We start from the raw sequence: 139,424 nt of genomic DNA, 5'->3' as shown, positions 1-139,424 counted from the left end.
GAGTCACCTGAGGCTTCCGGCGGTGAAAGGAATGGGGTCACACAGAGAAGGTGGCAGATGCAGGGACTGCAGGAGGCAGAACTGAGAGGAGAAAGAACGACCAGGGACCTCAGGAGGGAACAGCAAGGGCGGCGGAAGAGGTGGCTTCCGCCCATTTCCGAACTCCCAAGGTCAAGTGTGGGAAGCACCATTCACCTGTGCAGGGGAGCGTCTTCCAGGAGGATCCCCGTCCCCCCTCGTAAAACAGAAAGAACGGCCTCGTCAAGTACTTTGGTTTCGAAGACGTCGTGAGTAAAGAAACCCGACAGGCTTTTGCGTTGCTCAGCGATGACTAAACTTGCCTCCCTCGGGAAGATTCGGAGGAGCCACCGGTCCCAGGAGGCCTGTGCCTTGAGGCTGAGTGCCCACCAGCGGTGGGTGGGGGTGAGGGGGCCTGCGCCCGTTCGATGATGGAGAAGAGGTTGCCTGTGAAGCCAGCATGGCCGGCTGATGCCACCCTGAGCCTCGGCTGCTCCAAGCTGGCTGCTGAACCAACCTAGAGCTGGAGCCCAGCCAGAGGCCGGAGGGGTCGGAGGGGCCAGAGCCTCCAGGCACAGGCACAGCATCCACACCCTCATGCCCTTCGGAGGGGCCACCAGGGGAGGGCACAAGGCTGGGAGCAGAGACATGGGCCTGGGTGGCAGGTGCTTCCCTCATCTGTGTGGTTTTTTTTTTTTTTTTTTTAATGCTTAGTATGAAAAGTACATTGGCCGGGCGCGGTGGCTCAAGCCTGTAATCCTAGCACTTTGGGAGGCCGAGACGGGCGGATCACGAGGTCAGGAGATCGAGACCATCCTGGCTAACACGGTGAAACCCCGTCTCTACTAAAAATACAAAAAATTAGCCGGGCGAGGTGGCAGGCGTCTGTAGTCCCAGCTACATGGGAGGCTGAGGCAGGAGAATGGCGTAAACCCGGGAGGCGGAGCTTGCAGTGAGCTGAGATCCGGCCACTGCACTCCAGCCCGGGCGACAGAGCGAGACTCCGTCTCAACAAAAAAAAAAAAAAAAAAAAAAAGAAAAGTACATAATTTAATCAGGTCATCCGAATGACTGAGAAGGGTTTAAGAGTTAAGAGAAGAAACGACTGTCACTGGTGTGAGGGGGACAACATAGAGCCCGTGACTGGCAGGAGTTTAGGGGCCACTGTGCTGGGCTCGGAAGTGACATGAGGACGTGGCAAAGCACAAATCCAAACACAGCAGGAAGACACCAGAAACACTCAGAAAACCCACGCAACCTCTGGCTAAGTCTAAATAACCGTAATGTCGCATCCAAACTTCAGTAAGATGAGGAAGCGATTCCTAGAATAAAACTAGTGAGAAATAAAATTTTAAAATTACCAAAAACAATCTGGAACAAACCCTCAGATGACTTCCAAGTTTTGGAAGATGGGGATCAGGAACTCATCACAAAGTTACAGACGCAGATAATCCCACAAACGGACACGGAATCCAAGTTTAAGAGCAGCCACAAGAACAGAAAGAGAATGCAAAATTCCCAAACCATCAGAGCAGAGAAAGAAGTCAACAAACCTGATCCAGGCCCTCAAGGGTAGAGGGGAAGAAGATGTGTTTTCTCACAAAGACAACGGGTTAAACTCCCCTATCAAAGATAACCTGAGATGGGTGTAAAAAAGCAAAGCAAAAGCCTCCGTAACACACCTGAGACAAATGACAGGGAGGGTGGAAGCAGAGCCCAACAGCAACAGTAGCGATGTTAGTACAAGAGAAACGGGGGTTGGAGCAAAAACACACTAAACAGGAAAAAAAGAGAAAAAAAAGAATCCACGCTGGCAAAAGGTGCAAGTCATCAAAACTATGTAAGAACCACCAGCCTGCACACCCAGCAGGACGGCTCCTAAGCATCACTGCGAGGTTAGAGCAACAGAGAGAACAGGAATCTAAAGGGGTGCGTCAACAAGAAAAACCACCGAACTTGAATGTCGGAGTTAACCATCTCCCAGGATGCCGGCTTGCTTCTCACTCATTCAACGTAACACCTCAAGGTGCCTCACAAGTAGGAAATCATTTAATCTTCCTAAAAACCTCGAGGCAATCTCATCACCACCTCACACCACAGACAGAGAAACTGAGGCAGAGGTAGGTCACTTGTGAAGGCCACGCCCTGGCTAAAGGCAGAGCAGGACGTGGACAACTGGCCCCCGGGGTCTGCTTGTTTACCCACCACACCAACCAGCAAACTCAGCCAAAGGAAAATCACCCCAGGACCCCTGGAAAATCTGCACCCAAGTGAACAAGAAAGAAGATCTCAATCCCCCAAGGCGGAGGTCCGCGTAGACAACACTCCCTGACCGCTCGGGAAGGAGACTAGAAAGGAGAGTGGATGGAACCCAAAAAGGCCATGTTACTCGAATACTTCAGAACAAACTTCTCCATCAAAAAGGAACTCTGATGAAATTACAGCTTCTTTAGAAATGAATGCCAGTGAAAATGTTACTCATAAAAGTGTGCAGGGAGGGCCGGGCGCGGTGGCTCAAGCCTGTAATCCCAGCACTTTGGGAGGCCAAGACAGGCAGATCACGAGGTCAGGAGATCGAGACCATCCTGGCTAACACAGTGAAACCCCGTCTCTACTAAAAAATACAAAAAACTAGCCGGGCGTGGTGGCGGCGCCTGTAGTCCCAGCTACTCAGGAGGCTGAGGCAGGAGAATGGCGTAAACCCGGGAGGCGGAGCTTGCAGTGGGCTGAGATCCGGCCACTGCACTCCAGCCTGGGCAACAGAGCGAGACTCCGTCTCAAAAAAAAAAAAAAAAAAAGTGCAGGGAGAAGCCAGGAGCACACAGGAAACACACAGCCAGAAATGCACTTACAAAGACCGGGCAGGCATGCGGGCTCATGCCTGGAATCCTGGCACTTTGGAAGACTGAGGCAGGCGGACTGCTTGAGCCCAGGAGTTCAGACCGGCCTAGGCAACACAGCAAGACTCCATTGCTACAAAAAATTTAAAAAGTTAACTGGTGTGGTGTGCCAACAGTGTCTGCTACTCTGGAGGCTTGGGCAGGAGCCCAGGAGGCAGAGGGTGCAGGGAGCTGTGATTGTACCACTGCACTCCAGGCTGGATGAGAGAGCCAGATCCTGTCTCAAAGAACAACAAAAGACTTTTTTTTTTTTTTTTTTTGAAATGGAGTCTTGCTCTGTCGCCCAGGCTGGAGTGCAGTGGCGCGATCTCTGCACACTGCAAGCTCCACCTCCCGGGTTCACGTCATTCTCCTGCCTCAGCTTCGCGAGCAGCTGGGACTACAGGTGTGAGCCACTGTGCCCGGCCATTTTTTTTGTATTTTTAGTAGAGACGGGATTTCATCATGTTAACCAGGATGTCTTGATCTCCTAACCTCGTGGTCTGCCTGCCTCAGCCTCCCAAAGTGCTGGGATTACAGGCGTGAGCCACCGCGCCTGGCCAACAAAAGACTTTTAACTCAAGATGTCAGAAAAAAAAAATGTTTTAAGAAAATTCAGCAAGGCTGGGCATGGGGGCTCACGCCTGTAATCCCAGCACTTTGGGAGGCCAAGGTGGGTGGATCACGAGGTCAGGAGTTCAAGACCAGCCTGGCTAACATGGTAAAACCCCATCTCTACTAAAAATATAAAAATTAGCAGGGCGTGGAAGGGCATGCCTGTAATCCCAGCTACTTGGGAGGCTGAGGCCTGTCTCAAAAAAAAGAAAAAAAAGAAAATTCTGTAGGGCGTGGTGGCTCATGCCTGTAATTCTAGCACTTTCGGAGGCCGAGGCGGGCAGATCACCTGAGGTCGGGAGTCCAAGACCAGCCTGACCAACATGGAGAAACTCCGTCTCTACTAAAAATACAAAATTAGCCGGGCGTAGTGGCGCATGCCTGTAATCCCAGCTACTCAGGAGGCTGAGGCAGGAGAATCACTCGAACATGGGAGGCAAAGGTTGCAGTGAGCCGAGATCGTGCCATTGCACTCCAGCCTGGGCAACAAGAGCAAAATTTCATCTCAAAAAAGAAAAAAGAAAATTCAATGTTTGATCAATTAAAAAAAAAAATTGGCTCTTTTGAAAGCAACAAATACATCTTGAGCACATCAAGGATCAAAAGAAAAGGTAAATATTAGTAAAAATAAGCACTGATATAAATTTAAAACTGCAAAACACAGATTAAACTGGAGGAGGACATCACACACAGCTTTACATCAATCCGTGGAAAACCACACCAGAGGAAGGGGGAGCAGCAGCCTGCGCCCCTCTGGAACACCAGCCCACCCAGCAGACCCCAAAACCGAATTTCCACAAGATCCCAGGGGGCTCCTCCCAGGGGGGAACTGCTCTAAGGACAAGTAACTAACAAAGGCCAACCAGGAAAGACCTGGGGCCTCAGCGCAGACGAGACCAACGCCACAGAGAGAAGAACAGCGTAGTTCCAGAAGAGCCGCCAAGCCACCAACAGAGGAAGCATCAGGCACTTAAACACCAGGAACCAAGCATGGCAGTGAAACCAGGGGTCATTAAAGAAGAGGGCGATTTCCTCTCTTCCTGCCCCTGCAGACCCCTTCTCTGAACTGGCTGCTCTTCTCTACTGACCCAAAAGGCAACGCCATCACATCCCACGTTGGACACACGTGTCTATTTCTGTAATGCTCACTGAACCTTTTAAACATTGCATAAGTATAAACTAAAAAGTTAAGGTCCCATTACTCAGCCGGGCGCGGTGGCTCACGCCTGTAATCCCAGCACTTTGGGAGGCTGAGGCAGGCAGGTCAACTGAGGTCAGGTGTTCAAGACCAGCCTGGCCAATGTGGTGAAATTCTGTCTCTACTAAAAATACAAAAGTTAGCCGGGCGTGGTAACAGGTGCCTATAGTCCCAGCTACTCAGGATGCTGAGGCAGGAGAATCGCTTGAACCCAGGAGGCAGAGGCCGTAGTGAGCCAAGATGGTGCCACTGCACTCCAGCCTGGCAGACAAGAGTAAAACTCCACCCCCCAAAAAAAGTTCTTTAGACGTGGGTATGGAATTTCACTAAATTCTTTTTCTGCATGTCTGTGACCATGTAGTTTTTCTGTCTTCATCTGGTAATACAGTAAATGACACACGGACACACGAAGAGGCCTTCGACGTTCACTCCCACTTTCAACACACTGCTGGGCTTTGCCTTCTTTCACATAACATTCACAGACGCACAGAGACGTGCCCGGAGGAAAAGGCACACAACTCGGGCCATGGGGCTGAGAGGCCAGAGCCGGCCGCTGACCTGCCACGTTTTATATCTGCCATGCTTTACCCTAAGCACGTGCTCCTCTGGTAATTTTTAAAAAAGAAAAACAAAGGAAGAAGTCGGGAGGAAGAAAACTGCAGCCCTTGGGTGCTGGGCATCACTTCATCCTGAGGGAAGGTTTCTGGTGTGAGCCCTCCCTCGGTGCTCCTGGCACTGCACTATTACAGGAAGACTAATACAGGAGCGTCCTGGAGCCCCGGGGCCCCACCTACCTGCTCAGGGTCCCTGGGGAGCACTAATACAGAAGCCCTGGGGCCCCGCCCACCTGCTCAGGGTCCCTGGGGAGCACTAATACAGAAGCCCTGGGGCCCCATCCACCTGCTCAAGGCTCCCTGGGGAGCACTAATACAGAAGCCCCGGGGCCCCGCCCACCTGCTCATGGTTCCAAATACAGGAGCATCCGGAAGCCCCGGGGCCCCGCCCACCTGCTCATGGTTCCAAATACAGGAGCATCCGGAAGCCCCAGGGCCCCGCCCACCTGCTCGTCGCTGCGGTGGTAGTCGTTGTCCTCCTCCGGCTTCTCCTCCGCGGCCTCTTTGTTTGAACTGTCGTCTGCTTTGGTTTCACCTTTTAGCACAAACAGAACATAGTGCACCATGAAATCCAAACTGTCAAGCCATTTAAAAAACTCCACTGTACTCCAAATGCCGTCAAAAATTCATTCCATTAGGAGACTGAACCCCCGGAGCAGAGTAGGAGTCAAAGGAAAGCCGTCTGCAAAGCGTCTGCAGGGGTCTCCCCGGGAGGCGGAACGGGCGCATGGGTCTGTGGGTGCAGATGTGGGGAGCACAGAAGACAGGGACGGGGCAGCCGGAGCCGGTGTGGGACACACACATGCTTCGCACCCACCTGGCCAGGCCCGCCCAGAGCTGCTCAGTGCTGACCCCATCAGCCCTCCATCTGAAAGCCTTCTGCTAAAAATCCACTATTCTAACACTGCATTTAAAATGAAAACTTCCCCTCGGTAAAACGGGTCTGACAGGACTGCTTGGTTCCCAGACACGCTTCCCAAGCACCCCTCACGGCTGCGCTTCCTGGGACCCGCAAAGCCGTGGGAGTGACAGAGCCAGGCCCCTCTTACCCCTCCAACCCTCACAGATACACAGAGGAGCCTAAACATTTCTTAAGAGTGGCCGGGCGCGGTGGCTCAAGCCTGTAATCCCAGCACTTTGGGAGGCCGAGACAGGCGGATCACGAGGTCAGGAGATCGAGACCATCCTGGCTAACACGGTGAAACCCCGTCTCTACTAAAAAATACAAAAAAACTAGCCGGGCGAGGTGGCGGGCGCCTGTAGTCCCAGCTACTCGGGAGGCTGAGGCAGGAGAATGGCGTAAACCCGGGAGGCGGAGCTTGCAGTGAGCTGAGATCCAGCCACTGCACTCCAGCCTGGGCGACAGAGTGAGACTCCGTCTCAAAAAAAAAAAAAAAAAAAAATTTCTTAAGAGTTTGTGTGGTCCATTAGGAAAATAAAATGTCCTCAAGACATGAAAATCTGTTGTGATACACTTGGATGTGAACATACCATTCCCTTTACACAGAAACCAAACCATTATTTTGCCATTTTACAGTAAACCAAGCCAAGCCAAGTCTCAGGAAGTTCACCTTCCACTACTTTTTCCACAGGCTCTCCGACCCCTGACCTCTGCCCCCAAGGCACTCTCGGGGGGCCCTCCTGCTCTCCCCTGCTGGCCTCACCCCTCCAGGACCCCCGCTTCTCCCCTCTGCCCACATTCCCACTGGTACCAGGAGTGAGGAGGAACGCCTCGAACCCTAACCTCCCCGCACCCTCAGGTTCCTTCATTTTCTCCCGAGTACGTGTGGGAGAGCCTGGCAGACAGTGCCGGCTCTTTAAGAAAAGGCCTTGTGCAGGGATTCCTGGGGCTTCTCGATGGGCACGCAGGGCACTCACCATTCCGATGGGAATCTAAGTGCTGTTTTGCAGAGCAGGTCTCCCCCTTGATGTCTCCAGGCACCTCCATGCCCAATTTGTGATAGAACTCCCTCTGCTTTCTCATTTCCGCTATGGAAAATCAACACACAGTCTTTAATCTTACACAGGCAGTGGATTATATTAAACTGTTCATAAACATCACATAAAGAAAATTACGGATTTGCATTATGAAGTTTGAAGGCTACTAATAAGAAAGCAGCAAATTAAGACTGGGATGTTTTCGGGGCTCAGCACAGCAGGAGGTGCCCCCCCCGGGCACCCGCCCCACCAGCCCACATGGGACGCTGAGTCGCAGGCCGGCTCTTCTAGGCCTAGGACAGGCATGGAGCCCAGGAAGCCCAGCTGTGGGACTGTCATTCCCATCTCGGCCACCGCCTGTGAGTGTCCAATGTCACAGAACCAACCATCACCAGGGGCTTGATAAATACTGCAGCCACATGGGTGCCGCGTCAAACATCATTGCTGACCTCACGGCTGAGCCAGTGAACTGCCTGGACGCCCACAGCTCAGAGAATGAACCTGCCACTGGGCTCTCCCCACGCTTCTGCGCGGTGGCAGACCCTGCCAGCTCACAGGCACCTAAGGCCGCCATTGAGGAACCCCAAGAGAGCCCTCGAGGGCCCGACAGCCCCAGGGACCATGTGTCCCGGGTGCCTGAGTCCACAGCCTGCTGCGACGGCTGCTCACAGCTATGGGCTCTGGCGCCACATTGTCTGGCAGTGGGTTAAGAGCGCCCCCTGGTGTCTGTGGCCACAACCACAGGCACAAATTCCAGGGAAGAGACTGCCCGGCCACAGACAGGCAGCATCCTCCTCACCCACACCTGCCATTGGGTCACTCCAGCTCGAGGCGGTCAGCATGCGGCCTCCGCTGGTTGGACCAGAAGAGGCCTGACCCTCCAGGGATGGCCAGCAAGAGCAGGCCAGAACCTTGCAGGTTCCAGGGAAAAGCAAACGGACTCTCAGCAAAGGCCCCCTAAATGTGACCTTAAGTTCACATCCAGGCAACGGAGTGGACGACGTGGGTCACTGCTCAGGAACACAGTAGCCTAGGTAGAGAGAGGAGGGGGCCCCGAGAGCCTGGGCAGAGAGAGGAGGGGGCCCCGAGAGCCTAGGAAGAGAGAGGAAGGGACCCCGAGAGCCTGGGAAGAGGGGACCCTGAGAGCCTGGGGAGAGGAAGGGACCCCGAGAGCCTGGATAGAGACAGGAGGGGACCCCAAGGCCTGGGTAGAGGGGGGGGACCCCGAGAGCCTGGGGAGAGGAAGGGACCCCGAGAGCCTGGGTAGAGACAGGAGGGGACCCCGAGAGCCAAGGGGATAGGTGTGGCCGGCCTCAGGTGGATGGAGTGCTGGAGCTTCACAAGGGAAATGCTGAAAGATTGGCCTGGACAGTCTGAGAGCAGCTTGAAAGAAAATGTTTCCCTTAAATAATCACATCCCAGCAGCTGAAACGGAGGCCTGGAAGACGGGGGCTGACAGCAGGAGGCTGTGCCCATCAGTCTCCAGAAGAGCTGTAATGGGAATGATAGAAAGGTCACATGGGTCCATGCAAAGGAGAGAGCCCCATGGACACAGTGGAAAACAACTCAGCTTCAGACCCTTGGCTCTAATTCCCATTTCTTTAATTTTCACCTAGAAGAATAAAAAAGGATTAAAAATAGTAGCACTCAGTGTCAGGTGTATAGAGGCATCCAAACATTTATTGGGGCTGGGCGTGGCTCACACCTGTAATCCTGGCAGTTTGGGAGGCTGAGGCAGGTGGATCACCTGAGGTCAGGAGTTTGAGACCAGCCTGGCCAACACAGTGAAACCCCATCTCTACTAAAATACAAAAAATTAGCTGGGCATGGTGGCAGATGCCTGTAATCCCAGCTACTCAGGAGGCTGAGACAGGAGAACCGTGTGAACCTGGGAGGCAGAGGTTTCGGTGAGCTGAGATAGTGCCACTGCACTCAGCCTGGGCAACAAGAGTGAAACTCCATCTCAAAAGTAAATGAATGAATGAATGAATGAATGAATAAGAGCTCACTGTCTCTGGACACTGCTCTTAAGCTGTGGCAGTCCAGCCTGATCTGATGAGCTCACTGTTGGCACAAGGCTAACGAATCAGACAATTGGAAGCTTACTCTGACTACAGCCGTATTTCATTTTCACTTCTGAGAGGAAATTCTGCTGTGATGAGACATTCCATTTTAAATTTTCAGTATTTTCTAAATACTGCTTTCCTGTGAGTGGGGAATATTGCTGGTGTCTAAATACTGCTTTCCCGTAAGGGCGGATATTGCTGGTGTTGAGTCGGTGACTCCACTGTCAGCTGTTTGCTCTCGACATAGCTACAGTATCACGGATGAGAAACTCCGGATGAGAAACTCCGTGCTTTGCCATCAACAATGACAGTTCAACAACAAAACAACTCAGAGTTCACTGTGGCTTCAAAGTGCAACCCTGAAGTCTCCTTTTCTCCTTTCTTCATTCTGACGTGCAGGCCATGCAGTGGGCGTGAAAAAGTCCCGACGCAGTGATGATGAGTTCCAGCCAGGGCGCACAGAGAGCTGCTCAAAGCCACCAGCAGGCAGGCAGCACACGCCCAGCGCACACTCAACTGCACCACGGACGGGTGAAGGCAGACCACCGCTGAGCCAGCGGGGCCGGTTCCAATCAGACTACGCACCATGAAATTTCAATTCTTAAATTTTCACATCATAAAATACGATGCTTTTGATTTTTTCGGACTATTTAAAAATGTAAAGAAACATTCTTAGCTCATGGGATCCTCTTGCCTCGGCCTCCCACAGTGCTAGGGCTACAGGCATGAGACACTGTGTCTGGTCCCCACGTTTCTAAAGCAAGAGGTGACAGGCATGTTCAGGATCCGTGGAGAGAGGACTGGTGAGCACGCAAGCCCCACGGCCCTCCCCAGGAACGGAGAGGAGCCTGGCACACCAAAGACTACGACACGCCCACCGAGTGAAAGAACGCAGAATGGGCAGAGACTGAGAATGGACACTTTGATAGGCCGGACGCGGTGGCTCACGCCTGCAATCCCAGCACTTTGGGAGGCCGAGGTGGGTGGATCATGAGGTCAGGAGATTGAGACCATCCTGGCTAACACGGTGAGACCCCGTCTCTACTAAAAATACAAAAAAAAAAAAAAAAAAAAATTAGCCGAGTGTGGTGGCGGGCGCCTGTAGTCCCAGCTACTCGGGAGGCTGAGGCAGGATAATGGCGTGAACCCGGGAGGCGGAGCTTGCAGTGAGCCGAGATCATGCCACCGCACTCCAGCCTGGGTGACAGAGCCAGACTCCGTCTCAAAAAAAAAAAAAAAAAAAATCTATAAAAACAAAAAGAAACAACAAACCACTAAAACCCTAACCCCACCTGTGGTCTAGCAGGGAACTCTCTTCCAGCAAGCCTCCACCACGGCCGGGAGCGGGGACAGCGTGGAGGGCCTGCCCGGCACCCAGGTGGGAGGGGCAGGACTCAGTCGGCATCTCCTCCAAAACAGGCACCTAGACCCTCAAGGGCTGACGCCTACACTTCACCTCACCACTGCATCCTCGCAGCTAATGTGCATTTCAGGAAGAGGTCTCCGGTCGGAGAAATCAGGTTTATGATTGTCTGCCCCACAGATAAAACTAAACAAATTGCAAGTAGCCTCTATCAAGTAAACAGGTGCACTGCTTTTAAAGTTAGAATCCTCCTTCTAAAGAGCCATAAATGACTGAAAGTTTGAGAAACAACAACAAAAAGAATATTGACTCAATGGAAAATACGGTGGCCAGAGAGAGGAGCTTGTCAGGGAGACGGCTCGGGGCCACCGTGCCCTGGGGGTGTGAATCTGGAGCACTCCGGAACCTCCTCCCTCTCGACTTCTTCAGTGTAGACTGGAGTTGGCAGCATCCATGCTGGACAAGAGCGTGCTGAGGTGGACGAGAACACACAACTTGCTCCAGGCTGGACGCACTGTGCCCTCCCTGCACAAGCTCAAGTTCTATGGGAAGGTGGCACTGTGCACGGGTCTGCTGGCCTTGAGACACCACTGTCCCCCGAGGAGGAAGCCAGGCTCTTGGGCAAAGAGGCAGGGCAGCCCTGAGGAGGAACCTGAGCCCTCAGGCAAAGAGGCAGGGCAGCCCCAAGAGCCTCGTGTCCTGGACAGGGACCACCCAAGACCCCGGGGCATGAAGAGGTGCCCACTGGCTGCAGATGAGGACTGGAGCATCAGGAAGGACACGAGCACGGCGCATGCAGAACACACAGGTCAAACCCCTGACTGCAGAGGCAGGGAAACCAGCTTGCTGTTTTGAACACAAATGAAGGAAATAGTTTTTTTTCAGCCCTTCCTACACAAAATGGACCAAATAGCAAAGTGTGTCTTTCTGGTTTTCTGGAAGCACTCCAACTAACACACAAAGACAAGTGATGGAACGGGGCGGCATGCAGATCTCAGTGCCACCCTCCTCAGCACGCGGACGACACCTGCCCTGAGGGACTCCCAGAAGTGGGCTTGCCAAAAACACAGCCGGAATGCGACCCAGGTCTACTGCCACAGGACAGCCCAGGACGATGGGAAGGCAGAGGCAAGAGGGAGCCAGGAAGAGGCCCGTGAGTCAGTGGCATTCTCTGGATCTGGACTGGAATAAAAACAGGCTGGGTGTGGGGGCTCACACCTGTAATCGCAGCACTTTGGGAGGCCGAGGCAGGAGGACTGCTTGAGACCAGAAGTTCAAGACCACCCTGGGCAACACAGCAAAACCCTATCCCTACAATTAGCCAGGCATGGTGGTGCTTGCCTGTAGTTCCAGCTACCCGGCAGGCTGAGGCGGGAGAAGCACTTGAGCCCGGGAGGTTGAAGCTTCGGTGAGCTGTGATAGCACCGCTGCACTCTAGCCTGGGCGACAGGGACCGGGTCTCAAAAAAATAATAATAAATAAATAAACAACAACCAAAAACCACAGCATTTATGAGACAACTAGAAATGTCCGCGCTGAGGGACTATTTGGTTTTAAGGAATCTCCACCATTTTCCTAAATGTTATAAAGGTATGTGGTTATGAGCTTTAAAAACCCTTATCTTCTCGGGATAGTACTGTACCCTTTACAGATCAAAGGCCACGGGGCGAGGCTGAGGGAGCAGTAGGTGTAGCAAAGCCTGGAAACTGCTGGCGGGGGGTGGGGGGTCACAAAACTCGAGGTTCTTGCCCCAATCCTGTCCACTGCTATGTGTTTGAAACACTCCAGTGCAAACTTTTTTTTTAAGACAGAGTCTTGCTCTGTCATGCAGCCTGGAGCGCAGTGGTGTGATCTCGGCTCACTGCAACCTCTGCCTCCCGGGTTCAAGCGATTCTCCTGCCTCAGCCTCCTGAGTAGCTGGGATTACAGGCACCTGCCACCACGTCTGGCTCATTTTTTTTTTTTTTGTATTTTTAGTATTTTTAGTAGAGACAGGGTTTCACTATGTTGGTCAGGCTGGTCTCAAACTTCTGACCTGATGATCCACCTACCTCGGCCTCCCAAAGTGCTGGGATTACAAGCATAAGCCATTGCGCCCGGCCACTAATGTTTCTTAAGGTGTCAGCACTGGTGGGGGTCACAAAACTCAGGGTCCTGCCCCAATCCCACCCACTGCTACGCGTCTGAAACACTCGGTGCAAACGTTTCTTAAGGTGTCAGCATTTTACTCGAATGTATCCTTTGCCTTTTCCCAGGACGAAAAAACTTTCAGATATTAAAAGACTAATTGTTTCATCTACGTTTACTCAGGAAATCTAAATTCTTCCTGCATGAATGAACTCTGTGAGTAGGGAAAGGAGCCTCTTAACAGTGTGATTCTCTGGGTCACGCATTAAAGGTGAGATACGATTTCTATGGATCTGGCATATTCAGCTGTGTTTTGAATTCTAACCCTCTTCTGAGATACAGTGAGAACCAGCCCAAGTGAATTCTCAGCTTCTCTATCTGCCTTTGAAAGGTCTGATGAGCAGAATGCCAGGACAGCCCACCTGGCGCTGACCCGGCCCCTCCTTGGCCTCCTTCCCGGTCGCCAGCGGAGGGCCACCACCACCGTGCGAGCGGCGGGAGCCAGGGAGCTTTCCGCCGAGCGATCCCCAAGCAACCGATTTCCACTTGCAGGGTATTTGTACTACTTGGTATTTCCTTTAATTCTAAATGAAATTTGACTTTACAGTGAAGTTTTTCTAGAAACACCAGCTACCCGCTCTGCCAATGTGCTGCTCCTCTGTTGTGGGGAGGCTGGTGCTGTGGGATGGGGAGAGGCAAGTCTGGGACAGGAGGTGGGGCCCAGGAAGAAGGCAGGGTCCTGGGCGGGGCAGGAGCTGCATTGAGCGCTGGGGGTCCCATGCACTAAACATGCGATCCATACTTGCTGAATGAATACAGAGAAGGGGCAGAAAGATGTCTACGGATCCTAGACAGACAAAAGAAGAGACCAGCCAAGGAGATAAAGATGGGCTGAGAGCAGGGATGAGAAGACAGTGATTCGACCAAAAGGAAAGGGGCCTCCCATCCGAGAACCAAACTTCCAGGAGAGCAGCGGCTGCAGAGGCCAGGCCGGGACCTCAGAGATCAGCGAGACAGTCGGACACTCACCTTCTTGGAGGCCTGGTACCAATTTGTAAACAATATCTTGCATGGTTCTGTCATGACTGGCGAAAGAACAGAAAGGTGGAGTTAGCTAGAAATGTTAATTCTATAATTCTTGTACATTTTCCATTTAACAATATCAAAGTTCAGAATCACCAGTTGGGAACTCTGTTGGAATTTTACTTCTAGTTTACAAATGAAAAAATGTTTGTGTCACCAAAAGCTATGTATGACTTGAATTAATGCATCATTTAATTTGGGCTCTGGCTGCTTACAAACATTCGAAATAATGACAGATAAGGTTATTCTGGGAACCCGTGCTTCTGTCTGCTGGACACCCCAGGTTCTCTGCGTCCCATGCGCTCAGGGGACACTGTCCCTGCAGACACCCGAGGTTCCCTGCGTCCCATGCGCTCAGGAGACACTGTCCCTGCAGACACCCGAGGTTCCCTGCGTCCCGTGCGCTCAGGGGACACTGTCCCTGCAGACACCCCAGGTTCTCTGCGTCCCGTGCGCTCAGGGGACAGTGTCCCTGCGGACACCCGAGGTCCCCTGCGTCCCGTGCGCTCAGGAGACACTGTCCCTGTGGACACCCGAGGTCCCGAGGTCCCCTGCGTCCTGTGCACTCAGGGGACACTGTCCCTGCGGACACCCGAGGTCCCCTGCGTCCCTTGCGCTCAGGGGACAGTGTCCCTGCGGACATCCCAGGTTCCCTGCGTCCTGTGCGCTCAGGAGACACTGTCCCTGCGGACACCCGAGGTTCCCCGCGTCCCGTGCGCTCAGGAGACACTGTCCCTGCGGACACCCGAGGTCCCCTGCGTCCCGTGCGCTCAGGGGACAGTGTCCCTGCGGACATCCCAGGTTCCCTGCGTCCTGTGCGCTCAGGAGACACTGTCCCTGCGGACACCCGAGGTTCCCCGCGTCCCGTGCGCTCAGGGGACAGTGTCCCTGCGGACATCCCAGGTTCCCTGCGTCCTGTGCGCTCAGGAGACACTGTCCCTGCGGACACCCGAGGTTCCCCGCGTCCCGTGCGCTCAGGAGACACTGTCCCTGCGGACATCCGAGGTTCCCCACGTCCCGTGCGCTCAGGGGACACTGTCCCTGCGGACACCCGAGGTTCCCCGCGTCCCGTGCGCTCAGGGGACACTGTCCCTGCGGACATCCCAGGTTCCCTGCGTCCCGTGCGCTCAGGAGACACTGTCCCTGCGGACACCCGAGGTTCCCTGCGTCCCGTGCGCTCAGGGGACACTGTCCCTGCGGACATCCCAGGTTCCCTGCGTCCCGTGCGCTCAGGGGACACTGTCCCTGCGGACACCCGAGGTCCCCTGCGTCCCGTGCGCTCAGGGGACACTGTCCCTGCGGACACCCGAGGTCCCCTGCGTCCCGTGCGCTCAGGGGACACTGTCCCTGCGGACACCCGAGGTCCCCTGCGTCCCGTGCGCTGAGACACTGTCCCTGTGGACACCCGAGGTCCCCTGCGTCCCGTGCGCTCAGGAGACACTGTCCCTGCGGACACCCGAGGTTCCCTGCATCCCATGCGCTCAGGGGACACTGTCCCTGCAGACACCCCAGGTTCTCTGCGTCCCGTGCGCTCAGGGGACAGTGTCCCTGCGGACACCCGAGGTCCCCTGCGTCCCGTGCGCTCAGGAGACACTGTCCCTGTGGACACCCGAGGTCCCGAGGTCCCCTGCGTCCTGTGCGCTCAGGAGACACTGTCCCTGCGGACATCCGAGTTTCCCCGCGTCCCGTGCGCTCAGGGGACAGTGTCCCTGCGGACATCCCAGGTTCCCTGCGTCCTGTGCGCTCAGGAGACACTGTCCCTGCGGACACCCGAGGTCCCCTGCGTCCCGTGCGCTCAGGGGACAGTGTCCCTGCGGACATCCCAGGTTCCCTGCGTCCTGTGCGCTCAGGAGACACTGTCCCTGAGGACACCCGAGGTTCCCCGCGTCCCGTGCGCTCAGGGGACAGTGTCCCTGTGGACATCCCAGGTTCCCCGCGTCCCGTGCGCTCAGGAGACACTGTCCCTGCGGACATCCGAGGTTCCCCACGTCCCGTGCACTCAGGAGACACTGTCCCTGCGGACATCCCAGGTTCCCTGCGTCCCGTGCGCTCAGGAGACACTGTCCCTGCGGACATCCCAGGTTCCCTGCGTCCCGTGCGCTCAGGGGACACTGTCCCTGCGGACACCCGAGGTTCCCTGCGTCCCATGCGCTCAGGGGACAGTGTCCCTGCGGACATCCCAGGTTCCCTGCGTCCCGTGTGCTCAGGGGACAGTGTCCCTGCGGACACCCGAGGTTCCCCGCATCCCATGCGCTCAGGGGACACTGTCCCTGCCCCTCCCACCAACTGCTTCCTGGGGTATCCTGGTCTTTGTGGGATTTCCACTGAACAGAGGCCTTTCTGGAATGTTTCCAAATAATGTAAAGAAAAGTCTGTAAGAGTTGGGTGCGGTGGCTCACACCTGTAATCCTAGCACTTCGGGAGGCCGAGGTGGGCGGATGACCTAAAGTCAGGAGTTTGAAACCAGCCTGGCCAACATGGTGAAACCCCATCTCTACTAAAAATACAAAAAATAGCCAGGCATGGTGGTGCACACCTGTAGTCCCAGCTACTCAGGAAGCTGAGGCAGGAGAATGGTTTGAACCCGGGCGGCGGAGGTTGCAGTGAGTCCAGATCACACCACCGCAATCAAGCCTGGGCAACGAGAGAGACTCTGTCCTAAGATGAGGCCCTTCCTGTCATCTTTATGATCTAGATCGAGGTTTTGTGAAAAGATTACATAAGCATGGTATTTAAAATCTAGTTCCCACTTTGGTATCCTCTTTTTATTTTTTTAGTTTTTTTGAGACAGGGTCTCCTTCTGTCACTTAGGCTGGAGTGCAGTGGTGCGATCTTGGCTCACTGCAACCTCTGCCTCCTGGGCTCAAGCGATCCTCCCACCTCCGCCTCCTGAGTAGCTGGAACCGCAGACGCCGAGATTGAGACCAGCCTGGCCAACAAGGTGAAATCCCATCTCTACTAAAAATGCAAAAATTGGCCGGGCGCGGTGGCTCAAGCCTGTTATCCCAGTACTTTGGGAGGCCGAGACGGGTGGATCACGAGGTCAAGAGATTGAGACCATCCTGGCTAACATGGTGAAACCCCATCTCTACTAAAAAAAATACAAAAAACTAGCCGGGCGAGGTGGCGGGCGCCTGTAGTCCCAGCTACTCGGGAGGCTGAGGCAGGAGAATGGCGTAAATCCAGGAGGCGGAGCTTGCAGTGAGCTGAGATTCGGCCACTGCACTCCAGCCTGGGCGACAGAGCGAGACTCCGTCTCAAAAAAAAAAAAAAAAGTAAAAATTAGACAGGCTTGGTGGCAGGCGCCTGTAATCCCAGCTATTCGGGAGGCTGAGGCAGGAGAATCGTTTGAACCCAGGAGGCGAAGCTTGCAGCAGGCTGAGATGGCGCCATTGTACTCCAGCCTGGTGACAGCAAGATTCCGTCTCAAAAATAAATAAATAAAATTTAAAAATAATAATAATAAAAATAAAAGGGAAAAACAAACACATCGGCCTTTCCTCCTTCAAAATGTGTCTTCAGAATTATCTCTACTACCCTCTGTGGTATGAGGAGCATTTCCTTTCCTTTGGAGCAACCCCCCAAGTCTGTGTGAGAACCACATGCTCCACCTGGCTGGCCCCTTGGCCTCCTGCTCACGTCCAGGCCAGAGTTGCCTTCTCCAGAAACAGTGGCTGGCCCAGTGGTGAGTTGAGGCTCTCTGTGACCCTGGGCAGAAGAGCGTGGCACAGGGAGACAGACCCCAGCCATGTGCCAGGGGCAGCAGGGCCAGGACCACCTGTTCCATGGCAGAAAGGTGGAAGGTGGATCCAAGGGCCAGCTCACATCAAATTTAACTTCAGCAAATTCTGCATAAAACTCATGACATTCAACCTGGGTCCTGAGGGTTCTCCAATGATTTGACTTGACTAAGTGATTTTTCTCTTTTTTTGAGACAGAGTCTTGCTCTGTTGCCAGGCTGGTGTGCAACGGCACAGTCTCCGCTTACTGCAACCTCCACCTCCTGGGTTCAAGCGATTCTCCTGTCTCAGTCTCCCGAATAGCTGGGATTACAGGCATGCGCCACCACGCCTGGCTGATTTTGTATTTTTAGTAGAGATGGGGTTTCTCCATGTTGGTCAGGCTGGTCTCAAACTCCCGACCTCAGGTGATCCGCCCGCCTCGGTCTCCCAAAGTGCTGGGATTACAGGTGTGACCCACTGTACCCAGTCTACTTGACTAAGTATTGATGGAAATGTATCTGCAGGCACAGTGTGGGCAGGCCTGGCAGGGTGGCCTGGTAAGTGCTGGACCCAGGTTCTTCGTGTGAAGCTCCTGGGGTGCCCTTGGTCAGGAGTGGCTGCTGCCAAGGCAGGATGGGGGTACAGCACTATGGCCTGGGAAGGCCCACACTCACAGAGACGCCCGGGGGCACTCACCCGACGTACTGTGGCCTGGGAAGGCCCACACTCTCAGAGACGCCTGGGGGCACTCACCCCACATACTGTGGCCTCAGAACACCCACACTCACAGAGACTCCTGGGGGCACTCACTCCGTACGGTGGCCTGGGAACGCCCACACTCACAGAGATGCCTGGGGGGCACTCACCCGACGTACTGTGGCCTGGGGAGGCCCACACTCACCCGATGTACTGCAGGGGGTGGCTCTGGTGGATCACGATCCTGCAGGTGGGGCAGGTGTTGTTCTCCTCCAGGTACTTCACCAGGCAGCTCCTGCAGACTGTCATCAAAGCACAAGTGTGTTAGGAGAGAGTCCAGAGCCAGGGCACCCAGCCCACCCACGTGCTCCACTGAACACAGGCATCTCTGAGCTCATTTTTGTGCAGATGCTCACTGCTGTCCTCCTTACGGCTCTTGGCTTCTGAAAAGGAAACATCTTGCCGTTCTGGTATCAGAAGCAACAAGAAAGTTTTAACTGTCCTGTCAATGGGCTTCCTCAAAGAGGCAGGGTTAGGATTTAAGTGGGAAGAAACACTTAGAATGGGGAGATGATGCTCAAAGGTGAGAGAGCTGTGGGTCATCAGAACATGGGCTAATATAGATAATTTTACAATACTTTGTCCTAAAAGATGACAGTATCTTCTACGTACAACTAGATAAAATCAAATGAAAATAACCTAACATAAAATATGCTAACCAGTATCTAAAAATACGATTAACGTTAAAGTCAAAATTCTATCAACTTGGCAAATATTTTATTTTCTAAAATGAGAAATACACAAGCATCACTTGTATTATAAGTGTACACTTTATTTTAAAGATCCTGTTTAAGCGAAATGGTCCTCAGCCATCAAGAGACGCACACAGCGGTCGTCCACACCAGCAGGGCCGCCAGCCATGAGGCCTCATGTTAGCACAAGAACTGAGCCTCAGCCTGACTGATGACGCCTGCCCGTCAGCTGCAGCCACACTTAGAGAAACACCCAGGTCTAGCCCCAGTTGTGAGTCCTCTAACACCAACGCACAGGCTCATCAGGTGTGCGGATGCACATCCAGTGTGAGGAGCACACTGGCAGGTTCCCCTTTGAAGGATTTAAGGAACTCCTTCGGAGATGTGGAAACCGCCAGCAGTGAGCGCCGTGTCACAGCAGCCACTGGCCCTGCTGCTCAGTGGCAGGAGCGTGGCCCCTCCTGTGTTTAGCTCTCCTAAGTGAGGCCTCATCTGCTCTGAAACCACCCACAGGACCTTTAGTGTGAAATGACTTTTCTGACTTATCCTCAAGATCCTCTCTGCCCCTGGTCCTGGGTCCTGCTTTTGTCGGGGCTTAAGCTCAAAGCTCGTGGTAAAACAAAGGCCAAGGTTCTGAAGAGCACACAGCTGGGAAGGGCACGCCCTCCCTGGGTGGCCTGGGTGGGGCACGCACAGGTGTGCAGGCACTCCGTCACCGTGGTGGCGTCGATGAGGTACCCACTGCACAGGCGGCAGGTGATGTGGGCGTTGATGTCCCACAGCTTGATCTTCCTGGTCAACATCTTTGGCTTCTGCAAGACAAAATGCGATTAATTAACACCTGAAACTCTCCAAAGCCTTTCATCCTTGGCTTAGTTCTGACAGCGGCCCTCCAAGGAAGAGCATGCAGGCTGGGAGGAAGGTGCAGGCCCCGGGCCCGGCGGCAGGAGCCTCCTGGGCTCACTGGGTCCCAGGCTCCCATGTGCAGGGCACGGTCAGCAATCCAGTGTCTGTGTGCACTGGGACAAGCCCACCTTTTCAAAAGCCCCCGGCTCCCCCGGCACTGGCTTCTCTCTGTGCCTGACACCCCTTCCTCTCCTCTCGCAGTGAGGACTGAGAAGGGTCCATAAAGCTTCAGAGAGGCAGGATCCCGGGACCCTCTGTCTGTGAAGGCGGAGGGAGCAGGAGGAGCCTGCGAGGGCAGAGCTGCCAGATGGGATAAGGATGGGCAGGCTCCGGGCACCTGGACCCTGTGCGGCTGGCTCACAGCGCGGCCCCTGGGCCCAGTTTAAGAGTCTGGGCTGTGCGCCCTTCCCCCTTCCTCCTCATTCACTTCCGGGCCGGCGCCGCTTCCACGGGGTGTCCCGAGGCTGTGTCTCCCAGAGCCTGAGGCAGCACAGGGCAGGGGCCGCGTCGCCCCGGGGCCCCACTCTACCCTCGCAGGGCGGGCACAAGGCCAGGCCACAGTGGCTGGCGGAGGCCCTGCCTTGAGAGCTGCCGCAGCCGCTCTGCTCGCCCACCAGACCTGCGCCTTCAGGGAGCAGACCCCCGACGTCACCGCACACCGGCAGCGAGAGAGCAGGGCCGCTGCGTGGGTGGAGGCTGGCGGGGACTCAGGCTGGCCGGGGTGCACCCCACTACTGGGAGTTCGCTCCCCAGACCTTTCACCAGGAGAGAAGCAGGCACGAGTCTCCCTCAGTGAGGAGGGAAAGCCGCGACCCAAACTGCTGCATGCGTGACACCACTTCCGTCATCACCGCCACCAAGAGGCCCAGCCTGGAGCTCTCTGCTGAGCCGCACGTCGCCTGCTGCAGGCGCGGGCCTGGGGGTCCCACGAAGCAGCCGAAAGCTGGGCTCATCCAGGGGTCACACGCCTGTGGGTGAGGCCTGTCCCGGACCACTATGCCACCACCTTTACGCCTGCGGTCCTCACCTGGTCAGAGACTTCCAAAGTCAAATCCTCCCCTCCTCCTCCCTGTGGGGCTGTGAGGTTCGGGAGTCCTGATGCGCACTGAGGATAAGGAGCCTGCCCAGGAAGGGGAAGGGAGACGGAGGGGAGGGGGGCGGAGCCCCGCCCTGAGCCCGAGGACCACGCTCACCCAGGAGGGGAGGGGAGCCCCTCCCTGCGCCCCTGAGAACCACACCCACCTGGGAGGGGGAGCCCCACCCTGCGTACCTGAGGACTACGCCCACACAGGAGGGGAGGGGAGCCCCACCCTGAGCCCCTGAGGATCACACCCATTTGGGAGGGGGAGCCCCACCCTGCGCACTTGAAGACCACACCCACCTGGGACAGGGAGCCCCGCCCTGAGCCCCTGAGGACCACACCCACCTGGGACGGGGAGCCCCGCCCTGCGCACTTGAGGACCACACCCACCCGGGAGGAGCGAGAGAGCCCTGCCCTGTGCCGGAGGATCTCCCAGTGCTAATCAACTGCCTCACAACTCACTGGGCAGAAGCCCCAGGCTGCGCCCCCACACAGCACTGCTCCTCCGCCACACGCCGTCCGGAGGGCACCCAAGTGAACCAGTGACGGAAGGAAACCAGCCCTCTGCACCCCGCGCTGCCATCAAGGCCTGGGCCCTCCACAGCTGGCTGGATCTTGGACTCTTACAGGAAGGGCCAGGAAAACTCGGCAGTGAACCGTGAATGCTGCACCGTGTCCTGACCCGCCTGCTACTCATGATCGCCCGCCCTCCCCACAACAGGCAACAGGGCTGGGCAAGGAGTCAGCAGCACCTCCGGGGTCGGGGACGTGGGCCTCACCTCCGCTAGACGTCCACGTGTCCGTCCCTCTGCCGGGGCATGGAGGCTTCAGGCCAGCACTCCCACGCGACGCTGCCTCCTGGCTCCGCACGCGGGCTCGCTTCTGCACCCTCCTTCCGGCCCTGGCTCTTTTTCCATTTTCTAGCACAGAAATGGCACCTGTTCACTTCGTGTCATGGCTGTGTGACTGCCACAACTCCGCCATTTAGACTAGAACTCGCAACCAAGCCCCACCGAGCAAAAGGCGGAATGGGGTCAATCAGAAGTACTGACCGCGAGAAAAGCTAAGGACCCACGCACGGCTCCAGCCTGTCCTCAGAGCCGGCGTTTAAGAGGCGCTGCAAGGCATGGCGACCACATGCACAAAGCGTGGTCTCGGCAAAGTCCGGCAGTTCACAGGCGCGGAAAGAGGAGGGCAGTCGGCCTACGTGCACTTACCTGAGCACGACGCCTGGGGTCCCTGCTACATTGTGACGCCTGCGGAAAAAGCACAACAGGGTTACCCTTGGACTGCAGGCGGACGGCCCCCATCCCACCGCGGTACCAAGCCTTGCTCGGTTACACTGGTCTGTTTGCTTAAAATAAGCGAAAGTTCTTCAGGGACCATGAAGAACAGGCTCTACCTGGGAGGCCCAAGGCATCAGAGACAGCAGGAGTGGGCACGCGGCCCACGGGGGTGGGGGGCAGCTGGGGGCCCCATCATGCTGTTTTGGGCCCAAGAGGAAGTTCTTGGGTGGAAGCTCCCCGAGGAGGGGTGAATTTCAGGGGTGATCTGGGGAAATGCAGGGCCTCAGAGGCAAGGCAGTGAGGGCCGGGTCCACGAGGCAGCACGAGAGCCCCGCAGTTCTGCCGCTGTGCACAGAGCGCTGTATTCTTTTTTTTTTTTTTTTTTGAGATGGAATCTCGCTCTGTCGCCTGGGCTGGAGTGCAGTGGCCGGATCTCAGCTCACTGCAAGCTCCGCCTCCCAGGTTTACGCCATTCTCCTGCCTCAGCCACCCGAGTAGCTGGGACTACAGGCGACCTCCACCTTGCCCGGCTAGTTTTTTGTATTTTTTAGTAGAGACGGGGTTTCACCGTGTTAGCCAGGATGGTCTCGATCTCCTGACCTCGTGATCCGCCCGTCTCGGCCTCCCAAAGTGCTGGGATTACAGGCTTGAGCCACCGCGCCCTGCCCGAGCGCTGTGTTCTTTCCCAGTCACAGACCTGCCTGCGCCTGGCAGATGTACACCAAGGGCCCCAGTGCAGGCACTGAGCCTGGTACTGGGCTCAGCGGGGATGAGGACACGTGCGTTCTGTGGGGACAGGATGGTGACACGGCACGCGCAGCGCTCCGTTGGGGCCAGGGAGGGCACCTGGGGCCGTAGACAGGGAGGGGCAGGGTAGGGACATGGTCCCCACCTGAAAGACAGGCAGCAGGCACCACAGGACCCAGGGGACCATGTGGGGACCCCGCCTCTGGGATGAGGCACCAGGGTGACTGCCATGCTGGGAAGGCTTCCCCAGGAACCTTGGTGGCCTCTCCCATGTTCCTGTCTGAGCTTGGGAAACGGGTGGCTGGGGTCAGACTGTGGAAAGTGAGGGCCTGGGATGACGTACAGTGTCTGTGGTTTACTGACAGAGATTAAATACTTTCACGCTCTTCATTTTCTACCCCATTTGTATCACTTCTATTCCAGTTTCCCATAACTGCACTTTTTATTAAATAGTCTTTGAAGCTCAGTTAACTTTTACATAAAAAGGGAGGAAGAAGGGAAAGAGTAGAGTCAGTCTTGCCAGGCAAGTATAAGGGGAGATCAGCAGGCATGTCTGAGGCTCTTGAGGGAGGGAGAAGAGAAACAAGATGAAGAGAATGAAGCCAGACTCAAAGCCAGGCTTCCGGAACATTCTGCAACACTGGGAGCTTCCACATCTCCACTGCCCAACAGCACAGCTGCTGACCACACATGGTGTGGAGCACTTGAACTGTGGCTTGTGGGACTGAAGGATCTCATAATTATTATTCTTTTTTTTTTGAGACAGCGTCTTGCTCTGCCACCCAGGCTGGAGTGCAGTGGCATGATCTTGGCTCACTGCAGCCTTGACCTCGTGGGCTTGAGCAATCCTCCCACCTCAGCCTCCTGAGTAGCTGGGATTACAAGCATGCACCACTACACCTGGCTACTTTTTGTATTTTTAGTAGAGGCAGGGTCTCAGTCTGTTATCCAGGGCAGTTCGCTGGCTGCGAACTTCTGGGCTCAAGTGATCCTCCTGCCTCAGTCTCCCAAAGTGCTGAGATTACAGGTGTGAGCCACTGTGCCCAGCCCATTTGTTTTTTTTGAGATGGAGTCTTGCTCTGTCACCCACGCTAGAGTGCAGTGGTGCAATCTCGGCTCACTGTAACCTCCACTTCCCATGTTCAAGCGATTCTTGTGCCTCATCCTCCCAAGTAACTGGGATTATAGACGTCTGCCACCATGCCCAGCCTTTTGTATTTTTAGTAGAGATGGGGTTTTACTATGTTGCCCAGGCTGGTCTCGAACTCCTGGCCTCCAGTGGTCCGCCCACCTCAGCCTCCCAAAGTGCTGGGATTACAGGTGTGAGCCAACACACCTGGCCAACCGAATGAATTTTTAATTGTATTTAATTTTAATTAAACTGTGGCCAGTGGTTCCTGTGTTGGCTGGCACAGCTGGCGGCTCCTGACAGGGGTTCTGGGACTTCAGTGAAAACACAAGACGCAGACCTTGGAGCCAGCATTCTAATGAAGGCAGACAATCACTAACAAACAGGCCAATTATTTACTATGGTTAGAAGGCGACAAACGCAGCCATCCCTTGGTATCCGTGGGGGACTAGTTCCAGGACGCCGCTCTGATACCAAAATCCACAGGTGTTCAAGTCCTGGACGTGAAGTGGTGTCAAGTCTGCACAGAAGCTGTGCATGCCACCCCCCCATGCGTTCTATGCCATCCCCAGATTACTTGCAACACTTAACATGCTGTAAACGCTGTATCAATAGTTGTTCTACTGTATTTCTAAGCTCTGCATTATTGTTATTGTTGTATTTTTTTTTATTGTTTTGGTTCCCAAACATTTTCAATCTGTGTTGACTGGACCCACAGATTCGGGGGAGCTGGCTGTGCACTATTAAACCGGGTGCACCTAAAACAGGTGATGTCTGAGCACGGACAGGATATGATGAACTTGACCCTAATAAAATGGAAAGTTTACGTGAAACTGATAAGTTCCTAGAACAGTAATTCACCAGCATTGAGACCAGCAGAGGAAACCCAGAAAGTTCCAGAATGGTCAGAAAGTCCATTCCAAGACAGCGCCAGGCCCCAGAGGGCTGCAGGTGGTTTCACCAGATGCTCAGGGCACAAACAATTCAGTCTCAAACTCTTCTTGGAGAACTCATGCTAAGAGCCTGACATAACCAGACCCTGACAAGGGCAGACGGCAAGAACTCAACATTAACCTCACCAGGAAACACAGAGGTAAAAATCCAAAGAAAAAGGTTAGTCACCCTTATTTAGCAATATACAAAAAGATAATCATTCTTGACAAACTCAGAGTCCTAGAAAACAAAGTGAGCTTAATGTGTATGGAAAAAAGATACAATTTATGACAAAAGATACAAGGAGAAAAATCACATGATCTTCCCAGCAGGTGCATAAAAATCATTTGACAAAATCATTATCCATTCATGATTTAAAAAAAACAAAACTCAGCTGGGCACAGTGGCTCACGCCTGTAATCCCAGCACTTTGGGAGGCCAAGGCTGGCAGATCATGAGGTCAGGAGATGGAGACCATTCTGGCTAACATGGTGAAAGTCTGTCTCTACTAAAAAATACAAAAAATTAGCCAAGTGTGGTGGCAGGTGCCTGTAGTCCCAGCTACTCGGGAGGCTGAGGCAGGAGAATCGCTTGAACCCGGGAGGCAGAGGTTGCAGTGAGCCGAGATCATGCCACTGCACTCCAGCATGAGCATCAGAGCGAGACTCCATCTCAAAAACAAACAAACGAACAAACAAACAAAACACAAAACTCTTAGCAAACTAAGAAGAGAAGGAAATACCTTTAACCAAATAAATTTTCTGTTGAAGACCCTCAGCTGGTTGTGCAGTGGCTCACGCCTGTAATCCTAGCACTTTGGGAGGCCAAGGCAGGTGGATCACATGAGATCAGGAGTTTGAGACCAGCCCAGCAACGTGGTGAAACCCCGTCTCTACCAAAAATACAAAAAATTAGCTGGGCGTGGTAGCAGGTGTCTGTGGTCCCAGCTACTCAGGAGGCTGAGGCAGGAGAATCACTTGAACCTGGGAGGCGGAGGCTGTAGTGAGCTGAGATGACTGCACTGCATTCCAGCCTGGGTGACAGAGTGAGACTTCATCTCAAAAAAAAAAAAAAAAAAAAAAAGACACGGCCAGGTGCAGTTGCTCATGCCTGTAATCCCAGGACTTTGGGAGGCTGAGGCAGGCAGATCACCTGAGGTTGGGAGTTCGAGACCAGCCTGACCAACATAGAGAAACCCCGTCTCTACTAAAAATACAAAATCAGCCGGACATGGTGGCGCGTGCCTGTAATCCCAACTTTTGGGGAGGCTGAGACAGGAGAATCGCTTGAACCTGGGAGGTGGAGGTTGTGGTGAGCTGAGATCGCGCCACTGCCCTCCAGCCTGGGGAACAAGCCTGGGGAACTCCATCTCAAAAAAAAAAAAAAAAGACACTAACACACACATCCTCTCAAAGTCTTATACAAGCATGTTCAAAGCAGCCCTTTTCCTAACAGCCCCAAACTGGAAACAAGCACCTAGTCCCTCAGGAGGCGGCTGATAAACACAGCGTAACCCCTCCCCACGCAGACATGGCTCCGCAGTGAGAGTGAACGCAGGCGCCCACGAAGCCACGGGGGAGGGGGGCAGACGCAGGAGCATGTTCCCACGCGCCACGCAATTCCAGAACAACAGCAAGTCTGGTGGGAGGATGCAGGCGGGATGCACAGTCCAGGCCGGACAGGGACTGGCCAGAGGGGCCTGAGGGAGGCCTGTGGGGACCGAGCTCTGGGCCAGCACTGCCAGCGAGTCCGTGAGTCTGTGAGACTGGACAGGGGTGAAAAGTCCCCAAACTGCACAATGAAACTGGTGAATTTTAGTGTGTATCTTACAATTAAAAATACAGACCACAAACATCGTTCCTGGTGCTGAAATTAGAAAAAAAAAAGCCAAACTCTCAGCTTGTATTAAACCATCCTACTCCGAAAATAACCAAGGCCGGGTGGGTGAGGACACTGGAAAAGGCGACCATGAACCTTTGGAGGTTGCTAAGGAGGGTATTGTCATGATTGTGGGTGAGGAAAAGATTTATGAGACAGAAAACAAAACTGACCATGAAGGAAATGACAAGTCAAAGAGAAGCACCCTGAGTTATCCAAAAGCACCACGGAGAAAAAAAGCCGAGGCCTGAGGGAAATTTTGGCAGTGCCTCCAGGGCCACAACCTAGACCAGGGCCTGGCCAACGTGGCTGTGTGCGCGGGTTTGTGGCCCCGCAGGGCCTGCTCCCACCACAGCACAGCGCCGCTCGTTGGAGGGAGGCCTGAGGCACACCATGATCACCATCTGCTCCCTCCCTCAGAGTTCGCCAGCCCCACTCTAGCCAATAGAGAGCTTCACGACAGAGAAACGTCAAATAAGCATGTTTTAAACGCTCAATTGTAAACTGGGAAATGCACGTTAAAACCCAATGAGATGGCTGCTGACCCCGGCGTGCAGGAGCCACGGCCGCAGCACCCCGCGGCCCAGGTGTGCACCCGCGAGACCACTCCAGCCTCTGCCCCACAGCCTGTCCCGCCCACGGCCACCTGCTGCTGGTGGCCTGTTTCACTTCCATGGACACACAGTGGACGGGGCTGATCCTAACGATCCTAACCATGGCTCGGAAGAGGCTGGGATGACCTGAGGGTTAACTGGAGCCACAGAGAGCCTGGCAGAGAGTGGCTCCGGGGCTCCTGAGATGGGGAGGACAGTGAGGGGCCAGCTGGGGAAACTGAGGCAGCTCCAGGAGGCTCCGTCATCATCTGTGGTCACCTGCTGGGGAACCCGGGGACGAGTGCTAAGGCTGGACAGGAGGGGCAGCGACTCAGGTTTCCCCTGGGCAAATAAGAGCAGAACCGACAGCAGCCCTCAGCGGCCCACAGAGCCGCGGCCCAGAGCCCATTCCTACTCCCTCCTCCACAGGGAAACGCAGCTCCGCCAGGCACTGCGTCAGATGGTCCCGTGGGCCCCACAACCCCTCGGGGCTGCTGCCCCTCCTCCCAGCAGCCTACACACCCCACACCCCACGTCTAGTCCACAACTTCTCATTCGGTCTTAATTTATCGTTTCCTGATATGCAGAGATTTAAACAAAAGCTTAAAGCTGGAAACAGAACTTCCCATGACTGTCACAGCTCCACGTGTGCACGCCTCACAACGCAGCCGGCGGTCCGCGATACGTGCCTCACACGGCCTCCGACACGGAGGGAGTCCTCGTCAAAACCAACCACAGAAGCGCAGGCTCTGGTGGCCTCAACAGTGCGGGAAGCGCCCGCCTGTGCCCGCATCTGCCTGCCTGCCCACGCCTGCAGTGTCACCAGGCCAGTTTCAGATCCCAAACTGCCTACTTCTCTCAGTGTGCACAACTATTGGTATGTATAAAGGCAAATTTATCAACACTAAGATAATAATTTCTTTTTTTTTTTTTTTTTGAGACAGAGTCTTGCTGTGCCACCAGGCTGGAGTGCAGTGGTGTGATCTCATCTCACTGCAACTTCCGCCTTCCAGATTCAAGCAACTCTCCTACCTCAGCCTCCCATGTAGCTGGGACTACAGGCGTGCACCACCATACCCAGCTAATTTCTTGTATTTTTAGTAGAGACGGGGGTGTCACTACACTGGCCAGGCTGGTCTCAACTCCTGACCTCAGGTGATCCACCCACAAGGCCTCCAAAAGTGCTGGGATTACAGGTGTGAGCCACCACACCCGGCCCAAAGTGCTGGGATTACAGGTGTGAGCCACCACACCCGGCCCAAAGTGCTGGGATTACAGGTGTGAGCCACCACACCCGGCCCAAAGTGCTGGGATTACAGGTGTGAGCCACCACACCCGGCCCAAAGTGCTGGGATTACAGGTGTGAGCCACCACACCCGGCCAAGAATAATTTCTCACAAAACACCTGGAGCGTTTTATGAAGTAAATAAACAAAAGACAGACCTCGAACTGGCAGCTGCCACCCCACCCATCCAGACAAAGCATGGGCTCCGTCTTCTGGTCCACAGCTCCCACAGCACCACTGTCCACCAGGGTGCTCCATGGAGCTTCACCTTCCCGCCTGTGCTGCCGGCTGTGGTGGCCCACCGGACTGAGCCCCTGACCTGGCCGGCATGGCCAAACATGGGCTCTGGTGTGGAAGAGCCTCCGGGGCCTTGGCTGCAGCCCCTGAGCCTCCCTGTCACCCACTTCCCTGTCTCTCGCAGCCGATCCCATCTCTTCGCTGTTGTCCCAAGGCCACATGGGCCTGACCACCCCCAGGGCTCCGCGTCCCCTCCTGGCTGACAACCACCACCTGTCTTGAGTCTGCCTGCCAGGGCTCTGCTGTTGGGCCCTGAAGTTCTCGAATTGACCCGAACATTCCTTGACTGTTAACAGCAGCTGCTATGCCTGACACTTACAGTCCTGGGCAGACAGTAGCCCGCACCATCCTCACAGCTGCTGGGGAGGGGAGCGTGGCCCGGAGACCCCTGGATCCCTGGATGCCCCACGCACCTCCTCCCTCTGCTGACTCCACTCTGCCCTGTCCCCAGAACGCACTGCGGCCATGGAGACCACAGGCCTTCTAGGGGGCCAGCCAGCCTGGGGCGCCGTGGGGCCTGACGCGTCACACACCAGACCTGGATCACACGGGCATCGTACTCTAGCCCCTCGTGGCCTCACACAAGCCCCTGTGCTGTCCTTCAGGCCCAGGCTGCCCGCTCAGGTCTCAGCTCCATCCTCATCCAGCCAGCAGCCTCCGCTCCTGCGTCCTGAGGATCTTCTAGGAATCCGCCCTACGAGGCCCCTCCCCGGGGGTGAGGACCCTGCCCCACACAGCCAGACCGAAGGGGCTCCCGCACCGTCTGGAACCCTCTGTCTTTCCCGGTCAGACTCACAAGCTCACGTCCACACAGCTCTCACTTTCACAGAGCCCCTCCCCCTTCCCGGGGTGCGAAACCCGCCCCCTCCTCTGGTCTGCCCTGGGCTACCCTCTGGGCACCCCACTCTGGTCACTCACCTTCTCCTGCTTCCCGTGGGCATCTTCCAGATCTTTTTCCACCTCCCTCCTCTCAGCGATCACACCCAGGGCCAGCCCCTCCAGGTGCCACTTCCAGCCTCCGAAATACACCCTCCCCTCCCCGGTGGACCTCAAGGTCACATGGCTCCATGGCTCCCGGCAACTGCAGCCGCTAGGAGCCTTCAGAAATGCACAGGGCACACGGCTGTCACCACACTCTTCAGACACATCCCGGCGTGGGCGGCATTGACGTGAGTGCGGATTCGGCGCGGGCGCAGCCCTGACGTGAATGGATGTGTCTCTGATGTCTCAGTGTGACATATGCCTTCCTCTCCACCTAGCTCAGACACCCCCAAAACACCCGGCACACCAGCCACACCACTGCCTGGAGCGGCCTCCAGCCCCTGTCATTTAGCTGCCGCTACCGGACGCTGGGAGGAGCCGCTGTCCTGAGTCGCGCCCACAGCACAGAGCCGTCTGGATAACACATTGGCTTGTTGGTTTTGTTTTGCAGTAAAACTCACATACACACGTATTCAGTATGATGAGCAAAGCGAAGGATGATATTAAGGAAAAACGTATCATCCTGAACACTCAGAGGCAATGGCCGTTCTCCGTGTAAGGACGTGTCCATCCGTGTCTGTGGGTGTGTCCTTAAATAACACTGCATACGCACAGATGCTGCTCTCATACAGACGCTGTCCCACGCCCCGTGTGTCCTGCACTACGTGAGATGTGCTCTGATGCGGTTTCTGCAACGAAGGAGCTGCCACGGGCCTCTCCACACCCACACGCAGAGCCACCCAACAGCCCAACCCATCCGCCTCCCACAGGCCTCTCTCTACGCCCACATGCAGAGCCACCCAACCTATCGGCCTCCCAACCTATCCGCCTCTCTCCACGCCCACACGCAGAGCCAACCAACCCATCCGCCTCCCACAGGCCTCTCCCCATGCCCACACACAGAGCCACCCATCCAACAGTCTCCCACAGGCCTCTCCACGCCCACACACAGAGCCACCCATCCAACAGTCTCCCACGGGTCTCTCCATGCCCACACACAGAGTCACCCGTCCACCCATCTCTTGCGGGCCTCTCCCCATGCCCACATGCGGAGACACCCATCCACCCTTCTCCCGCAGGCCTCTCTCCACGCCCACACACAGAGTCACCCGTCTACCCACCTCCCACAGGCCTCTGCCCACCCACACACAGAGCCACCCATCCACCGTCTCCCATGGGCCTCTCTCCACGCCCACATACAGAGCCACCCGTCTCCCTAAGGAACCTACAGGCCCTGGGGCCTGCGTTCAGCAGCCCCGCTCACTGGGGGCTTCTCTGTCCTATGAGGGGAGTCCCGGGGGGCAGGGTGACCCCCAGTGAGTGCACTCTGCCCTTGCTCCGCCTCGCCCACAGCCTCCTCAGGCACCGACTCCCTCTCTCCTCCGCTGTCCACCCCGGCACCCTCTGCAGCCTGGACGCCTCGGCCCCCTCCCCCGCCTGGCTGACTGCCCAGCCCAGGCTTCCTCTGGGGGGGCTCTGCCAGGAGGAAGAGGTGGCATCACAAGCCCATCCCTGGGGCACATTTTCTTCTGCCACCCATGTCTTAGGACAGCCTTGAAGTTTCTGTTGTTTGTGAGTCAGTTTTGCTGAGTTATGAACTTCCCAGAAAACAGCTCCTGAGACTCCCAGGCACAGAGCTGCAGGCGTGTCCTGTGCTGCATGGAGCAGCCCCACTGGGGAGCACGGAGAGTCGGGGCCTGCACTGCTGCATCGTGCAGCGAGGTTGGTTTCACACACACCCATGAAATCGTCACCACCGCCCGACAGGCAGCGTTCCCTCCCCAGTGTCCTCAGCCTCGCGGGTGCCCAGCCCAGGTGGGAGGGACGGTGCCACGTGGAGTCCCGTCTGCTCCACATCTCCCGTCTGAGCTCCTGCTGCCCATGGGGTCATCCTCTGCTCCTCGCTGTCCTCGGCCACTCCCTGGCCCATGCCAGAGCTCACGTCCAAGTGGTGAAACCCGCCCAGGATAGCCTTCTCCAAGCCACCCTCCCACTAATTCACCCTCCAGACAAGTCTGAGCAGCATCTTAGAGACAGAAATCTGACACATCGTCCTGACAGCAGAGCAGGGCCTCACCCTCTGCTTCCCGTGCCAGCGCGGTCACGTCGGAACCAAATCCATTCACGTCGGGGCTGCGTCCACGCCGGGTCCACACGCACGTCATTGCCTGTCCACGCCGGGTCCACACGCACGTCATCACCTGTCCACGCCAAGGTCCACACGCACATCATCGCCCGTCCACGCCAGGTCCACACGCACATCATCGCCTGTCCACGCAAGGTCCACACGCACATCATCGCCCGTCCACGCCAGGTCCACACGTACATCATCGCCTGTCCACGCAAGGTCCTGTTCACGTCGGGGCTGTGTCCATTTGGGGTCCACACGCACATCATCGCCTGTCCACACCAGGTCCACACGCACGTCATCGCCCATCCACGCAAGGTCCTGTTCATGTCGGGGCTGTGTCCACGCGGGGTCCACACGCACATCACCCATCCACGTGAGTCCTGTTCACGTTGGGGCTGCGTCCACATCAGCTGCGCCCTCCTCCCAGCCATGCACAAGGCTCCCTGGCAGGAGGCCCTACCCACTCACAGGTGGGCCAGCTCCTGTCCACCAGACAAGAGACCCTGCACCTCTCTGCACGGCCTGCCCCACCTCCTGGAGCTGAAACCACTCTGCCGCCCTCCCTTGTGGCACTGTGTCCTCCCGCACAGTCACCCTCCCCGGTGACACATGGGTGCTCCTCCCACAGTCACCCTCCTCAGTGACACATGGGTGCTCCCCCCACAGTCACCCTCCTCGGTGACACACGGGTGCTTGTGCGGCCCGGCCCCCTCGTGCACGGCACACTCCGGCAGCAGGGCCACATCGGCATCCTCATGAGGGGACAGTGCGTCCAGGGCTGTCACTCAGGAGGGAAAGGCCGTCCAGTCGACGCCAGAGGCACCCCTGCCTTCACCAACGGGCTCTGCAAAACCTGTTTTCATTTATTTTCACAAAAATGACCACACTGCTGAAACTGGCCTCACAGATGCCCCCAGCCCAACACCCGCTGTTCACAACACTGTGAGCTACACCACAGCTATGATCCCAGACACACTCCCATCATCCGGACAGTCCCTTCCTGTGTAATGCAACCTCATGCCCCCACTGCCAAGGGAGGGAGCTGGGCTGGGGTCCCTCATGCCTGCGGCAGCACATGGACGAGGCCCAGCCAGGCCACTGGACGCCTCGAGCTCTGTCTCCGCACCTGGTCCACTGCGGTCTTTCCACGGCCGGCCTGACCCCAAACGCCCCGTCTGCACCGCCCTGCCCCTCAGCTCTGCTGCAGCCCTCAGCACCTGCCAAACTCACACAGCGTCCCTTCTCCACCTCCCTATGGCATGAACGCCTTGCTCCTGCTCCCTGACAGGACCCCACGTCGCACCTGCACCACAGACACACACGGCTCCCTCGCCAACCCGTGCTGAGGACAGAGGACGCGGGGAGGCGGCTCACAGCAGCCAGGGAGGTACAGACACAAACCACTCTCCAGCACCAGCACGTCCCTGAGCTGCCCCTGGCGAGAAGACAGTCCAGGCACCGAGGGTTCTCATCAACCTCGTGTGGACACGCAGAACCACACCACAAGCACTCTCTGCTCCTTCCCGCTGGAGAGGAGCCAGGTTAGGAGGAAAAGGGAACTTTGCATGGTTCTCTGAACAGCTATGTCACCCTGAAAGTTTTTTTAAGAAAATGAAAAACAGCCAGGCGAGGTAGCTCACGCCTGTAATCCCAGCACTTTGGGAGGCCGAGATGGGCAGATCACAAGGTCAGGAGTTCAAGACCAGTGTGACCAACATAGTGAAACCCTGTCTCTACTAAAAATACAAAAAGTAGCCAGGCATGGTGGCGGGCGCCTGTAATCCCAGCTACTCAGGAGGCTGAGGCAGGAGAACTGCTTGAATCTGTATAGCAGAGGTTGCACTGAGCTGAGATCGTGCCATTGCACTCCAGCCTGGGCGACAGAGCAAGACTCTATATCTCCAAAAAAAAAAGAAAATGAAAAACAATGATATAACATGACAGTGCTTTGAATTTAATTCTCAAAAGAGTTCCGTGTCTAGAAAGACAGTAAGAATCCCTGCCAGGAACTGACCCCAGGCAATAAAGTCGCTTCCCCCATGGCCCAGCCCCTACCGTGGCCACGAAGCTCTCAGAGGGCCATGGGTTCCTGCCCACGCCTGTGACATCGAGCCCCCCCACCCGGTCCTTGCCTCCTAGCCCCACTCAGGGTCCTGCCTGCATTAGAGCAGCCAGGCCCCCAACCCCCAGCCAGAGCCAGCTGACCCCATCTCCATGGACCATGGTGCTGTGGGGGCCACACACACAGCATGGAGCTCACACGGACAGGGCTGAGACCAGACAGGCCTCGCTGCTGGGCTGACATTTCTCAGTAGGTGGGATTACAGGCGAGCGCCAGCTCTCATTTCTTAAATTAAGTGTTTATACAAATATTTGAGTTTGTACAAAGACCTGAGGTACATTCACTAAGGTGGGACCCAGAGAAGAGTCACTACCAGCCTCAGAGTGCAGCCCAGTGACATCCCCCTTCAACACAGGCCCCGCAGGCCTGCAGCCCTCCAGGAGGCCCAGGCAGGTTACACCAGGGAGCTGGGGGGCGCTTCAGCAGCCTGGCCGCCAGTGCCGCCCCTGGGACTGCCCCACAGACCCCCCGACTCCACGTTTCCTCTCCAGGCACCTCCAGCCCAACCCTGCCTTGAACTCCCATCCAGACGTCTGACGGCTGCACATCAGTGGGCGGCCGGCACATCCCTTGGGACCTTTCTGCCCTGACCTCCTCTGACAGCCTTGTACCCCGGGGAGTCCCAGCACCTCTGAGCCACCTGCGCCTCCCTCACACTGGGCCCCACTAGAAACCAATCTGCTGTGCCTTGAAGGACACCCAGCACCCACACAGCACCCTCACCTCTGCCATACCAGGCCTCACTGACCTCAACGCAGTACCCACAGGGTCCCCGAACACACAAGCCCGAGTGGATGCAGAGGCTCCTCAGGGCCATCGAGGTCAGGCCCTGGCCCTGCCATCAGCCCACACCTGCCTCTGCCCCCGCCGCGTGGACTCCTCACTTACCGCAGGACATTCTCGGCCCTCCTGCTCATGGTGCCCTGTGCCCAGAACACGCCCTCCTGCACCTTATCAAGCCTCTTCTCAATGTCATCTCAGTGACGCTGCAGAGACCACCTTGTAAGCGCACACGGCCAGACACAGTGGCTCACACCTGTAATCCCAGCACTTTGGGAGGCCAAGGCAGGCAGATCACGAGGTCAGGAGTTAGAGAGCCACTTGGCCAATATGGTGAAACCCCATCTCTACTAAAAATACAAAAATTAGCTGGGCATGGTGGCAGGCGCCTGTAGTCCCAGCTACTCAAGAGGCTGAGGCAGGAGAATCACTTGAACCCGGGAGGTGGAGGTTGCAGTGAGCCGAGACTGCATCACTGCACTCCAGCCTGAGTGACAAAGCAAGACTCTGTCTCAAAAAAAAAAAAAAAAGTAAGCACACACACGCAAGCCCACGCACACACACCCATGCATGCACGCACACCCCAACATGCAGGCACACCCCAACACGCACGCACACACATGCACACACCCAAAGATGCATGCACACACCCTCACACGCACGCACACACCCCCACACGCACGCACACACATACATGCACACACATACATGCATGCACACACATCCACACACACATGTGCCCACGCAGCAGGGCTCCAACCTTATAATTTACTGACTTATTTTGTTCCCTGCCCATCTCCCTGTGTCAGCCATGTGCCTGGCAATATTAAAATTCAGGAGAAGGACTGGATGATCAAGTTGAGAAAATCTTCCCAAACACTAGAAAAAGACAGGACATGTGAGCGAAAAGTTCCAACATCTCATTAATAGGTTTTGTAGAAAGAAAAGAGAAACGTGAGAGAAGGAGCTTTGAATTATACCTTAATTTTATGCCCTCAGCAGGGCAACGAGCACACAGACATTGTATCATTCTCCGTCATTCTCCGGGCCCATGGCAGGCCTTCACCTCAGAAGCTGAAACAATCCCTCACCAGCACTGCCCGCCGGAATGAAGGGCCACAGAGCGCCACACAGCGCCGCCCCCCGACTGTGGGGTCTCAGGGCACAGAGGGGCCCCGCAGCTCCCTGGGGCAGAAGCCCCACAAAGGACTGGGGTTCCGTGTCCGGCTCCACAATGGCAACACTGAATTCTACAAGCTGAAGACACCATCCTTCACTCTGAAGAAAATGACCTTCCACACAGAATTCCCTGCCCAGCCACTCGACTACTCAGGATGAGAGGAAGCAAAGGTGTTTCCAGAGGTCTCAGGAAGGTTGAGCTTCAACGTTCACTCAGAAAATGCCTGCCGAACACCTTTTCTGCGCCAGGCGGTGTTGGCAGCACTGGCACCAGCCCGGCTCAGCCACTGCCGACTGCGATCAGGCTCGAGCTGGGACTGGCACAACAGTGGCCAGGGAGTGATGACTCTGGAAAAACACACCTACGGCAAGAAGAGGGACAGACCAAGGCGGGAGACCCAGCCCAGGAGGGCGAGGCTGCGAAGGCAGCGGGCAACCCCAGACAGAGGCAAGAGGGCCAGAGACAGAGGCAACAACAGGGGCCCGAGGGACCACCAGGAGGTGGCTGGAGAACACGGCCCTCAGACAGGAGAACACGAACAGAGGCCAAGGGGAGCTGGGGGCTATGACGTGACCCTCAGGAGGTAGAGCTGGAGATGGTAAAGCCAGACAACACCAGGAAAAGAGAGGCAAGGTCAGAACGCAATTAATGGTGTCTACAGTGCCCCAGCACTGACGCCCAGTTCTCACCCTCAAAGTCTACAGCGTCCCGGCACCGACGCCCAGTTCTCACCCTCAGGGTCTACAGCGTCCCAGCGCCGAAGCCCAGTTCTCACCCGCAGGGTCTACAGCGTCCCGGCACCGACGCCCAGTTCTCACCCTCAAAGTCTACAGCGTCCCGGCACCGACGCCCAGTTCTCACCCTCAAAGTCTACAGCGTCCCGGCACCGACGCCCAGTTCTCACCCTCAGGGTCTACAGCGTCCCGGCACCGACGCCCAGTTCTCACCCTCAAAGTCTACAGCGTCCCGGCACCGACGCCCAGTTCTCACCCTCAGGGTCTACAGCGTCCCAGCACCGAAGCCTAGTTCTCACCCGCAGGGTCTACAGCGTCCCGGCACCGACGCCCAGTTCTCACCCTCAAAGTCTACAGCGTCCCGGCACCGACGCCCAGTTCTCACCCTCAAAGTCTACAGCGTCCCGGCACCGACGCCCAGTTCTCACCCTCAGGGTCTACAGCGTCCCGGCACCGACGCCCAGTTCTCACCCTCAGGGTCTACAGCGTCCCAGCACCGAAGCCCAGTTCTCACCCTCAGGGTCTACAGCGTCCCGGCACCGACGCCCAGTTCTCACCCTCAGGGTCTACAGCGTCCCAGCACCGAAGCCTAGTTCTCACCCGCAGGGTCTACAGCATCCCAGCACCGACGCCCAGTTCTCACCCTCAAAGCCTACAGCGTCCCGGCACCGACGCCCAGTTCTCTTGCTCAATCTGCACAGAAGCAGGATAAAGTAAAAACAGGCCCGGAGGCGGTGGGACCCCGTCACTGTAGGGCTGGAAGCAGCTGAGCAGATCCCCTGGGGGTGCCCTCGGGACTCTGAGCTGATGCCACCCTTGATGGGATCCTGGGAACCTCGTAAGGGGTGAGTGCAGTGTGCATGTGGGAGGGATATAAATTTGGGGTGACCAGAGGCCAGACTGTGGGAGGCAGAATTCGGAAATGGCACCAAGATTCTGGGCCTCTGGTGTACACAGACCTTGTCCTGTTTCTCACATACTGACCCACGGACTGCTGTAAAGGGACTCTTGAAGCTGTAACTAAGGTCCCAAATAAGCTACCTCAAAATCGGGAGTGCCCAGGTGTGCCTGGCCTAATGACAAGAGTCCCTCCAGAGCAGCTTTCTCCAGCTGAGACTGAAGAGGACATCAGGAGCCATGTCTCCGCCGGCCTGGCAGAAGGCAGTGGGGTGGGAAGGACGCGAGCCCGGTCCACGGACAGGGAGACAAGACCACAGCGCCAGGGGGTCTCACCTGGCACAGTCAGCAGGGCCAGGGCAAGGCCAGGCCCTGGCTGACTCTGGTTCTGGAAGACACGGAGACATTCTCAGCTGGGGAGAGGTAAGGCGGCCTGGAAATCAGCTAACGCCGTGAAGTAGGCACCCCCGTCCCGGGGTCACAGCGGTGTGGGGGCCTCCCCATCCCAGGATCACAGTGGTGTGGGGGCCTCCCCGTCCCGGGGTCACAGCGGTGTGGGGGCCTCCCCGTCCCGGGGTCACAGTGGGGCCGCAGCGGTGTGGGGGCCTCCCCATCCCAGGATCACAGCGGTGTGGGGGCCTCCCCGTCCCGGGGTCACAGTGGGGCCGCAGCGGTGTGGGGGCCTCCCCATCCCAGGATCACAGCGGTGTGGGGGCCTCCCCATCCCAGGATCACAGTGGTGTGGGGGCCTCCCCATCCCAGGGTCACAGCAGTGTGGGGGCCTCCCCGTCCCAGGATCACAGCGGTGTGGGGGCCTCCCCGTCCCGGGGTCACAGCAGTGTGGGGGCCTCCCCATCCCAGGGTCACAGTGGGGCCGCAGTGGTGTGGGGGCCTCCCCGTCCCAGGATCACAGCGGTGTGGGGGCCTCCCCATCCCGGGGTCACAGTGGGGCCACAGTGGTGTGGGGGCCTCCCCGTCCCGGAGTCACAGTGGGGCTGCAGCGATGTGGGGGTCTCCCCGTCCCAGGATCACAGCGGTGTGGGGGCCTCCCCGTCCCAGGATCACAGCGGTGTGGGGGCCTCCCCGTCCCAGGATCACAGCGGTGTGGGGGCCTCCCCTGGTTCTTGCTCTCAGCTGGGACTCTCACCTTCCCAGCAAGGCTCCTGTCCAGAGCCACTCACAGGTGGGTCCAGGATGTACTGAGAGAAGGCGCGGAAGCAAACGTGGCCGAACGGCGGTAGAGGGTGCCGTCCCGGTGTGTTCAGTGACCAAAGCACCTGACACGGAGCAGCTGACAAACCACAGAACTCACTTCTCAGTTCTGCAGGCTGGGAGTCCAGAATCAAGACACTGGCAGATTTGGGGGCTGGTGGGGTCGGAGTCCTCACAGGCAGCGCCTTCTCTCATGTCCTCAATGACAGAAAGGGCCCTGGTCATCAGGGTAGAGCCTCCCTAGGGCCCCACGCCCGACACCACCACCTTGGGGGTTAGGGTCCCCCATGGATTCTGGGGGACACAGACATTTGGACCACAGCAAGTACTCACTGTATAATTTTCTCCATTGTTCTCTATTGCGATTTTTTTAAGTTTAAGGTGAGCCCTCATTGCCCCCACATTCCAACCATGCCTGCCCTGTGCGCCCTCTGCCATGCCAGGCTCATGCTGAGAAACAAGCACAGCTTTTATGGTCTGATTCCTGGGCGGCATCAGGAATCCAACAAGTTAACACGCCTCAGAACAGCTCCACACAGGAGCTCCACACAGTAGCCACAAGGATCAGCTTCTGGTTACTATTTATTGAGCATCTAATATGGGCCAGGCCTGATCAAGAACCTGGAAATGTAACAGCTCACAGGACCCAGACAGGAGATGCAGCCCACGAGGCCACAGCCCCCACGAGGCCACACAGGACCCACAAGGTCACACAGAACCCACAAAGCCACAGCCCCCACGAGGCCACAGCCCCCATCAGGCCACACAGGACCCACAAGGCTACAGCCCCCATGAGGCCACAGTCCCCACAAGGCCACACAGCCCCCACCACAGGTCCCCACAGGACCCACGAAGCACACAGGACCCACAAGGCACATAGGACCCACAAGGCCACAGCCCCCAGGAGGCACACAGCCCCTGCCAGGCCACATAGGACCAATAAGGCCACATATGACCCACAAGGCCACAGCCCCCACTAGGCCACACAGGACCCATGAGGCACACAGGACCCACACGGCCACAGCCCCCACCAGGCCACACAGGACCCACAAGGGACACAGGAGCCACAAGGCTACAGCCCCCAGGAGGCCACAGCCCCCACAAAGTCACACAGGACCCACAAGGCACATAGGACCCACAAGGCCACAGCCCCAAGGAGGCACACAGCCCCCACCAGGCCACATAGGACCCATGAGGACACAAAGGACCCACCAGGCCCATAGCCCCCATGAGGCACGCAGCCCTCATGAGCCCACACAGCCCCCATCAGGCCCACAGCCCCCACCAGGCCACAAAGGACCCATGAGCCCCCACCAGGCCATAACCCCCATGAGCCCACACAGCCCCCACATGGCCCACAGAGGCCACACAGCCCCCACCAGGCCCACAGGCCCCCAACAAGGCCGTACAGCCCCCATGAGGTCCACAGCTTCCACAAGGCCCACAGCCCCCATAAGACCCACCAGGCCAACAGGACCCATGGATTACAGGGAGTTTCAAAGGAGGTCTGCGGACAGACTTCCTCTCTTTGCATCTATTTCTTATTAAACATCTGGAATTTGCTGTTAATGTAGCAAAGCCCAGCAAATATCACTGAATTTGCAAAAAAAAAAAAAAAAAAAAAACCCCAAGCCAACAAATCCACTCTCTAAATGTACCTAAATATTAGAGTTTATTGGCCGGGTGCGATGGCTCACATCTGTAACCCCAGCACTTTGGGAGGCTGAGATGGGTGGATCACCTGAGGTTAGGAGTTCAAGACCAGCCTGGCCAACATGGTGAAACCCCGTCTCTACTAAAATTACAAAAAATTAGCAGGGCGTGGTGGCAGGCACTTGTAAACCCAGCTACTTAGGGAGCTGAGGCAGGAGAATCACTTGAACCTGGGAGGCAGAGGTGGCAGTGAGCCGAGATCGCGCCACTGCACTCCAGCCTGGGTTACGAGAGCTAAACTCCAACTCAAAACAAACAAACAAAAAAACAAAAACAAACAAAAATATTAGAGTTTATCTTTAAAAAAAAGCAAGTCGGCCGGGCGCGGTGGCTCAAGCCTGTAATCCCAGCACTTTGGGAGGCCGAGACGGGCGGATCACTAGGTCAGGAGATCAAGACCATCCTGGCTAACACGGTGAAACCCCGTCTCTACTAAAAAATACAAAAAACTAGCCGGGCGAGGTGGTGGGCGCCTGTAGTCCCAGCTACTCAGGAGGCTGAGACAGGAGAATGGCCCGAACCCGGGAGGCGGAGCTTGCAGTGAGCTGAGATCCAGCCACTGCACTCCAGCCTGCGCGACAGAGCGAGACTCCGTCTCAAAAAAAAAAAAAAAAAAAAAAAAAGCAAGTCAATTACAATAATAGGTTGAAGGGCTATATTTTCTAGAGAGTATCAGTTCCTATCAATGGCAGTTTTGCTTAATTTAGTGGATAATTCTACAAAAATGCACCTAGGCAACATTCACTATTGTTCTTTGTCATTTTGGCGTTTACATAATTCAGTTCTTGTCGGGAGAAACACGGCAGATCAGGAAAGTAGCTTTGTTTTGTTTTTCTTAAGGCCTCACATTTTTAAAATTCAATGATAAACTATTAATGTATGAAATTAAAAATAATTTCAATTTTTGAAGCACAATGAATTGTACCATATTTTTACAATATTAACAGCAAATATCATAATAAAAAATAGATAAACAATAGGAAACTGTCCCTAAACCTCACTATATTTCAATGGTAAAAGAAAAATTACATTTTCTTTTTTTATTTTATTTTTTATTTTTTTGAGACAGAGTCTCACTCTGTCGCCCAGTCTGGAGTGCAGTGGTGCGATCTCAGATCACTGCAACCTCCGCCTCGCAGGTTCAAACGATTCTTCTGCCTCAGCCTCCCGAGTAGCTGGGATTACAGGTACCTGCCACCATGCCCAGCTAATTTTTGCAGAAAAATTACACACGCTTGGCTAATTATGTAGAAAAATTACATTTTCAACTTCAATTCTAACCATAAACCAAATAAGGCTGCAAACAAAATAAATCCTGCCATTTAATAAAGAGTAACAGTATACATCAAAACAAGGCTCACTTTATAATCCAAATCAAAAAACCCAAGTAAACAATTCTAGCCCGTGGCAAAGGGCCCCTGCCGTACCCTGCAGCTCCTCGATTTTGTCACAGGAGGAGCTGATGATCTAGAGAGGGCAGCGTGGTGGGAGGGGGCAGCTGAGGTCTCCAGAGTCCAGGACAGGTCCCCTTTCCGGCCCTCGCTCCAGCCTAGAACCCGAGGGAGGCATGGGGTCCAGCTCCCTGTGGAGCGGGGGTGGCTGCTGGGAGCAGAGGCTCTGGCTCGCAGTAGTGCCTCGACCCTGGAGTTAAGTCCTCACACAGGTCAAATGTCCAACATGGTCAGGGTCTCACGTCTCCCACGGCATTTTTATGAAGTCACAAATAACCGCGTGCACAAGGTCTACCGTAACCAGTAAAAACATTTCCCCCACATATTTAAAATGGTTTAGGAAAACTTAACAGAAGTCGGTTGATAATTTCTGGAGCAAAATCACTAGCATGAAGAAAATGAGGGGACTCTGGGAACAAGTACAATCATTGCACCTGAAGCTGTCGGAAAGAATTTGACATCAGTGACACACACCCTGCAATTTAATTTGTGGGGGTCTTATGGCTTGCTACTGGTATTCCAAATTACAAGTTAATTCCTAAGAATCTTTTCTATCTATAATTTATCTTCCTTTACATATCACAAATATCTCAGTCATGACGGTGACACTGGAGAAACCCGCACCAATTAAAGAGACAGCTGAATGGTCACATCCTCGTCTTAATGCGTGACTCCACATGCAATCGCTGACTTACTTACAGGAAGTCTCGCCGGTGCCCTGACAGGTGCCAGGCTCACGGCACTGCCGCGCTGTGCAGGCTTTAAGGTGTTCCAGTGACCCCATCTGCCCATCGTATGCTCACCGTTTTGGAGTCCCCTCCCCTCAAATGTGTAGGGGCCTAATGACTCCTGGCAAAGAGAATTTGGCAAAAGTGGTAGAATGTCACTCCACAAAGACTGGGACGTCCTTCCTGTCCCTCTCTGACTTGGCATGGGCTCCCTCAGAGCTGCCATGTAGAGAAAGGAACCGAGGTCTCCAGCCCACAGTCACATGACGCAGCCTGGATGCGGACCCTCCCCAGTCCAGCCTTCAGAGACACAACCCCAGATGGGAGGTCCCTGAGCCAGAGCCTGCCTGCAGTCCCGACCCACAGAAACAGTAAGATACTATTGGACTGTTGGTTTAAGTCATGGGTTCTGGGGTAATCTGCCGCACAGCAATATATAAATAATACAGCCACTCAGCACAGCCACACCTCTAAAAACCTGGGAACCAGACAGCACAGACCCAAACAAACCTGAACACTCAGCTTCACAAGCCTCTCCACAATTGCACAAAGCAAATGAAGTTTAAAAAACAGTAAAGGATATGTCAAAAGAGCAAATCGGAAGGAAATGTTGAGTAAAAAGGTCCCTGGCGGTTACACTGGGCGAGTAAAAGCTTCTAGGCCCAGGCTGACCATGCGGGGACACAATGTGGCTGACACTGAGTACCCCGAAATGTTAAGCTGAAACCCTAACACGGTCTTCTCCTAAGTCACCAGGAAGTGAAGCTGTAGCAGAGATGAAATCCCGAACCATCTAATTCACAGTGTCTCTCTTGGGAGTCCAGATAGCTCAGAGTTTTAGGGTTACACCTCATCTTATTGCCCAACTTCCAGGCAAGCCCGCACGCCTAATCTGAGGGGATGTGCCTGAAGAGCGACCCTGCCTTTCATTCACTCGTTCATGCATCATTCACTCCTTTGGAAAACGTGCGGCACACCCAGCAGCCACACGGCGCCCTCTGGGAGCGGGGTTCCTGGGATGACCACCTTCTTGAAACGCCCTTGACAAGATCTCACTAGACAACCCTTCCCTAGTCAAAGGACAGCATAGATCGCTCGCTTCTGAATACCTCATGCAGTATAAAAACTGCACCCCACTTTTTCATTACCACTTCCAAATTAAAGGAAAACACCCACAAGTTCTCGATGAAACGCTGATTCAAAGGTTTCAGAGAAATAAACCACTCCCCCTACCACCACCACCAGGATCCTTTAATTCCTTCCCTTACTGGAGAGGGAGTGGGAAACAGCCTTGCCTGCTCCAGCTTTCCTGACTTGGACCAATTGTCCCCAAAATATGCCCAGGATTCCACATCCCAGCTCAGACCCCACCCCTCCTCCGAGTCTCCCGGACACAGGAAACGCCTCTATACTGAGGAAGCGGGGCACTCACGTGACCTTGAAGATGGGGAGAGGGGCAGGAGGGGTTGAAGGTGTTGGACACGGACCATGGCCAAGGCAAGGACAGGACAGCAGCCCTGGACAAGGGGCTGAGGGGAGAGCACAGTGCCACCCTGAGGCATGGAGCCCGTAGGCTGGGAGCTCCTGGAACCCTGAAACCCCTGGCTCATACCTGCCCCAGGAACCACCTAGGCAGTTTGTGTGCAGGGGCTGTGGGGCTGTGGGGCTGGCCCAGCGTCTCATGGAAAGGGCCTCGGGTACCAGGATACCAGATGCCTGGCCTTCACAGCAGGTGCGTCCAGCTGAGGGGGCTGGGCAGATTCAGGACACTGCAGGAACCCCCCTCCAGGGTCCCAGTACTCCTTACAGTCTAGTCTTGGGGTCTACATGCTCCTCAGTGACTTGTTCAGGAGTCCCCACCCTCTGAGGACCTGTCTGGAAGTTCCAGCTCTCATCAGGTCCTCCTTGAGAGCCTGGCCTTCTTCCCTGTCCACACCAGTGTTCTGACCCTAAGTGACCCCATTTGAGGTCCTGGTCATCTAGGAGCCTGTCCATGTCAGGAGCCCTTGTCTCTGTCCAGTCTCAGGGTCCTGACTCCCAGGGGGAAGACAGGGCTGTCTCAGGGTCCGAGCCTCCGGAGGAGATGGGGTGTCTCAGGGTCTGAGCCTCCGGAGGAGATGGGGTGGTCTCAGGGTCCTGGCTCCCAGGGGAAGACAGGGCTGTCTCAGGGTCTGAGCCTCCGGGGGAGATGGGGTGGTCTCAGGGTCCTGGCTCCCAGGGAAAGACAGGGCTGTCTCAGGGTCTGAGCCTCCGGGGGAGATAGGGCTGTCTTAGGGTCCCAGCCCCCCAGAGGAGATGGGGTGGTCTCAGGGTCGGAGCCTCCGGGGGAGATAGGGTGGTCTCAGGGTCTGAGCCTCCGGGGGAGATAGGGCTGTCTTAGGGTCCCAGCCCCCCAGAGGAGTTGGGGTGGTCTCAGGGTCTGAGCCTCCGGGGGAGATAGGGCTGTCTTAGGGTCCCAGCCCCCCAGAGGAGATGGGGTGGTCTCAGGGTCCGAGCAGTGCTCACAGGACTCACAGGACTGCTCCAGGGTCAGGTCCTCCTGAGTCATGGTCATGGGGTCCTGGCCCTCATCTGTGACCCACATTAAGGCAGGACCTTCCTGGGGAACCTATTCTGGGGTCCCGGCATTCTTTGGGTTCTGCCTGGTCCCTAGATCTGGCCCTTCTCCGTGATTCTTCCCAGGGTCCTAGCCCTCCCTGGGCCCTGCCAGGTGGCCAGGTCCGACCCTCCTTGGTGACCCATCTTGGGGTCCCAGCCCTTCTCGGTGACCTGTCCCAGGGTCAGACCCTCCTGGATGACCTGTCATGGTGTCCTGGCACTCTGGGGGTCCTGGCAGTCCCAGAGCCCAACTCTCTTCAGGTCCCGCCTGGTCTGAGGACCCAGCCTTCCCGGGGTCCTGCCTGGGCTGGGGTCTTGGCCCTCCCGGGGTCCTGCCTGGGCTGGGGTCTTGGCCCTCCCTGCGTCCTGCCTGTGCTGGGGTCTTGGCCCTCCCGGGGTCCTGCCTGGGCTGGGGTCTTGCCCTCCCTGCGCCCTGCCTGGGCTGGGGTCTTGGCCCTCCCGGGGTCCTGCCTGGGCTGGGGTCTTGCCCTCCCTGCGCCCTGCCTGGGCTGGAGTCTTCGACCTCCCGGAGTCCTGCCTGGGCTGGGGTCTTGGACCTCCCGGGTTCCTGCCTGGGCTGGGGTCTTCGACCTCCCGGGGTCCTGCCTGGGCTGGAGTCCCAGCCCTCCCGGGGTCCTGCCTGGGCTGGGATCTTGGCCCTCCCGGGATCCTGCCTAGGCTGGAGTCCCGGCCCTCCCGGGGTCCTGCCTGAGCTGGGGTCTTCGACCTCCCGGAGTCCTTCCTGGGCTGGGGTGCCGGCCCTCCCGGGCTCCAGCCCTCTCCGGGGCCTGCCAAGGGCTTCCCGGGCCAGGCCGACGGGGACGCTGGAGCGCGGGCCCGGGGTTCGGAGCCTTCCGGGCCGGACACGGGCCGAGGCCGCAGCCTGAGGAGCGGGCGCCGCGGGCCCAGGCCAGGCGGGGCGGACTCACTGACCTGCGGTCTCGGGGCTGCGGGCGAGCAAGGCGCACGCGGGGTCCGCGCCGGAGGGGGGGAGGGGGCGCCGCTCCCTCTGGGTCCCCCCCAAGAGGAGGAGAAAAAACCCCGTCCGGAGTTTAAAACAAAGAGGCGGAAATGCCCGAGCCGAGCCGAACGCCGCGTCGGGGGCGCCGCGCTCGGAGCATGCGCGGTGTGCGGCTGGGCTCCCACCCCGCCGCAAGGGGCGTGGGCGGGGCCGAGTGATAAGGGCGGGGATAGGGGCGGGGAGGGGCGTGGTCAGAGGCGCAGGCGCGTCGGGCCTGGACTCGGGCAAGGGACCGGCCGGGCGCGAGGGGCAGGGGCGGGGAATAGGGCGGGGCCACGAGGGGCGTGGTCAGGAGAGCAACAGGGCCGCGCTGCGCTGAGGGACCCGCCTGGTCCTGGAAGATCGTGAGCTGGGGCGCTGGAGCAGCAGAGTCCTCAAGTCTGGGTCCCTCCGGGGGTGCCGTCCGGTCCGGGTGCTGCTGTCCTTTCTGGGAGCCGGGACTGAGCGCCCTCCCGGCAGGGTTAGGGGTTAGAGTCAGGGTTAGGGCCGGGTTTAGGGTTCGGGTCAGCATTAGGGGTTAGGGTTGGTTTTACGGTTAGGGTCAGGATTAGGGGTGGGGTCAGGGTCAGGGGTTAGGATCTGGTCTAGGGATAGGTTTGCATTTAGGGTTATGCCCAGCTTCAGGACGGACTGGGCGGGCGCGTGCGGGTTTGAGGCGGGCGTGCAGTCGCGCGGGGTCCTAGTGTCTCCAGGTTTGCGGGGTCTAGGGCGGGCGGCCCAGGACGTGAGGGCAGGCTGGGTCTTGGTTGGGAAGCTAGACTACCGAGGTTCCGGGCGGCTGGGGCGCCGCGCAGTGTGGAGGGTGCGTGGGGAGAGGCGAGGCCCTGCAGGCCCAGGGGGAGTCGCTGCGAGGCTGTGGGGTGCTGGCGTGGAGCAGGAGTGGGGAGTCCTTAGCTCGTGCCGCCTGGAGAGGGGATCTGAGGGAGTGGCCCCGCGACCGTCCACATAGAGAAGTCCAGAGTCGGATCCCGGGCGCAGCCACCGGGCTGGCGGCCCAGGGCCCAGGTATGGCGCATGGCGTGGGGAAGCAGCTTGAGTCCGCGCTGAGAGGGGCCTGAGAAGGGCTGGTGGCCTGCTGAAACCTCCAGCACTGGGTGGGTGCGTTATTGGGGTGGCAGGAGGGCAGAAAGCAGAGATGTGAATGTGCACAGCATTCCCAGGTGTGCTGCTGTGAAGGGGAGGGACTAAATGTGGCCGCTGCTGCCCCCGCGGGAGGGGAGGCAGGGAGGGCTCTGTGGAGCCAAAGGGTGGCCCAGTGCAGGGGAGGGGCCCATTGGAGAGGGCTGCCTGGGATTGGGGTGCTGGGGTGCTGGCCCTCTACAAGAGCCCTGACTGCCATTTTCAGTTGGGGGAGGCAGGCCCCAGATGTGGAGGGGAGGGCTGGAGGGTCATCCTGGAAGGAGGGCAGGGGCAAGGTATGGGTGCTGAAGTGCAAGGGGGTGTGGCCAGCAGGCCAGAAACAGTCCTGGACTGTGTGTGGTGGCCCCAGGAAGAGGCAGAGCGTAAGCTGCAGTTCAGAACTCACTCCAGGCCCCAGGCCCCTCCTCAGGGAGACTCAGACCCTACCTCTGGGCGGCCCACTACTCTCCTGGGTGGCTGCCAGTGGTGCCCAGACCTCGACCCTGAACCCTGGGCTCCTGTGTCCAGCTCTGTTTCTGCTGAATGTCATTAGGAAGCTCAAACGCCACATGGCAGGATGGCTTCCCCAGGCCCTTCTGAGTCTGCTGTGTACCCCAGCACCCCCCCAGCCCCCACCGCCAGTCCTGAGGCAAGACCCTGGAGTCCTCTGTACCCTCTTCCTCTCATGCCCACACCGGCCATCCGTGGCCCATCGGCAGCCAGCCAGGTCTCCCACCTGCACCCTCCAGGGACCTCACTCAGCCAAGGCCTGAGGGTGGGGGCATCGGGGCCAAAGAAGCCTAGGGTGTTCGCAGTTTGTGTTGTCCTGTGTGAGTTCAGGCGTGTGCACATGTTACATACATGTACGTATTCCTCAGCAGAGCTGTAAAGAAAGGAGGCAAAAATCATGGCACAAGCAGACTGGGGGAGAGGGGAGGCCCCTGTCCCCCCCCCGGGGGGGCCCCAACCTTCCCCAGGGTGCTGGTCTGCCCTCCCCGCCCGCCCAGTCACTAGGGCCTCCTAGGGCTATCAGGTGCCTCTCTGGTGGATCATTCTAGTCACTCACAAACTTGCAGAAGGGCTGCCCATCCTTAAGGACAGAGCAGAACAGAAAGAGCTCTCTGGACCCTGCGCTTCTCTGCTGTCTTCACAGCATCACTCTTCAGGAACTCTTTCTCCAATTTCCCCCCTCGAGTTCTCTCTTAAACACATCAGGCGTCTGCTCCCACCCCCATATCTCAACCAAATGCTCCAGGACTTTGTGGGGTAAATCCAACTGCCTTTGTCACTACCCTTTCTGTTGCTGGGGTACAGACATGTGGACTGGTTCCCAGTTCCTCCTGTTTTCCAGCCTCCAATTCATCAGGAAGTCCTGCCAGCTCTGTCTTGGAAACTTTCCATCATCCAGCCATGGCTTTCCAAGGCTGCTCTGGCCCAAACCCGCCCTGTCCTGCTGGAGTTGGTGCCACAGCCCCAGGCCCCCCACCCCCAGTCTATCCTGAACAGAGCGGCCAACCAGCAGGTCCCATCACATCCAGGTGGGAGCGCTCCGCCCAGCACATGATGATAAGGACCTCCTCTGAGGTCCCTGCTCCCACCTCTGCTGCTCCCACCTCTGCCTGCTTCCCCAAGCTCACTCCGCCCAGGGCTCTCCCTGACACTCATTTACCTTGTTGGCAAGACTGTCAAGAAACAGGGCTCTCAGACGTGAGTGGTGGGAGCAGAGGAGCGTTTGACAGTATCCAGCAAAGTACATGGGCATTTATCTTTCAGCCCAGCAGCCCCCAAGTAGGACTTTATTCCAGAGATAAATGGCAGGAATAAAAAAGATGGGTGACCAAGACTATTAATTGCAGCATAATGTATAACAGAAAAATTGAAAACATGGCCATCCACACGGTTAATCAGATACACTCTTAAACCTCCACACCTTGGATAGCTGATAAAGAAGAGACAGACGGCACCACATGCTGTTACAGAGTGACCTCCGGTATCCAGGATATGCTCTCCTGCGAGATGAGAAAAGGGCACACAGCTGCTGCCGTTTACCTAGAGCAGGGACTATTGAAGTTCTACCCATTTACCATTGAACATTCTACCCATTTGCCTGTGCTAAAAATGCTTTGTGGAGGCCAGTGCGGCTCACGCCTGTAGTCCCAGCACTTTGGGAGGCTGAGGCAGGAGGATTGCTTGGGTGCAGGAGTTTGCGACCAGCCTGGAATAACATAGTGAGACCCCATCTCGTTTTTTTTGATACAGTCTCACACTGTCACCTAGGCTGGAGTGCAGTGGCACGATCTCGGCTCACTGCAGCCTCTACCTCCTGGGTTCAAGCAATTCTCTTGCCTCACCCTCTCTCTAGTAGCCGGGATTACAGGCATGAGCCACCACGCCCAGCTAATTTTTGAATTTTTAGTAGAGATGGAGTCTTAGCATGTTGGCCAGGTTGGTCTCGAACTCCTAACCTCAGGTGGTTCACCTGTCTCGGCCTCCCAAAGTACTGGGATTACAGGCATGAGCCACCATGCCTGGCCCCTATCTTTAAAAAAATAAAAAGTTAAAAAATAGGCCGGGCGCGGTGGCTCACGCCTGTAATCCCAGCACTTTGGGAGGCCGAGGCGGGCGGATCACAAGGTCAGGAGATCGAGACCACGGTGAAACCCCGTCTCTACTAAAAATACAAAAAATTAGCCGGGCGCGGTGGCGGGCGCCTGTAGTCCCAGCTACTCAGGAGGCTGAGGCAGGAGAATGGCGTAAACCCAGGAGGCGGAGCTTGCAGTGAGCCGAGATCGCGCCACTGCACTCCAGCCTGGGCGACAGAGCAAGACTCCGTCTCAAAAAACAAAACAAAACAAAACAAAATAAATAAATAAATAAATAAAAATAAAAATAGGCGGGTGCAGTGGCCCACGCCTATGACCCCAGCACTTTGAGAGGCCAAGACTGGTGGATCACTTGAACCCAGGAGTTCAAGACCAGCCTGAGCAACATGGCGAAACGCTGTTTCTCCTAAAACAACAACAACAAGTAGCTGGGCATGGTGGTGCGTGGTGGTGTGTCCTGTGGCCCCAGCTCCTTAGGAGGTTGAGGTGGGAGGATGGATTGAGCCTGGCAGGTGGAAGTTGCAGTGAGCCGAGATTGTACCACTGCACTCCAGCCCAGATGACAGAGGAAGACCCTGTCTCAAAATAAATAAATAAATCATTGTGGATTCTGGGAAGATGGTGACAGTAGCAAGAATTTTGTATCTCTCTGAATTCCCTCCCGTCGGCAAAACCGTCTCTACTAAAAATACAAAAATTAGCCGGATGCGGTGGCGCATGCCTGTAATTCTAGCTACTTGGGAGGCTGAGGCAGGAGAATCGCTTGAACCCGGGAGGTGGAGATTGCAGTGAGCCGAGATTGTACCACTGCACTCCAGCCTGGGTGACAGAGGGAGACTCTGTCTCCAACAAACAAACTAACTAACTAACCAACATGGAACACACCACACAAAGAGCAGCCAGTGTGGGCTTCAGGATGGACTTCAATTACGAAGAGCGTGTCAATATCGGTTCATCAATCATGACAAAGGTACCAAACTCATGCAAGATGTAAATAATGGGGAAGTAGAGCGCAGGGTTTTGGGGGAGAGAGGGGTATGTGGGAATGCTGTACTTTCTGATAGATTTCTCCATAAACCTAAAATTGCTCTGAAACATAAAGTCTAATCATTTTAAAAAGCAACTTACTAATAAATGTAGCCAAAGAATGCAAAACAAATATTCTGAAGGCTACAACTACAAACTATGACCAAAAGAATCTAAAGAAGATCTAAGTAAATGGAAAGATCTCCTGCGTCCGTGGTGGGAAGACAATATCGTTAAGGTGTCTTCCAACCTCATCATTCGACATAATCCATATCAAAGTCCTAGTGAGCTTTTTCCAGAAATTGACAAGCTGATCCTAAAATTTATATGGAAATTCAGGGGACTCAGAATAGCCAAAACAACCTTAAAAAGAACAAAATTGGTCAGGCGCGGTGGCTTACACTTGTAAGTGCAGCACTTTAGGAGGCCGAGGCGGGTGGATCACCTGAGGTCAGGAGTTCCAGACCAGCCTGGCCAACATGGCAAACCCCCGTCTCTACTAAAAATACAAATATTAGCCAGACGTGGTGGTGGACACCTGTAATCCCAGCTACTCCGGAGGCTGAGGCAGGAGAATCGCTTGAACCCAGGAGGTGGAGGTTGCAGTGAGCTGAGATGGCACCACTGCACTCCAGCCTGGGTGACAGAGCAAGACCCCATCTCAAAAAAAAACAAAAAACAAAAAAACAAAAATAGATGCTCATTTCCAACATAGTCAACAAAAACTTGATAATATACACAAAGTAGTTACGCCACTCAATACACAAAAGGTTAGATATCAGTCATACCTATAGAGAAATTAGACACGTACACTACACACAGCTGTGTGCACACAAACACACACAATACCTACCTGCCAAAAGATACCACACGACACCCATATGCAAAAAAATTAAATACCCATCTCAAAGTCTTTTTTTTTTTTTTTTTTTTTTTGAGATGGAGTCTTGCTCTATTGCCCAGGATGGAGTACAATGGCACGATCTTGGCCCATGCAACCTTCGCCTCCCGGGTTCAAGCGATTCTCCTGCCTCAGCCTCCTGAGTAGCTGGGACTACAGGTGCCCGCCACCACACCCGGCTAACTTTTTGTATTTTTAGTAGAGATGGGTTTTCACCATGTTAGCCAGGATGGTCTCTATCTCCTGACCTCGTGATCCGCCCGCCTCGGCCTCCCAAAGTGCTGGGATTACAGGCGTGAGCCACTGCGCCCGGCCTCCTTCTCAAAGTCTTAAAGCAGGTTAGACCCTGTTGGGAGGCAATTCTCCACACCTCGTGCTTCTCCACGGTCCAGGTCCTCAGGGTCACTGAAACCACGTTAAGAATGTTTGTGCAGGCCGGGCGCGGTGGCTCGTGTCTGTAATCCCAGCACTTTGGGAGGCTGAGGCAGGCAGATCACTTGAGGCAGTTCAAGACCAGCCTGGCCAACATGGTGAAACCCTGTCTCTGCTAAAAATACAAAATTAGCCAGATGTATTGGCATGTGCCCGTAATCCCAGCTGCTCTGGGAGGCTGAGGCAGGAGAATTGCTTGAACTCAGGAGGCAGATGCTGCAGTGAGCCAAGATTGTGCTACTGTGCTCCAACCTGGACAACAGAGCGAGACTCTGTCTCAAAAAAAAAAAAAAAAAAAAAAGGATGTTTGTTCTGGAGATGCTTTAGGGTAGTGAGGCTCAGGAAGTCTCCCTCTCTGGAGACGTTTCAGGGCAGAAAGGACAAAGACCTCCTCCACCCGCACAACATCCCCCACCTACCTCTGTCCCTGGAGAAGGCTTACTTACACTCCAGAGAAGGGACCAGGTTTGTCTCTCTGGCAGGGAGGATGTGGAGGCCCCCAGCAGCCACACGGCTGTAATCCCAGCACTTTGGGAGGCTGAGGCGAGTGGATCACTTGAGGTCAGGAGTTCGAGACCAGCCTGACCGACATGGTGAAACCCCATCTCTACTAATAATACAAAAATTAGCTGGGTGTGGTGGCACATGCCTGTAATCCCAGCTACTCAGGAGGCTGAGGCAGGAGAATTGCTTGAACCCAGGACGGGGAGGTTGCAGTGAGCTGAGACTGCGCCATTGCACTCCAGCCTGGGCGACAGAGCGAGACTCCGCTGGGGGAAAAAAAAAAAAAAAAAGGATAAGAGAGTTTCCTAAACTCGGGGTTCTTCCCCAACTTCCCCAACATGCACCTGCTGCCTGTCCAGGTTCTACCCACATCGTCCGAGGCTGAGACATGGGGATGGGATCGGGGACGGGATTGGCGACTGCCGTTGGCGGGAGTGGTGAATGCTTTTGGCTCTGACAGGAGCTAATCTTTCCCGTGTCCGTGTATGTGTGAAACTGGCTGATCAGCTTCTTAGCCTGTGAGCAGAGCAAAATCTCAGACACTTCAAGTCTCTGGTTTAACACATGCTCATTTTATAACACACACACACTCATTTCACACCATGTAGATAAGAAAGTGGATACCTGATCACACAATGTACACAATATTGGGTAACTTTTTAAACCCTACACACACACACACACACACACACACACACACACACACACACAAATTCTTTTTTTCTTTTTTTTTTGAGACAAGAGTCTCACTCTGTCACCCAGGCTGCAGTGCAGTGGTAAGATCTCAGTTCATTGCAACCTCCGCCTCCCCAGTTCAAATGATTCTCTTGCCTCAGCCTTGTTTGAAATGCTTGTTCCCCGGTGCCGTAAAGAAATAGCACTTGAAAATAAATTTAATTTATTCAGCAAGGCCATTTTTACTTCCTGCAGAAAGGGTACACTTGCCAGCAGTTTTGCCACGAGAGTATACGGAACAAAGCAGAGAGGGTCATTTAGAACCTGACGCACCCACCCTCCTGCTGTGTCCGGCTTCCACTGGCTGGAACAGGACCTCACATTCTGTATTTGTCCCGATTGGCTAGCAACTTAGAACTTTTTAAAAGAGGCAAAGGCAGAGGAGAACAAAGGAAGGAGGAAGTCACTTGTGGAATGCTGAGAAAGGTAAAAACACCTTCAAATAAGGAAGAGGAACAGGCTTTGAACTAATGCTTGCTTGGACCAGTATAAGCATGCCAGGGCAAATATTAGGCTAAATTGTGGGAGCTAAGAAAGTAAAGTACATTGATTTATTTATTACAGCTAGCAGATATTTAAGAATGTCAGCACAGGTCTTTGAATACATTTTGCTTCTAAGAGAAGTTACTATTTATTCCTAATTAGACGGGGAGGAAAGTCTTTGAAGAGGAACCTCTACTTTAGTTTTTACAGCCTCCCAAGTAGCTGGGATTACAGGCGCGCATCACCCCGCCTGGCTTTTTTTTTGGTATTTTTGAGGGATTTCACCGTGTTGGCCAGGCTAGTCTCAAACTCCTGACCTCAAGTGTTCCATCCACCTCGGCCTCCCAAAGTGCTGGGATTACAGGCGTGAGCCACTTGCCTGGCCTCAAGTGATTTAGAAAGTTTGTTTTTTATATACATATATATACACATAAATATACATATATTTATATATTATATATAATAGATATATTATATAAATATATTATATATAATACATATAATATAAATATATATTATATAAATTACATATAATATAAATATATATTATATAAATATATATATTATATAAATATATATATAATATATATATTATATTATATATTTATTTTATTTTATTTTATTTTTTGAGACGGAGTCTTATTCTGTCACCCAGGCTGGAGTGCAATGGCACGATCTCGGCTCACTGCAACCTCTGCCCTCCCTGCCTCAGCCTCCCGAGTAGCTGGGATTACAGACATGGGCACCACGCTTGGCTAATTTTTATATTTTTAGTAGAAATGGGGTTTCACCATTTTGGCCAGGCCGGTCTCAGACTCCTGACCTCAAATGATCCGCCTACCTTGGCCTCCCAAAGTGCTGGGATTACAGGCGTGAGACACCGCACCTGGCCAACTTAGAAAGTTTATTTTGCCAAGGTTAAGGACGCTCCTGTGACACAGCCTCAGGCAGTCCTGATGGCACGCAAGGTGTTGGGGCACAACTTGTTTTTATTTTGTTTGTTTGTTTTTGAGACAGAGTCTCTGTCTGTCGCCCAGGCTGGAGTGCAGTGGCGTGATCTCGGCTCACTGCAAGCTCCGCCTCCCGGGTTCACCATTCTCCTGCCTCAGCCTCTGGAGTAGCTGGGATTACAGGCGCCCGCCACTGCGCCCGGCTAATTTTTGTACTTTTAGTAGAGACGGGGTTTCACCATGTTGGTCAGACTGGTCTCGAACTCCTGACCTCAGGTGATCCTCCCGCTTCGGCCTCCCAAAGTGCTGGGGTTACAGGCGTGAGCCACCATGCCCGGCCCACAGCTTGGTTTTTACATTTTAGAGAGACATGAGACCTTGATCAATACATGTAACATTGTTCAGTCTGGTAAGGCAGAACAACGTGAGGAGGTGGGGGGCTTCAGGTCACAGGTAGATTTAAAGATTTTCTGCTTGGCCATTGGTTAAAAGAGTTATCATCTAAAGACCCGGAATCAAACAGAAAGGAATCCCTGGGCTAAGATGAGCAGTTGTAGAAACCAAGGTTTTATTGCGAATGAAGCCTCCAGGGAGAAGGCCTCAGAGAGAATAGACGGTAAATGCTTATCAGACTCAAAGAGACTGAAGGTCTCTGTGTTGACATTTATGAGGCTGGTCTGATTCCCACTTCCCCTCATGGCCTGAAGCAGTTTTTCTGGATAATTTGGAATGTCGCTTGCCAAGGGGAGGGTCCATCCTTTGGTTAGGGGCTTAAAATTTTAATTTTCGTTTACACACAAATGAGAACACCAGGTCCTTCGACTGCTTACACCAAATCCTCTGTGGAGGAGAGACAGGAAGGGTCCCCTGGACTCCAGATTCAAGGTGCCCTGACTTCGGGGCTCACGGGAGCCCCCAGGCGGGATGGGGAGGGGAGGAGGACACGGAGGCCTCCTCTCTGGTGGCCCAACTGGAGTGGCATGTGGCCTGACCGTGGCCAGAGCCCTCCCTCGTCTAAGTAAATAAATAGGCTCCCGTTCCTGTGCACATCTCTGGAAAGGGATGGGTCTTCCACATGCTTGAGGATGCCATCACGTTGTCACTCTGGGGCAGTCTGTGCATCCGGGTCTGTGTGTGCTGACTCAGTCCCGGCCACAGGCGCTGTCCCGCATGGGCTATTGGCAGCCGGGCCCCGGAGGGAGGAGCAGAGACAGGTGGCAGTGATGGCATGCAGGCGCGTGGAGACGGGGCGGGTACACATGGAACCAGACAGGTCCAGAAGGCTCCACACAGGAAGTGGGCACCCCATGGAGGAACCTGTCCGGCAGGCCCGGGGCGGTGGAGGGACCCATAGCAGAGAGGCCACGCGGCCCATGGTTTCTGTTTTTACCCTGGAGCTGTGCTGGGCAGCCCTTCCCCCAGGGCTTTGGGATGGGCAGATGGCTCCTGCCCTTACATTGCTGAGGTTCTCTGGGAGGAGCAGATAAAAACCACGCAGAGGAGCAGCAGGACAGGCAGGCGCGGCACGTGAGATTCCCTCCCTGACAGCCTCGCAAAAGGCAGCCTGCCTCCTCCTTCAGTCTTGGCAGAGCAACTGTTCCCAGTGGCTTCATTGTGAGCAAGATACTGTTTAGGGAAGACACATTAGCCCGAAATTAATGAATGCTAGTCTGGGATGCTGACAGAAGTCTATGTTGGGTTACAAGAAGAGAGATAACAGCACTGAAATGCAAATTTAGCCATAACTGTGTACACTAAGGATTATTTAAATAAACTTTTGAAGATCCTTTTCTTTTCTTTTTTTTTTTTTTTTTTTGAGTCAGCGTCTCACTCCGTCGCCCAGGCTGGTGTGCAATGGTGCGATCTCAGGTTACTGCAACCTCCGCCTCCCTGGTTCAGGCGATTCTCCTGCCTCAGCCTCCCAAGTAGCTGGGACTACAGGTGCCCACCACCAAGCCCAGCTAATTTTTTCTGTATTTTTAGTAGAGACGGGGTTTCACCATGTTGGCCAGGCTGGTCTCGAACTCCCGACCTCAGGTAATTTGCTCGCCTTGGCCTCTCAAAGTGCTGGGATGTCAGGCATGAGCCACCGAACCTGGCCGAAGATCCTTTTGAAAAGCAAGATGCTGGGAACCCTTGTGTGGAGGTCACCATCCAAAGGTGCACAGACAATTCTGGGCTCAGGGTGAAGATCCCAGGATGGTGCTGTACCCGGATCCAAAACCCAGGCAGCTTAGATGAGTGCACTGAAGGTGCTTGTGGAGAAATTTAAACAAAACTGTTTCATTAGATGTGAGACTGGAAAAAGTCATTGTTTCCAGATGAGTGCACTTATACTATGCGATTTTTTTTAAAATAAACTTTTTTTTGACCGGGCGCAGTGGCTCAAGCCTGTAATCCCAGCACTTTGGGAGGCCGAGACGGGCGGATCACGAGGTCAGGAGATCAAGACCATCCTGGCTAACACGGTGAAACCCTGTCTCTACTAAAAAAAAAAAAAAAAAAAAACTAGCCAATCGAGGTGGCGGGCGCCTGTAGTCCCAGCTACTCGGGAGGCTGAGGCAGGAGAATGGCGTGAACCCGAGAGGCGGAGCTTGCAGTGAGCTGAGATCCGGCCACTGCACTCCAGCCTGGGCGACAGAGTGAGACTCCGTCTCAAAAAAAATAAATAAATAAAAAATAAATAAATAAACTTTTTTTTTTTTAGGTGAAGTCTCGCTCTTGTCCCCCAGGCTGGAGTGCAATGGCTCGATCTCGGCTCACGGCAACCTCCCTGTCCCGGGTTCAAATTATTCTCCTGCCCCAGCCTCCTGAGTACCTGGGATTACAGGTGTGTGCCACCACACCCGGCTAGTTTTTCTATTTTTAGTAGAAATGCGGTTTCACCATTTTGGCCAGGCTGGTCTCAAACTCCTGACCTCAAGTGATCCGCCTACCTTGGCCTCCCAAAGTGCTGGGATTACAGGCGTGAGACACTGCACCTGGCCGACTTAGGAAGGTTATTTTGCCAAGGTTAAGGACGTGCCTGTGACACAGCCTCAGACAGTCCTGATGGCATGTGCTTAAGGTGTTGGGGCACAGCTTGTGGTTTTTGTTTGTTTGTTTTGAGACAGAGTCTCGCTCTGTCGCCCAGGCTGGAGTGCAGTGGCGTGATCTCGGCTCACTGCAAGCTCCGCCTCCCAGGTTCACGCCATTCTCCTGCTTCAGCCTCCCGAGTTGCTGGGACTACAGGTGCCCACCACCTTGCCCAGCTAATTTTTTGTATTTTTAGTAGAGACAGGGTTTCACTGTATTAGCCAGGATGGCCTCAATCTCCTGACCTTGTACTCCACCTGCCTTGGCCTCCCAAAGTGTTGGGATTACAGGCATGAGCCACCGAGCCTGGTCAACTTTTTTTTTTTTGAAATGAAGTCTTGCTCTGTCACTCAGGCTGGAGTGCAATGGCATGATCTCAGCTCACTGCAACCTCTGCCTCCTGGGTTCAAGCAATTCTCCTGCCACAACCTCCCGAGTAGCTGGGATTACAGGCAACCACAACCACGCCCGGCTAATTTTTGTATTTTTAGTAGAGATGGGGTTTCGCCATGTTGGCCAGGCTGGTCTCAAACTCCTGGCCTCAGTTGATCTGCCCACCTCGGCCTTCCAAAGTGCTGGGATTACAGACGTAAGCCACCACGCCCGGCCAAAAATTAAACTTCTTATTTTCGGCTAATTATAGATGCACATGCGTAGTAGAGAGATCACTTGTACACTTTGCCCAGTTTTCCCTCAACGGTAACAGCTTGCAGAACCCAAATGTACAATATCATATTCATGATACTGACATTGACACAATCTGCCTGTGCTGCTCAGATTTCCCCGGTTTTCATTGTGTTCATTTGTGTGGGTGTACTTATCTCACACATGTGGGTTCCTGTATCTGCCACAGTTGTGTTCATTCGTGTGGGTTTACTTATCTCGCACGTGTGGGTTCCTGTTTCCGCCACACTCGTGTTCACTCGTGTGGGTGTACTTATCTCACACGTGTGGGTTCCTGTATCCACCACAGTCGTGTTCATTCGTGTGGGTTTACTTATCTCGCACGTGTGGGTTCCTGTTTCCGCCACAGTCGTGTTCATTCGTGTGGGTGTACTTATCTCACACGTGTGGGTTCCTGTATCCGCCACAGTCGTGTTCATTCGTGTGGGTGTACTTATCTCACACGTGTGGGTTCCTGTTTCCGCCACACTCGTGTTCATTCGTATGCATGTACTTATCTCACACGTGTGGGTTCCTGTTTCCACCACACTCGTGTTCATTCGTGGGCCTGTACTTATCTCACACGTGTGGGTTCCTGTATCCGCCACAGTCGTGTTCATTCGTGTGGGTGTACTTATTATCTCACACGTGTGGGTTCCTGTATCCGCCACAGTCGTGTTCATTCGTGTGGGTGTACTTATCTCACACGTGTGGGTTCCTGTATCCGCCACAGTCATGTTCATTCGTGTGGGTGTACTTATCTCACACGTGTGGGTTCCTGTTTCCGCCACACTCATGTTCATTGGTGTGCCTGTACTTATCTCGCACGTGTGGGTTCCTGTATCCGCCACACTTGAGATGCAGAACACTTCCATACCACAAGGGTCCCTCCTGTTGCCCCACACCCCCAGTCCCTAAACCTTTGCAACTGCTGACCTGTTCTCCACTTCTAAGACGCTACCTTTTCAAAATGGAACATAAATGGAATGATAGAGGGTGTGCTTTTTAGGCTTGGCTTTTTTTTCACTTTGTGTCATTACCTGAAGATTCATCAGGTTGTTCTATGTATTAACGGTTGGTTCCTGCTGAATCCACTTTGCTCAGCCATCACTGACTGAGAGACACCTGCCTTGTTTCCAGTTTGGGGCTATCACAGGTAACTACTATGAACATTTGGGCACTATTTTTGGGGTGAACATAAGTGTTTTTTTGTTGTTGTTTTGTTTTTTTTTTTGTTTTTTTTTTTTTTGAGACAGAGTCTTATTCTGTTGCCCAGGCTGGAGTGCAGTGGCACAATCTCGGCTCACTGTGACCTCCACTGCCCAGGTTCAAGAGATTCTCCTGCCTCAGCCTCCTGAGTAGCTGGGACTACAGACACCTGCCACCATGCCTGGCTAATTTTTGTATTTTTAGTGTAATTGAGGTTTCACCATATTGGCCAGGCTGGCCTCAAACTCTTGACCTTGTGATCCACCCACCTCAGTCTCCCGAAGTGCTGAGATTACAGGCGTGAGTCACCGTGCCCAGTTGGGGTGAACATAAGTCTTTATTTCTTTGGGATAAATGCCCGAGAGTACAATTGCTGGACCATATGGTGATTGCATATTTAGTTTTATGAGAAACTGCCAACCTGTTTTCCACAGCAGCTATAACACTTTACATTCTTTTTCCTTTTTTTTCCAAGATGGAGTCTTGCTCTGTCACCCAGGCTGGAGTGCAAAGGTGCAATCTCAGCTCACTGCAATCTCTGCCTCCCAGATTCAAGCGATTCTTCTGCCTCAGCCTCCCAAGCAGCTGGGATTACAGGCAACTGCCACCACGCTTGGCTAATTTTTGTATTTTTAGTAGAGATGGGGTTTCACTGTGTTAGCCCAGGATGGTCTCAATCTCCTGACCTCGTGATCTGCCCACCTTGGCCTCCCGAAGTGCTGGGACTACAGGCATGAGCCACTGCGCCAGGCCGCCCATTTTCTAATTGGATTTTTGTTTGTCTGTTTGAGATGCAGTCTCACTCTGTCACCCAGGCTGGAGTGTGGTGGTGCAATCTTGGCTCACTGCAACCTCCATCTCCTGGGTTCAAGCAATTCTCCGGCCTCAGCCTCTTGAGTAGCTGGAATTACAGGCATGTGAAACCATACTTGGCTACCAATTGGGTTTTTAAACTGTTGAGTTTTGAAGGCTCTTTATATATTCTCGATACTAGACCTTTGTTGGATATGTGGTTTGCAAATATTTTTCCCAGTCTACAAGTACAAAAACCTTTTGATGGAAGTGAATTAAATGTATAGATCAATTTAGGGAGAACTGACATTGTTACTATGTTGGATTTTCCAATCCATGAACATTGTATGCCTATCCATTTCTTTAGGTGTTTATTGATGATGTCTTTTATTAATGATGTGCAATTTTTTTTTTTTGAAACAGAGTCTCACTCTGTTGCCCAGACTGGAGTGCAGTGGCACAGTCTCAGCTCATTGCAACCTCTGTCTCCTAGATTCAATCAATTCTCACCTCACAGCCTCCTGAGTAGCTGAGATTACAGGCGTGCACCACCACGCCCAGCTAATTTTTTGTATTTTTAGTAAAGACAGGATTTCACCATATTGGCCAGGCTGTTCTTGAACTCCTGACCTCAGGTGATCCACCCACCTTGGCCTCCCAAAGTGCTGGGATTACAGACATGAGCCACCTTGCCCAGCCATGGTGTGTAATTTTTTTTTTTTTTTTTGAGATGGAGTCTCACTCTGTTGTCTAGGCTGGAGTGCAGTGGCACGATCTCAACTCACTACAACCTCCGCCTCCTGGGTTCAAGAGATTCTCCTACCTCAGCCTCCCAAGTAGCTGGGACTACAGGTGCACGCCACCACACCTGGCTAATTTTTGCATTTTTACTGGAGACGGGGTTTCACCATGTTGGCCAGGCTGGTCTCAAACTCCTGACTTTGTGATCTGCCTGCCTTGGCCTCCCAAAGTGCTGGGATTAAGGCGTGAGCCACCACGCCCGGCCCATGGTTTTTAATTTTACATGCAAGTTCTGTAGATGGTTTGCTAAGTTTATAGCAAAGTATTTAATTGGAGTAATTATAAATGTCTTTAACTTTGGTTTTCATGTTTCTTGTTGGTATACATCAATGCAATTGATTGTTGTGTGCTAATCTTGCATTCTGCAATGTTGCTGAGCTCACCTGCTCAACCCAAGAGTTCTGACATGTAGAGGGGAGGAGCCCCTCAACAATGCATGCTCAACAGAGACTGAATGATGAAAGTAGCTACTGTGGCTGCCCCATTTAATGGTGACAGGCTCAGACACCACCTGTCAGAAGCAGTGCTCCACAATAGTGAGGTCCCTCAACAGGGAAGCCTGCATTGCAACTCCCCCTCTGCCAGGGGGGGTTAGGGGATGTTGAAGGCCCCAGGCCAACATTGGCACTGGGCTATGAAGGAAGGTTGTAAGGGGGCTAGGTCCTCAGGACAGGGCGAGCAAGAGGTGAGGAGAAGGAGAACAGAAGGAACTGGTGGGGGAATGGGGAACAAAGATGAGGAGGGAGGCTAGACGGGGGAAAGGCAGAGGAGATAAAGGGAGCAAGGATCACAGGGCCCCATCACATGTCTCAAGAGAGTGGAACTCCCTTGGGGCCCGCCCATCTCAGGACACCCCTGGGTGAGCCCCATTTTCTCTTTGTTACTGGATGGGACGCTATGCCAAAAAAAAAGAAAAATCTCAACGTGCAGAGCTCTATCTGAGACACACACCCAATCTCTGCAGAAGATTGCACAGTGAAAGTTGAGGCCTCATGATCAGCCTGTTCAGACTCAGGTGTGGACAACGGACAGACCCTGGCAAAGGAGATGAATGTTTAAGACAAAAACCAGGCCAGGCCTGGTGGCTCATGTCTGTAATCCCAGCACTTTGGGAGGCCAAGGTGGGTGGATCACGAGGTCAGGAGATTGAGACCATCCTGGCTAACATGGTGAAACCCCGTCTCTATGAAAAATACAAAAAATTAGCCGGGTGTGGTGGCGGGCGCCTATAGTCCCAGCTACTAAGGAGGCTGAGACAGGAGAATGGTGTGAACTTGGGAGGTGGAGCTTGCAGTGAGCCGAGATCACCCCACTGCGCTCCAGCCTGGGCAACAGAGCAAGACTCCATCTCAAAAACAAAAAACAAAAACCAAAAAAACAGGAATAATATTGTGAGTATCAGAAAACAGGGATGTGTTTCAGGGTCAAGAAAGCCTTCTTGTTTGGAATCTGTTTGCACATCTGACCAAGCCAGCCTCCACCCCACCCCTATACTGGCCTCAGCAACAGGGCCTGAAGCCCCTTGGGCTCTCCCAGGGTGGGCCAGGTACAGTTGTGGGATCAGCAGGTTCTTGCAGACAAGACTAAGCCGAAACTCCGTCCTCTCTGCCTTCCAACACACAGACCTCTCCATCCTAAACAAACAGAAACCTGTGCCTACTCCTCTGAGAGCTGTGTCCTCTGTTGTAAAATGCAGGTAACAATCTGGTGCGTGTGTGGGAGACTGCCTACCCCAGGGTAGGGCCCACAGGCCTTCCCAGCCTTCCCTCCCACCTTGGCGGGCAGCCTTTGGCCCCTCCTACCCCATGTCTGCTTTCCACAGGGGCACTAGAGGGACTGGTCTGATTTGAGGCTCTGTGCAAAGCGAGCCCAGCCTCTTCCTCCAGGCTGGCCTCTGGCCCCTTCCTGTGGCTGGCTTGAACCTCAGGAACTTGGGATCCACAGCCCCCTTCAGGAAATGCAGAGCTTCTGCTGGGCAGAGTGACTTCCAGGCCGCCTTTCCTGCGCCTTTCCACCCTGAGGACCACACAGGCTGTGACCGGGGGCCCTTTCTGGAGGGGACATTCGGTTTTTGCGGCAGGGACTTCCAAACTGAGGCCAAAGGAGGAGGGTCCAACTTCACCTTTGGCCCCCCTTTCATCCCCTTTTTTGGGTCTTCCTTAACTGCAACGGGGCGGGACCCTCCTCCGTAGTCCCTGGGGCGGAACTGGCCCCGTTGCTCCACCTGTCCCCACCTCCACCCCCGGGCGGTCCCAGCCCACGCTGGAAGGTCCTTGAGCCCGGGCCGCCCGTGGGACCGATGGAGACCCATGGAGCCGCGGACGATGGCAGGACAGACGGGGGCAGACCCCGGGTTGGCAGAGCCCGGGGCCCTGTGTGCACAACAGGCCCACCGCACCTACGCTCGCCGCTGGGTGTTCCTGCTCGTAGTCAGCCTGGTCAGCTGCTCCAACGCCATGGTAGGGGCGGGGACAGGGACAGGGGGCTCCGGGACCCTCGGTCCCTTCGGACCAGCTGGGTTTCATTTTCCTGTGGCCACAGCCCGAGGTGCCAGGTGCTGGCTGGGGCCGGGGCCAGGGGGTGCCTTCTGGGGGTGGCTAGGGGGTGTGGGCACTGGGGGCACTGTCTGTCCTGGAGGTGTCGGGGCCCAGGGCACAGAGCAGGAGGGCTGGGTGCCCAGGGGGATCTGCCAGTCATGGAGTCCCAGCCCTTCCCAGCCTTCAGTGGCTCCAGCCAGTGGCCTGGGTCCCTCTTCCCCAGCCAGCACATACAGGTGGCCCTGCAAAGGCCCTCCCTCCCTCCCTCCACGCCTCCCAGCCCCAGGACAGCAGGCACAGAGCAGAGGTGGGCTTGGAGCCGCACTCTCCTCCACCTGACTCTGAGTGAGGGGCTGCTCCTGGGCTGGGCTGGGCTCCATCCTGCCCCCACTCCCTTCCCGTGCTGCACACTGCAGCCTTTCCTGCCCTGTGAGCCCTCATCAACCATTCCAGGGAGCCTCAGGAACTGGTTGGGTAGTATCTGGGCAATGTGCAATGAACAGCTAGAGTTGGCAGCAGGACCCACAGCTTAGGGAGGCGCCGGGTCACGGGGATGGTCAGGAAGCTCAGGGTCAGGAGCAGGAGCCGCTGTTAGGCCTGGGTCAGGGTTCTTCCAGGTGGACCCCGGGGCCTCTCCCCTCCTCCTTTGCTGGCTGGGAATGGAGAACCAGCTCCCGGACAAGACAGGCCTGGGATCTGCTGGATGGGCCTGGGGGCTGCCTGCTGCCCACAGATGCAGGCACACGCCGTACGTAACTCACTGCCGTGGCTTGGCGTCCTGGCCCACCGTGTCCAGGCACTGGGGGAGCCATAACTGACTTTGGCTGGAGCGTCTGAGGGTGTGGGCTGGTTCGATGGTCAGTAGGTGTCCTGGGTGTGGGGCATTCCTTGGACAGTCAAGGGCCTCCTACTGCAGTTCTTCACCGTTGTAGCAATACCCACAAGTCATCATGGAGCACACAGAAATCTCACCCTGACACCAAGAGTCGTCATGGTCTCTGCCTGGGTCACCACAGTGAGCCGTGAGCACCACGTTCACTCCAGCCAAGTGCCCTTGAGGCTGGAGTTCCTCATCTGCAGCCAGTGACCAGGGCTCCCAGGTTCCAGTGGGCAGTGTAAGGGGCGGGCGGAGCAGAGCTTGGGTCAACACCCACCTAGAAGACAGCCAAGCCCAGTGCTCTGGATGAGACTCAAAGGACCCAAGGGGGCGAGCGAGGGCAGGGTCGAGGCTGGGAGAGGAGGAAGGGAGTTGGACAGATCGTCCTCCCACGTTGCCCCGCACGCTTCAGACGCATCTCTGCTCAGTGAGTCAGCTGTGGGCCTCACTCAGGCCCCCAAGGAAGCAGGACAGGGCTGAGGCTGGAGCGGCGGGCTTGGCTCTGCAGGGCAGGCTTTGTCAGTGGACGCCTGGCTTTCTCTCCGTGGGCTTGGCCAGGCAGCCATCAGCTGGGCTTGGGGAGCTCGTTCTGTGCCTGAGAGATCTGCCCCTGGCCCTGTCCTGCGGAAAAAGGAAGACAAGGTGGCTGTTGCCCAAGCTCCCTGTCCTGTCCCGTGGGCTGAGTCAGACCTCATCCGGGTGGAGCCTGGGTCTGGCTGCTCTGCCGGAGGGTGTGGCCTGGAGCTCGGTGGACTCATGGAAGTTGACCTTGAGTGACACAGCCTCCTTGGGGCCCACGTGTGGACGCCCTCCTCCCTCCTATAGTGAGCCCTGGTGACCGGCTCCACTTTGACCTCCCTCAGGGATGAGCCAGTCTCACCTCCTCTAGGAGGCCTTCCCCTCGGCCGCAGTGGGCACTCGTGCTGTGTGCCAGACGTCTGTGGGGTGGAGAGCCCTAGCACCTGATAATGCCTGCGGGGTGGGGAATGGCATCTGCTCTGTCAACATTCTGCCCAAACACCTGGGCCTTCTGGGAGGGAAGGTCGGGCTGGCTTTGGGTGGGGCTGGCCTGCAATCCCAGAGGTTCTAGCTGAGACCCTGTCATGCCCGTCTTTCCCTGGCCTGCCTTGGAGCCCCAGGTCTGGTCTGGGTGGGGCTCGTGGTCCTGTGGGCTCTGGCCAGGTCCTTGGCCTTAGTGTCTGCCCCTCAGGCTGGTCCCCGGTCAGGGCATGCTTTCTGACCCTGCGCTGGGTGCCCTCCCTCGGGGAAGGCAAGGTGGCGCTCTCCTTGGGCAGGAGGGCCCTGTGTCCAGCTTGCTGGATCCCCTCGGCCTCACAGGCCTGCTGGCACTCTGGCTCCCTCGGGCTGGCTGGGGCCAGAGCACGTAGGTCCGGGGTCTGTGGCTCTGTGCTGACTCCCACCTGGCCCCTGCAGCTGTGGCTCAGCTTTGCACCTGTGGCTGACATCGTTGCCGAGCACTTCGTCCTGTCCATGGCGCAGGTCAACTGGCTGTCACTGGTCTACCTCGTGGTATCCACCCTGTTTGGCCTGGTGGCCATCTGGGTCCTGGACTCCGTCGGGCTCCGTGGGGCGGTGAGTCAGACCCCACACCGTGGCCCGCTCTGGGACAGGGTGAAGGCCCCTGCATTTGGGTACGAGAGTCAAGGCCTCCTCCCCAGACCAGGGCCCATCAGTCCCAACAGCTGGGGACCCAGCAGAGCTGTCAGGGTGGCGGCCGTGGGAAGTGCAGGTGCTGGGAGGACGCGGTGGGCACCTGGGTTGGCGGCAGAGACCCTGACCCTGTCCCTGACACCCTCCTCGCAGACCATCCTGGGCGCGTGGCTGAACTTTGCCGGGAGTGTGCTACGCATCGTGCCCTGCGTGGTTGTTGGGACCCAAAACCCATTTGCCTTCCTCATGGGTGGCCAGAGCCTCTGTGCCCTTGCCCAGAGCCTGGTCATCTTCTCTCCAGCCAAGGTGGCTGCCTTGTGGTTCCCAGAGCACCAGCGAGCCACGGCCAACATGCTCACCACCATATGTGAGTTCCGGGGAGGGAGGCCGCCTGCCTGGGCGCACCCCGGGGTCTCTTCTGGCTCCACGCACAGATACTCGGCTCCCCGGGCTCTCTGGCTAGGGTGGAGGAGCTGGGGCCCAGAAGGTTCTGCCTGTGGGCTGGAGAGGAAGCCGGGCCACAGCCGAGCTGATGCATTTCCCTGTGCATCCGCCCACCCAGCGAACCCCCTGGGCGTCCTTGTGGCCAACATGCTGTCCCCTGCGCTGGTCAAGAAGGGCGAGGACATTCTGTTAATGGTGAGGGGTCATGAGGCGCCCGTGCCTGGCCTGTGTGGTGTGTGCGCATGCGTGTCTGTGTGTTCCTGAGCCCAAGCGTGTCCGTGTTCCTATGCCTGTGTGTGATTCCCCCCGCCCCGCCCCCCAAGAAGGAGTCTCAGCCTGTTGCCCAGGCTGGACTGCAGTGGCGCAATCTCGGCTCACTGCAACCTCCACCTCCTGGGTTTAAGCAATTCCCCGCCTCATCCTCTGGAGTAGCTGGGACTACAGGTGTGCGCCACCATGCTCGGCTAATTTTTTTTTTTTTTTTTTGTATTTTTGGTAGAGTTGGGTGGGGTTTCACCATGTTGGCCAGGCTGGTCTCAAACTCCTGACCTCGTGATCCTTCTGCCTCAGCTTCCCAAAGTGGGATTACGGGCGTGAGCCACCGTGCCCGGCCAGTGTGTGATGTTACTATGCATGACTATGTGTATCGAGTGTGTGTGGTGTGTGCGGTGCATGTCTCTGTTCCTGTGCCCATGTGTGTTGTGTGGTGTGTGCCTGTGTGTGCTCGTGCATGTGCATCGGGTGTGTGTGGTGTGTCTGTGCTTGTGACTATGTACTGAGGGTGAGCGTGTGTGCATGTGTGCCTCTGCACCCATCGGTGTCCGTGTGTTGAGCCCTGTCACGGGCTGTGCAGCCGACAGTGAGATGAGTCTGGAGCCTGGGGGTGCTGGGCTAACGTCAGCCAGGAGGGTGTCACTGGTGAGGGATGTGTTGACAGCCAGGGCTCCCTATCAGCCCCTGGAGCAGGCCAGGATGAAGTCAAGCAGGCCCTTCCCAGCCTGGGCCTCGCAGAGGGTGGCTGCAGACCAGGGGTTGGGAGGCAGCCAGTGGTGGGGCAGGAGGAGCTGAGAGGTGGCACCTGGGGCAGGCAGGGCTGCAGCGTGTGTGGGCACCAGTCTGCGTGGTCTCCCTGTGCACACACACCCCTCCCCAGCTCGGTGTCTATGCCATCCCTGCTGGCGTTGTCTGCCTGCTGTCCACCATCTGCCTCCGGGAGAGCGTGCCCCCCACCCCGCCCTCTGCCGGGGCTGCCAGCTCCACCTCAGAGAAGTTCCTGGATGGGCTCAAGCTGGTCAGTGCTGTGGGATCCCCAGGGTAGGGTGGATTTGGGGGTTGGGGCTAGAGGCCGAGGAGGGGATGGGTTTGGGAAGGGCCCCCGGGGCTGCAGGGCTGAGACACTCTTTCCCCGAAGCTGGTGCGGAATAAGGCCTATGTCATCCTGGCTGTGTGCTTCGGGGGATGCATCGGGATCTCCTACAGCTTCTCAACCCTCCTGCAGCAGATCCTCTGTGCAAGCGGCTACTCCAATGTGAGCCCTGGCCCCACCCATGGGGGCTCTGCCTCTGTCACCCACCCCATACGGCCACGGAGTCACCGCTGCCTCTGGGGTGCTCCGTGTCCGATCCTGGCAGGGGCCACATTGACGCCCTTCTGTGCCGTGGGCCCTCCCGAGATGCCTTGGGCGACATTATGTCCACAGGCGGTGGAGGTGGTGGGCACAGCTGCAGCGAGGTGGTGCAGCTGTGGGATGGAGTGGAGGGACTGATGGTGCGTGGTTGGGAAGATGGGGCCCCCAGGGCTCCCAGTGCCCCTTCCCAGCAAGACCCCACCCCTGTGGGTCTGCAGGACAGGGCCATCTGCTGGTATCCAGACATGCAGCAGGGAGGGCCTTGCTCTGCTCACACATTCTGAGCTGGCCCTCTGCCCTCTGGGATCAGTGCCCGGTGTAGGATTGGGGGCATGTTTCCACCTTTGCCTTCGCCTCCTCCAGGGGTTTTCTGGCCTCTGTGGAGCTCTCTTCATCGCGTTTGGGATCCTGGGGGCGCTGGCTCTCGGCCCCTACGTGGACCGGACCAAGCACTTCACTGAGGCCACCAAGATCGGCCTGTGCCTGGTCTCTCTGGCCTGCATGGCCTTTGCCCTGGTGAGGGTCTCCTCAAGCCAAGACCGCCCTGCAGGGGTGGGTGGGTGGTGAGGCCCGGAGAGGGTGGTTGGCAGCTTGGCTGGAACAGAGGTCCGGACTGTCTCCTGCCCGGCCTCTGCCAGCTAGAGTGGCCCCTGGGTGGGATGGGTTCTCCCGCCCCATGCCCCGTGTCCCATGAAACCAGGTCCAATTCTGACCGCCACCCCCTCCACCTGTCTGCCTGCCGTTCCGCGGCTCCCAGGTGTCCCTGCTGCAGGGACAGGCCCTTGCCCTGGCCACCACCTGCTCGCTCCTCGGGCTCTTTGGCTTCTCGGTGACCCCCGTGGCCATGGAGTTGGCAGTCGAGTGTTCCTTCCCCGTGGGGGAGGGGGCTGCCGTAGGCCTGATCTTTGTGCTGGGGTGAGTATCCATCTGCCCCTGCTGCTCCCCAGAGATACTCCCCTTGCTCCACCCCTACACCCCTGGGGTTGCACCCTGTGGTCCAGGCCCCTTTTCGGGGAGGTGGGGAACCTGCCTGCTCTGGCAAGAGCTGAGCAGGTTCTGAGCGCCTGCTGTGTGCAGGCCGGGCCAGCTGATAGGGCCCGTGACCGAAGCTGTGTGCTGCCTTCGGGAGGGTGGTGGCAAAAGGGACAGCACTGATGTCAACACTTCCCAAAGTGGCACCTGGCTCTGAGGGGATGGGCAGTGCAGCGGGGGCTGAGGGCCACGTGTGTCTAGGCAGGTCGAGGGAATATTCATCATGCTGGCGATGATGGCACTGACTGTGCAATGCTCGGAGCGGTCCTTCTCCACCTGCCAGCAGGGGGAGGATCCACTTGACTGGACAGGTGAGCACCACATGGAGAGTTCCCGGGGAATGGGACAGGTGAGCCCCACGCAGGGAGTCCCTGGGCAACAGGACAGGTGAGCTAGGACAGGTGTGGCCAAGATCAGAGGTGGGTTGGCACACCCATATCCCAGACCCCATGCTGGTGACCTCTCTCAGGACCTGGGTCTGCAAACACCCCCTCAGGGCTGTCAAGAACTGGGAGTGGGCTCTGTCTGGGGTCACTCTGTGGTCAAGGGTAGTGGTGTCACCATAGGCCAGCGTCCGGCTCTGCCCATCTGTGGCCCCGGGGCTTGGCTGTGGGGACAGCTGTGCTATGTGTCCCCAGCGTCTGTGCTGCTGATGGCCGGCCTGTGCAACCTCTTCAGCTGCATCCTGGTACTCTTCTTCCACACCTCATACCGGCGCCTGCAGGCAGAGTCTGGCAAGTCCTCCTCCACCCAGAACGCGTGCCCAGGCGCCGAGGACCAGGAGTCCCCGCCGGAAACTACCCCTTGAGGCCCCAGCATGGCACTCGCAGCTTGGAAGCTCAGGGCCAGCTCATTCCTGGAGCCGCTTCTCTGGGCCCTGCCACCTCCTCCCAGAGCCCCAAGATGCGGAGACTGACCAGGGACGTGTGGTGAAGGGGAGGCAGGCTCGGGTCACCGGGGCTGTGCCCACCACGCCAGACAGCTGGGCTGAGGGACCCAAGGCGTTCGGCGCACTCAGGGCCTGGGGAGAGCCCCTGGGCCCGAGACTGATGCGCGGCTGAGCGAGAGGGCTACTGCTGTGTGGACCCGGACCAGGCAGGGCGGCCGTGGGCGGCGCAGACTCAAGGCGGGGTGTGGACCGAGGGGGAGCGGGAAGGGCTGGGGTCCTGGGGCCCAGCAGGGCGACTCCGGAGTGCAAGGCGGGGGGCCTCGCTAGAGGACCCCAGAGAGCCCCAGAGCCCCCACCCTATCTGCTGCCGAGCGACCCCTCGCGCACAGGGCCCAGCAGCCACGGACGCGCCCTCCCGCCCCGGCGAACTCGCAGGCAGCGTCCTAGCGTCCAGGTTTATTGACCAGGCCGGGCCTCACTCCTCCTTTTCCTCCCCGTGGGTGATCACGTAGCTCAGCGCCTTGTAGTCCAGGTTGCCCGCGGCATCGATGGAGGCGAACTGGAACATCTGGTCCACCTGCGGGCGGGGGCGAAAGGGCCCCCTGAGGGCTCCGGGAGCGAAATACAAACGCGCACCTGCAGCGGTCGCGGGTGTGGTTTCCGTGCCGGGGGAGAGGGAGCGGGGAGGGGCGGGGGCGGGGCAGGGGCGGGGGATGAGGGCGGTGCTGGGGGCGGTGCTGGGGGCGGTGCTGGGGGCGGTGCTGGGGGCGGCTGCAGCCATAGCCTGGGCGCAGGTGTGGGGTTCGGCCCTTCAGCAGCGTCTGGGAGGACCGTGTGGGGTCTGGGGGAGGTGCGGGGGTCCTGGGGGTGCCCGGGCATTGGTCTCGCCCTCTGGGGCTGGGGCTGGGAGGGGTGCGTCAGGCGTGGGGGGCGGCTGCGGGGCCGCACAGCTGTGAGCCCCGCCCCTCAAGCTGGGACAGACGCTCGGGCGGCGGAGGGGGTCTCCAGCCGCTGACCTAACGGAGGGGAGGGGTCTCCAGCCGCTGACCTGACCCCTCTGAGCCAGTTCTGTCCCTCAGACGGGCACTTTGGGAGTCCCCCCGGGGGCCTGTTCTGTCCTGGGTCCTAACCGCGGCGCTGCAGCCCCTCGGGCTCCGCGTGCGCCTCCAACCAGCTGACCCCGGGAGCCCCGCCCTCCCCTCGTGGGCTTGGCAGGGGAGCCGCGGGCCAGACCTCATCCGCTGTCATCTTGTCAGCCTGGGACATCAGCAGACGCTTGATGCTGAGGACGAGGAAAGGGGTCAGCGCGGGCTGATGCGGGGGCGCAGGAGCCTTCTCGTGGGGCTCAGGGGCCCCAGGCTGCCCCTGCTCACTGCACTCCCGCCCTTCCCGCAGGAGTGTGGCCCTGGGGCAGGCCGCTTCCCAACACACTCAGGGATCATCACGGTTGGGGGAGCCGCTGATGGGGACAGAGCCTGAGGGACCTTAGAGGACACACTCAGGGGTCATCACTTCTGGGGGGCCCGCCTGGGGGCTGCTGATGGGAACAGAGCCCGAAGGAGGTCACAGGCCAGTGCCTGGCAGGAGCTGAAGATGGAGGAGTGGGCTGAGGGGAAGCCGCCCCCTGGGCACTGGCTGCTGGTCCCTGTGTGGGCAGGGCTGGTGTCCCACTTAGCTGGGATCCTGGGTTCACTCCTCATGGTCCTGAAGCTGGTCAGAGGTAGGGAGGTGGGCGTGGCATCTGGTGGGTGATTGTCCCTTTTGGGACAGGGTGAGATCACTGGGGACCCCCGGCGGCCCGGCCGCCCTCCCCCAGCCGGGCACTCACTACTCCTTGTTGATTTTCCCTTTCCCGTCTGGGTCCAGCATCTTGAAGGCGTTTAGAATGGTCTCCTCGGCATCGGTACCTGCCACAAAGGCACCTTCAGCCCTGGGCCTTCAGGGTGGCAGTCCTGCTTCGGCTGCCAAGGGCAGGTGGCAGGAGGGGAGACCCCTGCCCCAAGCAAGGGGTGACTCCAAGCCTCTGCCCACAAAGTGGCCACTGCCTGAAGGCCTTCTCCTTTCCTGAGCCCCAAGGAGGCCTTGTCGGGCACTCCTGCCCTGGGATGTAGTGAGTTTTGGAGTGCCCAGGGTCAGCCCAGGCCTGGAGCTGGGGGTGAGTGCCGCATGAGTGCCGCCGTCCCGACGGCGGGTCACACAGCATGTGGGGCAGGAGGGCGAGCCTGAGCACATGGCTCTGGGATGGCTGATGGGGCCCCACAGTTGTTGGCTCCCAGAGTGCCAGGCCCTAGGGCTTCTCCAGAGATAGGAAAAGAGGGATTTTTACGTGAAATGTCTGGATCTCTAACTGTCAGGAATTAACTAGGAGGGCAAGGACTGTCCCAACAGTGCTCACCACTCAGCTTCTCCCCAAACATGTTCAGAAACATGGTGAAGTTGATGGGCCCCGAGGCCTCTTTGAGCATGGCGTCCAGCTCATCGTCCTTGACATTGGTCTTGCCTGTCACAGATGCGGGGGCGTCACAGGGCAGGGCTTGTTGCTATGTCTGCTGTCCCACCAGCAGGTGACCCCAGCACAGGGCCAGGCCCCACCAGCAGGTGACCCCAGCACAGGGCCAGGCAGGCAGATGGGAGGGGTGGGGAGGGAGCGGGAAGGAGGCACTTGGCCCAGGCATGTGGGGCAGTGGGTGCGTCTGGCTGGCTGTGTCCACCTCACCCCAAACCCTGAGCCCCAGGACTAAGGGCTGATGGAGAGGGAGGTGACACAGAGCTTGGGAAGGTGCTGGGATCTGCTGTTCTTACTTGGGCATAAGCAGGGCTGAGAGGAAGACGGGTCACTTGTGACCCTCCCACCCCAAGGAGAAGTCACTCCATAGCTCCCAGGGTGGGACCGAAGCCCCCTGCCCTCCTGCCTCAGGTCAGAGGCAGCTGCTGGGAACAGAATATGCCACAGGGAGAACTGAGGCTGGGGAGGGCAGTGTGCCCCACCACACTTGGGCTGTGCTCCAGAGGCGGGGCAGGGTCTCCAGGCCCTCCCCCAGCTCTGTGTTCCGGCTGGGCAGGGTCTCCATGCCCTCTGTCAGCTCTGTGGTCCGGCTTAGGGCAAGCCGCCTGCCTATCGGAGTGTCCTACCGGAGCGTCAGCCCTGCCCTGGAGCCTGCTGCCCCAAAGCCCACTCTGAGTTTCCAGGCTTGGGCTGTACCACCCACCCTGTCTCACCCTGGGACACTCTCTGCTAGCTCTGATGGAACCAAGGGAGGCCAGGGCCATCCCCTCGCATCCTTCAGGGCCGTCGGATGGGTCTTTAAAGCCCAGGCCCTGGAGGAGGAGGGGCCGCAGCGTATGGGACTGGAGGATGCTCTGTATTCACCTCCTCCAAGGTCTCTGAGGTGTTCTGCCTGGGTACCTACCCAGGGAGGCGTAGGTGTCCTTCAGGTCCTCCTTGTCGATGAAGCCGTCTCGGTTCTGATCCATGAGTGTGAATGCCTGGGAAGCGAGGCCAGGGCTGCTGTGCTGCCGACCCGGCTGGGCTCTGCCCCTGCCCCCTGCTCCCAGCTCCTCAGCACCCCTGACTGAGGATAGGCTCCCACTCCTATCCTCTGGCCCTGGAGCCAGCCCACATGGGGTCTTCCCAGCACAGGCTTCTGGGGACGGGGGCTCCCAGTGAAGCAGGAAAGTCTTACCTCCTTGAACTCCTGGATCTGAGTCTGCTCGAAGTTGGAGAAGACATTGGATGAGGCTCTCTGGGCCCGGAGGGCACCCCCTTCCTTCTTCTTGGTCTTCCTGCTGGCCTGCAATGGGAGCACCATGGCTGAGGGTCCTGGCCGGCTGAGGAAACCCTCCAGAGCACCCAGAGTTTTGAGAGACTTAACTCAGATGAAGGGTGGACCTCAGCCCTTGGGTGGGGCTGGAGGGGGCCAGGCAGCTGAGGAGCATGCCAGCCTCAAGCCTGGGTAGCTGGGGTTGGGGGCAGGGCGGCTGCTGGTGTCTGGCTGCAGCACAGGGAGTGGGGGAGAGAGAGTGGCTTCCGGAAGACCCACAGAGCACAGTGGTCAGGGATTGCCGTCCAGCAGGAGCCAGCTTGGCCTCTGAAGGCTTGACGGGCAAGTGGACTCTGGGTGGGCTTGTTCTGGGTACTGGGATTTCATGAAGGCCAGGAACCCCCTCATCCTGCTCCAGACTCTCACCAGGGCAGCAGCGTGGGGCATGTACCTCCCACCACACAGCACACGCCCACACCTGCATGGTCACACACACGCACATACACATGTTCATGCACACACACATGCACACACAGCACACGCCCACACCTGCACTCACAGGCATGCACAGACATGCCTATGCTCTTTTCTGTGCACATGTACACACGCACGGCACAGCTCATACCCACATGCCTACCCCAGGCACGCACAGTGGCCTGCTCACCATGCCTGCTTCTGCCTGCTTCGATGCGTCTGCCCAGGGCCTCAGGTCTTGCCCATCTTAAGCTCCCACTTGGTCCCCCAGGACAGCTCAGACTCCGGCTGCCACTCCCTACAAGGACAGGTTTGGGGCTACCCCAGGGAACTGGACAACTGCAGAGTGAGCTTTGGCAGCCCAGCAGTGACTCACACCCTTGCCATGCCCCACCCTGCAAGGCCCCCAGCCTCCCCAGGCACCTCTGGCCAGGACCACCTCCTACCCCACGTGTCCCCCACCCGCGGGGAGGCTTAGTTCTCCCAACGATGCTGTGTGTCCCCAGGGCCACCTGCACGAGCTCTTGCCTGGGGGCCTGGGCACCCTGGAACTGCAGGAGCCAGAGGAAGGGGCATCTTTTCTGGATTTGCACCAAGCTGCTGTGGGTGACTGCAGCTGGTCACCAGGCTTCTGCCAAGCACTCTGTGTGTCAGGGGTGTTTACGCCCTTCCCTGCCTCAGTGACAGAAAAGTCAGTCCATAGCCTTGGCCCTGGGACCACCCGGTCTGACCTCATGGCTGGGAGCTCCTTGCCTGGCCCATGGGTGATGACATTTCTGGGATGGAGGAGCCACGGAGGTGGCCAAGCTGCTCAGATGGCCTGGGAGGGGACTCCAGGGCCCTGAGCCTGGTCTTACCCCCTATACCATGGCCTCAAGGGCAGAGTCTGGGGAAGGGACCTGGCCTGGGGTCTGTTGGTGGTGCCAGATATCGGAGGCCACCACAGAGTCAATCCAGATGCCCTGGTTCAAGGGGTGGGAGGAGGGTCTGCAGGCCAAGCAGGATCAAAGGGATCAAGGGAGGCCTGCAGGCTGAGTGGAGAACTAGCTCTTGGAGCCCCCCAGGCCTGCGTCTGGGTGGGAGGCAGCTGCCCCTCGGTGCTGCAGGGGCGGGGGTGGGAGTAAGTGTATGCAGCCACAGCAGTCGGGTGGAATCCCCTGGGGGCACCATTGTGTCTGCAAAGCTAAAAAGACAGGTGCCACTTGTGTGTCTTTTGAGCAGAGGTCCTACCCTCTGAGGGACACATGGTTACAGTTGGCATCCCCTGAGATGCTGCCTGGTTCCATCCCCAGGTCCAACGGTCTCTATGCAGCACTGACGCTCGAGCTCGAGGTCCCTGGGAGGCATGACCTGCCCAGGAGGGACCTGGGGCCGACTGCAAGGGGCCAGGTGACCAGATGTGGGAACCTGGGGCTGGGAACAAGGGCCAGGGCATCCCCTGCTGCTAGTCCAGTGGGGTCTGGGTATGACCCTGAAGGGGTATTGCTGGGCTGCAGGAGTGAGAAGAACCACACCGAAAGGGGAAGCATGGTTGGGAGGCCCCCCGAGGCCACCAGGAATGTGAGAAGGGCTGCAGAGCTCCCTGCAGAGGGTTCCCAGGCCACTGGAGTCTGAGCACAGCACTAAAGATAGCAGCAGAGCCTGAACTGGGGGACTATCAGCTTCTGCACCCACAGCTGACCCGACAGCTGCAGAGGCCCCGACAGGCCATGTCTTGAGCCAGGTGGGACCCTTTCCACCACTGAGCTCTCAGGAAAGGCCCTGAGCAAAGGCAGGTCTCCACCGGCTTCAGGGGGTCTTCCCTGGGCGGTATGTGTTTGCCCGAGTGTTTTCCCTGCTGGTGCCCTGCCCTGCCCCACCCCACCTCCGGTGGAAGCTGCTGGTATGTCCCCCTCACCCCCTACCTTGGGCCCCAGAGACACTTATTTTTGATTCTGGAAGCAGGAGTTGCTGAGGACTCTGGTTTATTTTAAAATCCAGTGAAGGGAAACCACCCGTGGTCACCCGAGGCCGTCTGCCCTGGCGGAAGGTGGGGGCTTTGCTGAGGGCCAGAATGCTTCTGTGCCTGGCGGATCCAGTGTGCACCTGCGGCTTCCTCAGCAAGCAATAGGAGGTCTGGGGAGAGCTGGGGCTTGCTTCTGGCCCCCTGAGGACAGGGTTCAGGCAGAGGCCTCAGGCAGGAGTCTTCAGGGCCTGCAGGTCAACCTCACAGAAGCTGGAGAAAAGATCAGGGTGGCCCCACAGCAAGTCCCCAACCTTTTTGGCACTTGGGACAGGTTTCATGGAGGACAATTTTTCCGTGTTGGGGAGGAAGGTTTCGGGATGAAACTGTCCCACCTTAGTTCATCAGGCATTAGATTCTCTCTTTTTTTTTTTTTTTGAGACGGAGTCTCGCTCTGTCGCCCAGGCTGGAGTGCAGTGGCTGGATCTCAGCTCACTGCAAGCTCCGCTTCCCGGGTTTACGCCATTCTCCTGCCTCAGCCTCCCGAGTAGCTGGGACTACAGGCGCCCGCCACCTCGCCCGGCTAGTTTTTTGTATTTTTAGTAGAGACGGGGTTTCACCATGTTAGCCAGGATGGTCTCGATCTCCTGACCTTGTGATCCGCCCATCTCGGCCTCCCAAAGTGCTGGGATTACAGGCTTGAGCCACCGCGCCCGGCCCGGGCATTAGATTCTCACAGGCAGAGCGCAATCCAGATCCAAGTGCGCAGCTCACAGTACGGTTCATGCTCCTGTGGGAATCTGATGCCCAGGCTGATCTGGCAGTGGGTGGAGCTCAGGTGGTCATGCTCCCTCAATGCTCCCTCACCTTATCCTGTGCTGCCCGGTTCCTAACAGGCCACCAGCTGGTACTGGTCTGTGGCTGGGGGCTGGGAACCCCTGCCCTATAGGATTGGTCTTGGTATACCCAGCCCAGGAAACAGAGCCCAGTGACTTCCCAGTTTCTCAGCCAGAGAGGCCCAGGCCCTGGACCCCAGAACAAGCCAGGAGAGAAGGTAGAGGTGGCTCAGGCCTGGGCAGGCAGCCCAGGTCGCCAGGATTGTGGTCCTCCCCATGCCCGCTTCAGGAGTCCTGGAGTTTGTGATGCTGCACCTTAGCGAGGCCCGAGCCATAGTTCTCCAGTTGCTTCTGCCCGTAGCAGTGCAGGGCCAGGAGAGGGGACACAGGAGGCCTTGCGTCACTACTGCATGGGGCCAAAGGGGGCCCGCAGATGGCCCAACACGGACAGCATGGCTGCTGCCAGGAAGATCCAGAACGTGGGAGGGGCAAGGCTCCTGCCCAGACTCCAGGCCTGGTGTCCATGGGGCTGCCAGGTCAGCACCCCGGGTACAGCGGGGAGGCTACATGGGCACCGCAGGCCCTATCTCTGGGCAGCTGTGGGAGACACACAGCTACTGGGAGGTGGACAGAGGCCAGCAAAGACCAGTGAGGGGCTCAGTGGTCCCCAGGCCTGGGCCGGGGCGGGCCCTTGGAGCTGTGGAGTCCTGAAGGCTGGAGTCGGGGGACCCAGGGAGCAGCCTCTGTTGGGGGCTGGTCTTCCCAAGAAGATCCCAGCCCCTCCTCGGGACGGAAGTGATGGGAGATCCTGGGGTGAGGAAGCTCCAGCTCCGGCGGGAAGGGTGTCCGGTGCCCCCAGGCAGAGCAGCCACAGGCAGAGCGGCCTGGAGGCCATGCTACCGCGGGCTGCGGAGTCCAGCGCGGCCCGGCCGGCGACAGACACTGGCCAGAGGGTCACTGCCCTGTAGGGGAAGGACCTGCCCGGGGAGCCACCTGCACTTGGCTCACACTCCGCTCCCAGGACCCCCAGGTCCCTGCCCAGGCCGCCCTCAGGTGGGCACGGACCGCGGGGCTGGACCCGCCCGAGCCGCCCTGACCTCAGGTCCCGGACGCTCCGCGCCGCAAGAAGACCGAGTGCGCCTCAGTCCGCAGTCTGGGGTGTGGACACACGGCCAGGACGCGCACGACAGGACCTCAGCAGCGGCGCGGGGAGACAGCCGGGCCCAAGCCCTGCGGCGAAAAGAAACCCCCGGCCCACTCGGCGCTGACACCGCCTCACGAAGCAACCGCGCGGGCGCCGCCGGTGGTCATCCGCGCACGCCCCGGCCCTTGTGCGCGTGCGCATCACGTGACGTCACCACGGCCCGGGAGTGCGCAGTCACCCTCCAGCCACCAGGAGGCGCGCCCCGCCCCCCTGCCCCGCTCTCTCGCTGCTGACAGCGCATGCGTCCGTCCAGCTCCGCCTTTGCCTCCAAGGCTTTGCGGGCTTGTGCGGCGTCCGCCTCCGACTGCGGGTTGTGCTTCCGGTGCGGAGGTCAGGGACAAGATGGTGCCGCCGGTGGAGGTCTCTCCGCTCATCAAGGTGATCCAGGCTTTGCAGCCGCCGAGCAGTGCTCTGGGCCCCTCCGTGTCCCGCCCTGCAGCTCCCACCCCGCGGGCTGCGACCCCCGCCCCCCGCCCCCCGCCCCCATGATCCCCGCCCGGCGACCCTCGCCCGGCGACCCGACCCCCACCCCTCCTGCGACCTCTGCCCGGCGACCCCATCCCCTCTCCTCCCGCGACCCCCATCCCGCGAGTCCGGTTTCCCGCCGCCTCTGATCAACCTCTCTCGCAGCTCGGCCGCTACTCCGCCCTGTTCCTCGGTATGGCCTACGGAGCCACGCGCTACAGTGAGTGACCGCGGGCGGGCCCGGGGCCGGGGCGGGATCTGCTCGGCTTTCCTGTGAAGTTCTTCATCTGCCATTTGGTGAACTCCAGCTTTGGAAGTGGGGCTGGGACTCATGCGAGGCAGACCGTGTCCTCCACCGAGCGGGACCCCTAGAGTGGAAACAGCTCACCCAAAGCTCAGGCCTCTGAGGCTCGGGCGGGGGACTCGAAAACGGCTGCTGCTTGTTGAAAACGGGTGCTGAGTGGGTGTTGGAGTGCTGAGGTCTGACGGGAGGCAGCCCCTGTTCACAGAGGACGAGTGAGCCAGTGCATGAGGGAGTGGGCAGCAGGGACCTTGTAGCCTCTGGATTGGACTCTTTAGGGTGAAGGTCAGGCGTTGACTCTCGTTGACATAAAGAGAGGGGACAGCAGGTGCTTCTGGTTCACAGCGTCGCTGAAGATACCTTGACCTGTGGACTCAGTTCCTTTTATGCAGCATTTCCAGTGAAGTTTATGCCCCTGCATTCCCCCAAACAGATTACCTAAAACCTCGGGCAGAAGAGGAGAGGAGGATAGAAGCAGAGGAGAAGAAGAGGCAGGATGAACTGAAACGGATTGCCAGAGAATTGGCAGAAGGTACGTGTGACACTAGCTCTTATAGATTGTCCCTCCCAGGTTTGTGCAGGGATAAGGAAAATGGAGGACATTCAAGCAGAGCTAAGTAGATGTGGATTGTTTAAAAACAGGGAAGCTGGCCAGGCATGGTGGCTCATGCCTGTGATCCCAGCATTTTGGGAGGCCGAGGCGGGCAGATCACCTGAGGTCAGGAGTTCAAGACCAGCCTGACCAACATGGTAAAACCCTGTCTCTACAAAAATTAGCTGGGCATGGCCGGGTGTGGTGGCTCATGCCTGTAATCCTAGCACTTTGGGAGGCCGAGACAGGCAGACTGCCTGAGTTCAGGAGTTCGAGACCAGCCTGGGCAAGATGGTGAAACCCCATTTCTACTAAAATACAAAAAATCAGCCGGGCATGGTGGCAGGCATGTAATCCCAGCTACTCAGCTGAGGCACGAGAATTGCTTGAACCTGGGAGGTGGTGCTTGAACCCGGGAGGCAGAGGTTGCAGTGAGCTGAGATCACACCACTGCACTCCAGCCTGGGCAGCAAAGTAAAACTCTTTGTCTAAAAAAAAAAAAAATTAGCCAGGTATGATGGCAGGTACATGTAATCCCAGCTACTCAGGAGGCTGAGGCGGGAGAATCGCTTTAACCTGGGATGCAGAGGTTGCAGTGAGCTGAGATCACACCATTGCACTTCAGCCTGGGTGACAGAGGGAGACTCCATCTCAAAACAAAAAAACAAACAAAAACAACTGGGAAGCTGACGTCTTTTTAGGTTACCTGCGTGTAGTAACATGTGCTTTTCTTCTAACCTTCCAGCCCAAGATGACAGCATATTAAAGTGAGTGACCCCGTGACCCTCTCTCTGGAGCAGCAGCGGATGAATAAAGCTTCCTGTGATGTGTGATACTCTGGCTCCTTCTCATTTGCTGTCACTGGTTGTCAAACTCCTAGGTTGAAGTTCTGTCCATCTCCCAGTTCACATGAGGTGGAAGACAGGGAGGGGGTTTCAAAAGTATTAATCCACGTGACCATTCACAGACCCAGAATGCATCATACAAACACAGCGAGAAGGACAGACGTGCGCTGCCTGTTCTGTCTGGGGCATCCAGGTGGGCGCCCCAAAGGGCATCTGTAATGGTCAGTCAGCTGGAGGCCTCATGAGTACTGGGGTTGTCTTGATTCTGAGTTCTAGGCTGCTGCTGTCAGCAGCCCAGACTCCTGGATGGGGAGAGGTGGGCACTGGCTGCTGCCCTTACAGTTGGAAGCTGGGTCCTCCACGATAACTCCTTGCCCCCACCTGCCACTTCACAAATCCTCCCTTTGATCCCAGGAGGTGGCCAGGTCAGACTTGGGACTAAAAGTCCAGTGATGTGACCTCATGAGGACAGGGCCTGAGTGCTGTTTGAGCTGTGCAGGAAGGTGGTCCTGTGGTGCCTGAGCGACTTCCCTCCCCAACAGGCTTCCTGGACTTCTCACCCTCCTGGCTGTGAGCTTGCCAACAACTCTAGCCCTTGGCCTGGTGGTTTGCAATGGATAGATTGAAGTTGCTACTTCCCAATTACATGCCTTGAACAAATCTAGGTTTGTAAAATGAGTTCATTTGCACGTGTGAGGCCAGAGGGAGGAGCAGCCTACAAGCTTTTCAGGACATTTGGTTAAGGTGAGGTTTGAGTGAGCAAGATGCTTTCACATCCTGTCCTGGCGTCCAGAGGGGCTGGTTGCAGGGTCCTTCAGAACCTCTTAGGAGCCCCTCATCCCAGTCCCAGGCTCTGGATACCAGGGGTCTCTGACCAGTGAGATGAAAATGAAGGCTGGGCACGATGGTTCACGCCTGTAATCCCAGCACTTTGGGAGGCTGAGGTGGGCAGATCACGAGGTCAGGAGTTCAAGACCAGTCTGGCCAACATGGCAAAACCCCGTCTTTACTAAAAATATAAAAATTAGCTGGTTGTGGTGATGGGTGCCTGTAATCCCAGCTACTCAGGAGGCTGAGGCAGGAGAATTGCTTGAACCCAGAAGGTGGAGGTTGCATTGAGCCAAGACCATGCCGCTACATTCCAGCCTGGGTGACAGAGTGAGACTGTCTCAAAACAAAAAATCCAGCACCCCTTTCCTGCAGGCCTCTGGCGGTGCTGGGCACGTCTGCTGCTCTCCTACACCCACCCCAATGACCCCATCTAGTTCTAAGTGTCATTGTCAGGAGCAAATGCTTTGGAGCTCCCATCATGAGTTGAACATCCTGAATTTAACATAATTCCCATTTCAACTGGGAAGTCCATTTCTTTGCCTCTGTCCTTTACTCCAGGCTCACCAATATTTAGTCATGGGGGTGCACAGGCATTGGCATCCAGCCCCGCCCTCCCCTCCTGGTGCCATCTGGAGCCATCAGAGCCACTGCGTGGTGTTCATTACAGATCATTTCTGCTCAGACCACTGAAGTTGGATGGCCGCTCTACCTGTGGCCTTGACCTTTCTGGCAGAATTTTTCTGATGGGTCAAATGTAGTGTGGCTTCTGCTATCATTTTACCACAAATAATGGGCAAGTGGTTTTCTGTTTATTTTATTCTGAATTTCTGAGCATGTGTGTTTTTCTAAACCAGATGAGAAACGGCCTGTGTCCATCTGTCTACCTGTATACACATATGTACATGTGTGGCTGCAAATGTTCTCAGTGATTTCAGAGTTCATGCATGGACCCTTTTCAAAGACCTCCCAGTGGTAACTATCCAAAAACGATGAGTAATGTAAGCTACAATTTATTCACAGTTGGCTTCAGTTTATAAAAACACGCATGGTGGCTCATGCCTGTAATCCCAGCACTTCAGGAAGCTGAGGCGGGGTGATCATCTGAGGTCAGGAGTTTGAGACCAGCCTGCCCAATATGGTGAAACCCCATCTGTACTGAAAATACAAAAATTAGTTGCGTGTGGTGGCGGCGCCTGTAGTCCGAACTACTCAGGAGGCTGAGGCACGAGAATCGCTTGAACCTGGGAGTTGGAGGTTGCAGTGAGCTGAGATTGTGCCAGGGCACTCCATCCAGCCTGGGTGACAGAGCAAGACTCCATCTCAAAAAAAAAAAAAAAATTAAAATATCCAAAATGATCTTCAGTCATTTTCTTGGACTTCCTAACCTCTGGTAGCAAATGGCCACAGGCAGAACCCACATCCTAGTGGGTGAAGACTGAGGGAGCCATCGGGTCCCCACAGGCTGGTGCTCACAGGATACAGCAGGTTGAAGACTTGGGTGCTGGGCCGCCATTGCAGATTTCTGTGCCTACTGCAAGGGAAGACGGAAGATGGTGAGTGGGACCACCTGTGCACACCAGCCCTGTTCGTTCCCTCCTGCTTGGTGTGACCTCTACCAACCCCTGCAGGAGGAATGACAGTGCCTGGGCCTGTGACCAGTTCAAGCTGATTAGCCAGGCTGAGCCTTTCTTAGTGCTTTAGCCCCTGTTGACACTGTGCCCTGATTATGCTCGTCATGGCCTTCCACAGCCCTGAAGTCTCCTTGTTTATGTAGCATGCGATAGCGGGAATAGCATGGGGTAGGGGAATAGCATGGGATAATGGGAATAGCGTGGGGTAGTGAAATGGCATGAAATAGGGGAATAGCATGGGATAGTGGGAATAGCATGGGATAGTGGGAATAGCATGGGGTAGGTGAATAGCATGGGGCAGTGAGAATAAATAGCGTGGCATAGTGGGAATAGCATGGGGTAGTGGGAATAGCATGGCATAATGGGGATAGGGGAATAAATAGCATGGCATAGGGGAATAGCATGGGATAGTGGGAATAGCATGGGGTAGGGAAATAGTATGGCATAGGGGACTAGCATGGAGTAGTGGGAACAGCATGGCATAGGGGAATAGCATGGGGTAGTGGGAATAGCATGGCATAATGGGGATAGGGGAATAAATAGCATGGCATAGGGGAATAGCATGGGATAGTGGGAATAGCATGGGGTAAGGAAATAGTATGGCATAGGGGACTAGCATGGAGTAGTGGGAATAGCATGGCATAGGGGAATAGCATGGGGTAGTGGGAATAGCATGGGGTAGTGGGAATAGCATGGCATAGTGGGAATAGCATGGGGGAGGGGAATAAATAGTGCAGCATAGTGGGAATAGCATGGGGTGGGGAATAGCATGGGGTAGTGGGAATAGCATGGTGTGGTGAAGAATAGCATGGGACAGTGAGAATATCATGGGGTAGGGAAACAGCATGGCATAGGGGAATAGCATGGCATAGTGAGAATAGCATGGCATAGTGGGAATAGCATGGGATAGTGAGAAGAGCATGGGGTAGGGAAACAGCATGGCATAGGGGAATAGCATGGGGTAGTGGGAATAGCATGAGACAGTGAGAATAGCATGGGGTAGTGAGAATAGCATGGGGTAGTGAGAATAGCATGGGATAGGGGAATAGCATGGGGTAGTGGGAATAGCATGAGATGATGGGAATAGCATGGTGTGGTGAAGAATAGCACGGGACAGTGAGAATAGCATGGAGTAGGGAAATAGCATGGCATAGGGGAATAGCATGGGATAGTGGGAATAGCATGAGATAATGGGAATAGCATGGTATAGTGAAGAATAGCATGGGATACTGGGAATAACATGGGGTAGGGAACTGGCATGGCATAGGGGAATAGCATGGGACATCGGGAATAGCATGGGTAGGGAAATAGCATGGGGTAGTGGGATAAATAGCATGGCATAGTGGGAATACCATAGGGTAGCTGGAATAGCATGGGGTAGTGGGAGCAGCATGGGGTAGTGGGAATAGCATGGGGTAGCTGGAATATCTTTGGGTAGTGGGAGCAGCATGGAATAGTGGGACTAGCATGGGGTAGCGGGAATAGCGCGGGATAGTGGGAGCAGCATGGGGTAGTGGGAGCAGCATGGGGTAGTGGGAATAGCATGCCAAACCTCAGAGCTAAGGTAGCCAATTGCGGGCAAATGGCAAGACCACGATGCCTTTGGGATTTGAACTTGGGGGTGTGCTGACTTGTTACAACTTGTTATATGTGTTTTATAAAGAATGTAACATGTAGTTACTTCTTTAGTGAAAAATGGGGTTCATCGGCTAGGAACAGGAAAATTTTCAGTTCGGGTTTGCTACCAAGATGGAGTCAGCTGCTGCTCTCCCCTGCCGTAGCCCCGCTCCCTGCACCATGGCCCTGTCCACCTCGGGGCTGCTTGAAAGTGGCTCTGCTTTTCTCCATTTTAACTCTGCTCTGCGCCCTGTCTTTTCACTTTGTCTTGGGAGAGTCACCGAGTCCCTGCCCCGCAGGCCACACAGAGCCAGACCTTTCTTGAGGGCCACCCTCTCCTCCTCCTTCTTCTCCTCCTCCAGAGCCTTCACTTTGGCCTCGTACTCATCAGCCAGTGCCTTCCACTCCTTCCTGTTGTTCTGCAGTCGGTCGAACATGGGCAGGATCTCTTCGTGGAAACGGGAGAACTCCTGAGGGGGGTCGAGAAGGCACCACGAGTCCTGTCCTGCCTGCTCTCCGAAAGTAAGATAGCCCTTCCCCAGCCCCTCCCCCTCGTAGGGGAACTGCCTGGCGGGAGGAGGGAGCGCCACGGAGGGGTCACCTTCCCAGCAGAGCCCTACGAAGGGAGAAACCTTGGGGCTGGTGTTGGTGACATTAAAGCAGGGAGCTTTAGGGTGTGAATGCTTAAGCCGCAGTGTTGCAGGGAGAGGAACCCAAGAATGAGCAGAACAGCTCAGAGGGTGGGGGCAGGGTGCTGGCCAGAGGAGTGGTGGGCGCAGGTGGACAGCAGGCCCTGCAGTGCCTTCTCCCGTCCCTCCCCCTGACATACGGCACACATCATGCAACACACCACACGTGTGTACTCGCGCACATCACACATGGAGTGTGGCGGGGTGGGGAAGGCAGTGGGGGGCACCTGCAGTGGGGTCGTGACCTGCGGCCACTTCAGGCCCAAATATCCTCCCTTGTCCCACCTTCTCCCTAGCACTGATGACCCAGGGCGGGGAGTGGGCACGTCCCGCTCCAGGACAACTTCATGTGGAACCCATGGCATCCTCCTTGGGGCGTGGATTCCATCACCAGGGAGAGCAGCCGGAGGCAGGTGGCTCTTGTGGGCATCACACCGGGGCCCCACGGTCAGACCCCTGCCCCAGCGAGTCTCCCCCTCAGTGCCCGCCTTGCATCTTTGGAGACTCAGCTGGCATCGGACTGTGGCAGATTAGCAGGGATGTGGCTCCTCCTGCTTTTCCAAACGCCACTGCGGGCAGGCACACCAGCAGACAGGCCGACCCAGCCCCGCCTCGAGGGTTCACAGACATGGGACGAATGAACCCACAGGGCTGCAGCCAGGGCCCCCAAAACAGAGTGTGCTGGCTGCGGCGGGGGCCACTGAGGAGGAACTTCTGGGGTGGGCCTGGAGGCCATCGGAGGACATTCTGGGCTGGGAAAGGGCTCAGAGCTTCCAGGGGCGCAGCAGGGTGAGGACGGGCTGGGGCACTTGTGGGGGTACGGACACTGATGTTCCTCCTCGAGAGCGGCATGAAGCCAGCACCGGCATCCCTGCTCCAGTGAGGACGCCCGCCGGGCCCCTGTGTGAGTCCACGCGACTCCAGCCCACGCCCCCTTGCCTGCTCCCAGCCACACTGCCCCAGTCACCTCGGAACACCCGTGAACCACGAACCTTGTACACAAATGTGCACACGAAGTCGATGAAGCCCACTTGGAGCTTGGGGAGCTCGGCCGCCTTGTTTCGGTCCATCATAGGCTGGTGGGAGGAGCAGAGGGCGGGAGAACAGTGACAGGGAGGTAGCTCCTCGGACCCCGCCCAGCCCCCTGACCCTGCGACACAGATGTGCTTATGGAGACACAGCCTGGGACGGAGCCTGCCCGACAGAAACTGGCTCTCGGGAAGGGAAGCTGACACCCTCCCCCTTGGCCAGCTGCTCCACAGCTCCTAGGAACTGTGGGCAGCTCCTTCCCACAGCTGCTGTTGGCTCCAGCCCATGGTCCCCTGAGGGCCGCTCCCTCTTGGCTCTGGGGACCCTTCTTGCAAATGGGGAGAGGCAGGGAGGGGGATGGCACTGCACACAGTGCCGAGCCTGGACAAGCTGCACTGCCCAGACACTTGGCTGACCAGGACCTTGCCATGCACTCGCCTGGGGCAGACGTGCTCTGGAGCTGTTTCTAGTGTCAGACCCTGAGTGCCCTGGGCTATCTGTCAGTCCCCTCACAGCCTCCCCATGGAGGGTGAACCACACAGGACTCTAGAGGCCGGGTCCAGGGGATGAACCTGCTGCCTGTCCTTCCCCTGTGGGGCTTTGCTGACCAACCAAGGCCCCCTTTCCTGCCGAGGCTGCATCTGGCCTAAGCCCTCTCCACTGCAGGCTCCAGACAGCCTGTCACCACCCACTGGAGCAGGTGTGTGAGAAAGCACAGCTCCCACCTGGTCCACGTGGGGCTGGGCAGCCCTGCCTCTGCTGTTCCCCGGCGCCTATCCTACTTCTCCCATTTGCTGGCGCCTCTCCTGCTGCCAGCAGGTATCCAGACCCTGCTGCTAACCTGAGGACCCTGGCATTGTCCATCATACCACAGCGTGGGCCCGGGACACTCCCCATGCGTTCTCTGCCCCAGCACCCTCCCCAGGGCTTTCCTGGGGCATGGCTCGCGGCCCCGCTGGGGTTCACCTGCAGAGCTGTCTGGACCCAGAGGCTCTTGGTGATGAGCCAGTGGCCCTCGTTCCTTCAGTGCCAACGATGTCACCTCTGCATAAGCATCGCTCAAGCCACAGCTGCACCCAGATCCGAGCCACCCATACGCATGTCACGTGACCCCACAAACTGAGATAAAGCCCCAGGACCTCAGAACCCCCTGCCTGACCCCTAGCCAGGACCCGAGGCTCCCGAGGACCAAGAGGGGTCTCTAACGCCCATTTCAGGAGTGGAAGGTTCCAGAAGCAGCACTCACAATGGGCTGCTGATCCAAGACTGTCCTTTCCAAGTCACCTTGCTCCCAGAACTCAGCAGCCACAAGGAGTGCGACCTGGAGGCACAGGAAAGCAGCTGCCTGTGGAGCTCTGAGCCCATGCGGAGGGGCCTGGTTCCGCCCCGTGAGGCTCTGAGCCTCGAGCCTCGATCTTCTCCTCCCCAGGCCCCCAGGGTCCTCACCAAACAGGGCTCTGGTTGGGCACACTGCAGCACCCCCACCCTTGCCACCCTGGCCTGGCCCAGAGGCGGAGGAGGAGGCAGCCCTCAGCGCTCCTTGCAAACAATGGTCTTTCGTCTGCGAGGCTCCCATTGCCCCCCACCTCCCCCGCCAGCAGTCCCCTGTGCTGAGAGGTGCGGACTCTGGGTCTGGAGGGCCCTGTGTCCTAACCTTGCTCTGGACTTCCCAGGGCTTGGTGATGGCAGAGAGATCACAGGCTGTCATCATCATGGCCCTACAGACACACAAGCCAGCATGAGTGCTGATGGACATGAGTGCTGATGGGCATGAGTGCTGATGGGCATGCATGCTGATGGGCATGAGTGCTGATGGGCATGCATGCTGATGGGCATGAGTGCTGATGGGCATGTGTGCTGATGGGCATGAGTGCTGATGGGCATGTGTGCTGATGGGCATGATGGGCATGTGTGCTGATGGGCATGAGTGCTGATGGGCATGAGTGCTGATGGGCATCTGCTCAGGGCAGGTGGTCTATATGTGTTTTCTTTTTTGAGATGGAGTCTTGCTCTGTCACTTAGGCTGGAGTGCAATGGCGCGATCTCAGCTCACTGCAACTTCCACCTCCCGATTCTCGTGCCTCAGCCTCCCGAGTAGCTGGGATTACAGGCGCCCGCCTCCACACCCGACTAATTTTTATATTTTTAGTAGAGACGGGATTTCACCATGTTGGCCAGGCTGGTCTCGAACTCCTGACCTCAGGTGATCCACTCACCTTGGCCTCCCAAAGTGCTGGGATGACCAGCCTGGGAAGGCGCTGGCTGTGAATCACCATTTTACAGGTGAAAAAGTGGAAAGTCAAAATGAAGTAAGTTATTGCCAAGGGCTACAGACCAAGGCAGTGCCTGTGCGCTCCCCACCTCTGCACCCTCTCCCTGAGCGCTGGGGGGAAATAAGGACGGTGCATTTGTTTCACAGGCCTCTAGGAGCTGCCCCAACCGGCTCTTCCTGCTCCAGAGCGTCTGGGGAGGGCTGCAGGGTTAACCAGCTGATGAGTGGGTCCGGTCCCTGCGGGGGAAGGACAGCCCTCGTGCCCCCTCCGCCCGCGCTCACATGACGATCTCCTTGCGGGTGGTCTCCAGGGACAGGTACTCCACCCAGCTCTTCTTGTCCTCGTAGTTCTTGGACTCATCCACGATCTTCTGAAACATCGCTCTCTTCCTGAACCCAGGAACAAGGGAGGTGCAGGTGGGAGCAAGTGTGGAGACCCCGCCCCAAGCGCCCGTCTGCAGGGAGGAGCGCAGCCGGAGCGAGGCCCCATCGGGGTGTGCGGGACCAGCCGGCAGGGACAGAATCCGGGGCTGCGTCCCCCGGGCTAAACGGCCGCTGCGCCCCCGTGTCTGCTGGGGGTCCCAGGCTTCCCGCCCGCCCCGCGAGGCGCCCCTCCCGGGAAGGCGCGCACTTGAAGTACAGGGCCAGGTCCGTGGCGATGATGGCGATGTCCATCAGGTGGATCACGTGCTCGTGCTGCCGCCGGTTCAGGTTCTGGTAGATGTTCAGGGTCTGCAGAGGTCGTGCCCAGCGCGTCAGGCGCCCTGCGGTCACCTCTTGGGGTGCCCGGGGACCCCGCCCCCTCCGCCCCAACTGCCTGTGCCTCTCACGCCCTCCGGCCCTCGGTGGGCGGGACCCCTAAATCCTCCTGCTGCTCAGGGCCCTCCTCAGGGTGCCCAGACCTCCGCCAGCGGCTCCCGCCCGGGGTCGTCGGCTTGGGACGCAGATGGCCTCAGAGGTCACCACCGGGGACGGCAGGGAGGGGGCCGCTGAGGGTCCAGGTCCTTGGGGGCCACTCAGGGCTTGGCTGCCCCTCATTCCCCCGCTGGTGGGTCCCAGGCCGCTTCCCCCTCGGCTTCCACCCCACCCCACGAGGGGTCCTTTCCAGATGTGGCTCAAGCCCCACAAGCGTCTTCCCAGAGCCTCCGATGCACCTGCCCCCAGCCTCGGCCCTGGGCCTTCTCTGCCGCCCTCACCCAGTGCTCACCCACCCAGTGCTCACCCTCCGCATCAGAACCCTGCTCCGCAGGATAGGGCTCTGCGGTCCTGCGGACGCTGCATCCCCAGCGCCCACAGCAGAAACCGAAAACGAGGATACCAACCTCCTCGGAGAGCAGGAACTTCCCAAACTCCAGGTGGTGCCGCTCCAAAATCGAGGAGCCGTGGAGTTTAGCCAAGGGATTCTGGGACCTGTCACACAGGTGGTGGGGGTGAGGCTGATGGGACCTGCCCTCAGCCCACCCTCTGCTCTGCAGCCCCTCCAGATGAGCCCCACTTTCTTTCTTTCTTTTTTTTGAGACAGAGTCTGGCTCTGTCACCCAGGCTGGAGTGCAGTGGTGCAGTCATGGCTCAACACAGCTTTGACCTCCTGGGCTCAAGTGATCCTCCCACCTCAGCCTCCTAAGTAGCTGGGACCACAGGCGTGCGCCACCATACACAGCTATTTTTTTTTTTTTTTAAGTTTTTGTAGAGGAGAGATCTTGCCATATTGCCCAGGCTGGTCTCGAACTCCTGGGCTCAAGCAGTCTGCTCGCCTTGGCCTCCCACAGTGCTGGAGTACAGGTGTGGACCACTGCCCCGGCTGTGGACTCCACTTTCTACATAGTCTGCTATGCGGAGCCTGATTCATGCCAAGGGCGTGGAGTTGATGGAGGGCTAGTTCACACGCCTGCCTGCGGTGCCTACTTCATCTGGTACAGGTTGTTGGTGCCGCGGTGGTCGATGTCGTGGCACAGGCCGGCTGTCACCATGGCGAAGGCCTCCAGGTCTGTGTAGTAGCTCTTCAGTTTGCCGGTCTGTAGAGACAGGGCCGCCTTGCTCACCGGTCCTGGCTCCAGCAGGGTGGGGAGTGGTGAGGGGCTGGGATGGCAGAGGAGTCGGCCCGGGTGCCCTCCAACCACTGCAGGACTTGGGGGCGGGGTGTGCGGTGTCAGAGGGCATTGCCCTCCTCTATCCCTCTGCCCTGGGAGGACCCCCATCTCATCCCCCCGGGTGCATGAGCGCTGCCCTTGGTACCAGGAGGGCCTGCACAACCCTGGTCATTCTGGCAGCCACGCACCATAAGCAGCGTGAACATCGTCTGGGCCACGTTGAAGCCGTGACGCCAGTTGTGGTAGGTGATTCTCCGGTACCCTTTGCTGATGGAGAACAGGAACCGCACCAGGACCTAGGGGAGCCGAGAGGACACAGGGCTCCGGCGGCCAGTGTGTAAGTCGCCAGAGTGGCACATGTGGTTGACTTCATAGTGGAAGCTCTGCTCCATGCCGTCAACCCCACACCCTGTCTCCTGGACTCCCCGACCTTCCCCAACCCTGCATTTCCCCCTGGCCTCCGCTGGCCTTCCTGGGTAGGGGCTGCCACATTGGCACCTATGGGGTGGAGCCAGGCAGGGTAGGAGCTGAGAACAGCCCCAGCCTTCAGGGGCTGCCCGGCCTCCATCCGACTGCCTGGCCTCAAGCTGGGAGGAGGACCCCTGGGGACACAGCATATTTTAAGATGTCAGTTTTAGGCATGGACATTTGAATGAGCAGAATGTGTGGGCTGCAGGCTGGGATGGTAGAGCCGACGTCTGCAGGGCAAGAGAATGCTGGTCACTGGGAGCTTTTCCTGCAGCCATTGTGATTTTTAGGGTCAGAAAATTATTTGGAAATATTTTTCATTCTGCAAATATTTCTATACATCTTTTCTTGAGTGTTTTCCCTTAGTATTTAGTAAAATTTATTTTGAAAATGCCGGCCTGCTGCACCTGTTCTCAGAGGGGCATGAGAAAAGAGGATTCTCTTCCTTGGGCTGTGGGAAGCCCCCTGAGATGCAACGTTGGAAGCAGGGCAGAGCAGGAGAACCCAGGGAGGGCACAGAGTTATGGACGAGGGCTGGGAAAGCCATGGGGTCTCCGAGGAGCGCCGCTGCGGCCAAACCTGGATGGCCGCTTTGTGCTCTCTGTTTAGGTGACGGGATGCCTCCATTTCCTCAGCACCCCACACCAGATCCCCTGTGATTGCCGGATGATGTGCCTAATGATCAAATCTATTCACCATCCATCTGCTGTCCACCCATCCATTCACCCATTCATCGACCCATCTATTAATTCATGAATTGACCCACCTACTCATCTATCACTCATCCACCCACTTCTCCTTCCATCCATCCATCCATCCATCCATCCATCCATCCATCCATTCACTTATCCAACCATCCAACTACCACTGGCCCACCCACCCATCCACCCATTTATCCAGCCATCCAACTACCACTGGCCCACCTGCCCATCCACCCATTTATCCAACCATCTAACTACCATTGGCCCACCCGCCCATCCACCCATTTATCCGACCATCCAACCGCCACTGGCCCACCCGCCCATCCATCCATTTATTCTTTGTTTCTTTCTGCTTACCTGTTTGCCTGCCTTCTTTCCTTCCTTCCTTCTTTCCTTCCTTCCTTCCTTCCTTCCTTCCTTCCTAACCTCCCTCCTTCCTTCCTGCTTTCCACCCACCCAGCCACCCATCAATCCAGCCATCCAATTATTTGTTTTATGCTTACTTCCCGTATGCATTTTACCTGTTCTGTGATGAACATGTCTGCCTTCTAAACTTCCTGTGGGATCTGGAACCCCCAATTCCGTTCCCATTATCTCCTGGGGAAACTGAGGCCGTGACCACATCCCCATCCCCACATCCTGGGCGCCCTCAGGGACCTGACTATGCGCCCTGCGGTGTCTCCCACCTCCTGGGGGATCTGGAATTTTCGGACCACGCCCAGCTCGTAGTACATCTGGATGCCACATTTGACCAGGTCCAGTTCAGTGCACTCCAGGTCAGAGAAGTGGAATTCGTAGATGTCAAATGTGGTGGGCCCTGGCAGCTCCTCCTTCTGTGGGAGGGATTGTGGGCTGAGGGAAGTTGGCTTGCCACAGCCCCCACTTACTTCTCATCCTTTCTTCTCTCAGGATCCCCTGTCAAGCCTCAGACACCCCAGGCATCTATGAGGAGACGTGTCATTCCGGCGCTCCAGCCTGTATCCCAGGCTGCTCACACGCCCCCGTGACTCAGCCTCACTCTCCCCTCTTCTACCCTGTGGCCCAACAGTGAAGAACTTGCCCAGTTGGGTGGACAGGGTGATGTTGAAATAAGAAAACACAAAGGTGTGCACATGAAAAGAAACACACACACACGGATACAGACACACACGTGACACAGGCACACCTGGACACATGGCCACTCCCGTGAATACAAAGGCACCAGTGTGGACACACAGGCGCACACATGAGCACCCAGGCACACCCACAGACACGCAGGCACACACGTGCAGACTCACACATGTAGGCTCACACACAGCCATGAGGTAACACACACAATAGTGGACTCACTAGCACATTCCCATGCTCGGCCCAAGGCCTCCTCACAAGGCACACGGCCCCGGGAGATTCTGGGTGAATTGCACAGGCAGACACAGGATGATGGGGACACCATGTAATCCCCACACTGATCCAGCAATGGTCTCTGGGAGACACACAAGCATGTGTCTCTATATACCCATATGCACACACATGCGCACACAATACACACCCACCTGTGCACACATGAGCACACACACATAAACACCCATGTGTGCGCACACACACGTGCACACCCCCCCACATATGTACACGTGCATACTCATATGCATGCACACACATGCACACCCACATGTGCACACACATGCACATAGACATCCACATGTGCACACACACACGTGCACATGTGTACACATCTGTGCACACACACACAGACACCCCCGTGTGTGCACACATGCAGATGCACACACACTGGGTGTTGCAGGCACCTAGGCACTCGACAGCAGAAATGACGTAGACGGACACTTAGTCCAAGTCAGGCCCACTAAACATCTGGTGAAGACTAAACATCTGGCAAAGCACAGAGGAGACAGGAAGACACGAAGATACACTCAGGAGTGCAGACATCAAACCCACATTCTGGTCATGCAAACACTCAGAGACACACTGGCTGAGACTGAAAGCTTAGGTAGACACACGTACACTGAGGTGCTTAGATACACAAGTACACACACACACAGAGCACCAACATCCCCGATGTCACTGTGTGTGCAAAGCACCCTCGGGTCCCGGAGAATGGAGAATGCTTCCTCCCAGCCTCACACGTGCCCGGCCTCCACGGGAGGGACGGGAGTGAGGTTCTTACCAGGATTTCGCCCAGCTCGTCCTCATCGCAGTCAGCAGGCTCCTTCCCCAGGCGGGCTCTGGTTGGCTAGCACAGAGACACAGATGTGTCACAAGAAGGAGCCTCGCGTGTGGGACAAGGTGACAGCAGTGCGTCCACCCCGTGTGAGCTGGAGGAAGGTGCTGCCAAGAGCTCATGCTTTCTCCTTGGGAAGGCCGTGGCAGCCTCTGATCTGGAGACAAACGACCGTGTGCACGGCCTGCTCACTTTCCCACCTGCCCTGTCTCTTGGGCACTGCTTTACAGTCCTCAGGTGTAATGATGGGACTCTCTCATGATGACCAGGAGGGCTCTGGCCACACAAGGCCACACTGGCTGGGGAGATCGAGCACAGGGAAGGGGTACCGGAGCTATGCAGACAGAGAGATCTCAGGGGGCATGCCAGGGCTGTACTCGGCTCTGGCTCCAGGGCCGTGCCCTCGCCACACAGAGAGAGCTGTGACCCCTGGGTAGCCTGGCCCCACTGCACACCTGTGACCCCTGGGCGACCTGCCCCCACTGTGACCCCTGAGTGACCTGGCCCCCCACTGCACAGAGGGAGCCATGACCCCTGGGCGACCTGCCTCTGCCGCACATCTGTGACCCCTGGCGATCTGTTCCCACCGCACAGCTATGACCCCTGGGTGACGTGCCCCTGCCGCACAGCCGTGACCCCTGGGTGACCCCTGGACGACCTGCCCCCGCCGCACCAGGATGAGCTGGATCTCGTCCCTGTCACACTTCACGTGGTAAAGGACCATGTCCTGTGCGATGTCCTTGCGGTTCTCCAGCTTGTTCATCTTGTCGTGGGTGTCGGTGTTCATCACTGACCAGCCCAGGAACTGTGTCAGGGACTGGAGGGGGTGGCAGTGTCACCGGCGCTCAGTGCTCCTGGCGCGCCCCCTCCCGTGTGCCCGTGTGCCCGGGCCCGTGGCTTGGCAGGCAGGTCCTGGGGCTGCCACCGTGGTGTTGCAGTGCTTCCGTGCAGGGTCTCCCGGGTGCTCTACAGAGTCCCCTGCCCGGGGGGGGGCCCTTTGTCATCCTCTCCCTGGCCGCACGCTGCACCACACGTACATAACACGCACATGAGCACGCACGCACGGCTGAATGCGTGGCAGGGAGGCCCCCATACTGCACAGGCCCCACCCCTCGCAGGGCATCCCCGGCGGAACCACGTCTGCCCAGGTGCTTACCTCCATGAGAACCTCGTCCTGTTCATCAAAGGGCTTCCCGTCTTTCCTGTTGTAAAACGTGGCGACCCCCACGATCTCCTCCTTCTTGTTGACAATGGGCATGGACAGCACATTCTTGATGAGCCACCCAGAGTCATCCAGGGCCCCTTCCTGCGGGAGCGGTGTCCAGAGCTGAGCTCTGCCCTGAGGCTGGCCCTGACCCAGTGTGGCCGGGGAGAGTGACCTCACGTCTTCTCCCCTAGAGCCGTGACAACTGGACTCATTCCTGTCTCTGCTCTCTGCATTCCCTCTCTCCCGCTCTCCCTCTCTGCATTTGGAGTTTATGTCCATGGTTTTTGTGTCATGATATTTTCCCACTGGAGGAGGTAGAGGCCGTTTTCCCACCAGGGGTGGTTTCACAGATGTGTGTGTGGGGGCTGCGGGCACGGCCTCACGGGTGTGTGTGGGGGCTGCGGTCACGGCCTCACAGGTGCGTGTGGGGCTGGGGTCCCGAGGAGCCGCTCTCCGTCCCGTGTGTGGCTGAGTGCTCTGCTGTCACCCTCTTAAAGTTCTTCATAATTAATTGCTAATCAAGGGGCCCCATGTTTTTATTTGCCCTGGACCCTGGGAATGATATGGTTGCTCCTGTCTCCCATCCCACGGGTCCTGGGCCCGGCCAGTGAAATATGGACGGTGGGCTGGTTCCCAGAGGAGGCCCCCAGGGACAAAGTGTGTTTGGACCAGCCCGGTTGGCCCTCCACCTTCCCCAGGAGTGAGCCTGCCCTGGCCATGCAGCCCCAGATGGACGTGCGTGGAGCAGACTCAAACCCTTGTCCAGCCAAGCCCTGTCTGGCCCAGCGAACCCAGCGAGTCCAGCTAAGATCAGCTTAGCCCCACTGAGCCTCAGCCGACCTCCAGACCAGTGAGCATGAAATACAGGCTTCTGGCCAGCTGCTGGGACTTCGAACTTGTTTCTTTTTTGTTTTTTTGAGACGGAATCTTGCTCTGTCACCCAGGCTGGAGTGCAGTGATGTGATCTCAGCTCACTACCACTTCCACCTCCCGGATTCAAGCAATCCTCCTGCCTCAGTCTCCTGAGTAGCTGAGATCACACCCAGCTAATTCTAATTCTTTTTTTTTTTTTTTTTGAGACGGAGTCTCGCTCTGTCGCCCAGGCTGGAGTGCAGTGGCGCGATCTCGGCTCACTGCAAGCTCCACCTCCTGGGTTCCCGCCATTCTCCTGCCTCAGCCTCCCGAGTAGCTGGGACTATAGGCGCCCGCCACCTCACCCGGCTAGTTTTTTGTATTTTTTTTTAGTAGAGACGGGGTTTCACCGTGGTCTTGATCTCCTGACCCTTTGATCCGCCCGCCTTAGCCTCCCAAAGTGCTGGGATTACAGGCGTGAGCCACCGTGCCCAGCCTTTTTTTTTTTTTTTTTTTTTGAGACGGGGTCTCACTGTGTCACCCAGGCTGGAGTGCAGTGGCCGGATCTCAGCTCACTGCAAGCTCTGCCTCCTGGGTTCACGCCATTCTCCTGCCTCAGCCTCCCATGTAGCTGGGACCACAGGCGCCCACCACCACGCCTGGCTAATTTTTTTTTTGTATTTTTAGTAGAGACGGGGTTTCACCGTGTTAGCCAGGATGGTCTCGATCTCCTGACCTCGTGATCCGCCTGCCTCGGCCTCCAGAAGTGCTGGGATCACAGGTGTGAGCCACCGTGCCCAGCCTCTAATTATTTTTTGTATTTTTAGTAGAGACAGTGTTTCACCATGTTGGCCAGGTTGGTCTTGAACCCCTAACCTCAGGTGATCCACCTGCCGCGGCCTCCCAAAGTGCTGGGATAACAGGCGTGAGCCACCACACCGGCTGAGGTTGTTTCTTAAGTGGCAAAAACTAATTCACTTCATTATTGCTGAATCAAAACCTCTTCTTTTGTAAGCAAGTATTATTTCTACCAAGGCACGGACAGATACCTGAAATGTGAACATTTCATCAGCGGAAGCATTCATGATGTTACAAATCTGAAAAAGGATCAAAAAACGATTTCATCCAAAGCAGCTGAGGGTCTATCATGATCTAAAATGGCCTATGTGGCCCTGAGGTGAGCTTCTTTTTTTTTTTTTTTTTTTTTTTTTTGAGACGGAGTCTCGCTGTGTCTCCCAGGCTGGAGCGCAGTGGCGTGATCTCGGCTCACTGCAAGCTCCGCCTCCCGGGTTCACGCCATTCTCCCGCCTCAGCCTCCCGAGTAGCTGAGACTACAGGCGCCCGCCACCACGCCCGGCTAGTTTTTTGTATTTTTAGTAGAGACGGGGTTTCACCATGTTAGCCAGGATAGTCTCGATCTCCTGACCTCGTGATCCACCCGCCTCGGCCTCCCAAAGTGCTGGGATTACAGGCTTGAGCCACCGCGCCCGGCCGAGGTGAGCTTCTAAGTAGGCAAAGCAGAGCAGCTGGGGGCTCGCTGAGGCACACGGAGGCCGGCCAGGAGCCTGGGACGTGGCAGAGACAAGGACAAGCACACATCGCTGCACCCAGCGAGGGTAAGGCTGTGGGGGCTCCAGACAGCACGGGACTCACAAAGCCGCTTTCCGCCACGTAGCTTGGAAGGCCGCTGGCCAGGGCCCAGTGATCGGCTGGGGGTGTGCTGCGGGCAGAGAGCAGGGGTCAGATGGGCCAGGCCGGACTGGACGTGTGCGTGCACGGGTCACATGGACTGGACATGTGTGTGCTGGGGTGAGAGGGGCTGGGCTGGACTGGACGTGTGTGTGCAGGGGTCAGGTGGGCCAGGCCTGGGTTGGACGTGTGTGTGCAGGGGTGAAAGGGGCCGGGCCAGGATGGACGTGTGTGTTCAGGGGTGAGGGGCTGGGCTGGGCAGGACGTGTGTGTGCAGGGGTGAGGGGCACCAGGCCGGGCTGGACGTGTGTGTGCAGGGGTGAGAGGGGCCGGGCTGGGCTGCACGTGTGTGTAGGGGTCAGAAGTGCAGGGCTGGCCTAGATGTAGGTGTGCAGGGGTGAGAGGGGCCGGGCTGGGCAGGACGTGTGTGTGCAGGGATGAGAGGCACCAGGCCGGACTGGACATGTGTGTGCAGGGGTCAGAGGGACTGGGCTGGGCTGGACGTGTATGTGCAGGAGTCAGATGGACTGGGCATGTGTGCAGGGGTCTGGGGGTCTCTGGCGCAGTGTGCCATCCTCAGCATTTACTCTCTTCTCTGAGCTCCAGGGGGCTGAGGAGGCCAGGGTGCGGGTTGGAGGACGGCTGTGCTTCCTTCTCCCTCCTCCCCACGCTGCCATGCTGGGGCCCCTCGCTCTTGGAACCCTTCCCTCTCTGGAGGCTGTGTGGCTTCAGCCTGTCTTCTAGGACTCAGCGTTGGTGCCTGCCCTGCCACCCTGACCTTGACTTGTGCTCAAGCCTGGCACCTGGATCCTGGTTCCTGCTTGGGGTCTGGGGATAGGGTCCCGATAGGCTTATGGGATCACAGGGCCACTGGGCCACACAGCTGTCCCTCCCTTGGCTGGAGTCCTGCCCTGACCTCCGGACTGGACTTCCCTCCTCTTCCAGCCCCACAGGGCCAAGACTCGGCCTCCCAGCTGGAGGCTCCACTGTCTGGGTTGGGCTGGTGGAGACAGGGTCAGGTCCTGGAGCCTTCATGCTCAATTGGTGCTAACGAGGCCACCTGGACAGCTTGCCTGGTCCCTGGACGTCCACTCTGGATGTCCACAGTGACTCAGGCTCCTCCGCCGCCCACATCCTCCTCACCATCTCCCAGAACAGTGAGTTGGCTTCTGTCTCACCCCCCACTCCACTATGCCCCACGGCACACAGAGCACCACAGGTGGGGCCGGACCAGGCCGGCGCTGCTGACCACACCATGGGAGGCCCTGGGAGGATGGCCCTGGAGGCTGAGCCCGGGTCTGAGGGGTGGTCCCTCCCCCGGGGATGCTTCTGGCAAAACCCGGCACTTACGGAATGACCTTGATTTCCTCCTTGCCATGGAGGATGTAGTCGATCACTTTGTAGAAGACGATTTCCTGAGAAACAAAAGACCTCGGTCGGTGGGTTGCCTGGCCAAGCTCCACACGCACACACACAGTTACACACACACAGTTACACACACACAGTTACACACACACAGTTACACACAGACACACACAGCCTGGCCAAGCTCCACACGCACACACACAGTTACACACACACACAGTTACACACAGACACACACAGCCTGGCCAAGCTCCACACACACACACACAGTTACACACACACAGTTACACACACACAGTTACACACAGTTACATACAGACACACACAGCCTGGCCAAGCTCCCAGGGGCTCCCACATGCACACACACAGTTACACACATGCACACTCCCACACATGTAACTGTGCATGTGTACACACATGACGAGATGTTTCTGCCGTGCACAGGAATTCTACGAGCGTGGACGCACCCACACCCACGTCCACACACAAGCAGACCGTCACCAATACTCACGGGACACGCATCACACGCCGTGGTTTAGATCTGTCTTCCCAGTCTGTGTCTCACACAATCCCACGCACAAGCTGGGCCGGTACTCTCACACACACACACACACACCCTACACGTGCACAGGAGGTCCCACGCGGGGAGATGGGGCAGCAGGAGTCCCCGCAATCAGAGCCGACGTGGGCCTTCACAGCCAGCCTGGCGGCCCTCGTTTGGGGACCAGCCCTGGACACCCCATCCCTGGAGCGCAGCAGTAGGGGAGCCTGGTGGAGACGACAGACAGGCACCCGGGAGCCCCCCCCGCCAGTTCCCACCTCCCCAAACCCTACCCCTATCCCTCCTTCTCCTGCCCTGAAGTTGGAGCCAGGGAAGCAGAGGCATGTGGACGGGCCCTGGGCCCCTCCCCTAAGACTCACCCGGCCATCCGGCGTGCGTGGGCCTGAGTACGGCTGGGACTCTCCCATCAGCACAGGCCACACGTCAAAAAATTCCTGGGCAGAGAAGAGGTGAGGGTGGGGCGGTCAGCGTGGGACCTGGGTCGGGCCAGGCAGGGGGTCCCTGAGCCACCGAAGCCTCACCTTCTCCTTGGTCATGTCCAGGAGGCCCACAGAGTAGCGCTCACAGTTGAGGTAGGCCCGCACCGTGTAGAAGGCCTTGTGGAACTGCCTCTCGATGTCCGTCAGCTCCTCAAACACCTTGTTGGCCGACCACAGCAGCACCTGCAGGGAGGAGCACACCTGTGGGCCTGCGGCCACCCCACCCTCACGCCTGTCTGACCACAGCAGCACGGGGTCAACTCAAGCCTGACACACAGGTGCGCTCCCGCATCTGACCACCTGCCCAGCCGTGGAGCCCGGCACAGACCCTGATTGGCGGCTCCGTGGCCAGGTTTCATCTGAGCGTGTGGCACCCACACGCGCGGGGCCTGGGAACCGGCTGGCGGTGAGGCCTCCAGGCTGCGGTCACGTCCCTGATCACTCACGAGTGGACAAGCGGAAAGTGGAATCTGCTGCTTTGACCTTCAGAGGCAAACATCCCCTCATCACTCACAAGTGGACGAGTGGAAAGTGGAATCCGCCGCTTGGACCTACAGAGGCAGACATCCGACCAGCCCTTCTTCCTCCCGGCTGCTGCAGAACCGCCTGTGGCGAGCTGGGCTTTGAGAACATCCGGCCGTGGTTTCTGGATGTGGGGCCTCCTGTGGCTTCCGCTAAGTGTCTGAGAGTGAAGCGTTGCTGGCGCACTCCACGAGGTCCTGGCCAGACCCTGCGCAGGACGTCCCACCGCACGGGCCCCTGGCTGCTGGGTTAGCGCTGCCGCCAGGCTCAGACTCACCCCAGGGCCCTCCTGGGTCCACCTTTCTCTGCCTCCTTGGTCAAGGTCCAGACCCAGGCCCCTCCAGGCCCCGCCTTCTCACACTCGCGGCAGCTGCTGGGTCTCCTACCGCGTGGTGCCAGCTCCCTCTCCTCCGCTGCGGCGTCCTAGCCCGGCTCTCTCCCCACCAGGTCCTCTGAAGTTCCACCCCCTGGCACTCAGCTCATGGTGGGAACAGGACCAGGCTCTCCTGTTGCCAAGGGCAGTGAGACGTTCGTAGCTTTATTTCCCAATACATTGATTTTACTGATTTTAGTTTATATTCGGTTGAATAATTGTGTGTATTTATGGGGTTTATGTGTTACGGGGTTTGGTGTGATGTTCTGATCTATGTATTTGTTGCAGAAAGATTCAATTAAGCTAATCAACATATCCATCACCTCACCAACTTATTTTTTTGTGGTGAGAACATTGCAAATCGATTTTCTAGCAATTTGGTATATGACACAGTCATCCTTTGGTATCCTCAGGGAAACTGGTTCCAGGACGCCGCTCTGATATCAAAATCCGAGGATGCTCAAGTCCCAGATAGGAAATGGTCTAGAGTTTGCACAGAGGTTGCACACGCCCCCCACACCTTAAACCATCTCCGATGACTCAGCACCCAGTGCAATGCAATGCCATGAAAATGGCTGTTCTACTGTATCGTTTTACATTCTTATTGTTCTTTTAACTTAAAATTTTCCCACCTAATAAATCCTCGGAAGCAAACCGCACTTACCGAGCACCCTGTGTACTGTGATTAATAGCAGCGGTGGCCGCCATGCAGCGCGGCTGACCTTGAAGCCCACGGCTCCAGCTAACGAACACTTTGCACCCTTTGACCAATGTCTCTGCTTTCTCTCTTCCTGCCCCGGCCTCCTGCAACCCCCTTTCCACTCGCTGTTTCCATGAATTCAGGGTTTTTGGATCCCACACGTGAGTGAGATCCTTGCTTCTTTCGGCCAACGGCATCCTCCAGGTCCATGCACGTCACTGTTCTTCCCTGGTGACGTCCTCAGTGCCAGCTCTGCTGTTTCCAGAGCCCCTCCCTCCCTCCCTGCTGAGGCCCGGCCCCCCAGCAGCCCTCAAGCACCAGCCTCTCTCCACACGGTGTCTGACACCTTTTTCTCCCTGAAGCCTTTCCTGAGCCATGTTTCTCCAGTGACCCTGACCCCTGCCTTCCAATCTCCGCCCGGTCTGCAGCCTACACTGACTCCTGCCTCACCGATGGGCGTGGACCCTCCTCAGTGGCCTCTGCACTCTCCTGCCCTGGCCACAGTCACGGTCCTGGAGCCGCCCTGGCCGCAGTTTTGGTCCCGGAGCCGCCCTGGCCGCAGTCACCGTCATTGAGCCTCCCTGGCTGCAGTCACGGTCGTGGAACTGCTGCTGGTGCCACCCTCAGCAGAAGCTCCCAGGCTTCCCAGCCCTTATCTGAGTATGTCCCGCCCTCTGTGTCCCTGCACTGGTCAGGCGCTGGTCCCGTGCATGTGTGCAGAAGTCAGTTTAGTCCAACTGGAGTTAGTGGGTCCAGAACAGGACTTAGGAAAACAGCAGGTGCAAACAGCAAGGCTAGGCTGCTCTTCATAGCCCTGGGGCCTGCTGAATGGAGATGGCTCTTCATAGCCCTGGGGCCTGCGGCTCAGGAGCCTTGTTTCTGGAGACGTTTCCCTGCCGGGCCCAGGGCCTTGACACCGCCAGATCTACTGTGTGTCCTGGCATCAGGGCTGAGGGCTTCCTCTCACTCACGGTGAGATTCTGAGCTAGTTGTTGAATCCTCAGGAATTCTGAGAGCCAGTTGTTAAACATAGCCATTTTTACAATTAAATCATGTAACCTATAAACTAGAAAGTTATATTAAAAGGGAAGGTGATAGACATCTAGGCCCAGCCACCCCGCCCCTCACTGTGGGTCACTGTTGCCTGTGCCTGGGGCTTCGCTACAGCAGACGGGTTGCTGTGCTAGGGTGTCTCTCCCCACAGCTCCATCTAGCGCATCATGGCGGGGCCCTGAGTCACGAAGTTGGCCAGCTCAACAGGCTCCCGCCACTGCCGGGTGTGCACAGACCATGCCTGCTCCTCCTGGCTGCCTCTCACTTCTGAATGGCTCTGCTTGCTCACAGGATGCAAGAGTCGAGGCACGTCCTCTGCCCTTGCAGCGAGCCACTGGGTCCTGACGCGTGGCCGGCAGGGAGGTGGGAGCCACAGCCCTGCACCCACAGGCCCTTCATGCAGCTTTGCTGCAGCTCAGATGGCTGGGCCGTGGGAATTGCTCCACTAAGCCCAACTGGCAGCTGTCCTGACAGGTCAGACAGAAACCTGAACTCCGCAGGGCCTAACCCGTGGCTTCCCTGTGGCTTCTACTGGCTCTGATGGGAATGTCCGAGAGGCTTTTCAGAAAGGGAGTGGCAGGGGCCTCCAGTCCGGAGGGTGCCTGGGACAGAAGGTAGTTCCTGATTGTCCAGGTGACGGCCCTGGACAGAGGGAGGGGTGAATGCTCGGAGGCTGCTTTAATCCCAGTGACCAGCTTTCCTTCCACAGCTCAAGGAGGAGGCAGACGAAGTGCAGGCATTGGGTGGACCTCGGGGGCCAATCTTTGCTCATCACAAACTTCTATTTTCAAAAAGAGCCGTGAGGCAGGCCTGTGCCTCCTGCAAGTCAGGATGCCTAAAAATGCCGTTCGGAGGGGAAGGCCCAGAAACAGCTTTTCCTAGGATTGGGCAACGTCTGGTGCAAAATCAAAAGTCTCGCATGGAGACACAAGGTCATGTGTTAGAACCTTGAGCTGGTCTCCACACGCCTGCAGGCTGAGAGGCTGGAAACAAGGGGTTTCCTAGGTGTTGGCAATTCACTTATTGCCTGGTTTAGAGCTGGTGTGACCAGACAACAGAATGGGCAAACATGCCTGACTCTTGGATCTTCTTTCCTTCCTTCCTTCCTTCCTTGACGCAGTTTTGCTCTTGTTGCCCAGGCTAGAGTGCAGTGGCATGATCTCGGCTCACTGCGACCTCTGCCTCCTGGGTTCAAGCAATTTTCCTGCCTCAGTGTCCTGAGTAGCTGGTGTTACAGGCCCACACCACCATGCCCAGATAATTTTTTGTATGTTTTAGTAGAGACGCGATTTCACCATTTTGGCCAGGCTGGTCTCGAACTCCTGACCTCAGGTGATCTGCCCTCCTTAGCCTCCCAAAGTGCTGGGATTACAGGCGTGAGCCATCACACCTGGCCAGAGCCACACTTTTAAAACTGAGGTCTGGGCCGGGCGCGGTGGCTCACGCGTGTAATCCCAGCACTTTGGAATGCCGAGGTGGGCGGATCATAAGGTCAGGAGATCGAGACCATGGTGAAACCCCGTCTCTACTAAAAATAGAAAAAAATTAGCCGGGCGCAGTAGCGGGCGCCTGTAGTCCCAGCTACTCAGGAGGCTGAGGCAGGAGAATGGCGTGAACCCGGGAGGCAGAGCTTGCAGTGAGCCGAGATTGCGCCACTGCACTCCAGCCTGGGCGACAGAGCAAGACTGCGTCTCAAAAAAAAAAAAAAACAACAAAAAACTGAGGTCTGTTGCTGGGTGGTCCCTGCTGTGGACCAGATTACGTGCCCCTCCCCACCGTGCATCTGTGAAGCCCTCACCCCAGATGTGACGGTGAGTGGAGGTGGGGCCCTGGGGGATGATTAGGGTTAGGTGAGGTCACGAGCGTGGGGCCCCCACGAGAGGATTGGTGCCCTTATGGGACGAGGACACAGCAAGCCAGGGAGAGAGCCCTCGCCAGAAACAGAACTGGTCAGCACCTTCATCTGGAACTTCGCCTCCTCCAGAAGTGTCAGAAGCGAATGCCTGCTGTCTAAGGCGCTTGGTGTGTGGTATTTTGTTATGGCAGCTCAAGCTGATACGGGAGCAAAAGCAAACCACAAGCAAGGGCGCGGAAGCTGCTGGCACCCTCAGCTGCAGCCAATGTTCAATACAGCCCAGTTCCGGGCCAGATGGACCCCAAATCCCACACTCAAGGCTGATTTGCCCCAGTTCCTGCTTTGGCCAAAAATTACAAGTCACGCTAAAAGGCGAGAAAAAGCAACAGTCCATAAAGACAAAGCAAGCTCAGAACCAGACTCAGATGTGACACGAAGTTGGGAATTATCAGACTGGGAATTTAAAATTACTATGATCAGGCTGGGCAAGGTGTCGCACGCCTGTAATTCTAGCACTTTGGGAGGCCGAGGTGGGCAGTTCAACTGAAGTCAGGAGATCAAGACCAGCCTGGACAACATGGTGACAACCCATCTCTACTAAAAATACAAAAATTAGCTGGGCCGTGGTGGTGGGTACCTGTCATCCCAGCTACTCAGGAGGCTGAGGCAGGAGAATCACTAGAACCCAGGAGGCAGAGACTGCAGTGAGCCAAGATGCTGCCACTGCACTCCAGCCAGGGCCACAGAGCAAGACAATGTCTCAAAAAAAAAAAAAAAAAAAAGTAAAATTACGATGATCAATATGCTAATGGCGCTACTAGAAAAAGGAGGCAGCACATGAGAGCAGACGGTAACATAAGCAAAGAGATGGACGCTCTGGAAGGACAAGGCTGCTGGAGCACAGGAGATGCCAGGCGGAAATGCAGAGCACCGTGGCCCGTCCGGAGGCTGCGCGTGTCTGAAGGAGAAATGCAGAGGGAACCACGAGCGGAGGCAGCAGAGCAGAGAGACAGATACAGAAGGTGCCGGAGGGCGGCGGGTGCCGGGAGGAGCCGAAAGAGGGAAGGGGAAGACATGGTGGAAGTAATAATGGCTGAGATTTGCCCACATTATTGACAGACACCAAACCGCACATCTAGGATGCTCAGTGACTGTGAAAAAAGACAAATGTCAAAAAACGGATCCTAAGGCACATCATATTCAAACTGCACAAAACCAACCTGAAAACCTCGAGGGAAGCTGGGGGTGGGGGAACATCTGACCAAGAGTGGAAGCAGACGTTGGAAACAGCTCATCAGAAACGATGCGAGCGAGAGGAGAGTGGAGTGAAGTATTGGAAGTGTTGAGAAGAAAAATGTGCTAACTTATAATTCTATATCCAGTAAAGTTCTCCTTCAGAAGTGAAGGAGAAATAAAGACTTTCTCAGATAAACAGAAACTGAGGAATGTGTTACCAGTGGTCTGGCCCTGCAGAAAATGTTCAAAGAAGTTCCTTGGAAACAGGAAGAATGAGATAGATCAGAAACTCGGATATGCGTGAAAAAAGGAACAGCAGCAGAAAACAAATAAATGACAGGAAAGTAACATATTTTCTTTTTCTTAATTTCTCTAATAACTATTTGTTCAAAGTAATAATAGTAACAGCATATTACATGATTATAGCACATGGATGAGTAAAATAAATGACAGAAATTTTGTAAGTGTGGAAGTGAGAAATTGTAGGTACATTGCTGTGAGATAGCTGCACTCTAGTGAAGCAGTATAATACTATTTGGAAGAGGGCTTAGAGTAGTCACAAATGATTATTGCAAATTCTGGGGAAATGCTAAATTTTTTTTAGAAAAACAAGTATAGCCAGGCGCAGTGGCTTACGCCTGTAATCCCAGCACTTTGGGAGGCCGAGGCAGGTGGATCACCTGAGGTCGGGAGTTCAAGACCAGCCTGACCAACATGGAGAAACCCTGTCTCTACTAAAAATACAAAATTAGCCGGGGTGGTGGTACATGCCTATAATCCCAGCTACTCGGGAGGCTGAGGCAGAAGAATCACTTGAACCTGGGAGGCAGAGGTTGCGGTGAGCTGAGATTGCGCCACTGCACTCCAGCCTGGGCAAAAAGAGCGAAACTCTGTCTCAAAAAAAAAAAAAGAAAGAAAGAAAAAGAAAAAGAAAAACAAGTATAACTGATAAGCTAAGAGAGGAGAGAGTATGGGATAAGATGCTCGATTAAAACCAGAGAAGGCAGAAAAAAGAGGGGATTATAATAATGAAGACTAAGTGCAATGCAGAGAAAACAGTTAAGAATATGGTATATATATTAATCCAACTATATCAATAATCACTTTAAGTGTGAATAGCCTAAATACACCACTTGACAGATTTTCAGAGTGGATAAAAAGAACTAAGACCTGACCTTATATATATATGTTGTCTGTAAAAAACCCACTTTAAGTATAAAGACACACATAGTTTAAAAGTAAGGAATGAAGAAATATATCTTATGCTAAAATGAATCCAAGGACACTGGGGTAGCTATATTAATTTAGACAAAGAGTACTTTAGAACAAGGAAAGTGATTGGTAGAAGGGGCATCACAACATGATAAAGGGGTTGTTTCTCTATGAAGACATAAAAATCATTCATGTTCATACATCTAATAACAAAGCATCAAAACACATGAAACAAAAGCTGATAAAGCTGTAAGAAGAGACACATCCTCCACTACTGTTGGAGACTTACTACCCTCTATCAGAATGAGCACATCCAGCAGGCAGAGGCTCAGTAAGAACATTGCTGAACTAAACAACACCGTTGGCCAGGCGAGGTGGCTCACGTCTGTCATCCCAGCACTTTGGGAGGCCGAGGTGGGTGGATCACCTGAGGCTGGGAGTTTGGGACCAATCTGAGCAACATGGGACCAACCTGGGCAACATGGTGAAACTCCATCTCTACTTAAAAATATAAGAAGTAGGTGGGTGTGGTGGCACGTGCCTGTAATCCCAGCTACTCAGGAGGCTGAGGCAGGAAAATCACCTGAATCACAAGGTGGAGGTTGCAGTGAGCTGAGATCGCACCGTTGCACTCCAGCCTGAGCAACAGAGAAAGAAGCAGTCTCAAAAAAAAAAAAAGATAAAAATAAAAAATAATAAACAACACCATTGTTCGACTGGACATAATTGACATCTACAAATTATGTTATCCACCAACAGCGCAATACACATTCTTCTCAAGGTCACATGGAGCATACAGCAAGATAAACCACATTCTGGGCCATAAAATACATCTTAACAAAATTTTGAAAATAAAAATAATGAAAAATATGTTCTTATAGTGCAATTCAATTAGAAATCAATAACAGAAATACAGCTGAAAACTTTAAAATGGATTTAACAACACACTTCTAAATAACAGATGGGCCAGAGTCTCAAGAGACCTTTTAAAAGGGTTTGAACTCGGCCAGGCGCGGTGGCTCACGCCTGTGATCCCAGCGCTTCTGGAGGCCAAGGCAGGTGGATCATGAGGTCAGGAGATCGAGACCAACCTGGCTAACACGGTGAAACCCCGTCTCTACTAAAAATACAAAAATTAGCCGGGCGTGGTGGCGGGCGCCTGTAGTCCCAGTTACTCGGGAGGCTGAGGCAGGAGAATGGCGTGAACCCAGGAGGCAGAGGTTGCAGTGAGCCAAGATTGCGCCACTGCACTCCAGCCTGGTGACAGAGCGAGACTCCGTCAAAAAAAAAAAAAAAAAAAAAAGATTTTGAACTAAATAAGAGTAAAAATACACAACCTATCAGAATTTGTCAGGTGCAGGGAAAGCAGTGCACACAATAAAAAGGAAAAAAGATCTAAATCAATACTCAAAGCTTAAGAAACTAGAAAAAGAACTTCAAATCAAGCCTAAAGCAAGCAGAAGAAAATAAATAATAATTATGACAACTCTATGCCTCAAAATTTGATTTTAACTGAGATGAAATAGACTGATCACTAGAAAGACACAAACTACCAAGACTCACACCAGGAGAATTAGAAGAATCTGAAGAGTCCTCTGAGTATTAAAGAAATTGAATCAATAATTAATAATCATCCAAAAAGAAAGCACCAGTCCCTAATGGTTTCACTGGTGAATCTGACTAATCATTGAGGAAAGATATTATGTCAATTCACTACAATCTCTTCCAAAAATAGAAGCAGAGGGAGCACTTCTAATTTATTCGATGAGGTCAAAATTATCCTAATAGCAAAACCAGATAAAGACATTATAAGAAAGAAAAACTATAGACCAATGTAGTTCACGAATATAGATGCAAAAATTCTTTTTTTTTCCTTTTTTTGAGATAGAATCTCATTCTGTCGTCAGGCTGGAGTGCAGTGGCGTGACCTTGGCTCACTGCAACCTCCACCTTCCGGGTTCAAGTGATTCTCCTGCCTCAGCCTCCCGAGTAGCTGGGACTACAGCCACCTGCCACCTCGCCCAGCTAAGTTTTGTATTTTTACTAGAGACAGGGTTTCACTATGTTGGCCAGGATGCTCTCGATCTCTTGACCTTGTGATCTGCCCGCCTCAACCTCCCAAAGTGCTGGGATTACAGGCTTGAGCCACCGTGCCCGGCCTATAGATGCCAAAATTCTTAACAAAACATGGCAAGACCAATTTAACAATGTATGAAAATAATAATTACACTATATAACCAGGTGGCATTTATTCTAATTATGCAAAGCTTGTTCAAAATTTGTTCAAAAAACACATGATGTTATCAACCAATGCAGAAAAAAATTTGAAAAATCCAACATTCATTCAGAATAAAAACAATTAGCAAACTAGAAATAGAGGGAACTTCCTCAACTGGATTTTAAAAATTCAACAAAAATCCTAGAGCTAAAGGCATTCTTTTTTTCTTTTCTTTTCTCTTCTTTTCTTTTTTTGAGACAGTGTCTGTTGCCCAGGTTGGAGCGCAGTGGTGAGTTGCTGGGACTGCTGGCACACACCACCATGCCTGGCTAACATTTTTGCAATTTTTGTGGAGATGGTGTTTGACCATGTTGCCCAGGCTTGTCTCAAGCTCCTGGGCTCAAGCTATCTGCCTGCTTTAGCCGCCCAGAGTGCTGGGATTACAGGCATGAGCCACCGCGCTGGACAATGTCATTCTTTTTTTTGTTTTGTTTTATTTTTCAGATGGAGTTTCACTCTTGTTGCTCAGGCTGGAGTGTGATGGCACAATCGTGGCTCACCGCAACCTCCGCCTCCCAGGTTCAAACGATTCTCCTGCCTCAGCCTCCTGAGTAGCTGAATTTACAGAAATGTGCCACCACGCCTGGCTAATTTTTTGTATTTTTAGTAGAGATGGGGGTTTCTCCATGTTGGTCAGGCTGATCTCGAACTCCCGACCTCAGGTGATCCACCCACCTCGGTCTCCCAAAGTGGTGGGATTACAGGCATGAGCCACCGTGCCTAGCTGGGCGATGTCATTCTTTTTTTTTTTTTTTGAGGCGGAGTCTGGCTCTGTCGCCCAGGCTGCAGTGCACTGGCCGGATCTCAGCTCACTGGAAGCTCCGCCTCCTGGGTTCACACCATTCTCCTGCCTCAGCCTCCCGAGTAGCTGGGACTACAGGCGCCCGCCACCTCGCCTGGCTAGTTTTTTGTGTTTTTTAGTAGAGACGGGGTTTCACTGTGTTAGCCAGGATGGTCTCGATCTCCTGACCTCGTGATCCACCCATCTCGGCCTCCCAAAGTGCTGGGATTACAGGCTTGAGCCACCGCGCCTGGCCGATGTCATTCTTAATGGTGAGAAAGCGGATGCTTTCTCCTAAGATTGGGAATAAGGCAAAGATGTTTCCCTCCTCTCACCACTCACATCCAACATTATACTTGAAGTCCTCGCTAGTGCAATAAGACAAGAAAAAGAAATACAATGTATATAGACTGAGAGGGAAGAAAGCTATCTTTGTTTGCAGATGACATGATTGTCTAGGTAAAAACACCAAATAATCAATAAAAAACTCCTGGCTCAGTGCAGTGGCTCATGCCTGTAATTCCAGCACTTTGGGAGGCCGAGGTGGGCAGATCACCTGAGCTCAGGAGTTGGAGACCAGCCTGGCCAACATGGTGTAATCCTGTCTCTACTAAAAATACAAAAATTTGGCAGGTGTGGTGATGCACATCTGTAGTCTCAGTTACTTGGGAGCCTGAGGCAGGAGAATCGCTTGAACCTGGGAGGTAAAGGTTGCAGTGAGCCGAGATTGTGCCACTGCACTCCAGCTTGGGTGACAGAGTGAGACTCTGTCTCAGAAAAAAAAAAAAAGTGTGTCTCTGATGGCTCTGTGTGGGGCTGTGGTCAGGGCCTCATGGGTCCCCCAGGAGCTGGGATGCCTGGCTGGCCTGCCCCGGCCACACAGCCCAGCAGACCTCGGTTTTAAAGGTGTGCCTGTGACAGTACTTGGTGGGCCCCCTGGACATGACCAAGGAGAAGGTGAGGCCTCGGGCACTCAGGGACCCCCTGCCCAGCCTGGCCTGGCTCCTACGCTGACCGCCTCACCCTCACCTCTTCTCTGCCCAGGATACAAAGTTAACATACAGAGGTCCATTGCTTTGCTTTATAACAGCAATGAACAATTGGAATTTGAAATTAAGAACCCAATATCACTTACTTTACCATGGGAAAATGAAATACTTAGGTACAAATCTAATAAAATTATGGATTTGTATGCAAAAACTGCAACATTCTGATGAAAGAAATCAAAGATCTGAATAAATGAAGAGAGATTCTGTGTTCATCAATTGGAAGATACATTATTTCTAAGACAGCAATTTTTCCCAACTTGATCTACAGATTTAATGTAGTCCCAATGACACTACTAGTAAGCTATTTTGTGGATATTGACAAACTGACTCTAAGGTTTATGTGGAAACGCAACAAACCCAGAATAGCTAGCACAATACTGCAGAAGAAAGAAAAGTAGAGTGCTGACATTCCCAACTTCAAGACTTACTCTAAACCTACAGTGATCAAGACGGTCTACGGTCTGGTATCGTGGACGAATAAACACATACGACAGTGGAACAGAATAAAGAGCTCAGGAACAGACTCACACCAACAGAGCCACCTGATCTTTGACAAAAGAGCAAAAGCAACACAATGGAGAAAAGGTGGCCTTTTTCAACACATGGTGCTGGATCAACTGGACTTCCACATGCCAACAACACCACCACAAAAAATTAATCCAGATGCAGACCTTACACCTTTCAGAAAATGAATCACACATCTAATGTAAAATACAAATCTATATGACTTCTAGCAGACAACAAGAGAAAATCTAGGTGACCTTGGGTTTAGTGATGAGTTTTTAGATACAACACAAAATACAATCCATGAAGGAAAAAAAATACTAAGTTGGATTTTTTTTTTTTTTCCCGAGATGGGAGTCTCGCTCTGTGATCCAGGCTGGAGTGCAATGGTGTGATCTCAGCTCACTGCAACCTCCGTCTCCCAGGTTCAAGCGATTCTCCTGCCTCGGCCTCCTAAGTAAGTGGGATTACAGGTGCCCACTACCATGCCCAGCTAATTTTCATATTTTTTTAGTAGAGATGGGGTTTCACCATCTTGGCCAGGCTGATCTCGAACTCCTGACATCAGGTGATTGGCCTGCCTTGGCCTCCCAAAGTGCTGGGATTACAGGCATGAGCCACCATGCCTGGCCAATTGGACTTTATTATAATAAAATTTAAAACTATTTTGCAAAATACAGTGTAAAGTGAATTAAAAGACAAGCCACATCCTGGTAGAAAATATTTGCAAATCATTCTTCTGTTTTTGTAGAGATGGGGTCTTGCTATATTGCCCAGGTTGGTCTCAAATTCCTGGCCTCAAGTGATTCTCCCGCCTCAGCCTTCCTCTAGAGGGAGCCACTGCTCCTGGTCTCAGCATCACCTTTTTTTTTTTTCTCTCTCTTTTTTTTTTTTTTTTGAGATGGAGTCTTGTTCTGTTGCCCAGGCTGGAGTGCAGTGGTACGATCTCAGCTCACTGCAGGTCCTGGGCAGGAGGACCTGAGGAGGAGAACCCAGCTCCTGGGTTCAAGCAATTCTCCTGCCTCAGCCTCCCGAGTAGCTGGGACTGCAGGCATGCACCACCGTGTCTGGATAATTTTTTGTATTTTAATAGAGACGGTTTCACCGTGTTGCCCAGGCTGGTCTCAAACTCTTGACCTCAGGTGATCTGCCTGCCCTGACCTCCCAAAGTGCTGGGATTAGAGACACGAGCCACCACGCCCGGCCTGAGCATGACTTTTGAATACAAGTTTAACTTTCTCATGCCAGAAGCAGGGCTTAGTCACCCTTGACAGTTTCCAGTTCTGCACCTAAACGGCTCAAGCTGAAAGCAGCCACAAGAACTTAGAGGCATCTCTCCTGCCCGGAAGCCTGGGCTTCCCACTTCTCCCCCTTTCCTTTAGAAAAGGCCGTTCAGACATTTGCCCATGAACTTAAGGGACACGCTCTCTATTCCCTCATGTTTGCTCTAGCAGAGCCCCTGCTCTGCCTGACTTGCCATTTCTGCCTCCTGTGAACGGTGGACCCCCAGAAAAACATCACAGAACTGCCGTCCTACCATCCTGGGCAGCACAGCAAGACTCTGTCTCTAAAAAAAATTACCCAGGTGTGGTGGGGCACACCTGTAGTCCCAGCTACTTGGGAGGCTGAGGCAGGAGAATTGCTTGAATCTGGGAGGCAGAGGTTGCAGTGAGCCAAGATCGCGCCATTGCACTCCAGCCTGGGTGACAGAGTAAGACCCTATCTCCAATAAATAAATAAATAAGTAAATAAAAATAAAACTCTTTAAATGATAAGAAAACAAATAACCCAATCAAACAGGGCAAAAGATCTGAACAGACAACTCACCAAAGATTAAGACGTACAGATGGCAGATATGTAAATGAAAAGACGTGCGACATCATCTGTCATTAGGGGATTGTAAATTACAACAATAATGAGATGCTACCGTACACCCATCAGATTGCAGTGCCACCAAACGCTGGTGAGATTGCAGAGCAGCAGGAAATCTCACTCATCACTGGTGGGAAGGAACAGAGCAAGCCGCCTTCTGGCCTCAGTAAGACTGAAGGCAAAAGAAACTCTTCATCAACCCCGTATTCTACTTGGTGACGCTGTTCTCCGTGGGGTGCGGGTGAACAGTCCTGACACGGCTATACCCCTGCGCTAGAATCAGACAATTAAGTGCATGGGCAGAGGATGGCTCCCAGGCGTTCCACTGTTGGATGGGAATTCACATAGCAGCAAGAGGAAGAAGCCAGAATGAGCTGCTGTGGGCCAGGGCTGGAGACGTCAGCTCGAGCGCAATGGTCACGCGCGGGAACATTTGCAGCTCTGTGCACACTCAGGGGACTCGCAAAGGCTGGCAGAGCATGGCTGCCTCTCGCTCTGCTGGCCGAGACGGCCTGGAAGCAGTGACCCCTGCGACCAGCACTGCCAGCCCCCAGGCCGCGGCTCCTGTTACTGCTTTCCAACAGAAGGAGCCGGGCTCCCTGGAGAAGTGGCTGATGGCAAGACCAGGGCAGGAAATACACAATGAGCCGGGGGCATCCTGTGGAGCTAAAAATTGAGGAATTTCAAAACCAAGCCAGGCTGAGCGCAGTGCCTCACACCAGTGATCCCAGCACTTTGGGAGACTGAGGTGAGCGGATCACTTGAGGTCAGGAGTTGGAGACCATCCTGGCAACATGGTGAAACCCCATCTCTACTAAAAATACAAAATTAGCCGGGCGTGCTGGTGCACACCTGTGATCGAAGCTACTTGGGAGGCTGAGGCAGGAAATCGCTTGAACTTGGGGGCAGAGGTTGTAGTGAGCCGAGATGGACCCCATCTCAAAAACAAAACAAAAATAAAAAACACATAAAAAACCGAAAAATAAACCAAAGCAAAACCCCACAGTGATGGGGTCATGTCAAAAGAGCACAGGAGCCAAGCAGAAGAGCTCCCAGGGGCCAAAGCTGGACTCACATGAGCAAGAAAATAAACAAAATCGTGTTGAATTATAACCTAAGCATACAACACTCCTAAGTCTAGACTGACATAAATAAATGGTTGAATAACTTAGTAAATGGGGAAAAGGGACAAATCTCTCATGCAAAATAATTCCAGATAAATTACACAGATGGTCTCCCTGGTCCCTGGTTCCCACGGCCCTGGCCTGTGGGAGGCCTGCTTGGATTGGGGCTGCTGGTCAGGGGCCCTGCCCGCCTTTCCAGACTGCCCCTGAGGCAGCCCTGGGGCCAGGAGGAGGCCCCTAAACCCGCCAGATGCTGAGATAAAGACCTCAGCCTCTCGCCATGTTCAGCAGGCTCGCAGCAGGTGACCAGGGCCAGGCAGCGTCCGCAGGCAGAACAAGACACGGGGAAGGCAGGAGGTGACCCGCCGTCTTTACAGTTCTCCTTTGTGGCTCAGCCCCAAGGCCACCGTGTGGACGGCTTCCCAGCCCCAACATAGAGCCTCCTTCCCCTGGCCCACTCACTATCCATCCAGGTCTCCCCTGAGCCAGGGTCTTAGACGGGAGGACCGCCTGCCCTGGAGGTCACCCCCCTGCATTTTCCCACACACCTTGGCACACCTGACTCCATAAGGTCCTTGGGCCTCCGTCCCCAACATCTCAGCCAGGGTCGGACCTGCCCCCGTGCCCTCTCTCAGCCAAGGCCGGACCTGCCCCCGTGCCCTCTCTCAGCCAGGGCCGGACCTGCCCCCGTGCCCTCTCTCAGCCAGGGCCGGACCTGCCCCCGTGCCCTCTCTCAGCCAGGGCCGGACCTGCCCCCGTGCCCTCTCTCAGCCAGGGCCGGACCTGCCCCCGTGCCCTCTCAGCCAGGGCCGGACCTGCCCCCGTGCCCTCTCAGCCAGGGCCGGACCTGCCCCCGTGCCCTCTCTCAGCCAGGGCCGGACCTGCCCCCGTGCCCTCTCTCAGCCAGGGTCGGACCTGCCCCCGTGCCCTCTCAGCCAGGGCCGGATCTGCTCACTCATCACTCATGCTGGCTCCTCCCAAGGTGGTCAGGGGTGGCCTCTAGGAACGGTGCCCCTTTCCCCCTCTGCAGGTGCCTCACACCCGCTCTGGCTGGATCGCAGGCAGGTGGCAGATGCGTCTGGCCGTTGCAGCTCAGCACAGCCACAGAAGCCGTGGGCCCTCCTCTCCCCGGAGCAATGCCCACCCCGGGACCTGCCCAGGCGAGCACAATACCACCCGCCACCACCGGCCTCTGCGCAGGCAGCGAGACGGGGGAGCCGTGCTCAGCGTGTGGTACCTGGCCGCGGCGCGTCTCGCAGTTGTGGAGGTAGCTCAGGTGATAGATCTTCAGGTCCAACGTGGCGAAATTCAGGTACTTCAAGAACACCTGAAACGGGAATCGCCACAAGAGGAGTTAAAATTCCAGCTTTCAGACATGTGCCCCCGTGGGTATTTTGCAGGAGAAACATGCCCTCCTGAGGCTGCCCAGACACACCGGGAAGCTGTGCCCAGCACACAGACATGGACTGGCACACGCAAGCTCAGGTGCACAGGGCGGGCACGCAAGCTCTCTCTCTGTCTCACTCACACACACACACACAGGTGTGCGCAGACACGCAGGAGCACAGCGATGTGCAGACGAGCACACGGAGCTCAACAGCCCAGCAGACACGCAGCACAGAACACGTGGGCGGGCAGGCGGGCAGGCAGACGTGCCACACAGAACACGCAGGTGGGCAGGCAGGCAAGGAGGCAGACACGCGGCTGCCCAGGCGCCCCCCGTGCTCACGTCTTCGTCTTCGCTGGTGAAGAATGGGCCGTTGAGCTTGTTCACCGCCATGATCACCGCCACGACGTCTTTGCCATTCATGATGGGTGTGGCCAGGATATTCTTTGTCTTGTAGTCAGTGAGCTCGTCAGCAAATGAGCTGAAGTGAGGGCACTGCCGCAGGAGAGGAAAGAGGCTAAAGAGGCTGTCGCTGCGTAGGCCTGGGGCCCGCACCACTGGGGTTGCTGCCAAGCTCTGCGGAGGCCACTGCCATCCAGGTGTGAGGCGCCCGGGGGCCCTGCTGGGCACTGGAACGTGGCCACTGGGCGATGAGAGCTGGGCCTGTCCCTGTGACTCCAGCCTGGCTCTGTGCACCTCTGTGCAGAGGACGCTGGTGCCCCACAGTGCTCAGTCCAGCAGACCTATGCAGGCCTCACCGGTGGCCCCACCCTGCCTGGCACCTCCCGTGCCGTCCCACACCTGCCACCCTCCAGCAGCGTTGGGCCTTCTGGATGCTTGTTGAGCCTGCCTGCTCACCTTGTCCCTGAAGCCTCCTGGTGTCCGCCACCCTCTCCTGCCTTCAGCCTCCTTCAGGACACTCCTACACTCTTCCCCAAGAGACGGCCCTTGGTAGGATGCGGGATGAGCCCATTCTGATTGCGGGCTTGTTCGTGGGACACTTTAGGCAGGGCAGGTGCAGCTGGCAAGCCGGGGTGGGAGTCCTGGCAGCCCTGGGGTCTGTACGCTACCTCTCTGGCCTCCCAGGCCCACACTCCCAGGGTCTGCTCCCTGGGGTCTGGGGCCCACTGTGATGAGAACTTTGCCTGCCTCTGGCTCCTGGGGGCTCCCCACCTACCCTCACTCCTACCCTCACTCCCACCAGATTCAGAGCAGCCCCTCCTCTCTTTGGTTTTAGGTTCCGGCCCCCAAAGGAACAGGTCAGCTGAGCTCTGCCTCTGCCCAGACGCACTGAGACGCACTGAGACCAGGCACCCCCAGGTGACCAGGATTCTGTCCTTCAGAGAGTTGGATGTGACCCCAGACCCTCCTCTTACTTCCTGGTTCTGACATTTGTTTACATGAGGCCAGGGTGCCCTGGGGCAGTGACCCAGATTAATGGCTCCCGAGTAGGCCCTGCTGGGGTCTGGACTTCCCACCTGTACGACCTGTAGCAGGCACAGGGCAGTTCTATGGCCTTCTCCTCACTAGTCCATGAGGCAAAAATAACAGGCTCTGCCCTCGGCCACTGCACCAGCTGAACGGGAGCTCCTGGGATGCGCCTCACATCTTGTGCTGTTTCTAGGGACGGCAGCCCTGCAGCAGCAGAGGGCGACTCCTCGCAACTTCCCTCCACCCGCTTCCCCAGAGGAAGCCTGCTGGGGGCTGGCCGAGGTGCCAGAATGCTCCTAAATGGCACCCATCCTTCCTGCTCCTCCCTTCCTGATTCTTGGAGATGCAGCTGCTGCCCATAGCCACGTAGGCTGGCGTTGAAGGAAAACCAGCGTTTAAAAATGGTGCGGCAGGAAGACGGGTGAGTGAGCCCTGGCAGGCGTGGCAGCATGGGCAGTGGGGGCAACCATCCCTTTACTGGATCTGAAACAGAGGGGTGGTCCCTGAGGGAGGACTCATCTCACCACCTGCATCCCCTAAGGGCTCATCTCGGCACCTGCGTCCCCTGAGCCAAGCACAGCACACTCCTGCCTGCTTGTTGTGGTGCCTGTTGTGCCTGTGGCGGTTTGGACAGTGTCTCCCCCACCAGCCGTCAGTGCTACAGTGGCCACCATGTGTGCTCTCTGCTGAATTCAGATTCTCTGTGACTGTTTCCCTCCCTTTCTACCTGGAGTCCATCCTTTTAACCTATCCCTTGCCAACCTCACTGACACTCTCGCTTGGGGCCCTTCCCTGGCTGCTGACCTTCACAGCATGACACCTGGACATAAACCAGCGATTCTGGAAAGAGCACAGCGTGACCCTGAGACAGCGCCACACAGATCCACACAATGTGACCCTCATAACCCTCAGATGGCACCACACGGATCCACACAAAAGGATGCTCAGACGGTGCCTCCTGGATCCACATGTGATCCTCAGATGGCATCACACAAGATGACCCTCAGATGGTGCCACACACAAATCCACGTGACCCTCAGACAGTGCCACACGGATCCACACAGCATGACTCTCAGCTGATGCCACATGGATTCACACAATGTGACCCTCAGATGGTGCCACACAGATCACAGCATGGCACCTGGACATATACCAGCAATTCTGGAAAGAGCACAACATGACCCTCAGACAGCGCCACAGGGATCCACACAATGTAACCCTCAGAAACACAACGTGACCATCAGATGGTGTCACACAGATTCACACAATGTGACCCTCAGACGGCACCACAGGGATCCACACAATGTGACCCTCAGAAACACAACGTGACCATCAGACAGCGCCACAGGGATCCACACAATGTAACCCTCAGAAACACAACGTGACCGTCAGATGGTGTCACACGGATCCACACAATGTGACCCTCAGACGGCACCACAGGGATCCACACAATGTAACCCTCAGAAACACAACGTGACCGTCAGACAGCGCCACAGGGATCCACACAACGTGACCCTCAGACAGCGCCACAGGGATCCACACAACGTGACCCTCAGACAGCGCCACAGGGATCCACACAACGTGACCCTCAGACAGCGCCACAGGGATCCATACAACGTAACCCTCAGAAACACAACGTGACCGTCAGACAGCGCCACAGGGATCCACACAATGTGACCCTCAGATGGTGCCCCATAGTCACACAGGCTATGGTTGATGAATGTTCAGCCTCACTTCTCTTGCCAGCCTTGTCTCTACCAGTTTCTTCCTGGATCTCAGACCTGGCTGTCATTTCTCTCTGCCCCACACATTTTCACAGCTCTAGTTTCACAAAGAAAGTATGGGAGCAGCCACAGAGCCTTCCCGCCTCTCTCTTGTGGCCTGCCCTCCACCCAAGAACCTCACACTATTTGTCACCTTCTCTTCTTCATAGTCTCTCCCCATCCTGGGATTTAAGTGCACTCGGGACTCTGTAAAATGCTCTCTCAGCCCGTTCGTCTGCCGTCCTCTCTCCTTCACAGCTGCTCCTGGATCCCTTGCCTTCCTGGCTGCATCACTGGTCTCAGCAGGTGCCCGGCTCCATTTCAGCTCTCCCAGCTGAGGTGGGTGGGCCGCAGTTACCATCCTGATGCCAACAGCCTCTCTCCTTCACCGCTGACCCCATTCCCTGGTCCTTCCAGGCCTGTGCCAGATACACCCTTGGCCCCAGCACTGAGACCTTCACCCTGAGGTTTTGTGACTGCAGCCCCTTGGTGTCTCCCCAGCCCTCACACCCTTAGGAGCGAGAGGAACAGCTCCTTAGAGGTCCAGAGCAGGCAGCCAGAACTGGGGCTTGGCCGCCGCGGAGGTTCTGCCAGAAGCTATGCTCCTCCGAGCAGATGGTTTTGAGTGAGGTTGCCCCTCGTTCCTCCTTCCCTGTACCTTGTCAGGCCTCTGGGAGCAGCTGGTCCAGCGACTTCCCAGGAACATCTGTACCAAGCCCCAGCTTGCACTCTGCCCTCCTCAGCTTCCCTGACACCACAGGGAATGTTTATTTTTTTGTAAATCTGCCATCAAGACTGCGAAGAGTCCCACATGGAAACATCCGGCCGCTCTCTCACTGACACCGGCTCTCCTTTCCTCGGCGTCTGGTCACTCTGCTGCCCATGCATGGATGGGCACTTGGTACCAGCCAGGCCGCAGCCACCTTGGTCCCAGCTTGGCTGGTGCAGCTTCCAGCCTCAGTGGCTCCCTTCCCCGCCCCTGTTGGCCCAGCAGCCCGACCCCAGCCCAGCCTTCACTTCCTGGGATGACAGCCCTGCAAACTCCCCTTAGTCACAGGGACGGACCCTCGGCCTCTCCGTCCGACTGCCAGCTGCCCCACCCATTGTGAAATGCAGCCACACCATGGTGAAGATTAACTTGTGGCCTCCGCCGTCCCCCCGTCCCTCCTCTCTGGTGCCCTCTGGGCTCTGTGTCCCCTGTAGTGATGCTTGGCTGGGGGGTCCTTGCCTGCTGGTCTCTTCCTCTCCACTGTCCAGTCCGGGCTTCCCTGCTTCCCCAGAGCCTCCTGGTCAGATGTGCCAGGAGCCTCACCTGGGAGCGGGCGGCAGCTGTGGACTGTCAGGCTCCTGGGAACCCCCTGCATCTGCTCTGCCTCTAGCAGGCCAGGGGGCTGTGTGTGCTCACACAGCCGAGCAGCTGGGCCTGGCTCTGGGGCCTTCACACCCACTGTGGCTTCTCCAAAGCACCCCCAACCGTCCGTTCCACCGCCCAAGCCCCCCGCCTCCTCTGCCGACTGTGCTCAGCATGGCTGACGGCCGGTCCTGCCGCCCTCTTCCCTCTGTCTCCGGGTTCCCACCCAGCCCGTGTTCTCAATGCCTCTGCTCTGCCCAGCTTTGTAGTGACCACCACAGGACTGAGTCCAAGGGTCTTGATTGCTGGCGATGTGCAGGACCCTGTGATGAGGTGTTTTGGGGCAGGGGTCAGGGGACCCACTAGGATCCCGGGACGGGCCTTTGGGGTGGGTTCCCGTGACAGTCCCAGGGAGAGGAGCTGGAAGAGGGATGGAGGGTGAGGCTGCATGCGCAGCACTGCGGGGTTCGTGGCTGTTCGGCTGGGGCCGGGCTCAGAAACCGCTGCAGAGTCAGAGCCGGGGTGTGAGTCCTGCCCGGCCACTTAGTGGCCGTGGCCAAGCCCCCCCCCAGCCCGCCAGGATCTTCCTGCCCTGCCACTTAGTGGCCGTGGCCAAGCCCCCCCAGCCCGCCAGGATCTTCCATCCCAGCTGCCCTCGCCGTGAACTCTTGCAGGTCTGAGGAGCCACAAAGGGGTGATGGCGGGGCCTTCCCCCTCATCAGGTGTGGGCGGCCTCCCTGCCCGGGGTGCACAGCGGCGGATGGGGAAGGCCGTGCTGTCTCACAGGCCCACTCGCTCCTACCTCTCTGCACCCGACCTGTGCTTCCTTCCTGCTGAGAGGCTTGTCTGGGGGCCGTGGACACTGGGTGGCTGGGCAGGGCCTCTCACCCGGCTGCCCCGTTGGCTTCTGACATGTTGGGAGGGATGGAGGAGGGCCCAGTGTCCACCTTCTGGGACCTGTGGTTCCTGAGCCCAAGGTCTTAGGGTTCACAACCCACACCCAGGCCTGGGCCGGGCTCCAGGAAGGTTGTGCTCAGTCCTGAGTTCTGGCAGCGCCCTCCTTGTGCAGGCCCTGGGATCTGCCTTGTCTCCCCAGGGGCTGCCGTGACACAACAAGCGTAGTTCTGGGAGCAGACAGGGCCTTAGAGCCATCAGCTGAAGCCCTGCACCTCCCAGAAGCCAGTCCCACGTGGCCTGGCACTGCCTGGGCTCCCTGTAGGCCCGAGAGTGTGAGCCCTGGGCAGCCCCTCCCTCCGTGGTGGCTCCTGGGACAGGCCCCTGGGGACAAGAGGGCCCATAGGCCAGGCTACTGCAGCCTTTGCCCTGGCCTGTCACTCTCAGCTCCAGGAGGACAGACGCTGCAGCTCAGGGAGGAGCTGGTTCCCCGGGGCCTGCCGACCCTGCAGACTCAGGGTCCACCTGTGCTCAGGAGCAGGCCGGTTTAGCCACTGCAGCTCCCTTGTGAGGCAGATATTATTTCCCCAGTGTAAACAGGGAGACAGGGCTCAGGTGGGCGAGGCTCTGGGTGGCCCGGGTGTGGCATGCCGGCCACTCACGCCCCGTCTCAGGGACTCTCGCACCACAGCCACGTGCTGCTCTCCCAAAACGGCCGGTGTGGCTCACACCCCCCGAAGAGGGCTCAGTGGGCCAGACTGAGATGTGCTCTGCCTCAGTCTCCCCTTCTGTAAACTGAGCCGTGAACCCAGAATCCCACCCTTTGGCAGTGCTTAGGGTGCTGAGATGCACTTAATGAAAATTTGCACTTAATGAAAATTTGCTTTTTTTTTGGCAATTTAGACTCAAGTCTCTGTTCCCCTAGTCTGAGATAACTAAGACTCCACAGAATGGAGGGGCAGACACCACGCCCAGCCCCTCAGAGAGGCACCAGCTACACTGGGCAGGGGAGAGGCCTTGGAGGAGGTCAGTGCTGGGGCGGGTGCGGCCATGGCACGGGGGGTGGGAGTGGCAGGACCTGGAACAGCCCTGGGGAACAGGCCAGGCCGAGGGACGGACCTAGGACAGCCCAGCAGTTTGAGGGGACCCACAGAGCAGGGACGAGATACCATCGGCTGGGTGGGGACAACGGCGTGAAGGGGTGGTGGCAGCAGGGGATGAACTCCTGGCGGGAGAAGGACACAGCCCGGGCCTGCGACAGGGTGGGGACGAGAAGTTGTCTTGGAGATCGTACGCAGAAGGAAGGAAGGGAGAGAGGGAGGACGGCAGAAAAGGAGGGAGGAGGGCAGCAGGACAGAGAGGGGAGAAGGGAGGAGGGAATGGGGGGAGGGAGGAGGCAGCTGGTGTCCATCCCAGGCGCCACCACTGCGAAGTTCCCCGGCTTCCTGGTAAGCTACGCTCCTGATGCATGATTGATTTGTGGGTGCCCCACTTCTTAGGAGGGAGGTGGAGACGAAGGTAACCCCGGGGATTACTGAATCTAGGTCACTGCCTCGCTGCTTGCTTACTGCCGTTGGGATAAGAGGATTGCCACTTCCGGCCTGGTGCGGTGGTTCACACCTGTTATCCCAGCACTTTGGGAGGCCGAGGCAGGTGGATCACCTGAGGTCAGGAGTTCGAGAACAGCCTGACCAACATGACGAAACTCCGTCTCTACTAAAAATACAAAAATTAGCCAGGCGTGGTGGCAGGCGCCTGTAGTCCCAGCTACTTGGGAAGGTGAGGCAGGAGAATGGCTTGAACTCGGGAGGCGGAGCTTGCAGTGAACCAAGATCGTGCCATTGCACTCCAGCCTGGTGAGAGAGAGACTCTGTCTCAAAAAAAAAAGAGGATTGCCACTCCCTCCCCAGCTGCCTGGGAAGGAGGGACCACGCCTGCCCCTGGGCAGGCGACCTGGTAGGTAATTCCCAAGACCCATCCAGCAAGAGTGGAGGCTGCCTGGGCCCCTTGCAGCCTCCTTAGTCGTGGGGACAGAAAAGGGGAGAGGAAGCTGGGGACTGGTGCAGGACATGGAGAAGGGGCTTCTCCACCCCCCTTCTTCCTCGGAGCCTCCTTGCCAGGCAGCCCCTCAGGGCCTTTCCAGGTCTCTGCTGGCCACTGCCATCACCCAGTCTGGCAGGCACCTCACACCACACTTGTTCTCCAATCCCACCAGGGCCGCCTCTGTCCTCAGGAAGTATCTGCCCCAGCCTGTGCTTTGCATAGACAGGCCCTGGCCTTCCCACCTTCAGTGACCCCAGTGAGCCTGTCTCAATTCTCAGTCTCTCGTCCCTCCCCAGTCCCACCCTGGACCCCCGTGCTCAGAGGCTCCCAGGTTTGTTCCTCCCTGGCGGCCAGTGTTGGCTCCCATGGGATAAAGCTGCTTCTGCCACGGTGGGAACTTGGGGTTTCCCCGGCTCCCCTTCCTTTCTGGGCATCTGCACCACCTTCAGCTGTGACCTCTTCTTCCCAAATCCCAAGGCAGGGCCTCCCTCCCAGCCCAGAGGGCCCTGAAGCCCCCACCTGGGCTGTCTTCCTGGAAGCCAGGGGTCCTCACACGACCTACACGGTCCCCACCATGGGACACCCAGGTTTGGGCCTGAGTCTGCTTCAGCCGAGGCTCCCAGACTCAGGCCTCACCAATTCAGTGGCCACACGATGTCAGCTTGAGCCAGAAGCTCTGAGCCGGAGAGGCAGGCGGCCAGGGCACAGTGCCCGGCGGGGGCTCTGGGTACTCGCTCCTCTGCACAGAACAAGCCTGTGCCCTGATAAGAGGCCTCCCTGGAGGCCTGAGTATCTGAGCTGACCCTCAGACACCTGGGACAGGTGCAGGAGATGCACACAGCCGCCTCCCCGAGGCTCCGCACAGACCCACCTCGGCCACGTCCTTGACATTCACCATCTTCTTGGTCTGAGCCACGTGGCCCACGACCCCGATGTCCAGCGGGAAGACGATCTCGGAGTCGGGGGGCACCAGGCAGTCCTCCAGGACGCTGTCCGGCTGCACGCTGAAGAGCCTGGTGGCCAGCTCGGCCACACCGTTGCGCTGGCGGTACATGAAGAGGCTGCAGCGGTCGGCCTGCAGGAGGGTGCAGAGGCGCCGCAGGACCTTGAAGACCACGCGCTCCATGTTGATGTTCTCCTGCATGTCCTGCACCAGCTCCAGCAGCGCCTCGCTCTCCTCCACCTGGCAGAGCTCCCGGAAGCTGTTGCAGTCCGGCGGGCACCTGTCCTCGCAGGCCGCGGCCACATTCTCGGGGCTCAGTTTCTTCCCAAAGTACTGGTGGGCGAAATCAGGGTTCTGGTCGAGAAAGCTCCGGGCCTGCTCCTCACTGAGGCTCATGGTGGCTGCCTGTCCCTGGAGACGCTGCTGCTCCGGGCACGCATGGACTCCCGGGAAAACCCTGTCCTCAGCAAAGTCTTTCTTAGTGAGATTAGGAACCCCGGGGGCGGGCCAGCTGACTCACTCCCACAAACGGGGGCCTGTGCTCCCTCTGCTCAGACCCCGGGACTTCCCACCTTCCGGGAAAACCAGGCCCCGTGGAATGAGGGCTGGGAGTAACCGCTGGGGGACCTCCTGCCTGTTGCAGGGGTCATGGGCGACTGGGCACAGGCATTTGGCTTCCAGCAGACCAAGCCCTGAGAACTATTTCCCTGAGGAGGTGATCCCACACACAGCATGACACTTTTTGCCAGCGGAGCTGCCTGAGGGTTTGGGTTGGTCCCACAGGCGGCCCCAGGCCCTCCTGGGAGCCGAGACCTGGGCTCGGGTGTGCTGGGGAGGTGGTGGGACCCTGGCCCTGCCTCCGGGAGACACAGTTTACCCTGTGCAGGGAGAGGGGGCTGGGTAAGCACACCCAGGACCCAAATGCCCGGAGGCCAGCAAGGGGACCCTGGATATGGAAGTGGGACCACATGCACCTTCCCCCACACTCTGAGGGATCCAGAGTCGCTAGTCAGCCTTTACCTGCTGTCAGGCCCCAGCCGGGACAAGCTTCGGGGTGACACTGCTCTGAGGCCACATGGCTGTCGGTAGCAGGAGGACCTGAATGGTGGGGGCTGCCTGGCAATGAAGCCCAGCCTCTCCTCTCCGCTGTCACCGCAGCAAGCCCTGCCTGCTCCCACAGGACTCGGCTCCTGGGCCAGCTCCCCACCGGCCGGCAGGGGTGATGTGGCCGGAAGCACCTTGGCTGGGTCTGGCATGGGCGCCAGCCTGGCGGGCGGGTGGCAGTGTTCCTAACTTCCCTGAATATAAAAACGCTGATTGCCGCTTTCCAGGCACCTTCGTGCTGCCAGATCCTGGGCTTGAGGTTTCTTCCCATCTTTTCCAGTTTGTCCGTCCGTGTTGTCACCATGCTTTTAACCAGGGTGCAAGGTTTTCATGTGGTTCTTTTACTGCACTCTGCTGGTAGACGCGTGTGCACACGTGCATGAGTGTGCGCATACGTGTGTGCACGGAGCGTGAGTGTGAGCACATGTAGGTGTGTGTGTTCGTGTGTGAGCACGTGTGCATGACAGCCAGGTGCCCTCTGGAGCGCACAGTTCTCTCAGCACGAGGCCGGGCCCTGGGGAAGCTTCTGCGAGGGCCCTGGGCTGCAGCTGCCTGTCTCGGGGCTGCTCTGAGTGCAGTAGCAGCACCGTCCACCGTCCACCGTGGGCCCCGCTGGGCGTGCGAAGCGTGCCCTTGTGCCATGACGTTCCTGCCTCCGCTTAGTCACAAAGTTGCTTCCTTTCAGGGATCTGCTGAGAGGCCTCCCCTTTTTTCTAAAAAGAGTGAATTCTCACTGGGGACAGGGAGTGGGGATGTGGGTGGAGGCAGGGGTTGCGGGGCCGCTGCAGTGCTTGGGTTTGGGGCCAGGGTAGAGGGTGGCCTGCTTTGCATTCAGTCCCAGATCAGCCTCCAGAGCCTGCCGGGTGCAGTCCCCGACTCCCAGGGACGAGCTCACATTGCTCTCCACTTGACCTGGTCAGAGGGGCCTCGCCCTGGTGCAGCCTGCAGGGGCTCCCAGTTGGCCACTTGCTCCGCTCTTGGGGTTTTGTGCTGTGCGTGCCAAGCTTAGTCCTCGGCCAAAGCCCCATGTGGCCCTGTGCAGATCGTTGGAGCCTGTTGAGTGCACAGATCCCTCCTCAGCAGCAATCTTCTCTGCAAGCTGCAGCCACCGCTGCCTCCCCAGGGCCAATCTGTCTTCCAAGCTTCATGAGATCTCAAAACAGTAATTCATTTTTGTCTCCCAATTTTCCATAACAACACGTAAATAATTGCTATCATAAATTAGTAGAGCCTCATGTAAGGTAATTCCTAATTTGTGTCTACACAGTGCTCAGCCGATTTTCAAAATAATGAAGATGTTTTCATGTGAATGGAGTGCCCTTGTGTTGTGCACAACCTGAGCAACTGCGCATCGTAGCCCTGTAGTATCCCAGAGAGGCTCTGATTTCCCATGTTGGATGGATCCCAAAACTCTGCAGCAAGCATCTCATGATTAGGAGAACTAGAGTCTTTTTAAAGATTATTTTCTCCCCTATTATCCCATAGTGATCATCAAAAAAATCTTTAAAATGTAGATGGCATGGGTATGAATGTTAGAATGGCAACTCTCTGGAGAAACAATCAATGAGCTGGTAGAAAGGAATGAAATTATAAAGGACAGTTGAACAGAGAGGATTATCAGCAGATGAGAGCTGTGGCTGCCTGATTTAAAGGGGCAGGGGAAGTCCACAAAAAGGCCACAGGCCAGCCTGGCCAACTTAGTGAACCCCCATCTCTACTAAAAATACAAAAATTGGTTGGGTGTGGTGGTGCATGCCTGTAATCCCAGCACTTTGGGAGGCCGAGGCGGGCAGATCACCTGAGGTCAGGAGTTCGAGACCATCTTGGCCAACATGGTGAATCCCCATCTCTACTAAAAATACAAAAATTGGCTGGGTGTGGTGGCGGGCGCCTGTAATCCCAGCTACTCGGGTGGCTCAGGCACAAAACTCGCTTTAACCCGGGAAGTGGAGGTTGCCATGAGCCGAGATCACACCACTGTACTCCAGCCTGAGCAATAGAGTGAGACTGTCTCAAAAAAAAAAAAAAAAAAAAAGCCACAGGAAGGTCCCCTGTGAGAAGCACTGATTCACCCCACAGCTCCGGAGGACCAAGAGACTCAGACCCTGGGGCTGGTGTCAGTTGGGACTCCCCAGGAAGCAGATGCTGGGAAGCAGGTTTCACTGTTGATTTGTTTGGATGTTGGTCCCCTCCATGCCTCATGTTGAAATGTGATCCCTGATGTTGGAGGTGGGGCCTGGTGGGAGGTGATTAGGTCCTGGAGGTGGATCCCTCACGAACAGCTGCTACCCCTCTTGTGGGGCGGAGTTCTCCCTCTTACCTCCTGTGAGCTCAGGTTGTTGGAGCCTGGCCCCCACCCCCCACCCCCCTTCTTCTCCCACCCTGGCATGCTGGGCCCCTTCACCTCCCCCACGAGTGGAAGCTCCTGAAGCTGTCACCAGAAGCAGACCCTGGTGCCAGACTTCCTGTACAGCCTGCAGAACCGTGAGCCAGAGAAACCTCTTTCTTCATAAATGACCCAGCGCCAGGTGATCCTTTACAGCAACACAGCTGCACGAAGACAGCACGTCCTGGACTCCGCCCAGACTCCCGACCGAGGCCCTGGACTCAGCCCAGACTCCTGACTGACGCCCTGGACTCCAGCCCAGACTCCTGACTGACGCCCTGGACTCCAGCATGCCCTGGACTCAGCCCGGACTCCCAACTGATGCCCTGGACTCCAGCATGCCCTGGACTCAGCCCGGACTCCTGACTGACGCCCTGGACTCCAGCATGCCCTGGACTCAGCCCGGACTCCCAACTGATGCCCTGGACTCAGCCCGGACTCCCGACTGACGCCCTGGACTCCAGCACGCCCTGGACTCAGCCCGGACTCCCGACTGGCGCCCTGGACTCCAGCACGCCCTGGACTCAGCCCAGACTCCCGACTGGCACCCTGGACTCAGCCCGGACTCCCAACTGACGCGCTGGACTCGGCTCGGACTCCCGACTGACGCTTTGGACTCCAGCATGCCCTGGACTCAGTCCAGACTCCCGTCCGATGCCTTGGACTCGGCCTGGACTCCCGACTGACGCCCTGGACTCGGCCCGGACTCCCAACTGACGCGCTGGACTCAGCTCGGACTCCTGACCGACGCCCTGGACTCCAGCATGCCCCGGACTCAGCCCGGACTCCCGACCGACGCCCTGGACTCGGCCCGGACTCCCAACTGATGCGCTGGACTCGGCTCGGACTCCCGACTGACGCTTTGGACTCCAGCATGCCCTGGACTCAGTCCAGACTCCCGTCCGATGCCCTGGACTTGGCCTGGACTCCCGACTGACGCCCTGGACTCGGCCCGGACTCCCAACTGACGCGCTGGACTCAGCTCGGACTCCTGACCGACGCCCTGGACTCCAGCATGCCCCGGACTCAGCCCGGACTCCTGACCGACGCCCTGGACTCAGCCCAGACTCCCGACTGACGCTTTGGACTCCAGCATGCCCTGGACTCAGTCCAGACTCCCGTCCGATGCCCTGGACTCGGCCCGGACTCCCGACCGACGCCCTGGACTCAGCCCAGACTCCCGACTGACGCCCTGGACTCGGCCCAGACTCCTGTCTGACGCCCTGGACTCCAGCATGCCCTGGACTCAGCCTCAGGGGAGGACTCTAGAGACCTCCCAATACCATGAACCAGCATCAACCCACATGCACGAGTCCAGGGAGACAGAACACTCACACAACCGGTTATGAAAGCAACTTTATTCCTCACAGGCAGGCAGCAGGGAACAGCAGAAGCCTAGGATCCATAGTGAGCCGGTCCCCGAGGCTCGGAAAAGCTGCCCAGAACGAAAGGAGCCTTCTCTGTGTGCCCCGCTTCGCACCACAGCTGAGGGATCCCAAAGGTGCTCTGGGTTCCATAGCCAGGGGTGACCTGACTCACGGGGCTACAGTGTTCGGGACATCCTGCCCTAGGAGGCAGAGCCAGGGCTGTCCAGCCGGTCCCTCCCTAGACCAGGTGGTTACATTCCTGGCACATTCTTCAGGTATTCTCGAGAACCACGCATGAAAAGGGAGGGCCTTGTTCGTTCCAAGACCATCTGGGACTTCTCCTGCAGACACCAAGACAGAATAGGAAGTGGATTTATGGGATGGGGACTCCCTGTGAGGGGTAGAAGGGAGATGAAGGAGGAGCAGGTGGGGAACCCCAGGTAAGGGTGTGGTTGTGGCACCTGTGGAAGGAGAGAAAAGGAAGGTGGCTGGGCAGGACCAGCCTCAGGCTGCAGCTCAAGACCGTACTAGCCTTTCGGGAAAGAATGCCTTTTGGGGGAGCCCCTGTGCATGGAACTTTCTGAGTCTAGCACCTGCCATTGCCCAAACTGGACTTCCGGTCTCTGGCGCCTCACGTGAGGAGCTCAGGAGCTGCTGCCCCACCCGAACAACAAGTCAGCTGAGCAGACTGAAAATCAACAATTCTTCCCACAACCAAAAGAGCAGCAAAGACATGGGTACCTGGTACGCAAGGGGCTGGCAGGCGCTGGCCTGTCAATCAGGGGCCATGGTTTGCCAGAGCAGAAACGCATCAGTGGAAACCACCTCAGGAGCTTGTTCCAGGGCAGGGAAACCTGAACTGTAGCTGATGAATCCCTGGAGGCTCAGTGTGGGCAACTCCAAACTCCTCCAGGGGGACCCAGTCATGGCGGACACCACGGGGGACCCTGTCATGGCAGATACTACAGTGGGGGGGACCCTGTCATGGTGGATACCACAGTGGGGGGGACCCTGTCATGGCAGACACCACGGTGGGGGATCCAGTCATGGCGGACACCACGGTCAGGGGGGACCCTGTCATGGCAGACACCATGGTTGGGGGGGACCCAGTCATGGCAGACACCACGGCAGGGGGGGACTCAGTCATGGCGGATACCATGGTGGGGGGGACTCAGTCATGGCGGACACCACGGCAGGGGGGGACCCAGTCATGGCGGATACCATGGTGGGGGGGGACTCAGTCATGGCGGACACCATGGGGGATCCACTCATGGCGGACACCACAGGGGGAGGGGCCCAGTCATGGTGGACACCATGGGGGGACCCAGTCGTGGTGGACACCACATGTGTGTGTTTTACCCCAGGAGTTCTAACACATTCTCACAGTGAATATCAGAGAAAAATCTCATTCTGCAGATAGGAGGACAGAAAATGGAATCATTTTGAAACACAGCAGAACATTCTGTCCTTAACAAGAGCTGCCCTCAGGAGAAACTGTTACCCAAAGTATAACCTGACCGGGGAAGAGAAATATCCAACTTCCACCCCCTCGAGCCATCCTGTCCCACCTAAGAAGGTGAGGGGTGGGCAGCTGAGAAACCCTTGTGAAGTTCACAGCCCAATGCACAGGTTCACCAAAGACTGAGTCCTGGGTAGAAGGTTCTAGAATGCTTCCCCTCCCCCGACATCTTACGACCGCATCACTAAAGGCATCTTTACAGCAGGTCTTTATACTCTGTACATCATGTCTGGCTATCAAGAAAATATTACAAGACATACTAAAAATAAGGCAAAAAACAAAAACAAAAACCCACACCAGAATTTGAAGAGCCAGAACAACCACTGGAACCAGACATGGCAGGTACGTTGGAATTATCAGACCAGGAATTTAAAACAGCAATGATTAAGATGCCAAGGGCTCTCGTGGGTAAAGTAGACAGCACACAGGAACAGATGGGCAATGTAAGCAGACAGATGGAAAGTCTAGGAAGGAACCAAAAAGAAACATAGAGATAGAAAACACTGCAACAGAAATGAAGACTGCCTTTGATAGGCTCATTAGTAGACTGGACACAGCTGAGGAAAGAGCCTCTGCGCTTGAGGATAGCTCAATAGAAACTTCCAAAAGTGAAAGGCAAAGAGAACAATGACTGAAAACAAACAAACAAAAAACAAACAAACAAACAGAACAGAATATCCAAAAGCTGTAGGACACCCATAAAAGGTGTAACACGAATAATACCAGAAGCAGAAGAAAGAAAGAAGAAAGAAAAGAAAAGAAAAGAAGAAAGAAGAAAGAAAGAAAGAGGGAGGAAGGGAGGAAGGGAGGAAGGAGGCCGGGTATGGTGGCTCACGCCTGTAACCCCAGCACTTTGGGAGGCCAAGGCAGGCGGATCACGAGGTCAGGAAATTCACACCATCCTGGCTAACACGGTGAAACCCTGTCTCTACTGAAAAATACAAAAAAAACTTAGCTGGGCGTGGTGGCAGACACCTGTAGTCCCAGCTACTCGGGAGGCTGAGGCAGGAGAATGGCGTGAACCCGGGAGGCAGAGCTTGCAGTGAGCCGGGATAACGCCACTGCACTCCAGCCTGGGTGGCAGAGTGAGACTGCATCTTGAAAAAATAAATAAATAAAAATAAAATTTAAAAAAAGAAAGGAAGGAAGGAAGGAAGGACAACAAAAAACCTGAAACAATAATGACTGAGGATTCCTCCAAATTAATGTCAGACACCAAACTACAGATCCAGGAAGCTCAGGGAACAAAACAAAACAATACAAAAAAATACTCCCCCCAAAGAAAACAAACAAGTAAACAAAACGACACCTAGGCACCTCATATTTAAACTACATAAAATCAAACATGAACAAATTTTGAAAGAAGCCAGAATAAAACCTCCCAACACCAACACCTTACCTGTAGAGGAACGAAGGTAAGAATGACATCCACCTTTTCTCAGGAACCACGTGTCCGAGTCCCTTTTCTGCCACTATAACAGAACACCACAGATTAGGTAAATTATAAGGAAGTTTATTTGGCTCACAATTCTGGGAGCTGGGAAGTGCAGAGCACGGTGCCGGCGTCTGGCCAGGGTCAGTCTATGGTAGCGGGCAGAGCAGCGACGCAAGCACCGGGAGACAAAGAGAAAATCAGCCTGAACTCATCCTTTTATCAGGAGCCCACTCTCGAGACAATGAACCCACTCCTGAGATAATGGCACTAATCCATTCATGAGGGTGAAGCCTTCAGGAGCTAATCACCTCTCAGGGGTCCCACCTCTCAATATTGTCACGATGGCAATTAAATTTCAACGGGAGTTTTGGAGGGGACATCCGAACCACAGCACCACACAGCCGGAAGACAGCAGAGTGAGATATTTAAAGTGTTGAGAGAAAAAAAACCCACCAAGCTAAAATTCTGCACCCCATGAAATTATCCTTCAAAAGTGAAGGAGAAATAAAGACTTTTTCAGGAAAACAAAAATGGAGGGAATTTGTCGTCAGTAGACTTGCCTTGCAAAAGTCTTAAAAGAAGCTTTTTAGAGAGAGGAAAGTGATATAGCTCAGAAACTCAAATCTACATAAAGAAAGGAGGAGCACCAAAGAAGGAACAGTCAGGTAAACTAAAATTTTTAATATTCTTAGCTGATCTAACAGATAACAGCTCTAAATAATAACAACAATGCATTTCAATTATGTATGCTTCCTTATGTATCTTACATGTGTCTTAGGTACGTATATGCTCACATATGCTTCGACATGAGGGAAACAAATGGCTTAAATCATGCAAAGGATACGAAGAAGGAGTTAAGATGATGTTGTTGTTGTCAGGAACTCATGTTATCTGTGAAGCAGTAGAGCATTTGAAAGTAGACTTGGATTCACTGGGGATGTATTGCAAATTCCAGTGCAATCACTAACTGATATTCTAAGAAAGGAGAGAAAATAGAACTGAGGATATCAGATGCTCAATTAAAATCACAAAAGGCAGAAAAAGAGTGGGAAAAAACAGGGAAAAAGAACAAGGGCAGCAAATAGAAAACAGTAACAAAATGGCAGATATTAATCCAATTTATACGAATAATTACTTTGAACATCAATGGTCTAAACACAACAATAAAAAAACAGATTTTTGGCAGGACACAGTGGCTCACACCTGTAATCCCAGCACTTTGGGAGGCTGAGGCAGGCAGACCACATGGTCAGGAGGTCAAGACCATCCTGGCAAACATGGTGAAACCCTGTCTCTACTACAGAAAACCCAAAAATTAGGTGGGTATGGTGGTATGTACCTGTAGTCCCAGCTACTCGGGAGGCTGAGGCAGGAGACTCATTTGAACCCAGGAGGTGAAGGTTGCAGTGAGCACCACTGCACTCCAGCCTGGGCAACAAGAGTGAAACTCCATAAAATAACAAAACAAAACAAAACAAAACAACCGAGATTTTTACATCAGAGTGGATAAAAAATGATACCCAACTATGTCTTGTGTACAAGAAACACACTTTAAAGTTAGACACATATAGACTAAAAGTAAATGAGTGGAGAAAGAGATGCCACGTTTACCCTGATGGAGAGAAAGCAGGAGAAGCTCTTCTAATTCCAGACAAGGCAGACTTCAGAGCAAAGAAAGCTACCAGGGATGAAGAGAAAGCATTCCATAACGATAAAGGGGTCAAGTTGTTCAAGAAGACATAACAATCCTTAAGGGATATGCATCAAACCATGTGAGGCAGAAACTGCAAGGAGAAAGCTATGAATCCATGATCATGGTTGGAGACTTTAACACGCTCAGTCAGATATGACTGAATTGTGTCTCCCCAAAACTTTATTTATTGTGCCTTGACCTCCAACGTGACTGTTTGCAGAAAAGGCTTTTAGGAGGTAATTGAGGTGAAACGAGATCACAAGGGTGGGGTCCTAATTCAACACCACTGGTGGCTTTATAAAAAGAGGATGAGATCCTCCACCACACATGTATCAAAGAAAAGCCACGTGAGGATACAGCGAGAAGGCGGCTGTCTGTAAGCCAGGAAGAGAGCACTCACCAGGACCTGTCTGTGCTGGCACCCTGATTTTGGACTCCCAGCCTCCAGAACTATGAGAAATAAGTGTCTGCTGTTTCAGAGACCGGGCCGGTGTGGCATTTTGTTATGGCAGCCTGAGCAGAATGAGACAACTCCAATTCCGCTGAGAGGGTGGTGGGGGTGCCCGGAGGCCGTGGCCCCCACTCCTCAGTGTGGGTCTCTAGGGGGGAGGTCTGAGCAGGCACCATGGCAGCCAGTCCATGCCTCGGGCCACACAGTCCGACTTCTCCATCCACGTTGGGGGAGGAGCTCCTCATGGTTCCTGGGGCCTGTCCCCCCGAGAGAAGGCTTTGACATGCACAGTTAGTGGAGCACACCACAGCCTCCAGCCCTGCAGCTGGCCTCCATCATCACTTCTCACTGGGCCACGACAGGGGCTCCCTTCATCCTCCATCCTCGTTTTCTACCTCCTCTCCCTTGACTATCACTTCTGTAGGTCTTGGGGGCTTCCCTGGCTATGTGAGGGGACTGAGCCCCTAATGATCACACTCTTACTGGGCTGGGGTGGCTGCACCTGCCCAAGCACAGACACAGGGCAAGGGCACCTTGAGGTTGGCCTGGCCCCACGAGGTCCCTTCCTGCCTGTGTGCAGCTGCCCCACATCCTCTGCTGCTCGGGGACCAGCTTCTCTACCAGACAGCCGCTCCTCTCCCATCTCGACCCTGGATACCAGAGTCCCAGTGCCTGGCAGCAAGGACCTGAGTCGTGGCCTGTTAACAGCATGCCCCCTTAGGAGATGAGGACCCCCAGCCTTGCCAGCCAGTGTTTCAGGGACAGGAAGCACCAGGCCCCAAGGATCACTGTGGGAGAGGGGAGTAGAGAGCACCCCCACTTCTGCCTCTTGGTTCCAGACTCATGCTGGTCTTCCTGGTGAGGTCAGATGTCACATGGCGTCCTGGGTTTCGTGTACCTGGAAGGTGGTGCACTGTCCCCCGGGTTCCTGGCCTCCATCATACACGGCTGACTCCAAGTGGGGCTTCGGCTGTGCCTCCAGCAACTGACCCTCTGTGTACCTCTCAGTCCAGAAGCTTCTCCGTGGCAGGGCGGCTGATGCAGCCAGGAGTCCCTTCACCCTGGCCCTGCCTTGGTTGAACAGTTAAACACCCCGGGGCGTTGCCACTCACCACTGGGGCCTGCGCTGGCCACTTGGCCTGGCCGCCCTTCCTCAGAGGAGACGAGTGCCTCTCCAGGGGACCCTCGGGCTCTCATGTTGGCATCTGCCCTCATTCCTGTTGCTCTGCCGCCAGCATCCACCCCCTGGTGATGCCCAGACACCCTTTGCCCCACGCCTCTCCAATGCTTGAGCCACAGGCCCTGCCAGGACCTTCCCTTAACCTGTTGTTCTCCAGACGGCCGCTGGTGCCACCTTGTCCCAGGAGCTACACCTGCCTCATTCTAGCTGCAGTGCTCGCTGCTAGACCACAACAGAGCCACTATGCTCTGACATTTTAACGCCACCTCAGCAGAGTGAGGCAGGACCCAGGCGGCTTCCCCAGAGAGTTAACCCTGGAGGGAGGCACTGGTGTGATTAAGACAGAGTCAAGAACCTGGGAAGGAGCCTTCGCCCAGCTGCAGAGGGCAAAGATGCAGCCAGGGAGGGACTCTTGGAGAAAGGAATCAGCAGCTTATCTGACACGGATGCACTTGAGAATAAAGAAAGTAATACTGTGCATTAGTGTTAGCTGGCACTGCAGGCGTGGGCCACCACACCCAGCTAATTTTTGTATTTTTAGTAGAAACAAGGTTTCGTTTCACCATATTGCCTAGGCTGGTCTTGAACTCCTGGCCTCAAGTGATCTGCCCGTCTTGGCCTCCCAAAGTGCTGGGGTTACAGGCATGAGCTATTGCACCCAGCCCAGCAAAAAGCTCTTGGAAAATAGCATTCCTGAGAAAGACCAGCACCTGCTTCCCCAACACTTCACACCCAGCCTCTGCATGCTGGTGAAGGCATGATGCTTTCCTCGCTTTCCGACAGTGCACAGGTTTTGGTTGTGTAATCTCTCCCCCTTAGATGGTCCTAGGGCCACCGTCCCCCAGGTTCCTGGCCTCTGCCTCAGCCACCTCTGTCTGGCCCACCTGGGTCCATGTGGTGCCACCTGGTGCTGACCCGTCACGGGGGCTGGGAGGGCACTGTCTCCCTCTTGGCTGTTCTTTTCTGCCACTTCTAGATGGGGGTGAAATGCCACCTTGCAAGCGGCCGAGAGCACACGTGCTGAGCAACCTGCTGCGTCTCTTTGCAGCTTGTCATAAGCCAGGTGTCAGACACTAACGCTGTTTCTGGCTTTGCTGCCAATTCTTCCCTGAATCACTACTGCCTGGAATTGTATCTCCTTAATAAATGATTCACGCTTAACCCTTGTCCCAGGCTATGTTTTCTAGGAATTCCTAGAGTATCAGCTATGTTTTGCTGCATAGCAAACTGCTCCCAAATTTAGTGGGTTAAACAGTTCTATTTGCTCATGATTCTATGGGTCAGGCTTTTGGGCTGGGCTCAACTGGGCAGTTCTCTATGGTTACTGTGCAGCTTGGCCATCTGGCAGCTGACCTGGGCTGGATGTGGCAACGCCTCTCATGAGCCTGGCAGCTGGCGCCCGCCCCTGACTGGTTGGTCCAGGAGGCCTCAGCTGCTCCATGCGGCTGCTGCTACTCCAGAGGGCTAGACCTGGAGGCCTTCCCTGGGATGGTCCCGCCTGGCTCCCCGTCACTCTCTGTGGGTCAAGGTAAGTCACAGCCCAGCCTGGATTCAAGGGGCACAGAAAAAGCTTCACCTGTTAACAGAGCAGCAGTCTCATTGCAGAGGCACTAGGCAAAGACCGGAGGGATTGCGCCATCTTCACAGACATCCTGTGATGCCAATCTGAGACAACCACCATAACACTGTCCCTAACGTCATTTCGGAAGACAGCAAACAGGAATCTGGAGCCTAAATTCCAGGGAGGAAGAGATGAACTTGTGATTGCTATTTAGATTCTGTGACTGAATATCTGGGGGAAGGCGAAGGAGTCCATTGAGACAGCATTAGGATGATGAGTGAAGCTTTAATCAATGGCTATTTTGTCCATCAGCGAGGGAGCTGGGTTCTCAGCTGCACTGATGATGTTGATACTCACACCTGCAATGAGACCTTCATCCCCTGTGTCTCCCTCTCTCCCATCCCTCCTGGCTTACATTCCTACCCTGTCACCACTTTGAGGGTTTTGCTGCATCAACAGCTCTCTCTAGGTGGGTCACCTCCCCCCGACACAAAGATGCTCAGATGCCCTCCCGCAACCCTCACTGCTAAGTTCCTCAGGGGTTCTGTGTTCCCCTGACCCCCTTCCGCACCTTCCTCTTGCTCTTCACTGACTCTGCTTCAGGCTCCACCCTCATGCCCCCACCTGAGCCTGAAGGGGCAGGGCTCCTCTGCGCCACACTCCCTCCTCAGCAGTCTAACCAGGACCTGTGTGCTGTACCTGCAAAACAGGGCACATCCCATTTTCCATGTGTCAATCATCTTCCATGTGTCAATCATATTTCATGTTGTCAGTCATCTTCCACGTGTCAATCATCTACCATGTGTCAATAACATATTTCTGGCTTTTGGCCGGGCGCAGTGGCTCAAGCCTGTAATCCCAGCACTTTGGGAGGCCGAGAAGGGCGGATCACGAGGTCAGGAGATCGAGACCATCCTGGCTAACACAGTGAAACCCCGTCTCTACTAAAAAATACAAAAAACTAGCCGGGCGAGGTGGCGGGCGCCTGTAGTCCCAGCTACTTGGGAGGCTGAGGCAGGAGAATGGCGTGAACCTGGGAGGCGGAGCTTGCAGTGAGCTGAGATCCGGCCACTGCACTCCAGCCTGGGCGGCAGAGCGAGACTCCGTCTCAAAAAA

General features: G+C 56.1%; 5 protein-coding genes and 1 long non-coding RNA gene across 15 annotated transcripts in view; 2 read left to right on the top strand and 4 right to left on the bottom strand.

The window, feature by feature from the left end:
• PCGF3 (polycomb group ring finger 3) overlaps positions 1 to 46,810 on the bottom strand; it is a 64,167-nt gene extending 17,357 nt beyond the window's left edge. For 2 of the 5 annotated variants that reach the window (XM_015450003.4, XM_065544636.2), the window contains exons 1-8: positions 46,667 to 46,810; positions 22,276 to 22,314; positions 21,838 to 21,978; positions 19,766 to 19,883; positions 18,525 to 18,621; positions 13,848 to 13,903; positions 7,203 to 7,313; positions 5,771 to 5,859 (exon numbers count right to left, since the gene is read on the bottom strand). In XM_015450003.4, the coding sequence (XP_015305489.1) occupies positions 5,771 to 5,859; positions 7,203 to 7,313; positions 13,848 to 13,903; positions 18,525 to 18,621; positions 19,766 to 19,874 (462 nt within the window). In that variant the 5' untranslated portion in view covers positions 19,875 to 19,883; positions 21,838 to 21,978; positions 22,276 to 22,314; positions 46,667 to 46,810. Of the gene's footprint in view, positions 1 to 5,770; positions 5,860 to 7,202; positions 7,314 to 13,847; positions 13,904 to 18,524; positions 18,622 to 19,765; positions 19,884 to 21,837; positions 21,979 to 22,275; positions 22,315 to 30,124; positions 30,319 to 32,264; positions 32,895 to 46,666 lie in introns of those variants that run through there. The other 3 variants (XM_074039168.1, XM_065544637.2, XM_065544638.1) reach the window with 2 other exon arrangements.
• A 17,538-nt stretch (positions 46,811 to 64,348) lies between these two features.
• On the top strand, positions 64,349 to 71,765 carry SLC49A3 (solute carrier family 49 member 3). Its single transcript, XM_065544642.2, is given in 12 exon segments — positions 64,349 to 64,506; positions 66,896 to 67,054; positions 67,286 to 67,499; positions 67,695 to 67,771; positions 68,730 to 68,867; positions 68,988 to 69,104; positions 69,567 to 69,719; positions 69,961 to 70,118; positions 70,437 to 70,546; positions 70,874 to 70,994; positions 71,335 to 71,430; positions 71,432 to 71,765. Coding segments are annotated over 12 exon segments (1,698 nt in total). The 5' UTR covers positions 64,349 to 64,356; the 3' UTR covers positions 71,637 to 71,765.
• Positions 71,563 to 79,421, bottom strand: MYL5 (myosin light chain 5). 5 transcript variants are annotated; one of them, XM_045391984.3, is made up of 8 exons: positions 79,235 to 79,421; positions 75,550 to 75,657; positions 74,808 to 74,915; positions 74,535 to 74,610; positions 73,520 to 73,624; positions 72,953 to 73,031; positions 72,358 to 72,406; positions 71,563 to 71,701 (listed from the first exon to the last, which is right to left on the bottom strand). In XM_045391984.3, the coding sequence occupies exons 2-8, from the start codon at positions 75,550 to 75,552 to the stop codon at positions 71,600 to 71,602; spliced, it is 522 nt and encodes a 173-aa protein (XP_045247919.1). In that variant the 5' UTR covers positions 75,553 to 75,657; positions 79,235 to 79,421; the 3' UTR covers positions 71,563 to 71,599. The 5 variants fall into 5 exon arrangements, with proteins under 5 accessions (XP_045247919.1, XP_065400713.1, XP_065400711.1 ...); XM_065544641.2 differs by lacking the exon at positions 72,358 to 72,406; XM_065544639.2 differs by lacking the exon at positions 73,520 to 73,624.
• A 222-nt stretch (positions 79,422 to 79,643) lies between these two features.
• ATP5ME (ATP synthase membrane subunit e) lies at positions 79,644 to 81,532 on the top strand. The gene is made up of 4 exons (XM_045391985.3): positions 79,644 to 79,719; positions 79,972 to 80,026; positions 80,541 to 80,639; positions 81,445 to 81,532. Exons 1-4 carry the CDS (start codon positions 79,684 to 79,686, stop codon positions 81,468 to 81,470), a joined length of 216 nt encoding a protein of 71 aa, XP_045247920.1. The 5' UTR covers positions 79,644 to 79,683; the 3' UTR covers positions 81,471 to 81,532.
• Positions 81,533 to 83,173: 1,641 nt separating this feature from the next.
• On the bottom strand, positions 83,174 to 126,060 carry PDE6B (phosphodiesterase 6B). 2 transcript variants are annotated; one of them, XM_045391981.2, is made up of 22 exons: positions 125,541 to 126,060; positions 117,530 to 117,682; positions 117,038 to 117,127; positions 101,284 to 101,424; positions 101,122 to 101,196; positions 100,186 to 100,250; positions 98,800 to 98,866; positions 98,196 to 98,243; positions 96,244 to 96,393; positions 95,761 to 95,904; positions 95,034 to 95,099; positions 93,559 to 93,705; positions 91,892 to 91,999; positions 91,519 to 91,628; positions 90,936 to 91,023; positions 90,245 to 90,345; positions 89,896 to 90,003; positions 88,996 to 89,059; positions 88,588 to 88,662; positions 87,305 to 87,388; positions 85,940 to 86,093; positions 83,174 to 83,906 (listed from the first exon to the last, which is right to left on the bottom strand). In XM_045391981.2, exons 1-22 carry the CDS (start codon positions 126,006 to 126,008, stop codon positions 83,845 to 83,847), a joined length of 2,568 nt encoding a protein of 855 aa, XP_045247916.2. In that variant the 5' UTR covers positions 126,009 to 126,060; the 3' UTR covers positions 83,174 to 83,844. The 2 variants fall into 2 exon arrangements, with proteins under 2 accessions (XP_045247916.2, XP_065400707.1); XM_065544635.1 differs by lacking the exons at positions 117,038 to 117,127; positions 117,530 to 117,682; positions 125,541 to 126,060 and adding an exon at positions 101,756 to 101,851.
• Positions 126,061 to 130,448: 4,388 nt separating this feature from the next.
• The window catches only part of LOC101867236 (uncharacterized), a 39,277-nt gene continuing 30,301 nt past the window's right edge, over positions 130,449 to 139,424 (bottom strand). The window contains exons 4-5 of the long non-coding RNA XR_012434536.1: positions 133,388 to 133,460; positions 130,449 to 130,810 (exon numbers count right to left, since the gene is read on the bottom strand). This is a non-coding gene — a long non-coding RNA (uncharacterized lncRNA). The remainder of the gene's footprint in view (positions 130,811 to 133,387; positions 133,461 to 139,424) is intronic.

This window comes from Macaca fascicularis, chromosome 5 (genome assembly GCF_037993035.2).
Source record: "Macaca fascicularis isolate 582-1 chromosome 5, T2T-MFA8v1.1".
NCBI lineage: Eukaryota > Metazoa > Chordata > Mammalia > Primates > Cercopithecidae > Macaca > Macaca fascicularis.
This window is presented reverse-complemented; position numbering and strand designations above follow the sequence as displayed.

Excerpts from the sequence above, each read along its gene's own strand:
- MYL5 (XM_045391984.3), bottom strand. Across the intron at positions 72,407-72,952 it reads GGGAAAATCAACAAGGAGTA|CATCAAGCGTCTGCTGATGT; the intron begins GTGAGTGCCCGG and ends CCTCGTCCTCAG. Across the intron at positions 71,702-72,357 it reads ACAAGATGACAGCGGATGAG|GTGGACCAGATGTTCCAGTT; the intron begins GTCTGGCCCGCG and ends CCCCGCCCGCAG.
- ATP5ME (XM_045391985.3), top strand. The coding sequence starts at position 79,684 with ATGGTGCCGCCGGTGGAGGTCTCTCCGCTCATCAAG. Across the intron at positions 79,720-79,971 it reads AGGTCTCTCCGCTCATCAAG|CTCGGCCGCTACTCCGCCCT; the intron begins GTGATCCAGGCT and ends CCTCTCTCGCAG. Across the intron at positions 80,640-81,444 it reads TGCCAGAGAATTGGCAGAAG|CCCAAGATGACAGCATATTA; the intron begins GTACGTGTGACA and ends CTAACCTTCCAG.
- PDE6B (XM_045391981.2), bottom strand. The coding sequence starts at position 126,008 with ATGAGCCTCAGTGAGGAGCAGGCCCGGAGCTTTCTCGACCAGAACCCT. Across the intron at positions 117,683-125,540 it reads ATGTCAAGGACGTGGCCGAG|TGCCCTCACTTCAGCTCATT; the intron begins GTGGGTCTGTGC and ends CTCCTGCGGCAG. Across the intron at positions 96,394-98,195 it reads ATGAAATGTTCACATTTCAG|GAAGGGGCCCTGGATGACTC; the intron begins GTATCTGTCCGT and ends CCGCTCCCGCAG.